General features: G+C 55.7%; 1 protein-coding gene across 2 annotated transcripts; it reads right to left on the minus strand.

Moving 5' to 3' along the window:
* Positions 1-16,200: 16,200 nt before the first annotated feature.
* On the minus strand, positions 16,201-121,681 carry PLXNA1 (plexin A1). 2 transcript variants are annotated; one of them, XM_010571769.1, is made up of 31 exons: positions 120,479-121,681; positions 114,094-114,276; positions 83,927-84,067; positions 81,670-81,770; positions 81,075-81,198; positions 78,798-78,951; positions 78,066-78,165; positions 68,779-68,893; positions 62,659-62,859; positions 53,290-53,386; positions 52,726-52,916; positions 48,985-49,136; positions 48,512-48,632; positions 48,029-48,165; positions 47,313-47,480; positions 46,348-46,441; positions 45,618-45,857; positions 45,295-45,438; positions 44,312-44,546; positions 42,796-42,938; positions 39,338-39,594; positions 34,901-34,967; positions 29,745-29,891; positions 28,786-28,945; positions 28,098-28,201; positions 27,528-27,624; positions 26,643-26,833; positions 25,568-25,737; positions 23,618-23,830; positions 19,811-19,961; positions 16,201-16,296 (listed from the first exon to the last, which is right to left on the minus strand). In XM_010571769.1, exons 1-31 carry the CDS (start codon positions 121,679-121,681, stop codon positions 16,201-16,203), a joined length of 5,697 nt encoding a protein of 1,898 aa, XP_010570071.1. The 2 variants fall into 2 exon arrangements, with proteins under 2 accessions (XP_010570071.1, XP_010570062.1); XM_010571760.1 differs by having other exon boundaries at positions 28,786-28,999; positions 120,479-121,658.
* Between the last annotated feature and the right edge of the window lie 14,090 nt (positions 121,682-135,771).

The following is a 135,771-nucleotide window of genomic DNA, read 5'->3' on the forward strand; positions in this document are numbered from 1 at the left end:
CTCCAAGACTTTGCCCCATCCAGCAACAAGGACATGTTACAAACATATAAGCTGTGGCTAAGAAAGATGCACATCTCTCGCAGGAGGTGCATTTCAGCACTTCTCCATCATTTTCTCTCACTCTGTGCTTCACCCAGTTTGGACTCGCTGCCCCTCAGCCACATTGCTACTAGTCCCTAGGTGGAAATCCAAGAAGAAACCCCAGCCAGGCTGGAGATATGACAGATCTGACAGGGTTAGGAGAATCCACACTCCACCCACTCCCTGCTCACCTCCAAGGGGAGAAGCCACCACCTGCTCTGGAGTTACAGCTCTGCAGGCAGAAAACCCAGCGCAACTGCAGATGGACGCATGCCACCCCAAGACTGCGCAGCTCTGCTGCTGCCCAGCCTGTCCGCTCTGTCCCTGCGGCCACTGAAGTTCAGCCAGCAGCTGGGGTGCGTGGTGACACGATGGTGACATGATGGAGGGCCGGCTGCAGCTTCATGCTGTAGGACAGCCTTGCTGCGACGTCCTGGGGCATCAGCAGCGAGGAGAGTGGCACATCCCTCCAGCTGCCCTGACGGCTGGTCTGGCTGTGCTCTCATTCTTCTGCTCCTTTCTGCCCAGCCCACAACCCCATGACCCAAAAGCCTCCTCTTATTTCTGTCCAGTGACACAGAAAAACAGCCGTCAGGATGGGAGGAAGGGGTCATATGCCAGCGTGGAGAAATCCTCCCAGTCAGACACACAAACAGACCCAAATCACCACTTCTCATGGATGTCACAATAAGTAGCACAAACTGTAGCTGCAGGAAAAAAATCCAATAGACACCAATTAAATGCATGACTTGACTGCCTCTGCCATGGCAGCCAGTGGTGGCTTGCTGGTGGCAGCGAAGTATTACCGGTCATTGCTGACACTGCTGAGCCGCTGCCTCTCCCAGGGGATGCCAAGGACGGTCAGTCTCACCGGTGCGACACATGCCTGCGTATCAGCTAGCTTATCGCCAAGTACACCATAAAAAGTCACTCATGTTCTGCCTTGAAAACAGGGGATCGTCACTTTGCCATGAGCCCAAATCTCCGCGGAGCATTAATAGTGGGTGGACCCAATGGAAAAAATCTCATTTAGGCTGCCGAAAATCTGGGCTAGTACCAGCAGGGGCACGTCTGCTATTGCTAAGCAGGATGCTACACCCAGGGCCAGCCCAGCAAAGGTCCTGCCACATGCCTTGACGTGACAGAGAACAGGATCACCCCATGCCAGAGATATCCAGAGCAGCTGTTGGGTGGCAACGTGGGACAGCCAAGAGAAAACCCACAGTCCATCCCCGTTTTTTCCTTGCCTACCCGCAATGATGCTGCTATCTGCTTTAGACATCCCAAAGAGGCCTTGAAGAGCCGCACTGGTGAGATAGCCACAGCCAGGCAGCCCGGCCACAGCACTGCCAGCAGCAAGCCCTTCCAAAAACTGCCCTCCTGGTTCTAGCAACCAGGCACCGGGTATCGCACCACGGCTCCCCCAGGCATCTGGGTGCTGCTACAGCAGGTCCTCTTCCTGGGGGGGCTCCGGGCCCCGGCACTCCCCATAGCACTGATGTCTGCTCTCCTACAGCCTCCTGGCTTGCCCTCTACACTGCAGCCAGCACCCCTTGACAGGAGCATTTAGCGCATCGCAACCCCATCTGCAAGAAACACGCTTCCCTCCTCTTGTTTAAGCTGCAGCCACTAGAGGGTAATCCAGTCCTCCGAGTTAGAGCAGCTCCTTGCTTTGATACGGTGGGCAGCAGGTAAGTGCCTAAAACCCAGCAACTAATTACCAGGTGCCTTTCAAGAGCCCCTGCCTAAATCAGCATCCATACCCCCCATGGCTAATGAGAGCGCCCTTCTGGCTACCGCTGAGCAGCACAACCTGGAGAAGGCACCCTGATTCACTGCCGCACGCCGGAGTGCAGTTGTGACCCTGTTTCTTCCAGTTGGATGATACCGCTCCTCCAAGCTGATTAAGAACAGTACAAAATAATAGCACTAATAATGAAATAACATTTTTAAAACCCACCATAACCCTGAAATCTTCATTAATTATGAATTTTGCATGGCAACCGTTACTAAGAGAGTCTCCTCTGAAACTGATGTTCAAAGAACTTTACATCAAATCTTCAAACAGCTGAGAAGGTTCAAGCTACAAAGTCGAAACATCTGTTGCTTTCCATGCATTTTTCAATGGGGAGATCAGAGAGGAGAAAAAAGTGTACAAAATAATCCTGGTTCTGCTTTATTATTTAAATACAATGACAGCCTATGATATACACTCTGCACAGAGAGAGAGAAAGCAAAAATGAAGGCAGAGTGTTATACAGTTCTACCTACTGGAGCCAAAAATATAATATGCTTCCATTTGCTTTAAATTTAGCCCTTCTGGGAAATGCTGTATTAACAGCCCTGGGGGATGAAATCTAAAAGAGGAAAAGAAGGGCAACTTCTCCAGCAGAAACAATGAGCTGACAGTCTCATCCTTCCTCCGACTGCCATGCAAAGCCCGGCTATGGTGGGAAAATTAGGAGGCAAGGCTATGGGGTGCACCTCCCAGCTACATCTAATGCCACCTCCCTTCATCGCAGCCAGCAGGGAACAAGCAGAAAGGGTTGTCCTCTGTGCCTGTGGAAAGGACCAAGCAGACAGGGCTGTCTCCTAAAAACTGCCTTCAAAACATGCTTTCTGCACTCAGCTTTTTGCCCTAAGGGCAGGCAGAAATCTGGAGACTGGGTGCCTGTTCACATCCGATCGGTTCCATCTAGTGAGGTCTTTACTCGACCTGGCTGCGACATTTTTCAAACTTTTCATTTGAAAAAACTAGCATCTTTTTACCCAAACCCAAATCTTTCAACCAATAAAACAATAACCAACAGTCCCAACGTTTTCCAAGGCTTTACAAAATATTTGGTGTCACATAGAATCAATATCACCTTCAGTGTAACGTTGACATTTTTTTGTCGAACAGTGAGAGGAAATTTCTAACAATATTTGGTTAAAAGACCTCAATTCAACAAACAGCATAGCAACCTCTAGCCAAGGTAGTCTCAAGGATGTGACCCAGAGGTTTGCAAGGTCCCTGCACTTGTGGCGTTTCAAGTGCTTTCCCTGGAGCCTCAAGCATCTCTTCATCATAACACCAATACCTGATGAGAGGTTTACCAGCAGACAAGCCTTTCTTTAAATGGGAAAACTGACTTCAGCTTTCAAGCCATGCGCTTTCGGGCACTGCTGCCCCTCTGAGAGCTAATGCTGGGTTGGAAAAAAACTGGTGTGCCACAGGTAGGTTCATCTAATGCCAGGAACCAAGACCAATTAGCAAACTTCAGATGAAGAACTGGACATCAAGGATATCTGTAACTTGAGGCTGGGAATGGCTTCGTGGGTCACTGTACCAAGTCACTGCTGTCACAGGCACCGTGATATATTATTCGTTAGTAAACATAAAGCTCAAAGCTTTGATTCAAATCCCCCAAAAGGAGGGTGCAGTAGGTGTGAGAGAGACTGACTGACTCCCAAATACTTGTATACCTGAGATTCATGACTGAGCCCTCCTCCCTGCCTCAGACCCATCCTCAAGCATCGAAACTTTGCTGAAGGCATGGTCTTCTCCTGCTACTCTGGCAAAGGTGAGAGTTCCCCCCATGCATCACCCCTTCCAATAGGAAGGTGTCAAACTCCTTCAAAGATGCTTTTTCTGCCCGGAGAGCCTGCTTTCAGCCCCAGTTCATTTGGAGGCAGCTGAGAAATTCAGCTGTTGCTGGCTCAGCGCAGGCAGGGATGAATTATCAAATGCTGCTCCTGAAGGCATGTAAAACGTCCTAGCTGCGGTCACGCTGAACTCCTGGCCATCCTCTTGCTTTCAGTGTAATTTGTAATTTCAATTTGGGCCCCAACAGTTCAACAGCCCTTGGGCCTTGGTTGGGTCAGAAAGATCAGAACAAGTGGAGGAACAAGGAATTAACAGTTTTCAGAGTGCTCTGTCCCAGCAGCTTTCCCAGCTCCCATCTCACCCAGACCCACCCGGGCCCCCGGCAGCTCCTGCCCTGTAAATCCCATCAGGTTTCACTGACTCCTGCCTGTGCGACCGGCCGGCAGCGGTCAGAAGCGACGGCCGAAGCCGGTGCAGAAATTCCCTCCTCCCCAGGCAGTGCATTTCAATTACCGCAGCGCGGGCTTCAAGTGGATTTATCAAACTGGGCCTATAAAGCAAATTGAATAATCTCATGCTTCAGACCTATAAAATATAAGTATTATACTTGAAAGTACTCTGACAAAGTAATAAAGATGGAGAGTGAGGGAAAGGAGTGAGGAGAGCAACCAGCTCCTTGTTAATGTGTTGTAACTGAACCCAATTGACGGACGCCTGGCTCCAAGGCACCTCTCCATTGTGGGAGCCACTGGGGCGCATCCAGCTGTGAGACCGCACAATCTGGATGGAAAGCTGATAAACTTTAAGATATAAGGCTGTTTGATCACCCATTTTGCCCAAGACCTCACTGCTGAACCTCCAGATCTCTCCAAAAACAAGACCTGGGGCGAGAGTTGGAGATAACTGAGACCTTGGAGGGGACCTGACAGGAGTTAGACACCCTTCCAAAAAGAGCATCTGTGAGCAATCTGGTCTTCATGTCTCTACTGAGCAGGATCAGTAGAAAGGGAATTAACCTGCAACAGCTGCAGACACTCCAAAGCTCCTTTTTTTTAACCTTGACCCTGACTGTAACACTAACCCTCACCTCGGGCAGACTCTTCCCATACATCCTGATATTAAAAATGAACACAGGTTCCTCCCCACAATGGTGTGTTGTCCTTCCCCCACCTCCGTGAGACCCTACATTCAGACGGACGTCCCAAATCCTGGCCACTGTAACACCATAATACTGGGATTAGCTGTGAACATCTGCTCTCTATAGCATAAAAAGACATCCTCACCCTGCCCATACCAGTTTTCATCGTTTAGTATCCAGTGGTAGGACCGGCACTCCAGGTTTTGCTTTCCTGAACCCCAGTTCACCCTCTGCCTTCCGTCAGCCCCTTGCAAACCACACTAGCACTGAAGACAAACTGCCTGTGAAGGAGGTAATGCCAGGAACAACCATCAGCTGTGACAATCCAGGCAGGATCTGTAACCCCAAATGAGCAGCAAACTACAGAAAGGGCTTAATTCCTTGGCTTTGCCTCCATCCTACCTCTGCAATCCTTACATGATCCAGGAGCATTAATCCAAGAAATGGGGCCACGAGTCTCCTCCTCTGCCTCCTCCCAAACACAAACACATGGGAGCCCACACCGCCACATCATGGATTTCGATCTGGCAAGCCTGGAGTAGCGTGCTTGCACGCTCACCCAAACTGACACCGTGTGTTGAGTCATCCCACGGCAGGCACAGCCCTTCAGCTCTAGCAAGCCCCGCTTTGGCCTGAAGCCCCAGCCCTTGGCAGGACACCAGCTGAGGGCCACGTTTCCACCCAGGTGGGACACGTGCCCAACCTTCCACGTCACAGCACCCGGTGTTTCCCCTACTAAATCAGCACGCAGAGCTGCGAGGCGTGATGGAGCAGGGTGGTAAAATCATCCAGCCAGCCCTTCAGAAAATTAAAAATAATTATCCAGCCTATGAATTTACCCCCACGATTTCCCATCAGTGAAACCCCCTCTGGCCATCCGCTCAAGCTCAAGCAGACGTCAGACCCCTCTCCCTTGTTTGTTATTTACTCTCCACTCGCTGCCTTTCTTCTGCCCCAGTGACCCCACTGTTCACACATCCCTGCTCCGCCTTTAACCCTATTTTGGTTTAGGGTCTGATTAACTCTTGATGCTGAAGGTTTTCGCCATCAAAAGGCTTTGTTGCCATGGTAACTCCTGGGGGGGGATTATTCAAACCAACGTGTCCAGCAAGCGCAGGGTCAGCAGGATGGAGGAGCCCCCAGGGATGCTCGAGTCCCACTCCACGGTGGTGCCCGTGCCTCCTCCCCGTCGCCAATTACTGCAGATGAGAGCTGAAATCCCGCTGCCCTCTTTAACTCTCTCTCCGCATTAGCACCAGCTCACGCACTTTTTTTTCCTTTTTTTTTTTTCTTTTGCGCCATGTGTCACTAATTTTACTCATTTTCTGAGTTTGTCTAGAATAGTAAAAGATTTGATTAGAGCGTTCCCGGTTTTAATTGTAATTAGGACAGTCATTGTATGAGCTATAAAAGGAAATTGGGCTACCACTGAGTGGAAGAGCCCCTGAGAGAATAGGAGCTGCGAAGGGAGAATTTCGTTCATAAAAAAGGAAAAAAAAATCAGTTTGGGGAAGAAATAAAACTCCAGCTCAGGATAGTGTGACAGCCAAAGTGGCCCAGGCATCTGGGACCATAACAAAAGCATGTTTCCTAGGGATTTCAGCATGGGTCGTGAGCAGTTTTTTCCCCACTTCAACCTTCTGCATGACCTTGGGTGAAGCAGCTTTGCTCTTGTGCCTCAGTTTCCCCCACTGGGACTGATCTGGGTGGTCTGTGAGCTAATGACTTATTTTACAATGTGCATTGTGATCCCTTGTGGTATGGGAGAGGGGACCGTTGAAATAACCAACCCGGTCCGAATCACTTACCAGGAACCACCTCGCTGGTTGCACCACGGCTGCCGAGGGACACCACCTGCAGCCAGGGAACAACAAGATGCCCCTGGCCGCCATCCAGGTCCCAAGAATGGACATCGGACACTTCTGCTTTTTTCCAGCAGAGGGAGGGGAAGGCCAGTTCAAGCCCGTTGCAACGGTATTAATGCGGGGAACACCTAGAAATAGCTTGTGCAAAGTCAGACCAGTCACCCCCTTAAAAACCCCGGAGAAGTGGGGCTCCCCCAGCCGTAGCATCACTCCAGGGTTTGCCAGCCCGGGGTGACCTTGTTGGCCATCCATGCCAGACACAAGGCATCGGGGACCAGAGGGACGGGCGAGACGCCTACAGTGGTGTTTCTCGACTGACTTCACTGCGTGGAAAAATTGCTCTTGACAGTCATGGCCGAGATTCCTGGTCATGGTCTCCAGCCTGGCCACCGCACCCCACTGCCAGGCCCTCCGAAGGGGGAGCCTCTGACCAGGGGCAGCTGGCAGTGCCCAAAATCATGTCACCTGCCCACCGCCCCACGGCTCTGCGGGAGGGGCTGCTCACGTCTCCAGAGCTGTCAATCCGACGCCATAAAATTCAAGATAAATCAATTTTCCCCCTTCCCCCTGCTCTAATTCCACCAGGGGAGACAGTCGTTTTCCTGAAGCAATAATTTGCCTCAGTTAAAAAAAAAAAAACCACAACGAAGCTCTAACTGCTCATGGCACATTAATGTGTATCAGCCGCCGCCTGCCACCTCCTAATGATCCCACCTCCGATCCAAGCCGAAAACTGTGGGCTTTTTACCACTACATTTAAAGTGAAGAACAAACATAAACCAGTTGCCTCCCAGCGTGGCTGCGATTTTCATTAGTCCAGGCGGGGAGAGGAAGGAGGTGTTTTCTGCTCGGCCCTTACTGCCTTCACAATTTATGGATTTTTTTTTCTTTTTTTTTTTTTCTCTTCCCAGCAGCTCAGAAGAAACTTAATCATCACCTCTGAGTGGGAAGAAACCCCCGTCGTATCCTTCAACCTGCAGGGCCACGTGATGCTGCTCTGGCCTTTTCCATGCAACGTCTGAATCCAGCACATGGCCTGGCACTCGCAGCTCATGTTAATACTCTAGCTGGGTTTTAATTTATATTATATTATATTATATTAGGTTTATATATTATGAATATATTATATAGATTTTATATATTTATGTATTATATATATTTATATATCTCTTAAGCGTGAGAGCCGAAAGCCTCTCTCCTGCGGGAACTGGCTGCCTGAAGACCCCCCATACCCCCCGCAGGTGTGGCAGGTCCCTTTCCCACAGGATTACGGCGCTCGAGGAGCAGCGATGTACCTGGGACAGCCCAATTAGCCCGGCTGCTCTCTTCATTTGCAGGTCCCTAGGACATGGGTTGGCTGCCTGGGGTGATGCTGCAGGAGGGGACGGGAAGGAGCAGGCTGGTGTTCTCTGTGCATAAGCAGACGGATCTGGCTTTTAATGAATTACAGACTTTTCATCAGCTGGAAGAGCAGCCCCGCTCCCAGCCCAGCCGCTCGGTCCCAGTGCAGGAGCTTGGGGCCAGTGAGCGAGGGAGATGTTCCCGCCGACCTTTCGGCTAAGCTCGAAGAAGAGGATGAGTCTAACGGCATCTTTAGCAGCTCAGCCGCCAGCGGCTCAGCCTCTGGGGCTCTGAGCACATCAGTGGTGACAGCAGAGGAAAACACACGCTGGGGAACAGTGGTGGCAGGTAAAAGAGCTGTTAAACCCCCAAGTCAAACCCTCTTGTCTTTCCGGAGCGAAGCTCACCGAAGGCAGGAGGAGCTTTACTGGTGACCGACACTCGCACCATTGGCACCTGGCTGTCCATGACTGTGTGCCTGGGGACGTAAGCGTGACAGGTCCCTGTGCTGCAGACCGTGGGTCCCTGTGTCCTGCACCCACCTTACCCCGAGGCGACACAGGGCACTGGGCACACAGTGCTTTCTGCTGGAGCAGCGCTACCATGTGCATGTCCTGGCCCTCCCTGCGCATGTAAGAGGAGCAACAGAAGGATTCTATAGAGACCCCCAAATGCAGGAGAGCATGTCCACGGGGCTGGAGAGGACAAGGAGGTGCACAGGGGAAAGTGCAAGACCACAGCAACGGTGCAGTGATAGAGGTCTTGTGCAAAAAGCCCCGGACAAGACCTTCAGACCCCACTGGGGTGTCCTAGGATGTGCCACTCACCTGGACCCCGAGTTTGGGTGAGATGATGGCACGGGGGCCTCCAAAACCCCCAGGGTAGCCGCGGGCAGAGGGAGGCGTGCTGTCACGGGGAGCGGGCTGCCTTCGATGCCGAGACCCAGCCAGCTCCGGGCATGCTGCGGCTGCTGCAGATTTGCTGGATTACCACCGTCTCAGGCAGCAATGCTGTATGTTATGGCTGGAAGGTTCACATTTTATCATTTAATCAAATAAAGTGCATTTGTGGATTACACAATCATTTGCAGGCCTTGATAATCTTTTTCTGCTTAGCTCTGCACTAGAGCGGAGGAGGCAAACAAAGACATTTGTAGCTGTCGTTGGAGGCCCTGGCTTCATGCCAGGAGCTGTTACTCCTTGGGAAAACTGGTGCAATTTGTTTTGAAGAACATCCTGGTGATCGTGAAATACTAGATATTTATTTATTTGGCCAACCAGGGGTTTTTAAGCTTTTGTTCCCTGGTAAAACAATAGAACAAATATTAAGCGGCAGGAAAAAAACCATAAAAATCCTGCCTGCAAAGAGCTCAGAGTAAAGCAACAAGGTCCTTCAGGAGAGTTTATACAGACAAAAGCATGACCCAGATGGGTGCCAAGGTCACCCCTTCCCTACTCTGCACCCCGTCGTGGCATGCAGATGTCCTCCAGCAAGAAATAGCAACTCAAAGCAGGAAAGGATCCGTGGCTGTTGTCCTCAGGGAAGGCAGGGAACCCCAACGTCACTGAGCCCCTGAGGACCTGAGTCACTGAGGGGACAAGAGGAGCCGGCTCCGTTTCTCACGCTGGTGGGGGGCAGCTGCAGGCTGGAGCATGGTGTCCCCTCCAACACATCCACTGAGGATATGCCACCATGGAAACCCAACCCGACTCTTTGGGGAAAGACCCTTACCCCTATGCCTTGAAAAGACCCCCAAAACAATGAAAGCCCCACTACATGTTGGACTGAAAACTTTTGGAAAGTGTTACTTAAATAGTTTCTGTACGCACCATGGCGCTCACCTGGCCTGATGCTCAGCTGCCTCCAGCTCCCTTGTGGCCACCACAATGGTGTTTGCAGCCACAAAATTTGGAGAGATGAGGGTCTTTTTCCCATTGCCTTCAGCTAAATCCTTCCAGAAACCCAAACAAAATTCAATTCAAATATGATTTTCTTAAACATTTGAAAGGTTGGTAAAAGAAAAGTTTTTTTTTTAAGATAGTGTGCTGGTTTTGGCTGGGATAGAATTCATTTTCTTCATAGTAGCTTGTATGGGGCTATGTTTTGGATCTGCGCTGAGAACAGTGTTGATAATTCAGGGATGTTTTCATTATTGCTGAGCAGTGCTTACCTAGAGTCAAGGCCTTTTCTGCTTCTCCCCCCACCACAAGCAGCGAGGAGGCTGGGGGGGGCACAAGGAGTTGAGAGGGGACGCAGCCGGGACACCCGACCCCAACTGACCCAAGGGATATTCCAGACCACATGGGGTCATGCTCAGCATGTAAAGCTGGGGGGAGAAGAAGGAAGGGGGGGACACTGGGAGCAACGGTGTTTGTCTTCCCAAGTAACTGTTACGCCTGATGGAGCCCTGCTTTCCTGGAGATGGCTGAACACCTGCCTGCCCGTGGGAAGTGCTGAATGGATTCCTTGTTTTGCTTTGCTTGCGTGTGCAGCTTTTGCTTTACCTATTAAACTGTCTCTATCTCAGCCCATGAGTTTTCTCACTTTTACTCTTCTGATTCTCTCCCCCATCCCACCGGGGGGGGGGAGGGAGCAAGCGGCTGCGTGGTGCTTAGTTGCCAGCTGGGGTTAAACCACGACAGAAAAATAAGATTACATCAATCTTTGTTTTAATGACACTACAGCTAAAAGAGTGGATGTTTAATACTTGCTGCTGCTGCTGTTCTCACTGGAGAGTAGGAAAACTGCAGGAGAAAACAGAAAAGACATCCAGTTTATACATATACTAAATGCAGAGAAAAAATGCATTTAGGATCCACAGTACACAACCAGCCCTGCCAGCCTAAACCCTCAGGAGATTGGCCCCAGGAAGGGAAGACGCTAAGGAAAGAAGGGAAAAAAAAAAAAAATCAGCTTAATTTGTGTGATTTTTGTCTGTGTGTGGGGCAGAGCCCCAGGCCCCACTCCACAGCCTGGGGATGCACCCCCCCCAAAGTCACCTCCTTCTGCCTGGGAATGTCCCCCCACGCCTGCTGTGGCCACCCAGCATCGCTGGGGAAGGTCACCACCGCGAGGAGGGTCCCATGGTGGCTGGCTGCTGGCATGGCCTTCCTCTCCCAGTGCTTTGCTTTAGGATCCTGCACAGGTACCCAGAGTTATGGGGTGACACAGCGGCTTTGCAAAGCTTAAAGACAAGTACCAGGAGCTAGAAAAGAGGATGACCTACAGCCTGCAGCGCCTGCAGAGACACGACTGCAGCGTCGCCCCACCACTGCGTACCTCTTTCCCCCATCCCCAAGCACTTGTGCTGTCACCCCGTTACGTCCCCATGAGAGGAAGGACCAGGATGGCCGGGAGGCAGAAGTGAAGCTGTCCCAGCCCCACCGAGCTCATTTTGACCCCGGCGAGTGGCAGTGCAGCCAGGCAGGTGTTTACCTCTTCTTGCTTGCAGCGTAATGGATTCGGCTCTTCTGCATCTGATCAGCAGCTCTGAGTGCTTCGAAAGGTGACGAGTGAAATCGAACAGTTTAAAACAATTTAACGTAAGCCACCTGGGAAGTGGCTGATGGAGAAGCCCCCTCCCACACCACATATATCGACCGCTCAAATCTCCCAGTGAGCACCTGGAGCAGCCCCCAGGGCTCCTTTGGGGATGTAAACAGCCACAACTCGGCATCCCCATACCCACACATGCACCCAGCAGCCCCGGTGAAACTGGCCCATCCCAATGCCATTTTGCATCGTGCCACCCTGGCACAGCCGCCGATTCAGCAGCTGCTCCTGGGAACAGCTCTTCCCCAAAACCACCCGCTCCTCCCGCCCGCATCACCCCCAAAAACACAGGTGAGACACCGACTTTAGCAAAAATGTTTAATCTCTCCTTGATGCGTGTGTTTATTTACAAGTACTAAATCTGAAGAACATTAAAATAGGAAATAGCAGGATATTTACACGATCAAAGGGCGTTCGACCAGCCACGCTGGCCTGTTGCTTCAAGTCTGAAACAATCACAGAAAGGTAATCAGGACTCCGGATTATTATATTTTTTTTCCCCATTTAATTTTTTAAAAGTATTAAAATTCTCTGCCTTTCGCCGGGTCCGCATTAGGATCCCCCCCCCCGCCTTCTTAAAGGACAGCTCTTTGTGCGCTTTGGTGGGAGCGGGTGAGCCCGGGGTGGGTCCCGCCACCCGTCCCCCTGCTCCCTGTCCCCAGGCTGGGGCCAGCCCCCGGAGTGGCACAGGGGACACCGGGGCCAGGCACGGGGGACGCTTCCAGGCTGGACTGCACTTTTTTTTAAACGCCAAACTGAAGAGAAAAAGCAATGGGAGCAGAGGGGGACAGGGAGGGACCCGCTTGGTGCCGTGGTCGGGGATCAGCCCACGCGGTCCAGCTGCCTCCGATGGCGGGGGGCAGAGCGGATGGTCCCCGAAACACAGGCTCAGGGCGGGGGATGCTTCTCCGTCTCACCCTATTTTGGGGCACTGGCGATACCACCGGTAAGAGGAGTCCTGCGAATGCTTCCCAGCTTCTCCCCGCTTCTCCCCGTTCCTAGGCAGGGTTAGACGAGGACGGCCAGCCCGGCTCTGCCCCCCACCAGGCTGGGGCGAGGGAGGAAGGACGGGCTGCCTGGCACGATTAAGGACACTGGGCATCGCATGAAAGGCAAAGGTAGCACCAAGAAGCACCGGAGGCTGCAGGCAGCATTGCAATGCCCACCTTGCTGACCACCACCCTCCCTGTTAGAGGCAGCAGGGGGACCCTGGAGGGGTGGAGAGGTGCTGGGGGGAACCTTTGGTGGAACAAACCGCAGACACCCCAAAGCTCCCCAGGAAGAAACCAATGGGAACCTATCCGCGGGACCACGCTACGGGCTCTCAGCATCGCCATGGGGCAGGAGGACCCAGGCCACAGCGCAAGGGGAGCCGGGAGCACAGCCACACCATGGCACTGCCAGCCTGCCCGGCAGGACCCCCTCGGGAACCTCTCTGCTGCCCAAATCCAACCCAGGCCCACCGCGGCCAAGAAACCCGCCTGTCCCTCCAGCTGGCCGAGGAAGCACCCACAGCATTGCTGCTGGGAAAGCAACAGGCTAATAAACCCTCTGCTCTTACCAGTGCTTCCAGCCCTCGTTCATCAACAAGGAAATTTTCAGGAAGATGCTCTTAGAAACACACCTCCACCCCTGCCAACCAGCAATGGCGAGGGTCCCACCGTCCCCTCTCAGTCGTCACAAAAACTACACGCTCGGCTCCCTCAATGGCAACCGAAGCTCCCCAAGATACTCTTACCACTGCAACAGGTAGGACCCACGCCACTTTCAGATAGAGACTTCAAAGCCACCGCTCCCCTTCCACCAGATCGCAATGACCACCAAGGCACGGCCGCCGTCCTCCGGGCGATTTCCAGGACCTCTGCCAACACCACCCACCGGGCAGCGGCACGAGGAAGAAGCTTTGGGCCAACCTTGCACCAAAGGGAGCCGCAGGCACCTCTCCGCCCCATCGCAGCGGCAGCGAGTTCTGCAAAGGACCCCCCGGGAGGATTTGGTCCCCCCCAGAGAGCCCAGGGAGATGCCGGCAGCCAGCGGTGGCCCCAGCACAGGGCAGGTGGGCACACAGCTGTCCTTTAAGGCTCTCCGAGTACCACATTTGAGATGTGAACCTCTGAAGTCTTTCTTTTTGCTTTTTGTTGTTTGTTTTGTTTTTTTTTCTTTTGGACAAGAAAGTGACAAATTAATTTCAAATAAAAAAAAAATAGATAACAGGTCTAAACAAACCTCTAATATTCAACACTTGCAGTTTTTTTGTTTTATGATTTTTTTTTCTTCTGTTTCTTAAAAAGATCAACTCAGACTAAAATCTAGCACAGTCATGCAACAGCCCACAGCTCTCAGAAATCCAGCGACAGCTCGGGGTTCATAGGTTTGGGAAACAATTATTACTTCTTTTTCAAACATAGTTTTGCTGTTGTGGTTGGGTTTTTTGTTGTTGTTTTTTTTTAATCATCATCTTCTCCTTTCCCTCCTTATTAAAACAAAACAAAACCAAACAAAACTACAACATAATGAGAGATGTGCAGGCTTCAAACAATGTTCTGCATGGTGAGAAAGGCTTGGAAATTTCTTCCAGACAATTTGGTATCCTTTTTTTTTTTGTATTGTTGTTTGTTTTGTTTTATCTGGCTGTGTAAATTCATTTCATATTTATATTGGTTCAATTCTCCTTCAGTTAACTATACAGCACCCCACTGGGGCACGAGAATTAGATTGTAACCACATATATATATATACACACTTTTATTATTTTTTTTTTAATTAAAAACTTCATTATTTCTCCCTCTCCCCCCCTTAACTTGTGATTTAAGGGAACGGACAGAAATCAGCTGGGCTTCCTTCCACTTGGATTTCGACAGCCACCCGCTCCTGGCAGAGTTTGGCCCCATCTGCTGTGGCCTGGGCAGTGGCGAGAGCTCTCGGTACAGAAAAGGAAAGGGTTTTCCTCATTTTTTTGGAAGTTTTTGGTCACCTGCTGCCATTCAGGGCAGCATTCGGCACCTTTTCATCTCTGGAAAGCACAAGCCCGCGAGGATCTGATGTTTCGAAGCGGGCAGCCAAGGGAGAGACCTCGGGTTTCCAGCGAACCCCCCGGCAGGGCGGAGGCGGCGGAGGCAAGACGGGGTGACAGCAAGGAGAGAAAGGGGGAGAAAGAAGCAAAAGACAGAGAAAGAAAGGTCAATCTGGGGCGGGAAGTCCTGCACACGTTTGGGCTTCCCAGGCGGAGGAGCGGGTGACAGCCCCGTGGTGGCCGAGCATGCCGGTCCCTCCGTGGGCTGGTCACCCAGCGGAGTTTTCCAGGGGGGATCCTGGTCCGGAGATGCGGAGGAGCTGCCTCCCCTTTCCCCGGGGATCTGGTCCCTTTCCCTGCATCAGCACAAAAAGATGATGGGGTGGTGGTGGGGAAAATAAAGAGGCTTCGTTAAGGCTGCTCCAGCACCAGGGGATCTGCCAAAAAAACCCAGGCTGGCTCTCCACGAACCCTCCCAACAGCCCCCAAGCCGTCCTCCACTCCACATCGTCCCGGGACAGGCAGGGGTGGGCAGTGCTGCCCAGACCTCCCCGTGGCCACCCGACAGGGAAAACGAGGACAAGCTCAACATAACAGCAACCAACCCTCAGTGATCCCCCAGGAAAAGAAAAACCAACCTTGGAATCTCCCTTCCTCTCTGATTGTGACCTCCAGAACCACTCCAGCAGCATTTAAATAAGAGCATCTATTCAGCTAACAAAACTCCCACCTTTTTTTTTTCGATTTTTTTTTTTCTGCACTAAACAACATTCAAATAAAACATGGCACAGGACGTATTTTAGAAATATCAAAGCTCCAGGATTTCTCCCTTTCCTGCCCACCCCTACTGCCCCCACCCCCAAATCTCCCCAGCATCAGTCCTTTAGCTTATTTCTTAAAACCGTTTTTGTTAGTTTGTTGCAAAAATTTAGAATCTTTTTTTTTCCCCTCCCATTTTTTGTTATAATTTTTTTTCTTTAAATTAAAAATCTTGTTTGTCTCGTGTAAATTGTGCAAATATAGCAGTTAACACTAGTGGCAGAAGGCCAGACAGAGAGAGAAGGGGGAAGAGACAGAAAAAGAGAGAGGAGGAGGAGGAGAGGGAGCGGCCAGCTGGGGAGAAGGAGGGGAGAGCAAGTCAAGTACAGTAAAAATAGGAGCCCACCCACCCTCCCTCCACCAAAGTAACAACAACATCCAAACGCCGTCCTAGAAAGCCCCGCGGTCCCGACCCTCCTTCCTTGCGGGCTCAGGGGCTCTGCCCGGGCAAAGGATGCCCAGCGGGTCCGTGGGGCAGGCGACCCCCTTCTCCTCCGCCCGGCATCGCCTCTCTGCAAGGTCCCTGCTGTACCCCGGTTGGATTGGGGGGGTTTTGCGTGTGTGTCAGGGGGTTTTATCGATGTTGCTGCCGTCATCGGGATTTGTTTGTTGTGTTGTTTTTTTTTTTTCCGCTGAAGCGTGAGGTTTCCTTGTTCGTTCGTGGGAAGCGCGCGGAGGCACAGCAGCTCCCGCGGGTCCGGCCGGCCCCAGCCCCAAAGTCTTCTTCTGCCCGCGGCTGCCGCTGGCTGGCCCTCCCTCCCGCCGCCTCCGCTGCCCGGGATGCTGGCACCGCGCCGCTGCCTTCTCAGCTGCTTAAGGCCATTGTGTCGATCGCCTGCTCCAGCTTACTCCTCAGCCGCTGCCTCCGGGCCTGCTCGTCCTTCTCCAACGCAGCTAAAATCTGGGGGAGAGAGGGGAGAAGAGAGGGTGAGGAGATGCCCTCCTACCCAAAGCGGCTCCTCCTTGCCTGTGGCCGCGCCGGCTCATCGACGGCATCGCGCCATGGGGATGCGGCCCCACGGGAAGCGGTGCGCATTTGTTCCCGTGCCTAACGGGGCCAGGAAAGGGCCAAAGGAGGTGCGAGGTGGAGGACACCGCTCTGAGTGCTGCCAACCCCCAGACAGAGCCTCCCGGGACCCCCAAGGGGCTGCAGTAACACCAGGGACCTGCTTGACACTAACGAGAAGCCAACTTGCAGGTGGGGAAACGAAGAAAACAAACATCCATCGTCAAACGGAGGGTGAACACCAAAACCAAGACAACGACACCTTCCCACCATGTCCACGACCTCCAGCAAACCTCTAACGTCCTGGGGAGGCAAGGGGCTGCATTTCAGAGACCACGACCAAGCCACAAACTGGTTCCACGAGCACAAAAAGACCAAATCCACGAGGCTTCAGCTGCCGCCAGTGGTAAAACCCTGCTCCTCTCTCCCCAGGGTGGACGACTGGGGAGCACTGAGGTGATGGAGGGGGGGCAAAGCCTGCCTCGCGGCGAGCCCTCAGTCCTGTGCAAGGGGGGCACCCACAGACATCCAAGAATGACTTTCCTCCTTTGAAATCCCCTTTCTCTAAACAAGCTCGTGGCCAGGGTGACAGATCACAGGGTGGAGGGATGGTCCCCTGCCCTGGGCTGGATGCGGCCATGCCTCCAGGGCCAGCGGAGGACTGGCAGCAGTGGGAGGGTAGAGGACGAGGCTCAGAGTGGGGAGAAGGCAGTAATGAAGCGTAAAACAAAGGGGCAGTTGCCCTCCCAGCAGCCAGGAGCCTCGTCTCACTAACATCATGCCAGTAGAGCAGAAAAGCTGATTTAAAAAAACAAACCTGACAGAAATCTCATCTCCTCGGGTGAGCTAGTTGAGAGAACAAATTTTTTGCAATTAAATATCAAGGCATCCGTCAAAGGGGACTTGATTAACCATTTCATTGGCCACATAATTGGAAACAAACTGTTGTATAATTAATAGACTTACTAGGAGGCAGGCAAAGTCCATCAGGAGCCCTACAGGTAACTTCTTAATGGGGAATCAGCTCCCTTTGATTAAGAGCTGCAGCAGCGCCGGTGGGTCGCGGAGCGGCATGCAGGGCGTGCTGTGCAGCATCCACCATGCTGCCATGCAGCAGCCTCCAGCCACCGGCAGGCTCTGGCTCTCCACCAGGCTTTTTGGGACAGGACCAGGCTGGTCCCTGTCTGGCGGGCCAGTAAGAGATGCCCGATGGAGAATCTCTTCCCAAAGGGAAGGGGAAAGCTGCATCTCGACACCGGCGTCACCTCCCGAGGAGGGGACAATTCACCAGTGAGTCGGGCACATCTGATTTACTTCCCCTGGCAGCTACGACCCTGGGCTGCAGCTGGACTCGCGAGAGCTCATAGATTCTGCCACAAACCTGCTACCGGGGACACTCCCCCGCCATCCATCTCTGCAGCCGCTGTTGGCCATCACGCTACACACAGAATAAAATAACTGTAATAACACTCATGCAGAAATCAAAACCCCACGTGCCTGAAAGGTGGCTGAGCTGGAACCAAATGAGATTGGTCTGAGAAGTAGAAAAGGAGTCTATTCCCCCCGCCTGCCTCCTCTGCCTCTCCCGGTAAGACAGCTGTGTATCCTGGGATACTGAGGTGTGGAAAGATTCACAACCTGCCCCTGCATTTATTTGCTCCTCTTTTATCTCAGCCTTACGGAAACAATGCAGTCAAAGGAAACCTGTGCTGAGCATAGAGACAGACCCAGGTTTGTCACCTGCTGTAAGGAGCCAGGACCACTGATTACCAAGATGCAAGTACCCAAATGAAAATTAATTATGATTTTCATTCACAGCCAATGACAGCATATTATTGCACTGAACAACAGGAAAAATTATACTCTCCCATTTTGCATCAAAGAGGGTGCAATCGGGCTGCATATAATTGTGCTTAATGAATGAAAACAAACAAAGGGAACAGCTGTGATTTATTAATCCCATTACAAATAATAAAAGAAGTTCCTGAGAGCTGTGAACACACTTGTGATGCTCAGAGAGCGAGCGACTGCAAGACACTCAACAGATGTCAGGCTGCCATTAGTGGGCAAGAAGAGGACCTGTGCCCCTAAAGAGCATTTCATTAATGCCACATGGTCCCCTCCCTGCTCTCACCCAGGGCTTGGAGAATTTATTTAAGGCTTGGGAGACTTTTAGCCTGGAGGAAGTGACACTTGATGATGGCTGAGGGCTGACGGCTGCCCCACAGCCAATCTAGATCCTCCACACTGCTCCTCTTCCACTCTTATGGTAGCCACAGAGCTGTTGTACAAACTGTAAAACCCCAAAAACCCTTCACTGCCAACTCATCACATAGTGCCATAGGGGCCTACTTGATGTGCTATCCCAAGTTGTTTGGGGAGTGGCACAGAGGTCCCACTAGCACGGTCATCAGTACATGGCCACCAGCTGCACGGTGACCACCACGTGCCACCTTCCCAAGCACCAGGGTCTCCTGCCATCTCTGTAGGCAAGCCAGGCCCTCCTCCTCCTCACTCCTGCAGAGTACCTAGCTCCACAAGGATTTTGGCCACCACGGTCCCAGCAGTGACCTTAGACACAGGGGCCAGGTCTGCTACAACCTTTCCGTGGACTCCCTAAATTCACACCTCAAAGAGGCGCTGGGAGATGCCTCTCAGGATTGCAGGGTACGATGGGGACCCCGTTTCCTCTTCCTGCAGGGTGAGACGCCGGCTTTCCCGGCTCTCTCCGAGCGAGGAGATGTTCTGGCACTCTGTCACCTAAATAAGCCACCATTCAAACACAGTCATCAATCCCCTTTATTGGGACAATAAAACCTATACTATCATGTTATATGTATAGATCCATATTTTACTGTAGTTACATATTTTATTGCTTTAATAAAAAGATGCAGGGTGTGGATTTCAGTGGTGCTTTACAAAGTTAATTTGTATGAATTACAACAGAGGGGTTTTTAACTATTCTTACTGATGTTCACAAAGCAAGCACTGAAGAGGCCACCACATCCTCTAGCATCCCCAGGGAGCAGAGCCAGATGCCGCCTGTATAATCACACGATGTTGGTACCACCGTGGCACCGGGTCAGTGGCAGCGGATAGAGGAGGCACACTGAGGTAACGCCGCGAATTCTGCAGCCCCATGGGGCTCGTGCCAAATGTGTAGAAAAATAGGTGTTCCCCACGTTACTCCCTGCAGAAAATATGGGGAATGAAGCACTGCCTACACCAGCGCCTGGCTCCACGCCTCCCAAACCTTTCCTTCCCCACCAGCCCAAGCACACACATGGACTAGTTTGCTCTCTTGCATTTCATGGGGTGTTTTTCTGTAGGAAAAGTGTGGGACTGCAGAAACATGGGCAAAGGGACACAGTTCATAGCCCAGGCTTGAATCCCCATCACCATGTCTTACCTCATCCTTGTACTTGGTGATGTAGGAGTAGATCTCGTGTAGCGCACTCATACTGTTGAACTGGCTGAGGTGTAACCGCGACTGCTCTGCCAGGTATGCACTCATGTCCTGGTCACTGATCGCTGGCATTTTAGCTATATCTGCATAATATCTGCAAGGGCGAAACAGAAGAGTGGGTCAGAAATAGGGACAGATAGAAGGGGATGGGTCCCCACCATGACGCTCACTGAGAACAGCCACTGGAAAGGCAAGGTGAAGACCATCTTGCCTACGAGCAGTGACATACCACAATCACCCATTATAACACTGCTGCTCATCAAGAACTCTCTGAGCTCTCCACGGAGCGCTCAGCATCATTAGGAACACGTTCCAGATGGAGCAGCGCCAGGCGCAGCCCAGCCCAGCTCAGCCCACCATGCTGGGAAGCCAGGAGCCACTGCTCTGAGGGTTTTCCTACCCTCTCCTAAACCACACATTTTTCCTCCTTCCCATCCCATTGGCATGTTTTACCACCAAACTGCATCTACCAGAATCCTCCATGCTTGCAGCAACACATAAGGCTTTGCTACCATTCTAAGGTCGCCGTGTCGCTGAAACCAACGATGCCCCTTTGCATTCAATTAAATACTTGGTGCGTGAACACAAGACAAGTTCACATCCAGCCCTCGCAGTGATACCTGTCCGCGTTGGTTATGTCTTCCTCAGCAAGAGGCATTCAACGCAGCCTACAACTGCCACTGGTCATGCTCAGGAGTTCCCAAGCACCTAAAAGCTACAAAGAGCTTTCATTTTCACTGAAAACCAAGGTTCTGCAGACACGTCTGTGAGCTCAGAGGATCCTGGGCAGTAGAGGAGATAACTGATGTCTTAGGGCATGCCTGGGTCAAATGACTTGGTGCTTTCCTGCCTTCCTTGTGCTTCTCTGATGGTTGCTACCAGCAGCATACTACCTCACATTTCCTAGGACACCTTAAGATTTGCAGACCTATCCCACAGCTGCCTCACTGATATGCTCAGCAAATACAGGGAAACCCAGACACAGCTTGTATGGTCCAGAATTGTAGTGGAAACACAGAACATCCAACAGGATATTCATCAAAACCCAGGGAGATCAAAGCCGCAGCATCCCATTGCAGCAGGAGGGTTACACTAAGCAGACACACCAGTGGACCAGCCACTGAGGTCCTTCTGGAAACCAGGGTTATGTCCACAGGCCTCTATTAAAAAAAGAAACCCTACCCACAGCAAACGAGCCCTGGCCACCCCCACCACCTGGAAAAAGAGAGTGCCAGTCTCTCCCAGGTTTGCTTTACTTCTCATGACTCCTCACTCAGTGAAGTTTCTGGTACAGTGATTAGCATCATTAGCATCAGCAGCCAAACGCTGAGATGGAACGTGGCTGAAGCACTTGGATAGGAGCAGATGGCAGCCAGACCACTTGAGGAGATGAATACAAGGATCTACTCCATCCCACGGCGCTGAACTCAGCTAGTGATAAAATACTTGGGCACTTTTTACAAGGAGGCTCATTCACACTCAGAAAGTGATGCGAGAGATTTGCTGGATGCTGCCAAGAGAGCAGTGGTCTGGGGTGAGGACCTCTGACTAAACCAGGCATCAAGAGATCTGCTATGCTGCTAGAGAGATCACCCCCAGAGTGACGTCTCCTAAAGCTGACATTACTTCTACCTGTGCTGAGGAATATTAGGGACAATATGCCCAACCTTCTCAGGTCCAGCCAGCTTTGATTAGCAAAGAAAACCCACAGAGATCCTCCTGGCCTCCATTTAACCCAGGTGAAGGCCCTTGTGGAGAGGGACTCATAGGAGATCAACATACAAGGGAGACCTGATGAAGAAGAAAGCTTTTGTGGCTGCCACAAGTCATCCAGGTAACAAGCAGCAGTTTTACATTCCAGGTTTTATCATGACACAAAGGATGGCAGGAGACCATCATGTTTCAATGCAAGTGTGCATGGTTCGTGTGGACTGAGATCCCAGTCACACTTCCCATTTCCAGAGGACAGCTACCACAGCCATGACCCCAGCAACACTCCCCTTGGGTTTCCCCAGGCTTTCCACCTCCAGAGCCATTTACTTTGCTATTCCTGCCTCAGACTGGCAGGATGCCCTTTTTTCAGCTGGTGCCTGAACCACGGTGGCAGACGGACCTGCTGTTGGGACTAGCAGTCCCACTCAGCCACCCTCGCATCGCTCCCATCCTGCCTCTGCAAAACTTTGCGACGATAACTGTGCCAAAAGCCAGAAATGCTGATTACGCCATAAATCCCCACAGCAGAGGAGCAGTAGAAGACCCAGCCATACCCTGCCCCCTGCTCGGCTGCCTCTGGGACTGTACTGGTGGTAAGCGATGGCAGGAACAGCTGTCACCGGTGAGATCTCCCACCTCCTCCCCAGGGACACAGCATGTCTAGACCAATGCTTAACTCTGGAATGGTTTTATACCTTTTTTTCTCTGGGCACACGCAGAGCTGAATATTTTTGTCATAGAGATGGCAAGGTCAGAGAAATTCACCTTATGAAGTTTATAATGTTCCTATGGGACCCCACTCCAAAGCCCACTCCAGCCCCCTGCAAAGAACCTTCTCCTATTACAATGCAGCTCATCTCTCATCTCAGCCATCATATTTCAGGGGCACCTTTTCTTCTGATCCAAGTCCTATCTTCCTCGAGGGAAGAAGCTTGTCTTTGTACCTGCCTGCAAAGCACCAGGCATGCCAATGGTGCTGCAAAAATAACTGTGTACAAGCGAGTATCCAAAGGATGATTTAGGCTACAAAGTCTCATGCTTGCAAACTAGAGAATATGATGCTTATTGTTGCCTGGACATCTTTCATTTGGTTCATTCTGTATCCAGTCTACATGCTTCCAGAAAAGGGGAAAGGTCCTCAGTTTAAAAAAAAAAAAAAAAGCAAAAAAAAAGCGCATCATCTATAGCACAGCATATCAGTACAAGAGGAAAGTTGCATCAGCAACCTGAAATCTGCCATTTTTTAAGCTTGATGAAGTCCCACTTCACAAGACAGCAACATTTTAACAGTAGCTCTATTTGGAGGGCTTTGCAGAACATCTCCTAGTTTTGTCTCCCAAAAGGATAAAGCTAAACACAGCATTATGCCTGAGTGCATCAATTTTCAATCAGTAGCATTCAAACCCTGAACTTTTAACACTGCATTAATGCAGCGGGACAGAAGGGTGTCTCTCATCAGCTAACAGCGCAGGTGGAGGGTATCGGAAGGAGTCAGGGGACCTGCTCCTCTCCCTGCTCCTTGGCACAGCGACAGCAGCCCAAGCGCTGCCTCAGAGCATGTGCTCTCATCAGGATCCCAGGTGAGATGTACTGACGGATGAGAGATGGGAAATGGTAATTTTCAACCATTTCAGCAAAACCTGCGTGTATTGTCATGGTACAAAAAAGGCACTTCTCTAGTCCAAGGCTGACTTCTCACTGCTCTTCGAAACCAATCAAGGAAGGTGTTAGCAATTCCCTAGCACAGACCAAGATTTACAACAGAAAACATCAGGCAACCTAAAAGTGGAGGTTGCTTTTAGCACCCCTTACGCAAGTCATAAACGGCTCTGTCAAACAGTCATTGCAAACTCATTCCAGGAGACAATCACGAGAAAGCATCATCTCTCAAATGAGAGGATCACCTTCCACAAGTGTTAGTACGCTCTTCAGACAGCTGCCAAGAGGAGTCCTCCCAATGACCCAAGTCCCCACACGCACATACATCCACCATAAGTCCTCCAGGTGAAGCAAGGAGATATTACCAAGTCTACTCACCTTTCTACCCAGCTCTTGTAGTTGGGGATGTCCTTGGCATACAGTAGTTTGTTGGAGGGAGAGTCTTTTCCTAGCTTGTGCTCAGAAGTTGAGCAGGAGTCCATGAATGTCTGAGCCACCACGGATAGGCAGGCATCAGTAATACTGTTCTTGTGAATGTCGAACACAAACTGGGGGTTCTTAATCACATTCACCCAAAAACGTAGAGGTAGACTGAGGGACGAAGGAAACAGGAGTCAGCACCTGAACCAAGCCCTAGAGGGCAGCTGGCACACACATGCACCTCCAGTTGTGGAGAAGGAGCTCCCCATGACCCAGAATTGGGCAGGCTGCTTTTCCCAGCACCCCAGGGATGCAAACGTCCTGGGGTAAATGGCCACTCCCCCCTGCCCACCCCCACATGGCCACAGCTCTCCGCGGAGAAATTCCTCAGCACTGCCAACATCTCCAAAGGCAAACCGAGGCAGCACAGATCCGCACTTTCTCCAAGGATCCACCCATACTGAAGAGCCCTTGCTGAGCGCATGGGTCAAACCAGGCATGGTCCCTTCTCTCACATCAGTAATCCCTTCAAAGGTGCCGTGTGGCATTTCACAGATCTCCCGTGTTGGAGAAGGGAGTTAACTGGACTCCTCAAGGGACTCATTAGCACATTTAACACCAGAGGAGAATTTAGGCAGCCTCGGATGCTGGAAATAAAGCTCTCGGCTGTAGAGCCAGCAGGTCTCCTGGCCAGGCACCGACTGGATGTTTGCTGCATACTGACACATGTGCCACCCTCCACGGCTCCATTTCCCAATCCTGCTGCCCCTCTCCTCTCCCAGGAGCATCTCAGGGCCTCCCCCCTTCAGAAAGCCTCTCCGCCCTGTCATCCCTCAGCACCAACACCCAGCGAATGCTTTTATCTTAGACAAAACACACTTCGTTCCCCAGGACTTTCCTAATGAGGGTACCGGGTGCATGTACATATTTCATTTGTGAAGGGAATGGCCTCTAGAAATTAGCTCCACACATCGAATTAGCGCCCAGAGATAAGCACAGGCATTAGTATGCAGGAGCCTGCGTGCCCAGCCCCTGCGGAGCGGGCTTTTTTTTCCCTCCCTTGCCTTTCGCTCCTTCTTTTAATATAGAAAACCGAGTTATAAATCAGTTCCAAGCGCTTCCGCGCTCTCACATCTCCATTTAAAAATGTTTCTTTTCCTGCCCTGCTAATTGCCAACAGTTACTGAACTACACAAAAGCAATTTGGCTGCCATTTAACAAATGCCAGACACGGGAATGTACGTACCCGTCTCCAGTAACGGCAAGATCAGAGAGATGAAATCAGTGAGGCAGCAGAAAAGAAAAATGCCAAGGGGGGGCTGCAGAGCAGCAGCCAACGTCTGCTTGAGCCCTGGCCCCAGCACGGCACTTACGGAGGTCTCATCAGCCACTCCGCCCCGCTTTTCAGAGAGCAATTAGCAGAGCCGATGGGCTGGCTCTGCGGGCCAGGTTAGGGAGGATGCATACATGGCTTTACGCTGACTTTGTTGGGGCACGTTTGGCTGAGGGACAGGAGGGAGCGTGGAAACACCTTTAGGACAGTCGAGATGAGAATTGGGGCTTGCACCTCTGGAGGAGCCGGGAGGATGGAGAAGACCAAGCGGCATTTGCCCAAGGTGCGATGGGAACAGAGCCGCTGTGGTCCTCGGCCGACTCCAGCCGTCAGGGGGAGCGTGGTGCCTGGGATTTGGGGACGGACGGACGGGCTGAGGGAGCATTGCATTCCTGGGATTTTTTCTGCTGCGGGAAGGCATGCAAGGGATTTACCCACACCCGAAATACAGAGATATGGGCCTCTCTTGTCCTGGATCGTTTCCAGGGACATACTTCTGCTCCCTGGGGGAGGGGTTGGAAATATCATTAGCTGTGATATCCTTAGCCCCCCAGCCCATTGTCCCTCTCCATTACCAGTTACTCTTCCAGGTGTGCCTGACATCATAGTCATTGATCTGATGCTTATCGGCTTGTTCGTCCAGGAAATCAAACATGTATTTGATGGCGAGGGGCAGCGCACTCCCACGATGTGCTGTACTGAAGATGGTCTCAAACAGGTCATCCACGAATTTCTGCAGGGTGCCCTGAAGAGGAGAAAGAGAGAGGGGTGGCTCAGCAACATCCAGCGCCAGCAGAAAGATGAGCCTTTAACTAAAGGTCGGCCTTTAAACCAATTCCACTTCTATTCCTACCACCTGGAAGAGAAGCACAGTACAGCCTGTGTAACTCGACTGGTTCTCGGTGGTTTATACTGGGAAACAGACACTGCAGTGATATCTCCTTCACTGCATGATCTGGCCCACTAAATGCCTACAAACAAAAACACCATATAGAGCAAAACCCAAATGAACGTATGTCATATCATGGTCTTTTTAGGGTCCCATTAAGGTGCCCAAGACCAGATGACAGACATTGCTGAACAAGCCCTCGTCCCACGAGACAGGGAGCCAAGTCACAGGGGAGATGGCTGAGCCCAGTCTCTGCAATCCTGAGCCAGTATCTTCAGCAAAGCCCTCCACTCCTCTCTAGGGACATTTCAGACACACAGCGCCCACTTGGCACTACAGAAGGTTTTGTATGTGCTGAGGGAAGGGGAACCTGCTGTGATGCCAAATGCCCTGGGTAATTAACCTTCCCACATCACTGATTTTGCTGCTTTATCCCAAACACCAAAAGGGATGAGGCATCTGCCCCAGGGCATCTCTGCTTTGCAGTCCAGCAGCTGCTCAAGGATACAGGGAACAGTAAAAATGCTAAAGGGTGCAAAAAGCAAAGAGGAAAATCCACTCAAGGGATATTCACTGAGGGTTTTGACACACGAAAACATCACTTCCAGCTCAGGAAAGAGACCAAGAGAGTAGCTCCTTCTGTGCTGAAGCAGAAGGCTAATAAAAAAAGCAGTGCTTGCCACTTTCGGACAACCTAAAATCACTGCCCTTCCCCACTCATTTAAAAACCCAAGTGGCAGCTCTGCATCTCTGGGCCATACCTTGGTGGCTAATAAGCGGGTCAGGTAGATTTCGGAGACCATCTTGCTGCCTCTGTCGCCCTCCCGCTGGTCCATGTGGTCGTGGTTTTTCACCAGGTGCCAGAGTTTGGTGCCGCTCTCCAGGTCGGGGGTGATCATGGGGGTCCGTGAGCGCAGGCTGTCGGGGCTGCTGGCTGTCCGCAGCATGCTCTCTGCAAGCACCGAGCAGAGAGGGATGCTCGTATCTTGCCCATCTCCACCTTGCCACCAGCCCCTCTGCTCCCCTTCCCTCCACTGTGGCTTCAGGGCACATCACGGCCATGAAATGGGAGCTTTGGGATCCAGCCTCTGCAGTCACCATGGATTGGGAGCTCTGCTGGGACCGTCCTCGCAGCCTGCCGGGCTTTGTTCAAGCCTGGCTGATGTACAGGAGCCAGAACCATCATGGAAGGGTTTCTGCAGAGGCCTGTCCTGCTCCCAGCACTGCAGGTGCCCGGATCACAGATGCCTCCTGTGCCAGTCTGAGCTGACCGCACTATTCCCTTCCAAACCAAGGCTGATGTACGCTTGCCAGCACATTCGCTGGAGTCCTCAACTCTGCTTATTTAAGTGCAAAGTGCCTCTGTGCTAATTAGATTTCAGGGGAATAAAAGGGAGGGGATCCCTTAGCAGCAGCCATCTGACACGTCTTTCTCCCCCGAGTCTGACACATTGCAGAGAGATGGCTCTGAGGGCATCTGCTCCCTCTCCAACACCAGAATAAATATCATGGTGCAGGAGAGCTAGGGATCTGGACAACCTTGTTCATGTGAGACACAATTACACGTGCCCTGTGCCTTGGTCTGCAAGCCCAGCCCAGTGCTCCCTCCCCTGCCTGCACAGCGGGGGATGCCCCTGCACGCTCACCGTATCTGCTGAGGGACTTGGTGAAGGTGGAGGAGTTGGAGATGTTGTATGCCGAGTTCTGCTTGGGTACCAGGGCTACCGAGGAGCCATCCGTCACCTGGGGGCAGAGATGGTGTGAGCAGGCTGCAACATGGGAGAGGCACAGGAGGAATAGCCCCGCAGCAGGGAGAAACCAGCCCAGGAGGGATGAAGCTACACTGCACCCCACCCCAGGGACATCCACCTCCAGCAAAGGAGACCTACATATCTGCCTCTGTGACAGCTCGGGGGAAGGGGTCAGAACAGGAACACACCAGGAACTTGGCATGAAAATGGCAAAGTAAGGTCAGAGCAGGGAACAGCCTCTATGACTCCTGGAGATGCCCCATTTAGTGCTTCTTTGAATGGAGGGACCATAAACATGGGGCCCAGGCAGGAAAGTGACTGCAGACCTCCTGGCCATACCCCTGCATGAGCAGCACAGTCTGGAGAGCTGAGCCCAGGCCCTAACCAAGCTGAAGAGGGAGAAGAGATGCTCAAGCTCAAAGCAGCTGGTGACTGCTCAGGGCTCTCCACCACGGACAGCCTTACCTGGTAGTGGGCCAGGGTGTTTAGCCTCTTCCAGTCATTGTCAATCTTTGTGGTCACATCTTCGTCCTGCAGTATGATCCGGGCCATCCTGCCCTGCCGCCACTCTGTCCCCATGAGGGAGAAGGGCTCGTGGTTAGGAAGCGATAGGAGCACAAAGCCGAGGGAAGGGTAGGAGCACGGTCTGGGCACCAACAAAAGAGCCCTCCCAGCACCTTCAAACCCCATGACTGATGACTATCAATATGCTGTGGGGCAAAACCTGTTTCTAAGTACTCAGGGAAAGACAGCATCGATTTGACCCTGGTGACCGTTTCCTTTGCTCCTCTCCTCTTCATTCTCCTGCCCCACCTTTAAGAACAGGACTATTAACACTGTTCTCAACTATTGCTGGCCTCCTTGGACCTCAGCCACCTCAAGCCTGCAATCCAGACCACAGCCAGAGCTGAGGAAGCTCCTCTCCCCACCCTCTCTACTGGCAGGACCCACACTCTCATGCCTGGGGTGCCCACACACAGTCAGTGCCACCAGCACAGCAAAAGTGGACTGGACAAGCACAAATGCTCTGGTCCTGCCAGGTTCCCTCTCCTGTAAGAGATGCAGATTTTCTTGCCTTGAACAGTTTTTTTGGCACTTCTGCTCTTAGTCACATCCCTGCTCCCCGCAGGGAAGTGCTTGGCCTCTCTCTTACCCAGGTCCATGTCTCCGGCTTTGGGTCGCTGGGAATAGGGCACCCCCTTGTAGACAGCGTCCAGCAGCTTCTCTTTCACCTGCGTGATGGTGTCGCAGTTCAGCACCTTGACAGGGATCTCCGGGGCATTCTCGTTCTCGGGATTCACGCAGTTGAGGGTCTGCACAGCACAGGAGGGGCAAAAAGACTCGAGTGAGAGGTTGTGACATGCTGGCTGCAAGGTCCAAGGACAGGGGGCTACAGCTGTCTACAGACCATGTCTTCTCACCTCCCAGGCCACGGCGGAGTTGCAGCCACATGACATATTCCTGATCCCCCTTTCCCCCCACCTCTCCCCACCACCCTCAGTGAAGGAATCCTGGGCCAGCAAACCATGCGCAACTCACCAAAACCTGTCTAGCCTGAGGGATGCCTGGGCACGCTCCACTCCCCTCCCAACCCTACCCTGGTGGAGATCGAGGTGGTGAAGAACCAGCTGCAGGCTCAGCCAGGGGAAGGGCCTGGCTTATCATTCAGCTGGACAGAGGAGATGGCTCATATGGAGGAAGAAATGTATCTCTCCATCTCCTGCAGTAATCTCAAGGCTCTAACTTTGATCCCCACCAAACACAAGCCGCTGGCTGCTCCAGGTAGCATGCGCTCAACAGCGTCTCTGGCCCCATACCTGTCAGGGCCATGGAGTTTGCTGGGAGAGGCATGGAGGGGGATTCAGTTCCCGTTTGGCTTTCTCAGCTCCGTGGCAAGAGCAAACCTTGCCATGCAAAGGCCCCGTTTCTGACCTTAACTGGGATAGGCACCACACAGGCAGGGCAAGAGGCACCCCAGGGATGCCGGAGAGAAGAACAAGAGATATACCACTCTCTGCAAAGTACTTTGGGTGCCTCCAAGATCTTGTTAAATAGCTGGACCTAGCAGTCCTGGCAAGCACTGGTACCAGTGAGGTTTCCGCTTGCACTAACCAGCATTTTGTAGTCAATCTGCTGCCGGATAAGCTTGTCTTCACTGAGGGAGTAGCGAGCCTCTCCTGTGATGGCATCAATGGGTCCCTTCTCCATCTGCTGCTTGATGGCGCAGTAGAGCATGAAGAGCGGTTCCCCAGCACACTCCTGTGTGACAGGGGATGGAGGAGAGGGAGAGAGAGGGGTGAGAAGGTGCCAGGCACCAGCTCTGCCTTTCAAGAACCACCACTGTGGCCCTGCAGCACCAAGCCCCATATGCAGCTTTATAAAGAGTTTCCAGCCCTTGCTCAAGACTGCAAGGGGGTACATGGTAAAATTCATCCCGTGGAGGAACTCATTCTCTCCTTCTAAGCCCGCTGGAGGTTGCTCCCTTGTCTATCAACCCCTAGGGTCAGCTTCCCAGAGTTTCCAGACACTCCCTGGTGAATTCTGCTCATTCTACAGGCCAAAAACAAACTAAAAAGGTTAAATTCAGGGCTAGTGAGGAGCAAGTTGGGTCTGGGGACTTTGTGTATGGGATATAGCCTATCTTTTGAGCTGGCCCAGCCTAGAGATGCACGTGAGGACTGGACAGGACACGCTGCAGTGGGACAGCCTGGGGGCTCTTGCCCAGGTATCACAATGCGGTTCTGGCATCTGCCAGGAGCCCAGTCGCACATGACAGAAGGTCAAAGGAGTTCCTCCATGTGACAGCTGGGCACAGCTAGACAGATCCGCCGGGAAGGAAAAGCAAGAGAGCAACTCACTGACAACCCTACCCGGAGTCTCCAGCTGATGGGGGGGGGGACCAGGCGATGAGGTTTCCTGCAGTTAAACCATTTGCCACCTATATGTTCCCAGTGCCAAACCCTATAGTCAAAGGCAGCTTTAGCCACCAGCCAGAGCCACATCAGCATCCATCTCATAGGTGGGAAGAAGGGAGAGGGAAACTGAACCAGACACTTCCCCCAGAGATGCTGGATGCTGGAACTGCAGTGACCCAGGAACAGTAAAAGATCTGGAGGCACCAACCAGCCTAGAGCCATGAGTTGGTGTAGGGGGGCTGGAAGTGGACACCCCTTTATCACCCAGGGCCCAAACCTCTCCCCTGAGCTGCATCCCAAGGAGCCCTTCCAGATACAGGCATTAGCCCTAAGGGAGAAAAAAGGGTAAAATGGGAGCAGAGGACAAGGAGAAGTCCCAGCAGATTTTACCCCACTAGCCCTCGCCCCTCCCTCCCAGCCGCCTCACAAATAAATTGTACTTTGGTGCAAAGTGCGACTGCTCTCCCTGTCACCATATGCTGTTAGCATCTCGTTAGCATCTGTGGTAATTAAAGAGACAGCTGCTAACGAGTAGGAACAGGCATACATCATCCCCAGACCTTCCGACAACACGCCTGTCTTTGAAATTATGTTTCATTTGCAAACTCGGCTTCATTAAGTCAGCTTGGAAAAGTGAGAGACCCAAGGTGGGTGCTACACTGTGCATTACCGGCTGCCCGGCAAGGCAAGAGTGCCAGGCTGTCTGCAAGGTGGTGAGACCCCGGTGGCTTCTATGGCACCCTGAGCCCACCCCTCCAGCCACGGTGGAAATACTCGAGTTGTTTCTTTTGGTTGCTTGTAAAAACTCCTCATAGAACTTCCAAGTCTGCAGAAGTGGTGTGGATGGAGGATAGCTTGGAGTGGGGCTCCTGCTCACATCTGGCACAGCTGCTTCCACCCCAGCCCACAGATTTCACCTTTCCCGCGAGGCATGGTTGCTGCCCCCCCCCCCCATCTGCAGTTCTGTGCCCACCTCTGGGGATCCCCCACTGAGAGAGGTGGCTTCAGCCCTTCCCACACTGGTGGCCTGGTTGCACTCCAGGCATCACAGCATCACCTCCGCTCCTTGGACACCGGCTGGGCTGATGGGGAATAAATCTCTTTTTGGATTCATGGTTTAGAGCTGGCCCTAAGGCCTCCCCGGGGGGATGGAGGCATCAGTGGTCGTGGTGACGGATACATCACTCCTCCAGCACCATGCAGGCTTTTGGGGGCTCCTGCATGCCCCAGGATCCTGGTGTCCTTCTGACCTGTCGGGCACACTAATGTCAACCAAAACAGCCCCTCTGCCCTGTCGCCCTGACTCTGTGCATCCTCCACCTTGCAGCCTGGCTTCCCCACCTGTTCCAAATGTGGGTCCTACCCTTAAAATCCAAAACCTCACTCCCAACCTCACTGTCCCCACTGGCTCTTGAGGACCGGGGCCGAGATGCTGATGTGCGTCACAGCTCACTGAGCCACAACAGATGAGGACAGTTTAGGGCTCATCCCTGACAGAGACCACCAAAATGAACAGGGACTGCAGAAACCGGTGCCGGGCAGTTGCCCCGAGATGAGCTCCATTGAGTGAGAAACACGAGGGGACTGCTGAGATGGGGCCGGTTGGCTCCGCGAGTTGATGGAGGGCAGCCTGCCTCCCAAATGCGGCCATGCCTACGCTGCCAGCCCCGATGCAGTTTGCTCACTGCTGGGAGCCTGAGCGAGGGGGGCTCTGGGGGGGCTCTCCATGCGAGGCGAGCTGGAGGAGGGTGGCTGCAAACACCCCCGTGCATGCACGCATCGGTACATTGGGAGCAGGCTGAGGCGAGCCAGCTAACACTCAAACTGTCTTATTGACTAGATCTAGCTCATCAGGCACCTAATATCGTGCATTTTTCAGCACTTGTCTCGATTTATCCCTCTCCCTTTCCCTGGGGTGTCTCATTAAGAGTCTGATAAATGCTACTACAGGGTCCCTGTGAAAGCGCCAGTCCTGGCTGGCTCCCCACGCTGCTGGCCCTGGGCAGGGGGGGCTGTCCTGTCCCTGTCTCTGTCCCTCGCCCCAGCATATCACGGCCACGCGATATGGCCCTGCTCGGGGCAGGTTTGCTGAGACCCGATCTGGCAGCTGGGCACAGGTCCGCCTGCCTCATTTACATGCACGATTACCGCGGTTTGGTGCAGTTTCCCTGCTGGCTGTCTACTGTGATACCTCTCCACCTACTCCACAGGTTTCTCCTGCCGGGAGACAGGCAGAAACAGCCCCGTGGCTCTCCTCTGGTGGGACCAACCCAGGAGGGGCCATGAGTGCATCCTCAAGTCTCTTCCAGTCTAACTCAAGTGACCCAAGCGATGGAGTTTCAACCACTTCCCCGGGGAGATGATCCCCAGCATAACAAATCTCACAGCCAGCGGATTTATCCAGGCACTCCACATTTGTTCCTCCTGTAATGGTGCATCTAGATCAGACTTTTCTCTCCTGCTGCTACCACCCAGAGACAGGAGGTGTTTGCCCCCACCAAAGCCATGGCGTAGCCAAGGACTTTATAAAAAGGCATTGCCCTGGTCCCATCCCCACATCTCTCTCTTCTGCTACTCCTTATTCTCAGACCTGCCCCGCACTGGTGATGCACCCACAAGCCTCTCCAAAGGGGGATGGGGCTGTACAAGGACAGATGCAGGACAGTGGTGGCACATGAGCAGATCCAAAGCAGCTTCTGAACAAGGTGAACATGCCCCTGAACAAGGTGTCACCTGCCCACATGGCCCAGCCCAGCCGGGGACAGGCCAAGGGCGTTAAGTCACACACATGAACGCAACGTCCCCAAACGCTGCTGTGGGCATTCAAAGGCTGTGCACTGTGCTTTGCTTGGCCAAAGCACAATCCCATCCACTTCAGGGAGCCCTGAAGGAGTCTATCCACAGCAAGAGCTACTCCTGCCTGTCCCATTGACCCCGCAGAGCCCAAAGAGCCATCTGCCAGTGTCCTACCTGATCCCACCAGGCACATCCTACCTGATCCCACTGGGCACTGCCAGTGCCGGGGTGGAGGGTGACCCCACTGAGCAAAGACCCGGCACAAAGAAGCGGCAGGAGGTTTGACATCTCCCCACAATCGGCACAACTCTTCTCCCCTCCCACCCCTGGAAAGCAATCTCCACCACACACTACAGCTAGATTTTTATAGATACAGGCTATCCCTCAACAGAGGCAAAAAGCCAAGTGCATGTAAGTGATATTATAAATCACCTCTCGTTGACGATCACTTGAGTTCTGCACAGACTCCTGCTCGCTCTCATCTCTCGGTTGGAAATGGTTCAAACCCTCTTTATCTTAATGAGGGATGAAATCCCACAAAAACGGCTGTGTGCCACCCAGCCTCCTGCACTGACACCAGGCAGGATCCCAAGAAACAGCTCTGTTGACTGACAAACCCACAGTGGGACCAGAGACACCATTCACCCGACCAGTGTCACGCCAAAGCAGCAGCAGGACCAACCCGGGGCTCCATGGGCTGGAGCTGCAGCTGTGTAACCTGTACAGCCGCTGGTGCAGCTCTAGCAGCTGGAAGCACCAGTGCTGACGGAATAAATGTTCTCTATATGGGTTGGATGAACCAGCAGTAAAAAGAGCCCTTACGCTTTGGCATCCTCTTCTGCTGCCCCGATGAAATTGGGAAAAAGGCAAATTCAAGTTAACGGGCTCTGCACCCTCGTGCACACGTGGTGGAGAGAGCTGTGTTCCCAGCTGCCAACAGGCCCCATGGGGCATCCATCCCCACCAGGACACTTTTTGGAGGGGAAGCAGCAGCAGAAGTGGAGATGCCTGGGGAAACAATTCCACTACCGTGGAGCCTCAGTGTCAAAGAGATGAAGGAAAAGCAGCGGCATTAAATGAAGAGTGCAGCACATCAAAATACAGCTCAAACAGGCAGAAATATGTCTACAGACAGTCATGTCTACAGAAGGACCAGCTCCTGGGGCTTCTTCCTCCCAAGTTACACAAGCAGAGGCAAGAAGGGAGGAATGTGGACCACTCCATAGGGATTCAAGACTCAGCTGAGTTGCTTCAGATTTATCCTTTCTCCAGGTACCGTTTTTAGGAAGTTCTCAAACCCACTACACATTAAGCAATCCTGGTCTGGATTTCATTTCTCAACCTCAGCTACTTCCCCAAAAGGAGACTCAGAATCACTAATCACATCTCAGAAACCCAGGATGGGAACAGAGGCCTGGGAAGCAATCTCTGCTCCGGAAGGGAGCGGGAGCGCTCAGGAGCACATCAGCCCAGGCTTTGGGTAAAACACTGCCCGTCCCAGCAAGGTGGGAACCACCTCCCTGACCACGCAGGGTTGCCATCCCTTCTCAAACTCACCTTCAGAAACTTGTACAGCAGAAACGTGAACCAATTCGTCAGCATCTTCTCTGCCACTGACTCCGTTCTGTAGGGAAGGCAGATAGCAAAGCCGTCAGCAGAGGATATTAAAGGTCTCTGATCTCGCTCATTGCCACCTCAGCCTTGGACTGTGGTTAAATTATTTTTGGCTTTAAAAGGTCACATGTGGAAAGGCAGGAGCCTCGAAGCAAAGGGGCACAAGCAGACAGCAAAAGCTCTAGTGGAAAGCCTGCCCATCCGCAAGGCTGAGCCACAGCAGCCCCCCAGGAGGGAGAAGCAAATTGGTCTCCAGCATATTTAGAGAACTGGAGAGAGCTGAGCACGACCTTGTCCCATGGGGAGTCTCACCCAGGGGACGACCAGCTTTCTGCTTCTCCCTGGTACCTTCTACTTCATTGAAGTTTGCTTCTTCCATCATGTCCCACTGGAACCGGGCAGCTCCCTCCACAGAAGGATTGTATGAGATACCTAAGTCAGGTAAAAATGTCACCAAACTTACCTCAAGCTCCCCAGTTAAAGCACAACCTGAAGGGAAAAGCTGAAGTTGCCAGGCAAAGTCAGATCCTGGCCCAAATTCCCACAACAGGAGCACCTCCTCTCACATCACCGTGTGCCTGATGTAGCTGGAAGCCCCTCTCCCCACCTGGGAGCTGCTGCTGACTTCTGCTCCTGCAATGCACTCAATACCGCTATTGCCCTGACCCAGGCCCACCACTACTGGGTGACATGGGACTTCTCTGCAACTCCCAAAGTAGCCCTTGATCTCTACAGCCTCAAAGCCCACAGTAAAGCAAGACAATCACCACTAATACTGGAGGGATAAAGAGTTTTCCCCAGCAGCCTGTGCAAGGTCTGCTCAGAAGAACTGCTGGAGGAGAGGACGCCTGGTTCTTGGCACTCAGCAGTGGTGACGGTGAAGACTCAGGAGGCCACACTCTGCACCCTCGCTTCTCTCTGTGCCCCTGCCCTTGGGCCTGGATCCGGGTGGCTCTCGGGCAGGGATGCAGAGCCCCGCAATGCAGAGAGGGCACCGGTCCACTGGCACGTGGCCTTGGTTAAAGCCACTGTTGGATTTAGGACTGGAGACTTTGATCCCAATATGGTTTTGGTCAAACTTATCCCCAGTACTAATTCAGCCAAAAACAAGGGGATTAAAGGAGAAAGGAGTAAGAGCAGTGGATGGAAGGTTGAGCTGTTTTCCAGGTACCTTCGGAGCACAGTGCAAAGACACTGTGCCAGGCTTGGGATTTAACCCTTCCCTGCCTGCATGGTGGAAATCCTGGGTCTCTGTGTGTCTCCCCGGAGTGGGGTGGTGATGTAGGAGTTTGCAATGAACAGTGCTGCAACCACCTGCTCCAAAAGGAGTTTACAAATGGAGCCGTGCCTCTCAGCTTTTAGAGATGCAGTTGAAGGAAGCAGCCAAAACTGCCTTGAGAAAACCTATATACTGCCCCTAGTTCCCTAAAGCCAAATCCAGAGGCCACCATGCTCCAAAGCAGCATGGCAGGGAAGGTCCAGGGGAGTTGCCTGTGTCTGTCTGGGACCATCACCGCACAGCATGTGCGCAAGAGGGAGAGTAGGATCCCACAGGATGGGTGTGAGACATGGTGGGTCCGAATAGGATGTGGGGACCTCAGGGTGGTGGTTCTGCAGCCAGGACATGCTGCACCAGCAGAGGAGAGGGATAGCCTGGCATGGAGGGAGCCGAGGGTAACACAGGACCCAGGTGAACCATGCAGCCCTACAAGGGCAGCTTAACGTGCCTGTCTCTGCACCACAGCCTGGTCTCACTGCCACAAGATTAAAATTCCCCTTAACACATCCACTTATTTTAAAGTGGCTTTCGCTTCCTTTAAAGTAAAAATGCCATCCAGCCCCTCGACCCTCTCTGGTTAGGCTTCTTCAGCTTATCCACCCATTAATCATCAGATCAGCCACTTGCAAACGCAGATGCTCCTGAAAGCACAAGCAATACTAATAACCTCAGGGACATGGCTGCATTCATGTTGCACCACAGGAACGGATACAAATGGGTTGACTCAAGAAACAAAACCCAGAAGGAACCTGAACCTCAGAGCCACCAGAAGGAGTTCCACTGCCCGACGGCAATGCAATGCCCAGCAGATGGGCCAGGAGCAGTTCCTGATGGCCAGATGGCTGGGGTAGGAAATTCACTCTCCCAGAGTTTATTCAAGCTGACTCAGGGTCGTATAGTCCCTTCCAAGGCTTGCTCTCATGCTAATGGGGCTTAGCCCTTTTTACCCTCCCTAGAATAGCACAGCCCTCCTTAAACCATTAGGGATGGTAATACCTGAGCCTGCAGGGGAGGGAAGCCTTCCTGCGCCTGCTGGGTTAAGATTAATGCATCAAGAGAAAAAAAAGGGAGAAGGAAAGGGACATGGGGAAGAAGCCAAGGGAGGGGTGGACTGAAGCTATTCAGCAGACATCCTCCCCGGCCCCAGACCAGGTCCTTTGCTGACAACCCTGTAACACTCGTCTGAAGTGCCACTACCCGAGCTCCTGTGGATGTTTGTCTTTATCCGAAATAGAGCCAGATGCCACAGCAATGGGGGGATTATCCAGTAACAAAATAATAAATAACAGCTCTCCCCAGTTAGATTACTGTTAATCCAGTTGCCCTGGGTGGTAAGCACACTCTCACGCCCAACAGCAGGGCTAATCAAAAGGATAGAGAAGCACAGCCCTCAGCACCACTCGGTCCACACCGTGGCTGCGGGAAGAACAAAGTCTCTTCATTGAATATCACTCAGGGAAGCACAAGCAAGGTACTGGCCAGGGGACTTCATCCCTGTCCTAAGCCTCCTGCAGCTCCACCTGCGATGGGCCCTCAAGCTCCGTGGCTCGGCACCGACAGTCCTCGGGCTGCCGGCTCTTGCCGCACTGGCGCAGGCTGGGTTCTGCCCCTGTGTCACTCCCACAGCTCAGCCATTGCAGCTGCTGGCCTCCCCGCACTGCCTTTTATTTATATTTTATTGATTTACTTCATTCCGGAGTTTTGCTCCAATGGCAGCGGCTTTATGATGCTCTGAGAGACCCAGGAGCTAGAAGTGCAGTTTAAATATTTCAGTGAAGCCTGGTGTTGTGGAGGGACAGCAAGAAGGGAAGAGCCTAAGGATGCACTCGGGGAACAGAGATGGGGTACAGGGGTCAGCACCTCCAAGACCCAGGTACCCCTCTCCCGGCCAGCCACAGGTCTGCACTGCACCCCCTCTCTGGCACATTGCTAATGAGGTGCTTTGAGAAATTAAGGGCACCCTTGAAATGTGATGAATGAAGCAGAGAAAGTAAGAAAGCAATGTGCCTAAAGAGACCGGCCGAGGGAAGGTAGCAGGGATGTAACTGGGACAAGCTCGCATCTGTGCCTTCTCCAGGCGTCTCCCCAGGGCCAGGCACACAAAACCCAACAGGGTTTGCCTGGTCTGGCCATGCCACAAACATTGGTTGATGTTTGAAAGATGCTCTGGTTTTCTTGAGCCTTTCTGCTGACTTGCAAGCCCCGTGGCTCTCAGCCGTCCCTGCATATCCACTGGAAGCTGGTGGCACGGGGCTGATGGAGACGGACATGGGGAGGCACGGTATGGCGTGCGAAGGGAGAAGATGGCTCAGAGGGCCTCAAGCTGGGCTGGTAGAGCTTATTAATTGTTTTTGTTCAGCACTTGGTGTATCTTTCAATATTCATCAGCCCGTGATGAAGGAGAGCTCAGAGCTATCGTTAAATATTGATGGGCCAGGCAGACTCACGGCAGGGCTTGGCAGGCTGCCTCCTGCTCACGCTCCCCCCCCAGCCCCGGCGAGACTCCCAGCTTGCGAAGATCCGCTTGGCTTTCCCAGGAAAACCCCCACGTGCCTGGAAAGGTGGGCAAGCCCCGAGGAAGCAGCAAGGAAGGGAGGAATCCTGCCTGCTGCCAGCCCATGGAGGCACCCATGCAGCAAGGCAGCCTCCAGGCAAGGCAAGAGCTGCCCCACGTGCTGAGAGGTGTGGGGGACCGCCTGGTCACCTGGAAAAGGGAAGGCGGGTGGAAGCATCGCTGCAGAGATACACAACAGCGCCTGACACCAGCATGCATCCTCCCTGCACCAGCCTACGCAGCCGGCAGCTGCCAAGCATCTTGCTCCCTCCTTCCCAGACAACATGAACCTGCATGGGCCAAACCAGAGCAAGAACATCCCATGGGCGACTCCTGAGTTGGCTGGGTCCAGGCGGTCCCACATCCCTCTCATACTTACACGCAGACAGGCAAGAAAACGCTTGACCACAGACCCAGTGCCGACACTGCCACAGCCAACACCAAAGCCATCACTGATGGCATCCCTAAAGGACACCAGCTTGTGTCCACATGCTCAGAAGAGACTGGGCACTGTCCCACAGCTCTGACCTCTTGGATGGACACTCACCTCCGCAAAAGCAGCTTGGGGTGGTTCTTACTCTCCAGGTTCTTCTCAATGAGGTCGGAGAGGAGCTGCTTCAGCACCCCCGTGGCGTACTCCATCTCGCCCTGCAGCGCTGTCATGATGAGGGAGGCCACGTTGCCACGGTCCCGCATGGAGAAGCTCCGCTGAGCCTCCAGAGTGCGGATGAAGGTCAGCAAGAAATGCTTCTTGTTCAGGAGCTGCCCAAAGAGGGTCAAGGACTTCTCCACATTTGCCTGGACCTGCAAGGATAGAGCAAAGCTGGGAGATGGGCTCGAGCGGGAGGGCAATGAGAAGGTGGTTGGGCTGCACAAGATCCTGAATTCACCCTCATCCCCCAAGAGGAAAGGATGAAAAAGGGTCAAAAAGCAGCTGGATTTGCTCTCTCCTTACTACCAAACTTCCTCTTTGGTGATCAGCCTGAGTTCCCTCCAGAAATATTATCTGGTTTGCAATATCTCAGCATAGGGTTAACACAGTCTCGGGTCATCAATGTATATATATACACACGCTTCCATACAGACTCTCTCACGCATGTGCAGGCACATACACGCACTTCCCTCTCAAAACCAAACTCTTTTTCTCTCCCAAACACACACACAAATTACCATTTTCAATTTCAGCTAACAAGCAGCTCAATTCCCACCCAAGACACCGCAACACACGCTTTGGGTATCGCACAGAAAGCAAATAAAGCCATAACCCTGAGCTCCGCTGGCAGCAAACCTGCCTGGTTTTGGGGGGCTGCATTTCAGACAGGGAAGCAAACAGCAGAAACTTGGGTATGCCCCGCTCCTGACCACAGCCTGAAATATTGCCTTTCCTCTTGAGACATTTGAAGGTGTATTTCTGGCCACACCTAGCTGTGTAGGACTCAGCAGGGACTAGGCTGAGATGCTTTCATTCCTGCGCTGCCGTCGTCAGCCCAGCTCTGGTCAGCCCTGACCACATTTCTTATCAGAAATGAACATTTCTACAACACAAACGTTTTCCCATTAGAAAAGATGGTTTCCTCTGAATAAAAGCCTTGCTGTGGTAAAACGTCAATTTTAATGATTTTTTTTCCCCCCCTTGTCTTCCTGATTGGGAGAATAAGTGAAAAATTTCATTTCATGTTGATATTTGGAGACAAAACAACACTTTTCATTTCAAAACACCAACTCAAAATGAAGAACAGGGTTTTGACACATCAAATCATTTCACTTCAATCAAAACTTTGGATCTGTGCTCTTCAGTTCAGCAAAACTCCTTGTGGCTGTAACTTCCTCCCCCCAAACGCTCTTTGCCACTGGACAAAAACCCCGTTTCCCACCCAGTCCTTGTCAGTTCTGCGATACAAGCCCCCAGGTGCCACTGTCACCCTCATCACCCAGGCGAGCGGGGACATCTGCCCCAGAGCATCCCAGAAGGGCGATGGGGGAGTGGCAAACCCTCTCTGCCCCTGTCTTCGGGGTACCTCTTGCAGGCACCACGCAAGCAAGCACGTGGCTCAATTTCCCTTAATGCAGGTCAGAGGATAACATCCTGCTAGGAATAGAAATGCTTTAAATTATGTTTTCCTGGAGTCCCTCCCTCCAGCCTACGTGGGGACCTTGATGCAATGATGCTGGTAACTCAGGCAGATGCCTGAGGTTCAGCAGCATCAGCTGCTCCCTATGGGGACACAAGATGCCAGTTGATTCCTCAGCATGCGAAGACCCGAGAGCCAGCTGGAGCACAGCAGCTGCGCTGGAGACCTACCAGACCCACCAGTAAAACTGGGGCAGAGGGAGACGTGCTGCATCCCCACTCCTGTGTGCTGCTGGTGCTTTTGCAGCCAGGCAAAGGAGACCATGGGACGAGAGACTTTCTCCCTTCAGTGGAGAAGGAGGATCTCTAATAAGATGAGAAATGGGTCCTGCCCAACAGTGACCATCCCACTGGAGCCTTGGCAGGGAGCACGGGAGGACATGAAACTCCCATCACAAGCAGCGTGGCAATGCCTGAGCCCCCCCATGCCTGTCGCCTCCCTGGGCCCCCATGTTTAACTTGCTGATCATTAGCAGAAATAAATGAACAATACTGAATTAAATATTTAATCAGACTTAAATTCGCACAAAGCAAAAAACCTCCCCCCCCAAAACCTAAAGAGAAAGGGAGCTGGTACCGACTGCCTGATGCTCACTGCGGATTAGCGTGTGCGTGAGCAAGTGCCGTTTCCTCCCGTCACTTGCAATAGCTAATGTTACACTCTGAGTAAAAAGACAAATAAAAGCAAACCTGATTAAATTATATGACGCTTACACAACTGTAGTTGCTTTATTTAATCTCTTTGGGGGATTTTTTTTTTTTTTTTTTTTTGCTCCTTTGCAACTTTAACCCCTTATTTCCCAGGCCAGGCTGAGCTGGCGTGCTCTCTGCAGTGGGATGTTTTGAATTAGGAGCTGGAAGCAGATGAACTCCCACCCAGCCTGCCATGGCCAAAGCAAAATTCCTCCTCCGATACCCTTTTTGATACCCTTTCCACCCCACTCTCTTCAGGGAAAATCCTTAAGAGCGAGAGCAGAGGTGAGAGGAGAGCCAGGCGTTTGCACAGACAGGAAGGGCTGTGCCCCAGGGAGGGCTACGTTCATGCCTGCTGCGGCTCTGAGCATCCGGAAACCCGAGCTGCAAGGGGAAATCCATGGAAACGGGGTCCCCGCCGCCCTCCAGAGCTGGGATTAGGGACCAGGGAAAGAGAGCAGGCAGAGGGCCAGGGCCCCGTGCTGTAGCCATGCTGGCGTACAACACCAGCACGTGCACTTGCAGTTGGTAAGAGCTTGTTGTGTTGTAATTAGTGACCGTGCATCTTGCACCAGGGCCAATTACTTCGCCTAAATACATTGTGAAGCCCACGTCGACATTAATTACCGTGCCGGGTCAGCAGCGAGGGGAAGCTAAGGTCAGCTCCCCTCCTTTCTCTAATCAAGAGTGGCCTCGGCAGCCCAGCAAACGAGAAGCCAATTGCTGTGCGATTGCACGCACTAAATTAAACAGACTTGGGGAGGCCGGGAGAGCAGAGGGAGTTGGTTTGGGGAGCAGGGAAAGGATGCCAAGGATGGGTTCTGCATGGGGAAACGGAGCCAAGCAAGCAGGCGATGTTGGACAAGCCTGCTAGAAACGAGCGGCCGGTCAGGCATCAAACAAACCCAATTGAATAAAGCAAGTGCTGTAGAAAATGACAGCAGCAATGATATTAATATAAATATTGATATTAATGTCAGAGAGCACAGTAACCATTCGGCAGCCATTCCACATTTGCGTCGGCTGCCACGCAGCGAGATGCTCTTTGCCGCACCGGGCCGGGCCAGCCTCTGACCAAGACACCTCTCCAGCCCTACGCTTGGGGCACGGGGACTCACGCAGGGGATTATGCAGAGGCACATCCCCATCGTGAAACACTACAGAGACAGACAGAACCACACCTCCATCTCCTTCAGCACTGGGTGGTCTTCTATCCCTGGGAAGAGAACCCGCATGGCGTAGGTACGGTAATCCAGAAAGGGGATGCCAGCCCCGTCCAGGTCGTTGGTCAGCTCGTTAATGTCAGTCTGCAGCTCAGCGAAGGCTGGGGTGGGAAAAGCAGAATTAAGCAACACGTTCCAGAGTCCCAGCATGCAGCATCAGCACCCAGCCTCCACCACACCCCCCAGCACCCCATGGGTGGGACCCCCAGGCGTAAATCCGCTCTGCATCCCTCCCCGTAGCAGGCTGTGATCGCTGTCCCCATCTCACAGATGGAGAAACTGAGCTGCGGAGGGTGGGGAAGACTTCCCCAGAATAATTCAAGTGGCAGATTTGGGAACAGGACAGCTGGGTACAGGGGGGCTCAAATCCCCCCTGCTTAGCACTCGCAGCCTCCCAGGGATGCTGCAGGCAGCAGGGAACAGCAAGGCTTGAACAAAGCCAGAGCTTCTGGGGGAAAACGTTAGCCTAAACCACAAGAATGTCCTCATTTCTTTTTGACCTAAATACTACTCGAAAGAAGAGCTTGAACACACCCACCCCAGCACCTCCCAATCCGAGCAGAGGCAGCGTCGACTCCCAGGGGAATGTGATGCTGGGGAGGGAGGGGGGGGGGGTCCTGAACCTTTAATTGCACCTACAGGGAAAAGCTGACGGGAGAGGAGTCCTGGAGATGCACCAGGGAAAGGGGTTGCGGGGGGGAGAAAACCCTCAGAAAAATCAAATTAACGGCACTTTAAAGGGAGCTGAAAGCCAGGCAGAGGACTGCAGGCTCGTCAGCCTGATGAGAAAAAAACAAACCGTCAGCTTGAAAGGCGTGCTATCTTATCTGTAACTAGTGGGACTAGAAAAGAGAAAAGGCAAGGAAGAGATTGTGCCTTTTAATTAAAAGCAGATCCTTTTATCTGCCAGCTGTGGAAGACAAGACACCATCCCCTCCACCAGCTCCCTCCCCTCTCCCTGTCACCAGTGCCATCCACAGGCATGTGTAGCGATGGGGATTTGGGGGAGCAAAGGGTTTTTCTTTCTTTCCCCTTTTTATTATCTTGTTTTCGGTGCCTACTCCATCTGCAGCACCCAGACTGGTTGTGGCTGTGGCTGGCAGGGTTGGGGCCTCGGGAGCCAGCTCAGGGGGATAATGGGCAATTAGGTTTTATCAGCAGGATCATACAAGGAATTCTGTCCAATTTCACAGCATCCGTCCGTCACATAATGAGAGACCGACTGTGTGCTCACAGGCAGCCCTCGCTACCCTCCTTGCTCTCTTTTCTCCTGTTTGGAGAAACGGAGGGGTATTTCTTAACTGGAAAAATCCCCAAATCCCACCCAAAATGAGTTTGCTTTCTCTGACAAAGCAGCTTTGCCCACTCCAATTCCCTCTCTGGAAGGCAGCAGGGAAAGGGTGGGAGCATGCTAAGCCTCGGGATGGTACAAGACCCTCCAAGACCCCCACGTTCACAGCACAGGGTCCCTCACCCTCTTTGCATTCCAGGGCCACCCTGGACTCCAGGTTGTCCATTTGCAGCTGGAGGCGTTTCAGGGTCCGGTCAGCATCCCGGGACTTGCGCTTGTAGGCGATGAGGACAATGATGATGATGAGGAGGAGCAGACCACCCCCACCGCCAATCCCGATGATGGCAGGCAGGGTGAGCAGGCTGTCCGAGTAGATCTGCAGCGTCCCTGGGGAGAACTCAAACCCTCCAGCCTTGATCTGCACCACGGTGGGAGAAAAAATGGACCTGGTGTCAGGGAGCATGTACCCAGGGCAGCCCTCCCCATCATGCCCACCGTGCTGGGAACTGGGGGATGACTCCCAGCCCGGGAGAGGAAGGATACAGAAAAACACAGGGATGGCAGGAGCTGGTCCGGAGCAGTACGGTGCGCTTTAATGGGATGCAGGACACACGCTGCCAACACGCGCGCAGAGCAGGCAGAGTTTGATGTCTCATTCAGACAACATTACAGTAACAGATGGGATGTGAAGCAAGTTCCCCCACGGGTGGGGAGCCTGGGGGGGCCGTGCTGGGTCCCTTTCAACCTGGCGGGGTCCTGAAGCACGAGCACCGCTCCGCTACAACCCCACAAACAAAGGAGCCTTCCTTACGGCGTGAGCCAGCACCGGAGGGAAGGGGTGGGAACTGCCCCCCGCCTTGGCACTGGCTGTGCCTTGGCACCCAGCAGGGGAGGGAGGTTGCTGGCAGGGCCAGCCGGGGCCACCCAGGGCACAGGAACGCCTGGCTGAGCGTGCCAGGGAGGGGACAAAGTATTTGGTCCTAGCAAATTAGGGAGAGCAATGCCCAGGGAACAGGAAGATAGCTCCTGGGGATGCTCCTGCACGTGCACTGGCTATCCGGTCCTCAGCTGAGGATGAGCACACAGCAGGGCCAGTGCCAGGATAAAGAATGAACCCCTGTGACACATGGGACATGAGAAGCAAAGGTACCGGTGTCAGCATTTACCGTGACTTTGTGCTGGCCGGTGAGGTTGGGGGACTCGCAGAGGAGCTGGGTCTCCGAGACGGTCAGGGTGCAGGGAGTGTCTCCGATCAGCACCGTGTAGTTCAGGCGGGAGTTACCAGCAGCTGGCGGGAGCAGGTTCCTGCCCTTTGAGGGAACAAGGAATGAGATTGTCAGTTCTCGTGCAATGGGGAATGCTTTAAAAAAAACAACATAAAGCAAGTTGTGCTCTCGCAGTGTAGGACTTAGCCCCAGGAGAGACAAAAAGCCACCTCCACAGAGGGACATGTCCCTATCCCTCTGCCCCCAGGGGCACACTGCCTTACCTTGAGGATGAGGGGAGAGCTGGGCTTCAGCTCCAGCATCCCCGTGGGGCTAAGCGGCTCGAAGACAGGGTCCGGATAGTAGACGAAGTTGGTGGTGTTGATGATTAACAGGGCCTGGACGTTATCCATGATGAAGCCGATCTCATCTGGGCGGTCACCGACCTCCGGAGGGCTCTGCACAGGGTTGTCGATGGAGGGCGCGTAGCAGACCATGGTGGTGTCATTGTAGACAGTGCAGTTCTGCAGGAGGCACGGACCGAGGTCAGACCCAGCTCCCGACAGGGAGGTCACTATCAGACCCCATAAGAATCTCCTGCAAGCAGTGGCTCTGGACAGGAGGTTTAGGCTTGGGATGTCCTGTCCTGTGCTGTTACATCAACAGGTGCCACATCCCGCCCTGGGGCAGAGAGACTCCTGTCTTCAATGGATGTGCGAGGGGTGGCAGGTGGGAGCTCGCTGGGGATGGGCTCTTCCTGTCACTATCCTGCAGACATCCCACAAACCTCCCACCAGTTTTGCACACACTCAGATCTCAGTCCTCTCCTGGCAGCATCTGGCCAGAGGCTTTGTAGGGAGATCAGTGCCTCTGTTTGGGTGGCAGCCCCTGGACCTCAGTCCTCCCATGTCATCACACCTGATGAGCAAGGGATGCGCTTTCTGCCCTGCGTTGCAGAGGGATGGCATCCCTCCTCCTTGTGCTCTGCCCCCAGCCCCAACCAGCACCACTTACGTTCTCTCTTTCAGAGCTGCAGTACTTGGCCCGGATCCTGGGCTCTTTGATGGTGGCCAGGTTGGTGCCGGTCACGGTCAGCAGCGTCCCACCGCTATGGAGACAATGGGTTAAGAAAGGCAGCTTGGCACAGGGTCCCCACTTCTGGGAGGGCAGCACCCATCCTCACCAGCCAGATGCCCATCTGCCCCAGCCTGGGTGAGCCACAATGCCCCCAGGACCTCGTATCCCATCCAAATGTCACCATGGCTGGCAGGATCCAGCATGTACCACTGCCAAATCATCTCAGCTGACCCAGGGGCCAACTAGAGATATAAAACCTGATAATTAACACTAACATCCCACCCTGTGTCTGGGTTTGGGGTCTGAAGGCAGCTCCCAAGCGAAAGGAGACCAGGTATCCGCAATGGAAAAGCATCCCAAGGAGGAGGTCCTTTCTGCTACCCCCTTCTCCACCACGCAGGCAGCGGGTCCAGGGCAGGCTGAGCCCTGCTGGGTTTTCTCCACGGCTTGGTGTTAAAAACCCTGCAGTCCTGGAAAGCTCGGCCATACCCCTGGGGAGCTCGCTCCTCATCAACACCCTGGGGAAGGTTTCCCTTGGCACTAGCTCTTAATGGATTCCTTCGCCTCCTCTCCAGCCAATTCAAACCTTTTAGAAAAATATGTAAACATTTCAAAAAATCCCCCGATGGGAAATATTTTAATTTTATTTGCCGCCGCCAAATGTCAAGCTGAAATTACGCAGATCCAAAGCACTCTTTGCTCTTGCCCCCTGCCAGGCTAAGCACTGCAGGCCAGGAGTTAGCAGGGCCTCGGTGCCAAGCCATTGCTCACACTCCTCTCACCACATCTCTGGAGCACGGCCCGGCGGCTATCACAGCAGTACTGAGACGTACCCATCAGGGAGCAGGGGGACCCATGCGGAAAACAGTCCCCCACACGTCCCAGAAGCTCCAACAATTCACCTGTTGATGCTCCACTCGGGATCGATCTTCTGGATGGTGGGGTCCTCCGTGTAGTTGTACTTCACCTCCGGGTTGCTCAGCTCTGCCCGGTTGATGTTGATGAGGATGGGAGAGCCGCCGGGGGTGTGACCAGGGGGGGTCCTGCACCGGATCTCGCGGGCGCTTCTCCTGGGGCAGAAACGCGCAACCCGTCAGTGCCCGGGCAGCGGGGAGGCGAGGGCGGCCGGAGGCGGCCGATGCTGCCCATGAGGCCCCTGCCTTTCTCCCCTTCTGAAACTGCCGGGGCGGGGGTGAAGAGAAAAAGGAGGAAAAAAAAGAAAATAAAACCAAGAACTGAAACAAAAGGCAGCCGGGAAAGGCTGAGCAGCTCCTGAGCGTTCCCATCGCGCGGCTGCTGCAAACAGCAGCGATTAGGGCTGATAACCAGTAATTACCGCAGGAAAATATTTAAAGAGCCGCTCCATTATCATCCCTAATCTAAAAATTATCCACTTCATGCCTCAGGGCTTTGTGCTTTTAGAGAAAAATCTGCTCTTCCTGCAGCCTCTGACACACAGAGGTTTTGGGGGGAGACGCCTCCGGCCGCCCATGGGGTTTGGCTCCCGGGATCCCTCCTGGCTCCCCAGCAGGGGCTCCTGGCTGCTGCTCTACCAGGGGGTCCCGCTGCCTCCGGAGGTGCCCGGTGCCCATCCTCCACCACCCTCTGTGCCCCTCACCACGAAAAAGCACAAGGCCGTCCTCCAATGGTCACAGAGACGTTGCTGCCGGCATTGAGGTGGCTGCCTTCGATGGCGATCCAGGTGCCGCCAGAGAGAGGACCCCGGGCTGGGACCACGCGGGAGAAAGTGGGAGTCTGCCAAAGGAAAAGAGTATCCCTGGTGTCAGACAGGCTGGGGACCGAAACCCGTGTCCCCAGGCAGCCCCGAGCAGGTGACAGGGCCACAGAGGAGAGGGACATGTGGGACAGTGGCAGGGCATGGTGCTAAGGGCTGGCAGTGCCAGCAGGACCGCGGGGAGGCAGAGCAGTGGCCGTCTTGGAGAAATTCAACCAGCGTGACCCAATGCCTGCCCAGAGCATCCCCACCTGCCCCCCGGGGAAATGACAGCCGATTTTCCGACTCGCCTGGAAAACCACCCAAAACTGCCCGGCATCACCTCCCTCCCATGGTGCCAGACTTGTCCCCGAGAACGGGACTTACCACGAAGGTGAAGCTCTTGGGGGACGTGGCCCTGTAGCTGGGTGAGCAGTCACGGATGCACACTTCTACCCGCGCCTCATGGACCTTGCTCGGGCTGGCATCTCCGATTTCACACACGATCCTAAGGGATGCGGGGAAGAAGCTCTCAGTGTCCCAGCACCGAGACGCTCCCTGTGCCTTGGTGGGAACCAGCTTCAGGAATGGACAGATCTGATACCAAGTAAAGGTCTCAGGTGCCAGCAGGTTCATGAGAAACCAAGGTGGTGGCTGTTGGCACTGCCAGCCCTGGGGGAGCTCCCCCAAAGCCTTTGGGCTCCTCCCAGAGCAACCACAACCATCAGGTACTTCTCTCCCAGTTCAGCCCAGTCACCTCCCTCTCTTCCGCAGCCATGGGCAGCATTTGAACACCAGCACCCCCGTCCCCAACCTAGCAAGGTGATCTGGAGCACGCCTACCCCTCACCAGGCACTTACTGCTCAGCGCTGATGTACTCGCTCTCGATGGGGATGCACATCACTTTGCCGACTCGAACGCCCCAGCGAACATCTTCAAACTTCAGGCCCAGGTTCTCACCGGTGATGGTCAGACGGGTCCCCCCTTGCCTGGGGCCGGTCTCAGGGGACAGCTAGGAGAGAGCACGGCCCGTCAGCCAAGGGAGAAGAGCCGCAGGGACACCTCGCTCAGGCAGGCTGCAGCCCGGGCAGCCGCAGGGTGTGTGTTACTCCCCTAAGAGCAGCGAGGAGCAGATGGGTGATGATAAATGCCAGCGCATCTGTAAGGAGCCCACAGAGTGGGAAAGACCTCCCGAATGACAGCCGCAGCCACAAATCCCCCCAGGAACAAGCCAGGAGATGCCAGATGTGTCCAAGCAGAGGGTTGGGATTTGGACACCCTGCTACAGACAGAGCTACCTCGCAGGTGACAAGGACATGGATGGGGAGGAGACAGGGCAGCGTCAGCCACAGCTCCAGCTGAGCCGATGAGGAAGCATGTGGATCTGCCTGGCTTTTGGCCAGGTCCCACATACCGAGGGATGAGGTGCCCATGTCCAAGATCTCCTCAAAGGACAAAGCATCTCTAACAGGTCCCTGCACGACAGGCGTGGGGGAAAAGTATTTCTCTCTGCTGGCAAACCCTGTGCTGAGGCCGGCTAGGAAGGGAGGGGACCTCACCCCGGTGCTGTGCCTCATTTACCAGGATGATGCCCAATAAAGTGAGCAGGTGTGGCCTGACAGACGGCGGTGGGATGAGGGATGAACGGAGGCGCGGGCCCACCGCTGCCTCCAACCAGGCAATTACAGGCAGTTTTACATCAGCGCCCGCCAGCCCCAGGGCCCAGCACCCACCTGCAGCACTAACTGGGATGAATGGCAGGGCTGTGCGCCCTGGCTGGGACCGGGTTGGGTCCCCGGTGATACTGAGACAGAGCAGGGGAAAAGGCAGCTGCAGGCAGCCCGTGAGGGAGAGAGTAATGTAGGCTGGGTCAGTCCAGGAGGATGGTGCATCCTGACCCAGGAAAAGGGACCATTTTGTTGCAGGTGCTTCCCTCCTCTGCTCACACTCCTGCGGCACTGGCAGAGATCCCCCTCTAGCACCGGGAGGCATCTCTGCCAACACTAAGCCCAGCGCCTGGACAGGCTCAAGCTACAGCCATGCTCACGCTGCGACCAAGCACGTGCGAGCTCTTTGCATTCCTGGCAAATCTCGGCGGCTCCAACCCTGGGGCCTGAGCCAGCTGGAGTCTCCTCCTCCTCCTCCTTTTCCTCCTCCTGGTGCAGGGCTCGCTCCTGCACATCACCCGCGCAGTGAGGAAAGGCGGGCGAGTGGAGGGTGGGAAACGTGCAGCAGCGGACATTGGCCATATCCCCAGCCCCTATGGACCACACGGAGCCAGGGGCTGTTTCTGCACAGCCCTGCCGCAGCCATCGCCTCTGGGGTTAACGGCCGTTCTCTGGATTCACACGGGGCTGATCACCTTCAGCACACACGAATGGGGGCAGTCGGTCCACCCTGCACACAGGCAGCCTGCGGGACTTGTCCCAGGACAGCGTCAGAGCTGGGACCAGTGCCTGGGACCCCAACTCCCGCCGAGGCAGCCACGACTCACAATTTACACGGCAACAAAACCCTCCAGGGCTGTGGGGAACTGCTGTTTGCCTAAACCCAGCTCAACCCCTGCCCAAGTCTGGGATCGGAGCTTGTTATGGCAGCTGCAGCCAGCATCACGTTCGGTCTTCCCCCTAAATCGAGTTCCGCTGGGGCAGCTGGCAAGAAGCAGCTGTTTGTTTGGTGTTTCTGAATGAGTGTTAAAAGCTGCTCCAGCATGTTCGATTCCTCCTCCTCTGCAGCAAAGCTGACAAGGGCCACACGTTCGGGGAGAAATGAGTCCGGGAATGAAATGACATTGTTGGCCACCCAGTGCAGGGAGGTCATGGCTAAACAAGGTGTGCGGGAGGAGGGAGCTGACGAGAAGAGCAGGGGCTGCTCGAGCCTCCCCTTTCCCCCCTCCACCTCCAAACCCCTGGCCCTGACAAACACAGCCACTTTTCTGCTAATTTGTTACACAGGGTCCTTTTACATCAACAAGCAAAGGGCTCTGGTGGGCACAAGCACTGGGCTCACGGTTCCCCATTCCCAGGGGAAGGGATATCGCTCTGAGGGTCACAGCCAGCACTGGGCAGGACCCCACAGAGGTTTGGAGGGGCCTCGTCCCCAACACCGAGCAACAGGTAAGTGATTCTTTGCTCCAAGGGTGAAGAATCATGGTCACCTCCCAGCCCAGTCCCACCACCCATGAAGACACCTGCACCCCAGTAGGCTGGGCAGGAAGGAGGCTCCAGGTTCTCCTGAAATCACTGTAGGAGACTCTTTTCCCGCACCACCCCATGCTGCCCTCTCTGCACCTGGCTGCTCTCTGGACCATTTCCAAGCCTGCCCACAGCCCGGGGTGTGGGACAGGGGTTGTGGGAAGCAGCAGGCAGGCTGCCGGAGGAGCACCACACCGATAGCTACACACATCCACACCGACCACCAGCTCCCAGAGCGCTAACACAGAGCAGCGCCAAGGTCAAGCCCACCTGCTAACAGATCTGTTTCTGCTGCACCTGCAATTACTGCAAAATTTCATCGTGATTCAGGGCAGAAGAGCTGCTACCAAGGCTGGAGACCACCAGGTGCTGGGAAGCTGCTGTGAGCAGTGTGTGCGCGGATGCCTGCAGCCCTAGCCATGCAAGCACAAGAGGACAGGGCACAGCCTACAGCAAGGCCACCCCAGGCACGACCCAACCACTTCAGTCTCCAGTCCCACCATCCCCAGCGGTCCAGCTTTGGAAGTTCAGCCTGAGCACGGTGGGAAGCCATCAGGGATGGGGAGCCCTGCAGCCCCCCACACAACAGCCGACCTCCTTGTGGGGATACAGGCTCTGGCGCTCGACCCCACTCCCCCAGGAATGGATCCCTTCTCCTGCCAGCACTCTGCCAGCCCCAGGCAACTCTTTCCACGCAGTACTTCTCACAGGCAGGGCTCTTTGCAGGCAGGGACATGCCCAGTGAGGGGGCAGCCCCTCTCCCCGCATGGCTGCCGCCCAGCACACTGCAGTAGTGGTACCCTGCAAGAGGCACGGGGAAAAGGCATGACTCTCATTTCCAGCTTCCATCAGATAAGACACTGAAACCCAAACAGATCAGATCCTGTGCTAAGACTCCAGTAATTAACACTGGCAAGGCCCGGCCAGCTGCAGCTAAACAGAAGGTATCCAGCAGAAATATCCACCAGTCCCAACTCGTGCACTTGGAGCCCAGCCTGACAGGCACGTGAACATCAATATACACAATCTTATTAAGCAAAGGTCATAAAAGCTGTCAGGGAAGGGGGATGATGATGAACTACTGGCCCCGGCGAGCATGGCAATACGAGGAGGAGCAACCTAGAGCCACAGCTTTCCCAGGATCCTCCAGTCACGTGCAGGAGTGGTAGGAATCTTGGAGACGGGCCAGAAAGCCCAGTGCACAGGGGTGGTGGACAGAGGATTTCAGCCTTGGAAATGAAAGTGGCGACAAGAGATGCTCAGTCCTAAACACGGAGTAGATCCAGCTGCTGTGAAGTGCCACCAGAGAGCCCCATCCCCACCCCCATCTCCGACCCCATCCCCATCTTCTATCTCCCATCCCAGTCCCCTGGCATCGGACATCACCGCCCATCCGTCCCCGTGTACCTTGGTGATCTTGGGGTCGGTGCAGCGGCTGTTGCCGCTGCTGGCATGCATCCAGCTGCTCTCGTAGGCCAGGCAGTGCTGCCGCAGTGAGCAGCGCCTTTCCGACACGCACCAGCCGCACTCGAAGCGTGGGTCGGCTTTGAGGCACAGACCGCAGCTCTCCCGCAGGGCTGAGCACTTGTACAGGTGGGCTGCAACGGCAGGAGGAGCGCAGGGGTCAGCACGGCTCCCCCAGCCCATGGGCACAGGGTTTTGGGGAGAAGGGCACCTGCTCTCGCCCCCTCCCACTGCGTGCATGCCAGCAGCTCCCGGGGGGACAAACCCCCATGGACAAGAGGCACCAGCACCCTGGACTCAACAGCAAGGCAGAGCTTTGGGCTTTCTCCCAAAGCTTCCTGGAGAAAAGCCTCTTGTTTAGACACCCGTCTGATTGATGCAGCCGGAGCATCGCTCCCTCCCCCAAGGCACTGGTGCAAACCACGGTCAGGGACGGGGAGAGGGGTGGGCTGGAGGCTGTGGGGGGCACCGGGCTACTTTCCCACCCCCATCCCATCCCTCACTCACCCTGGATGTTCTGGGGGTTGTCGATGACGAAGTTCCCATTCCAGACCACAGACAAGTTGACTGGCAGGTCACTGATGTCATTCCCTTCATAGAAATACTGCAGGAGAGGACAGAAGGAGGCAGAGCCCATTAATCGGTGATGCGAAATGTCCCGGTGAGGGGCACGGAGAGGCGTATGACCCAGTTACGTGGATGTCTCCCATCAACCCAGAAGAGAGGGATAGGAGCCTGGTTCAGACTCGCTGGCTAGGAACAGACAGGTCTAACAGCCACTGGTCAAAGCACAGGCAAACCAGTAGGCTAGACTGGCAAAAAAAGATAAATTAGCAAAACAGAGTTTTTCTAAATAGACCCAAAACCCATTAACCCAAAGGTCTGAAGCTGCTGCTGCTGGGAGAGGAGGAAACAGATGGTGTCTCTGTGGCTCACACATACTTCTCCCCGCCAGGCACCCGAGCCCACCCCCATGTCCTCCCCACTCCAGGGACGCTCAGTTGGATGTTTGGGATCACACTCATCATTAGTGAAGCTCGGGGAGGACAGGCTGGGCACATGGCAGAAGCAGATTTGGTAGAGGCGGCCCCAACACCTGGTGGGAGGATGTCCCCCGCGGTCCCCTCCAGCCCCATCACCCATAACACAATGACATAAAGCTGCAGCCACACGGCCATGGGTGGGACAGAGCCAGGCACCAGCCTGCTGCCACGCCAGCCCTTGGAAAGATCTCAGGAGAGCAACCCTCCCTTCCGCACACCACCTCCGTCCCGCACCCCCAGCGGCCCCACTCCCAGCCCCACACCGTGCTCAGCCGTCGGCTGTACCCCACTCCAGGACTGGCACCACCACCCTGCTCCCCCGAGCTCCCACGTAGGGACGTGACACTGGGGGATCCTGCCCCCCAGCTCTCGGGGGCCCCAAACTCAGGCCCCAGCACCCGCGGCTGTCCGGACATACTCACCTCCATTGCTCCTTCCAGCCTGGCCAGTGCCTCCTCCCCATCCAAACCCCTCTCCCCTGCCTCGACACCCGAGCCCCAGTCCCAGCAGCCCCATCAATATTCCCTGCACAGCCCCTGCATGCAGGCAGAGAGGTTTAATCGATACGGAGGCAGGAAGGCAGTCGGAACCGTCCCTGACAGCTAATGACCTCCTTCGGCAAGAGATTCCCCGCTCCTCGCCCGAGAAAATGACAGGCGTGTCAGGAGAGATTAAATGAATGATTCATGGGTTGCTGGAGTTTGTTAGGGAGCGGCGGATGCGCCGGCAGCGGCTCACCCGGCCATGGCCCTGCCACCACCTCCAGCCAGCCCAAGCGTCACCTTTCACAGCCCCGGTGCCGCACCTGGAGGAGGTGGCCTCAGCACCTCCGCCAGCACTGCCCCAGCTGCTGCCCCACGGAGCACACTTGTCCCCTGCCGGCACCAGGGACAACTCCGGTGGGTCTGCTCTGCTCAACGCCCTCCACAGGAGGCAGGGACACAGCCCACGAAGGAAGCCAGTGCGCGCAGGTGGCTGTGGGAAGCAAGAGATGCTTGGGTCCTTCTCACCTCGCCATCAAAGCTGGTCCCTTCCATGCTGAGTCTCTCCCAACCAGACAGCATCACCAGCCACAGTCCAGCATCAGACATGGCACCAAAACACCCGATGTGAGACATGGCTATAGCAACGCACCCCTCCCTCAACCCTACGAGGTGCAAACGAGAGGCCAAGCCTGGCTCTCGGTTACACCTCCACAGCTTTTGGCTAGTGGTCCTATGTCCAGCAGCTACCCCACCCAAACTGCAAACTCAACCCTTTCTTGAGCACCCAACAGCTCCACCGCCATCTCCCCTCTACAGGAGGAGCCCCATCTCCCCCCACCACGCAGACTCTCAGACATGGCACCTCTCTCGATGTTTGCTCAGAGGACCTTCAGCCACATCTCCACCACGCACCATCTACAACCAGAGCCTCTCGGCAACATTCCCGTCATCAGGCCTGGGAAGATGGAGCCAGAACCAGGCTGGGAGTCCAGATTTGTTCACCTTCCCCTATCCTACAGCCACTCAGGGAAATCCCCAACAGGACCATGATGAGGAGCCGTCCAGACCCACAGCAGCAAGCAGAGACCATCCCCTGGCAGCAGGAGGGAGCACGTGCTGGGGAGGGCGGTGGCGGCGCCGGAGCAGAATTTAGCTGTGACGAGCCACGTGGCAGCGTAAGTGAAATTGGCATTTTCAATTTGTACTCTGACATGTCTCATTTGGGGCTCTGGCATCTTGGGAAGGCATCCAGCCTGCAGCTGTCCAAAACACTTATTTGCATCTCTCTGCCCCGGCTGCTTTTGAAAATTAGTTCTTCTGGGAGGTGGGTTGGAGGAAGAAGAATAGGGGGGAGAGGGAGGGAGAGCATTAACTCTTCATGCACCAGCCCCAAGACAGCAACAGGGCAACTGCACAAGAGACTGTGTCCCTCTGGGAAAGGACACCGTGCTGAGGATGCTGAATTTGCTGCGGCACGGAGCTGGAGCGGACAGTGGGGAGCAGCCAGGAGCACAGGACTGCGCGGAGGGAAGCGGCAGGCAGGAGCAGGAGTCATCGCCCCAGCTGGCGTTCGCGGCGTGGGATCACCAAGGGAACACAGATGTCAATGAAAAACGTGTCCTCGGCGTCTGCGTGTCTGACAGCAGCCTCTCACCTGCCCTACAGAGACGGGCAGCGGGTCCGCAGCTTGGATGCCATTACTGGTCCCTGTAGGACGCCGGAGCTAAGTCATGGCTTGGCTGCGTGCGGGCAGGAGCTGCGGCTGCAGGGGCTCAGGGCTCAGCCTCCTGGGATGGCCGAGATCCATCAGATCCCTCCCTAGTTTCCAAAGCACCCCTTATTTTGAAGGACATTTTCAAAAGGCCTCCTCGCAGCTGCTCTTGCCATAGAGTGCACAGGAAGGTGCCCTCTCCATCCATGGGCACAGCCACAGCCAGGGAGGTGGCAGGATCCAGGCCACAGCAGCCGAGCAAAGCAGCAGCCACTTTCCAGCCCTGAATCCCCCACAACCAGTAGGAATCAAGCAGGGGGTTGCTTACCAATCTGTCCATCCCATGGAATCCAGACAAGAGCCCATGGACAGCCAGCAGGTCCCATCACGCTGGCTTCTCCCTGTTTCTAGCTAACACGGTGCTAAACATCCATTAAACACTTAACTGTTATTAACTTCCCGGTTAATCAATCACTGTGGCTGGCAGCGATCTGGGATGAGACACGGGAGGGGAGGCCAGGGCGGGTGTGAGCGGGGGGATGCACCTCCCCAGGCAGTCCTGCGATCAGACCACCTTTCACTCTACAAAGGTGCCCGGGACTCCCCGGCTGTGCCGAAGGATGATGTGGCACGGCAGCTGCCACGAGGCCGAGTTATGGGAAAGGGACATTTGCTCTGGGAGCAAAAAACGACAGGCGCAAGCTCCGAGAGCAAACCAGCAGCACCCAAAAGAGTGAGCGTTCTCACATGGCACAGTCCGCAGAAGGGGATGGGAGAAAAGATGTCATCGAGTGAGTCAGCAACAGAAATGTGAGCTGCTTGGCTCCTTAACTAACCGGGCCAGCCTTTCCATCCCTCTCTGGAAGAGCCTACAAGGCAAGCATGGAAGGGCTGACAGATGAAACGCCAGTCCCACCAACCTGCATACAGCTATTCTCAGCAAAGTCTTCTTCTGCAGGGATGTGGTTCAAGCAAGAGGACTCCTCACTAAGCCTTTCTCGAGGCTCTTCACCCAAAACTTATCTCAGGCATCTTCCCAAGTAACAGCCAACAACCTCATGTGCTTCTCATGTCTCCGATTCTCACGCTCACCCCATCCCCATGCGGGGGGATGCCCACCAGCCCAGCACACTGTGAGGGCTGTGGGTGCCACCTCCCCTGAAGGTCTCACATTTGGTCCTAGCAAGCCCACTGCTCACCCACCAGCTAGCAGCGACGGGCACCGAGAGCTGCGCAGCTCCCCTTGGGGTGAGGGATTCAGCGCTCCAAGAAGGTGCCTCCAGGGAGCCGCACTCCCACGGGACAGAGCCACAGCCAGCGAGGGGGTAGCCCAAATGTGGGGGCAGACTGCACTGAGATGCACTTCAGGATGCTCCTGCAAGCGCCGTGCCAACTAGTCAAGGCACTAGCCCTTCCCAGCCCAGATGAGGCAGGGCAGCCCCTTGCCACGGGGCATCCTTCCCACGCCAGCCGCAACCTGCACAACCCAGCCTCGAGGAAGGCAGCCGAGGGGCTGCTCCTCTGCGAGCAAACCCACCCATCCAAATTTCCCTTGCAAGCCCCTTCCCTCCCACATGCACCACCCCCCTGGGCTACATTTCTGGAGGAGCACTTGGGCTGCAGCTGTGTCCTATTTTTCTGTAGTTGATGACCTCAACTTCTTCCCTGCACTACGGGGACGGCAGTAATGTACATCGTGTCTCGCCAGGGCTCAACTGCAATTCATCATTATTTTATCTGCTGGAATTTAATTGGATCCTATCAAACTCTCCTGATACTCCCTTTTCACTTTAAACACTGCTGCAGGAAAGATAAATGTAGGCACCACTAGGACGGAGAGCACGGCTTTGTTGGCGAACGGTGCTGGGGTTGTGGGCTCCGATCCTGTTTCCCTCTCCATGGCTGGTTAATTAGAGATACGTATACCGGAGGTGTGTGGTGCTCAGAACAGGGCATGTGTGTATGATTTATGTTCCTCTATAAATATACTCTAGGCCTAGTAAAATACCATCAGCCACACAACAGCACAACTTGACGGTAACGCTTGGCCTCTGATTCTGGATCTCCTTTTGCTCTTTTCACATAAATCTCCTCCTTTCCTCCCCATCACATACAACTTCCTTCACCTGGATTCCTCCTGCCCAAAATTCGGCAGGGTGTAAGTGAGAACCCGAGACCCTGGGAATATGTCAGAGCAACACCCAGGCTCCAACGCAATAAAATAATACCCGGAAAATGTAAATCTACCAGGTCCTGTCTGCCTTCCCAGCACCCACGCCTGGCGCTGGGCGCCTCAGCATCCATGCTGGGTACCACTCGCGTGCCCACCCTGCCAGCCCGGCTTGCTCTGCACCCACATCACTTTGTCACGGGAATAAGCCGCTCCTGGGTGAACATCCCGACCCGAGCCTGGCCGGAGGGGAGAGACCTCCGGAGCTGCAGCCAAATGGGTGGGCAGGGTGGGCTGCCCATGCCAGGGGGACAAGTGAGGAGGGAGCCAAAAGGGAGCCAGGGAGGTGACACAGCTGCTCCTCACCACATGGGACCCTGGTTAAAAGGAAAGGGAAATAATTGAGGCGTGAGGCTTAATTTAAAGTGCTGAGACGACAAACTCAAATGCTTGTGGAAAGGAGATCAGAGGTTCTTCCTATTTTTACATTTAAAGGGAAAGGGCAGCTCTGGGGCTATTTCAGCCTTAAGAGGAACATTCTGGAGAGAAAAAGCCAAATCCTTGGCAGCGAGGAACACCTGTAGCCATTTTGCCAAGGCCAGGACTAAATCAGATGAAGTCCAATGTTACAAGCAGTAGGGCAGATTCGGGACTGTGGTACTTTCCAACAGCAAAATTGTTTATTTTTTGCAGCAATCAGAAGAATGAGCCCTGTTAACAGATGGCAGATGGGAAAGAACAGGCAAAGGCAGGGATGTTTGGAAAATGAAACTCAGTGGCATTACCTGCACACATTAAGACAGATGACCATTTCTCCATCCTCCACCGCAAGACACAAGCCTGGAAATGTCTGCCTCCAGAAGAGTAAAAGTCACCAATTAACAAAAAAGTAGTTTACTGGCAAATAATTTAATTTTCTTAGTTAGGCTTGTCTTTCCTTTTTGTTTCTTTACAAACCATATGGAAAACCTTTAGGGCTGCTTTCCTTTTGAAGAGCAGAAAGAGACCAAAGTGAGGAGGCAGAAAAGGGTTTTTCCTGCTTGGTTTTTGCCCTGGGATGCATGGGGAACACCAGGCCTGGTCTTCTTTGAGTTTGCTGAAGATCTATTGGGTGTCTCAGATGATGTTTATAGTCGACACTCAAACCTTAATGAATGGACTGCTGAATATTTAACCAAGATGTCCTTTCTTCAAAGTGCTAACAAGTCATTGGAGTTTGACAAGCACTAAAACTAAACAAAAGACAAAGAGTTTTAAACGGGCTTAACTTATTATCCCTTCCATTCACTCGTGATTCAGGAAAGCATCCCTAATTCCACAGAGTAATTAACCTCTTGTTTAGATTCCATTGAACTCCTGGAAACAAAGTGTGCTTAAATGCCTTCCCAAGGAGAGGACATCCATTCCTCACTTGCTGGCTGGGAGGATGTCATCCTTTCCCTACTTCTTCACTCCCCAGTGTCCTCCACACCAGGCAAAACCCAAAATCCTAATCCAAAGGATGAATCACAATGGAAGAACCCAGTGGGTCATGGGTGGGTGACTGTGCAGGAGCCTGAAGTGCTATCAACCAGCCAGACGGACTGCAAAAAAAGATGAGGAGGAGACAAGCATCATGGAAGTGTGAATCTGAATTCTCCACACCATAAAGCAGCCTGGCTAAATGCCCTCAAGCGTTAAAGCAGGCAAGCAGACCCTGAAAGCAAGACAGCTTCTTTGAAGCCAAAACTCTCTTCTTCCATCTGTGAAGTAACCCTGCGCCTGAAAGCCACGTCTCCTGCCTGAGACCACGGCCCCACGGAGCTGCTGCCGTCCGCTTTCACACCCACACAGACTGCAATGCCTCCCCACGTGCTCTCTGGCCAATTTGCTTTGTTTTCAGGGCATCCCTGGCAATTTTCAAGTCAAACATCCACCACTGCCAGCCCAGGAGAAGGTGTCGGTCACCACCTCAGCTCTGCATGGGGACCATAGGGTGGGCAGGCACACCTCAAGCTGTCCTATCCCTCTGGAGAAGAGCTGCAGAGGCCGTGCAGCTCATGACACCAGTGCTGGCAGCCACAGCACCCCTTGGGAAACGCAGGCAGTGGTTTTTACTTCTGCCTCTCCCTCCTGCTTTCCAAATTGAAACATACTGGGGAGAAATGAGTCCAAATGATTCAGACCCCCTCTCCAAGCTCCACCTCCGTTAGGTAAAGGCTCTGCTCTGGCGCAGACACCTCTCCCCTGACACCCCACAGGAGCCATCAGCCTGCTGCTGCCAGCACCATGCAGCCTCGGCACTTCTCTATAGGGAGCATCCTGCAGCACACACTGTCCCAAACTGCTTTTGAATGAGCTAAGCCAAACCACACGCTAAAGAATTGGGCAAGAGGGAGCTGCCGGCTCTGCCAGCTGCAGGCAGAGGAGATCTGGCAGGAGGCTGGGCTGGCCGAGGGGCTCTGGCCAGGCCGGGGCTCACAAGATGTCCCTGCAAAGCTCGGGACCAGCAAATCACCGCAAGGGATGAAGGTCTGCGAGCCAACATCCGCTTCCTCCATGGACTTCCCGTGCCCCAGGCAGACACGGTTTCGGCTCCCGGGTGCTGATGCAGTTCTGCACCCGGCTGGGATCCTTGCAGGCTGGGCTCTCTGTTTGGGACAAAGAGGCCACATTTCTCCCACACTCTGCAACAGGGCAATGGTTCCTCCAGCCCGTTTCCAGCCACAGGTGCTCCGGCAGTGGGGCCAGCATGGACGCATTGCAGAACAGCCCTCAGATGACCAAGCAGGTACCTGACATAATCGGCCTTCTGCCAGGACAAGAGTGGCTTGGCTGACCCCCGAGAAACCTCCCATGTGGCTGCGATGGAGACAGAGCAGCCAAGCTCAGCTATCAGCAGCAATGAGACCCCAGAGAAGGGACCCCCACTACCGTGATGTCTTCATGCACACATCCATCATGTTCCCCTTGAAGCACTAACACCAAGTCATGCAGGCGACAGGCAAGACCGAGTGCAGGGGCAGATCTGCGTGACGAAGCGCTGGTGAAGGTCATGATCAACACCAGGGATGAGCAGCCAAGCCAGCTCCACTGGGCAGTGCTCCACCTGGCTTCTTTTTTTCCCCGAACACAGCAGCAAGACAACAAACCTTTGCTTAAGCTGCCTCGCTAATGGCTTCTTGCAGCAGAGCCCTGCAGACACCGCTCTGGTCCTGCTGCTCCCTGGAGCTTGCACTTGTGCCGCTGCTTGCATTCGCCTCCAGGGCAAGCACAGACCCAACAACAACATTTCCAGCCGGCAGCTCAGGACAGGGAGCATTTCTGCTCCTCGTAAACCACGTGTCGCTGAGAAAGAGCCCCGGCAGCACGGCATCCCCCCGGCACTGCTGCCCAGGGCAGGAGACGGCAACTCGGGATGCTCCTCCTGCCCAAAGGCTCCGCAGCCCCGGGAGCACAGGAGGAGGGAGGGAGCCAGGGCTCATCTTCAATGGCCTCTAAATGTCACTCATGCCACCAAAGGACAAGGGAGCAGGGATCAGTGCTGGTGTTAGGCTGCAAATGAGCTTTCACAGTGTGAGTGATGGAAAACAAATTTTAAAAGGATTAAACGGGAGGGAGAAGGGAGGGGCCGGCTCCTTGCGGATGAGGGCAGGTCAGCGCAGAGCCCAGCGGGGCAGCCGAGGAGCTGAGCAACACCAGCTCCCGGGGGGGCTATTAACACCCTGCGTGGGTTTGCTCGTGGGCTTGGTGCTCCCTGCACAGGATCGCTGCGCAGCGAGGGACACACACAGCTCACCGAGGGGCCGCAAAACACCCTCTCGCTCGGGGATAAGGCAACCGGAGAGGACAGAGCAGGCAGAGCTGCCTGCCGGAGAGAGCTTAAGTGACAAGAGCTGCAGGGAGCAAGGACGGGGAGGCAGGGAGCGACGCACCAGCAGGGCCGGGATGGAGGACGGGCAGGGGGCCGGGGGATGAGGTAGCTGCCGGTCGGAGCCAGGGAGGAGGGGAAGCACTGGTGGGGCTGGCGGGCACAGCTGCACGCGGGGGAGCGTGTGCGCAGCGGGACACGGAGAAGGTGTTAGCTCGATCCTGCCTGTAAAGTGGGATGGCTTGGTGTCGGGGGAAGCAAGAGCAGGCAGAGAGAAGGGGGAAGCAAGGATCCGGCACGTTCGGGCCAGCTGGCTCCGGCCCAGGCAACTTTCTTCAGCTTTCCAAAGCCAATTTCCTTGGAAGTGCTCCTAAAGCCTGGCGGCTCCCCCGGGGAGGCTCTGGCGTTGATCCTATCCAGAAGGACCCCGAGCAGCAGCCTCCCCGTGCACCTGGGGGAAGCGGGGGGAGCCCACCTCGCACCCCACAAGCACCAGAAACCCCCGTTACCTGCCCGCAGGAGAGCAAACCCGGCCGTGCAACGATCCGGGAAGGTCCCGGGGCAGGGCAGGAACGAGCAGCAAATGAAGCCCGTGCCGAGGCGAGCCGTGCACTCACCGAGGTGTTCTGGCACTGGATGCTGGTGCTGTTGAAGCGTAGGGCGGTGACACGGGTGGTGCTGCCGGGGATGTGGAAGATGCACTCGTAGTTGCGCTGGCCGGACTGCGGCTGGGGCAGGTTCTTGGCCGTCAGGGTGATGGGTTTCACCACGCCCACGGGGATGTAGATCTGGGTGGAGGGCAGGATCTGGGGACAGTCCTGCAAGGGGAACATGGGGCAGCCGATGAGAGGGGAATACCACGCAGCCTCCCCCAGAACCCCTGTGACGCCCCCCTTGGCTGGCAGGCTGGGCAACACATGGCAAAAATACCACCCTGAGCACACACTTGAGTAAATCCCTATGTGCAGCCAACCCCAAACCAGCATCTCATAGCTGCTTTGACCAAAGCCCTAAAGACAGAAAAGGAGAGCACAGAGGAATCTGGTGGCAGGGCAGTGGGATGTTTTCCACAGCTCGGATTGATCCAGCCAGGAGGTGGGTAGAGGATTCAGCTATGAGACCTGCGACCTGGCACTGCAACAGCAGCACACGTTGAAATGACTGGTAACAAGATGGGCTTTAATGCCATCAATGCAGTCAGTAGGTTTCAGAGTTAACACCCACTGGGCGGTGCGTTGTCAGGCTACCCTCTCAGCCCTTCTGTTTCCCTTACAGACTCCATCCCCCTTCCTTCCCAAGTGGACAGAAAAGCCTTTCTCCCTTCTGACGTTGCAACATCCTTCTGCAGTTTTGCAGAGAACCTGCTCTGCAGCAAATCCTGCTGCTGCTGCTGCTTCTATCCGCAGCCAGCTTGAAGCAATGTCACCCCAAACAGCCTGGTTGCAGGCTGCCCAGAAGACGGTGCCTCCGGCCAGGGGATGCTGGTGAGTCCAAGCCAGGAATGTAAGGGCAAGGGGCTTGCCACCACCCTGCCAGCCCCCTGCACTCCACGGGGAAGGAGCCGTCGGGAGGGTAAAGCACTCGACTTTTAATAGCCACAGGCTCCCAGCCACTCCAGGGGAGCCGGAGAGCCTTGTGCGCAAAGCACAGGGGAGCAGGAGGGAGCAAAAATAAATGAGCTCAGGCAGCAAAACAGCTCCGCAGCACTGACGGGTGCCACTTCGGCAACAACAGCCTGATGCAATCCCACGCCGGCTTTGCTGAGCCAGGCGGAGGTCTCGCACCTACGGCAGCGACTACGGAATAACGTGTGCTGAAACGAGCTGCTCCGAAAACAGAAACAGCAACAGCAGCGCCGGGGGTGGACACAGCTGCCCCACTGCTCTCGCCAGGCTGCCGACAGCCACGCGTGGCCAATGCTGCCCAGCTGCCTCCTGCCGCCCTGCAGCGAGCCGGGCCGGACCCTGCACAGCACAGGGCTTTATCTCAGCAGTAGGATTAATCTAACTTTCAAACAATGCAGAGAAATGAAAAAATGGTTTCATTTAGCAAATATTGACAGAAAACTTTAAGTTTCCTGTTCTTCGCAGGCCTGCATTCCCCAAAAGCACAATTTTTAAGGGAAGAAATTATTTATCCCCAAAACATACTAAACAAAATGAAAGCAGAGAGGAACAGCGGTGCCAGCCCCAACCCAGAGATGGTGATGGGGCTGGGACAGTCTGGGGACCCTCAGCACTGCTCTGCCACCTCCTTGCTCTGTATCATGGCTGCCCCTCTGCAAAGGGGGGCTTCAGTTCCCCTGCTTTCAGAATCAGCTCAAGGCTCACAGCCGGGAGACCCCGCGCGTCTGCTGCCATTTATAATGAGTGGCCCCCGCCGCTGCAAGACGGTTGCTCGCCACCGGCTCCCAGCTCAGAATTGCTGACGGAGGGAGAAGTCCCTGCCTGCTTGATCCCCCTCCACATTGCAGGGGGACCCCACAGGTGGCACACGGCTTCCCTGCGGGGCGAGGATTAGCTCCCGGCTTGCTTTCCAAACACCTCCACCTCCTCATTCTTCGGGGCGGTGGGTAAGTCCATGCCACGCCAGCGAGGCTCACCACGGATGCGGAGCACGGCGGGCACGTGCGTCCCTCTCCCCACGCAGGCAGGCAGGCTAATTTTGCTGACTCGAGGTTTTGAGCCCCCCCAAACCCGCCCCGCGACGTCACATGCTCCGCATCTGCCGGCAGAAGTGTCTCATCCAGCAAAAATGTCAGCCTGCGCCCAACAGGAAGCACCTGGTGCTGGTGGGCGCCCAGGGTGCCCGGAGGGGTGGGGGCACTGGGACAACTCATTTCCCCTCCGAGCAATTCCAACCGCTGACAAAACTCAGCCCAGCATTGCCTGGCACTTACATCCCTTGGGAATTCTCTCCACAGCCCGTGGAGCTCCCTGTCCTGCCAAAAACAGCCCCCCCCGCCTCCCGCCCCGGCTTCCAGGAGCAGCGAGCTAGGAACGGATGGGACGAGCAGAAAAGCAAGACCCAGACACACACGCATTCCCAAACATTGCACAACTTGGATTTTCTCCATTAAAACCGTTTTTCTAGCTGGATGAGAACATGACAAGGGTGGCCAGGTTTGCTTGGAGAGGTAAGAGCTTTTGTCGCGCAGCAAATGCTGCGGTTTGGATTTCTCTGGCAGCTGGCAGCTCCAGCTGCAAGGCTGTGCCGTCAGCAGAGATGGGGATGAAGGCAGTCTGAGACTGGGCTTGACCCGGGCTTTGAGGTTCCCTCACAAAGCCCTTGGCCATTCCTACTGGTGGGAGAATGAAGAAAAAACACAAGCTGAACCTGCTTAGGCTGAACAAACACACTTGGTCAGGAGCCTTTCACCCTCCACAGCAGCTCTGCATCAGCAGGCAGCAGAGACTGTCACAGAAGAGCAGCTTTTTAGGATGGGGGACTCCAGCATCCATCGCTGATCACCCCACGGCCACCGCTGGGCACCATAAGTAGGGAAAAGCAAACAGCAGCCTGTCCTGCTTCATCACCACTTCCCTAGCCCTGCACCCCAGAGCAAGCCACAGAGGAGGGCAATCTCCAGAGCCCAGGCTTCAAAGCCACCGCAGCCAGCAGGCAGGGACATCCTTCCTGCTGCCACCGTTCCCAGGCACGTTTACATGAGTGGTGGCCCCTACCCACACCCCGTTCCTGCCCTGAAATCCAGGCGAACATCCCTTGCATGCCCAGGACAGAGTGCCACGGGTCACTCTTTGCGTTTTTCTACAAAACAGCCACTTTCCCACCCAGGAAACTGTGGTGAACCGCCCGTGGGAACCAGCAGAGACAGAGTAAAGCGCTGCTGTTAACCCCTGTCCCTGCCTCTCCTGACCAGTGCCCACCACACTCCAGCCAACACAGACAGACCAAATCCTGCTTAAAATAACCCTCCCAGTTAGACATCCTCCCACAGAGAGGATGGGGATGGACATCTACCATTAACTTGCCCAGTGGTGCCACGGGCTGGCACCGAGTCCCCCCACCCACCACACCACCCTGCTGGCGACCGGGATGGTGATGAGATGTCTCATCCCAGCCCGGACACGCAGCCCACAGTAGCGGCCGGTCTGAGGGTGTCTCACCATTCCTGCCAGGAACTGCTGAGGCCACACCGATGTGCAAACAGGCTGAGCCAGGCGCTCCAAACCTCAAGCCAGGCACCGGTCCAGGTCCCAGTGTGGCCAAAAGGTCTGCCGGGGGACAGCCTGCCCGTGCTCAGGAGTGACACAAGTTCCCAAGCAGTTGGTCCGTGGGAGAGCTGCACGCGTCCCAAAGACAACAGCCCTGGGGGGCACAGCCAGATGCTTTTGGGTTCGTCTGGCAGGGAAGGGGGAAAAGCCCAGCAGCCTCCCCATGCCCTCAGCGAGGGGAATGGGCAGACGAGCGCTGCCAGGCTCCAGCGGTTTGGACACCACGTGTCGCGTTTGCAGAAGCAACGCCAGGGCCGGCTGGAAGCGCAACCTCAAGAGCAGGCTTCTGGGATGCCTGGGACAGGCCAGTCCCTCGCCGGATTTCTTCATGGCACAAGCTAGGAGAAAACAGCTTTTTCTGATCTTCTCACATTACCGAATCCCCGCCTTGTGTGAAGCCACCAGGCTGGGTTCGTTCTGGCTCGTGCCAGACAAGCTTGAGCACCCATGAGCACTGTGCAACCCCCTTGCACTTGGATGATACCTCCAGGGAGGGAGGGACGGTGAGGGACAGTGCCAACACCGGGAGTTTGGCCGTTTGGTGGAAGGTGTGGTGCACAGCCACCGCTGTGCCATCCCAGAGGATGGCAGAGGGGCTGCGGCACAGCCCAGGCTCACCAGCGGCGCGGGGGCAGGAAGGGCTCTTTGACAAGCGGAGTCTCGTTCCCAGCGCTCGCCTGCTGCTGTGCAGAAATGGCAAGCACCAACCCTGCCTGCCCACACACGGGAGTGAGGGTTGGGCTTTCCCAGCTCTCCCGATGCACTTGGCTGAGAAGCAGCTTCACTCAGCTCCGTGCTTGGAGTAAGGATCACGACGAGAGCCCAGCGTGGCCCCATGCAGGGACACCGCCATCTTCTGCAAGTCCATCCACTCCTGAAGTCCTTGGAGGCTCCAAACTGTGGAGGACCCAAGTATGAAACCCAAGCAGCTGTCTTTGCAGGTTGCAAAGCCCAAACGTTCCTCCATAGGCACAGCAGTTCCCCTGGGAGAGGCAGCAGGACCAGGTGCTCCGGCTTTCCACAGGGATGTGGTGGGTCAACCTTGGCTGGATGTCAGGTGCACCCAAAGGGAGCAGGGAAGTCATACAGGGCTCAGCCCCAATGCATGGGAAGATGCTCCTCCATCCACCCCATCCCTGGCACAAAAGCGATGGTGCTGGTGGCTGGGCAATGGTTGAGTAACGGGCCAGCTCTCCCGTTCTCTCTTGTGAGAGAGCTCTTTGAGTGAAGAGAGAGGCAGTGGGGGAGGAAGGGGAAAAAATTAATTGGGGTGCTTCAGCTGCAGAGCGATTTGTCTGACTCCACACGTGCTCTCAGCTCAGCACGGAAGCAGGGGGACGCAGGGAGGACAACAGCCTTGATCCAGAAGGACACCCACCAGCCAATAGGTCCTCACCGAGGATGAGGGCAGACCTCAGCAGACACAAATTACAGGGGATGGAGATTCACTCAGAGACACTGCCCCTCCCGAGTGGGGAGATGCAGAGGCAGGCTTCCTCTCTGTGCCAGTCAGGATGACAAAGACCTTGGGGGACATCTCGGTTGCTTGCCTTCAAACAAGGTCTGTGAAGCGGAGACGAGCCTTTCTTATTTGCCTCTGCTCCTGGGGACCGGTTCTGGCCTGGGAGGCTGCTGGGACATGAGCTCTGCTGGAGCTCAGAGACCGCACTTTATCTGAGGTGATCTGGGCAAACGCTTTCTCCAGGACAACATCCATTTGAGCTGTTCCCATGAGGACAGCATACGGCTTTGCTCTCAGCAACAACCATCAGGCAGCAGGACCCTTCCAGCTGGGCCCCTGCACAGGCAACTGGAAACCCAGGTAATTTCAACCAGAGCCCCCTTCCAGGACAGAGACAGAGGAGAAACTCTCCTTCCCAAAACTCTCCCTTCAGGACCCGAATCAGCATTTACTGTAGAGCCAGCTGTTGCTTGTCAGACCTCCAGACCCAACCTGAGCAGCCAGCGATGCCACCACAGGCTGGGGATGCCAGGACCTCCTGCAAGCACCCTGCCAAAGACAGGTTTCCCCGGTGGGTGGCACAAATGCTGCGCAGGATGAACCCCCGCAAAAGAATATGTTTCTTAGCAAAGCATTTGAGACTAAGAAGGCGTGAGGTGTAGCAAAACAGTTTGTTTTACGGATTTCAACCTTCCCCTCTCTGAAAACAAGTTGTTCTGCAATGACAGTTCAAGCTTGCTCCCTTCAAAAACATCAAAAGAAAATGCTTTAGCATCTCTGCCTTTGTTTTTCCCTTCATTCAGCCTAAAGTGCACTTGGCTGCGCCCGGCTTCCTAAGCAGCCTTTCCTCAGCAACACAGCCTCTCCCCACCGGCACTTCCCACTCTTCCCTCACTGCTTCCCAGGCAGCCCCAGCACCCCAGGCAAGGCGGTGGGAAAGGTTTCCAAAGCGGTTTGCCCTCTTCTAAACCCTTCCCCGTAGGGCAGGGGGTCGTGACAGGACTGGGACGGGAGAGGGGAGCTGGCTCACATCACCTTACCTCGGAGAGCTTGACGCGTCCCTCCAGGAAGGAGCAGTCGGCGGCATTGTGGGTGCAGATGTGGCGGTACTTGCACCAGTGGCAGGGGAAGGAGCCGTTCACGCAGGACAGGCAGCTGCGGAGAGAGAAGCGGGCAGCGTTAGGGCAACGGCAAGACAGGGTTCCCTGGGGCGCTCCTCGGGATGCTTCAGCAGGACAGCATCCATCGGTGATCCCGCATCTCCGGGTGGGAAGGAGCCCCCGTGCATGGGGCGAGGGCTGCGCGCCGGCAGGCTGGGAGGGGAGACGCCTGCACACCCCGGACCCCCGGGCTTTGCCCATGGCAGGGCGAGGGGAAGCGGCCTTTCCCGCACCGCAGGGTTTGTGCCCCAGCCGGAGCGGCCACGCTCCCTCCTCCGTTTGGCAAGCTGACCCTGCCCACCCCGCTCCTGGGCGGGGGCCGAGCTCCAGACTTTGGGAGCTTTATTTGGGTTCACTGAAAGGCGATTTTAGTAAGAAGCGGCAGAACAAGGGCTCTGCACGGCAGGGGAACAGGGGAGAAAGCACCAGATTAATGCACGCTCGTTGAAAGGAAAATTATAACTGGCGAAAGGTTGGGTCAGATTAACATTTCGGGACTGTAGCGCTTTTCAGCCACTCACAATAGGTTGTGTGTGACCCCCTCCCTTGGCCCCCCTCATCCTCAGCCCTCCGCAGCCGCGCGTGCGTGTGTGCGCTTCCACCCCCTCCCTCCAGCCTGAGACGTTTCCGTCTCTCTCCCCGGCCTCTTTGTGTGGTGGGATTGCTTGTACCCCCCTCTCGTCGCCTCTCCTGCAGGATGCGCTCAGGGACCCGGGGATGCTGGGAGCCCCGTGCTCTGCTCTGCACCCCTCTGACCAAAGAAACCAGCCCCAGGGACCTGATGCCTTTCCCCCATGCAGGAGGGGGCACAGAGAGTCCCCTCCTTGTGCAACCATTCATATGAGCGGCACCCCATCAGCCCGTCCCCTTGCTAACCCCCCCCAAAAGCACGCCCTCCCAGCACCATGAGGCATCCCTGTTTGCAAGCACAGGGGATCCCTTTTGACGCCCTCATGACAGCGTGGATGGTGGAAGGGGCTGAGCCCTCCCCATCACACTGTCCCGGGGCAGCAGCGAGGTCCCACACTAATGCGGCGAGCCTTCACAGGGCAGGTCTGCACCAGGCATGTCCTGTGCAGCCCAGGCTGCCCTCCCAAGGAGGAGGTGGGAGAGCTGCTGAGGCATAAGGTTGAAGGCAAGAAAAATAATCAACCTGGCTTTAAAAAAAAAAAAAAAGCAGCAGCACCGTTTTTCTCTGTGAAGGCTCATACCTGCTCTCACCGATCCGAGAATGAACAGGATCAGGCCCAAAGCAATTATATTTAAACAAAAGCAAGATCTTCCCCTGAACACAGCTCTGGCAGGAGGCAGGCAGCACTGCCCAGCCTGATCCCGCTCCTAAATCACAGCTACCTCTCTGCCTCTATCCCCCGGGAAACGACAGGGAAAACACAGCATCACCATGCAAGGTGGCAGAAAGAAAACCTTCCTGGAGAGGGAGATCCTCAGGTGGCACGGCCTGACATGCCAATTCCCTCGCCCTCCAGCAGACTTGTCACTTTGGAGGTGTGGGGACAGCGCACGAGGGAGCTGCAGCAGCAGGCAGCTCAGGGTGCAAATGCACACCTAGGGCTTTGCAAGGCCACCGCTCCCTGCCCGCCCTGGGGTTTCACACACCATTACATATACAGCAAGAGCTTCCCAAATCCATACGCACACACTAAGGAAATATTTAATTAAGCTGCTTGCAAAGGGGGCTGGAAGTCATTTCCATGTTTCGCTCACATTTTCACTTCCAAATGAACAGCCCTTTTAGCTTTACCCACAAATATGCTAATTGGATGCTCCTTATGCAAATATATGCAATTTTATTTCAGCTGCAGAAATTCAACTTAAAAGCAGAGCCGTAGCCTCCTATCTCTAGTTGCTTTGATGGAGGGAGGTGCAGAGGGTAGGGGGAGCGGGGGACACAAACAAAGCAAAAGGACGGCTCCTGCCCTCCCAATAAGGGCTCGAGCAGTGACCAGTGGGCAGGCAAATCCATGATGTGGCGGCAGCGGGGCAGGGAAAGCACGGGTTAATCCTTATGGAAGTAGAGCAACCACAGAGAGATCATGTCAGAGAGGAGCGTGGTCCAAGCAATTGCAAGCCACATGCCGGGGCATAACCACCAACCCTCCTGTGAAATCGGCCCTCCACAAAGGAGAGATTTTCCAGCTACCAGGTCTGCAAAAAGACTCCTCCGTCCCCTCTCAAGGCACCTCAAAGCAGTCAGGTGAAGCACCCGGCGCAGCCCTGCCCCAGGCACCCCCACCCCAGAGCTGCAGCTCTGCTCTGCAGTTCTTCAGGGCCAAAGCCAAATCTTGACTATTTCAGGACCCTCCTCACCTGAGGGTCTCCTTTGCCATTTAACTACTGCAGGTCCCAGCTGGTCTCCACTTGCCAAAGGACCTAAAGCATCTCAGGTTATCCTCCACATACACCCTGAGGTGCATGGTTCCCCCCTCCTGCTTCAGCCTTCCCGGCTGCTTCTAACTTAACCAAGCTGTTTCTAAAGCCCCATCCTCGGAGATGGTTTTCACACTCTCCCTTCTGCCGAGGTTCTCCATCTGCCATAAGGACATCAAACGCTGCCCTAAGAGCACTCACTGCCACACGTCTCGCTCCACAGCATCTCTGCTGCATTTACAGCCTGTCCGGGTCAGCACCCTGCAGCTGGCCAAAGACTCTGTCAAGTGGCAAGCAAGTCAGCGCCTGGGTGCCAGTAACACAGTGAAACCCCATTTCCAGCCTGCCTCAGTCCTGCCGGCCTCGGCACATCCATTTGACGGCCCCAGCTCCCTGCAAGGCTGCCCAAAACCCAGGTCAGGAGCCGAGGCAGGGCTCCCTGGCTGCGGGTCAGGCTGGGCAGCGTGGCCGGGGCCGTATCCGCAGCGTGTCCGTGTGTCGCTGCTGTCTGTTCCCGGCGCAGGAGCAGGTTGCTCGGCAGCATGATGCCATCTGTGCCGTCTCTCTCCTTCCCACGGTCAGGCACTCTTCCCTCATCACTTCTTGCCTAAGAGGCTTTCATCACTCCTGATAATTAGAGGGAGGCTCTCCTTCACGTGTTGAAGTCCCCCCCCTTCCCCGAAGCGTGCCGGGAGTGCAAGAAGCCCAGCCAGGCAGAAAACCGATGCTGGGGGTGCAGCGCAGACACGGACCCGCAGCTTGCTCCCCATCTGCCTCCTCCCCAGCCCTGCCCGCGGCCAGGTGGAGACGAAGCCCAGGCTGGGCAGGGGGAAGGGGGTCAGACCCACCGGCGGTGCCCCCCTTGCCTCCTTATGTCCTCGTGCAAGAGGAGCGGCACCAGCCTCAGAGCCGCATTTCCGTGCAAAGCGCCCCATCCCAAAACAAGTCCAGGCTTGCTGCCAGCCTGCAAGCTCCCTGAGAAAGAGCAGGCAGCCCTGCAGGCAGCAGGGCAGCTCTGTCCACCTCCGAGTGACCCAGGGACAAAGCCGGAGCCTCCCCACAGCCTCCACCTCACTACACAGCTGGGTCAAGAACTCCTGACGTTGCTCCCCTCCACTTTCATAACCGATCCCAAACTGGCTAAGGCCGTGCTAGGGAAACGCCTGACGTGGCTGCAGAAAAGCAGCAGTGCGGAGAGGGCGGCAGGACAGCGAAGGAGCATCCCAGAGCTGGGTGCATCTCCAGGGTGGGTGCAGGGCCACAAGCATCGCTGCAGGACGGCGCGGGTGGCTTCGGGGACCGGCTCCTCGCTGAGCGTGCGGGCAACTCTGCAGAAGGCATCTCCAGCCACCACGGCGAGGTCGCAGCTGTCTCCATGTCCAATCCGAAGTGATGCTGCAGCTGATGGGAAGCACGGGAAGCCAGCGGCGCCGGATCCAAGCTCCTTGCTCACTCTTCTTCCCACACTCTCTCCTTCCCGCGCTCCCAGCCCCAGGCGTGCCATGTGCCCAAAGGAGCCCTGTGCTCTTCAGTGCACTGAGCGGGGAAGGCAGAAAACAAAACCGGCGTCCGCAGGGGTGAGTTAGGGCTGAGCAGCAAACACGAGAGGGATGGGGGGTGTGAGCATTGCACACACACGCGTGCGCGCACAGACACTGAGGCTATTCCCACGGAGCAGCGCGTTCCTGGAGGAAGGACACAGAGCGAAGCGCAGGGAGGAGGGACGGGGGCAAGCGGAACGGCACCAAGAGCAGAGCAGGGCAGATCCATTGAAAAGGGAAATTATCAACACGGTGCTGATGTAAACAGCATCTGTGTGCGTACAGCACAGCCCGCCTGCGAGCCCCCCGACTGCTCCTCAGACCTCCTCTTGGCAGGAGGATGCATCCTTAGCGAATATTCAGCTCCGGCATAGCCTGCATCTGGAGCAGCAGCTGTCAGGGGTGAGGGGCTGAACTGCAGCGCTTTGGGCTTTATAGCCATCTCTCTGCCCCAGGGAGAGGGGGAAATCCTGAAAAGCAGCGGGAACAGACGGTCAATGCCCCCCAGGCCCCTACATGGACCTACAGGCAGCCCTGCCCGTCCCGACGGGTGCCCAGACCCAAAGCCGGCAAAGGCGTGGGGTGGGAGATCAGCTCTCGCCTCCCTCCATCCATGCCCATCTCAGTCTGTTTCTGCCATTTCTTTCACGCCAGCCCAATGCTTTTCTATCCCTGCTGGGTTTTGCCAAGGGCCTTATTCACAGGGTAGGGGTTGGGCACACAGACCCGATGCAGGGTGGTCTAGGGCATCCACCATCACACTGGCTGGAGGATGCAGAACCAGGCTCTGGTTTTTAAGGTAATTCACCTGAAACACACTCAGCTGCCTCCCCTCACTGAAACACAACACCAGGCTGTACCAACCCTCCTCATTCACAACAAACGTGACATAAACCAGGTTATCCCAAGCAGTCTCTGGGGCCATCCTACAGGATTTTGCACCTGCCCTAGCTCAGGAATACACTGGGATCTGTTACCGCCTCGCAGCTCAGCCGTGCTAACTCAGATACACTCACTCAACTGCTTGCAGCCATCTGTCCATGCCTTTGAAAAGAAAGCATCTGTAAGCATCTGGAAACGAGCAGCACTGGGCCAGCGGAGAAGCAGCCCCGGCGTGTGCAGGCAGCTCGGCAGCGCGGGCAGCCTGGAGGTGCAGGCAGCTGGAAAGGCTGCAGCGAGGAGCCCAGCGGCACGAGGGCTGGCATCATCCCACGGGCACCACCGAGTGCCTCGGCCACCAGAGCAGCCCAGCCCTGCCCTCCCAACACAGCCCCGCTCCTCCCAGCCCCTGGGACATGCACTAAAATCCTGTTTACTTAATGGAGGCTTATAGGGAAAGCCTGACCTGTGGGACAGGGCCACAGCAGAGTCACATCTCTCTGGCCAGGAGGAGTTAGAGCCGCTTGGCACATCTGCCACTTGTTCCAGCCTTGGAGAAATTCAGCACCCTGCAGCTGATGGGACCTGGGTGTCACAACTGTCACTGCAGCAAGACACAACCATGAGGCTGGTAGAATCATGACCACCTCCCAGATAGGAGACACAGCACAGGCGTGCACCAGCACAGGTTTCCAGGCTGCTTGGATCCCCTCTTGGCATCAGACCCGCTGCCATGTGATTTTCCCCCTTCCCCTGTGCAACCACCTGGATTTTTGCTTCCACATTAAAATGGCTGGTCATCCTGGTGGGGAGACTGGTGATGCACTGGGCATGCCAGCACTTGAGAAACCAGCAGCGCTGCAAAACCTACCCATAGCATCGAAGGAAGCACTGAAGGCTCTCATCTTCTTCCCTGTCCCCCTCCACTTGCCAGCCCCCCTCCTGCAGTCATGCTCTCCAAAAAGCCAAACCGCAACAACATTTACAGAGCAGTTTCCCAAGGAGAAACCCAGAGAGCAAACATGGAAATAGCGGGAAGAAATACATCTTGGTATTTCCTGGAATTGCTCGCTGGCTTTCCAGGAGGATTCCCCACTCGCCCATCTCACCAGCAAGTGCGGACTCTGCCAGAGGCAGGCAGGGAGCCTGGTGTTACGTCTTTATCTTGAAAGGGGACTCATTTTCCCACCAATGCTTTGAAGAGGGAGTTTAACGCTGACAAAGACGACCTCAACATCTGCCTGCACACGTGCTGGACACGGGCTGATTCATTAGACGATCAAAGGCGGCGAGCGGTCTTTAAATGTCTGCGCTTGATCAGTGCCCCACAGGAAACCCCCAAGGGAACCCACCCCAGCCCCTGCCAGAGGGTTTTCCATCCTGTCCTCCACGCCAGGAACCAGAGCTTGTCCCCAGGAGCTGCAGGCGAGCCTGCATGGGCAGCCCTGCTCCCCGTCATGGGCTGGCAGCGACCCTCAGCCACCCAGATCCCCCTTTGCAAGGGACCCATTTTTCTGTATCAACCTCCAGGTTTCCACTCCCCCGTTCAACGCATCTCTCGCAGCTCAGCCAGAAACATCCCCTGCCTGATGAACGAGCCTTCAAGACCAAGATGCCCAAAAGATGCCACTGCCTGGAAAGGTCTGCCTGAGCCCCATGGGAGCTCTGAGGCTGACGGGGTGTGGTACACTGAGCTGGGACCCCCAAAAGCTTACCAGGTGACCCTGCTGGAGCAAGGAATGGAGCCCCAGAGAGGGTGCGAGTCCCAGACCACGGGTCCCAGGGACCCTGCATGGAGAACTACCCTGGGAGTCAGTGATGCTGGTCTGCGATGGGGACAGTGCCCTCACACCGGGTGACACTATAAAGCCCTGCAATAACAGATGAGATAGCAATGGGGCTCTACCTGGAAGGCACCCCCCCCAGCCTGGACCATCACAAGCCAAACATACAGGCAGCACAACCTCCCCTGTGCCCCTCCTTCCCTGTAGGAGAAGGGATTAGACGTATCTTCCCTTCTGCAACCCCTCCCTGGACCAAGCTGGTTCCAGCAGTCTTTGAAAATGCATAGGAGGAAGAGTTCTGCAGGGTGGTGAGAAACAAGAGAGCCAGGATGCTCGCACAGCAGTAGGACCAGCCCCACAGCCTGCAAAAGGGCTCTAGCAGTGCATTTTGCTGATGCCTTTCCAGATGTCTACTGAAAATAAGAAGGGTCAGACTTTCCCCGGCGTACATGGTGGAGCTGCATTGGCCTTCCTGGAGCTACCCCAGCTGACACCAGTAAAGAGGTGCCTTATAATCCTCCCATCTCTCCACAACCATCTGAAAAATCTCGCCTAAATGTTTCGTCCTCAGCTGAGAAATGATTCGACACACAGGCCTCTGGCTTCCAACCTAAGCAAAGCTGCCCAAATATAAAAAGAAAACATAATGCACAGTGATCAGAGATCTCCACAGGAAAAACATTAGCCTCGTGGAAAAGCATATTGTTCCTAATACAGAATTTATCAGGCTGACGTATAGATTTTCCTCCACAAAATATGAAACCTGGATCTGAAAGGCTATTAACTCCGAAGAGATCCATTAAAGACGCCTGTCTGCAAATGGTATTTAAAAGTATTGCATCATCCTAGGTATTGTCATGCTCTTTGGCTATGACTCAACTGCAGGTCACATAGTTAAAACTGCCTCCAAACCCTAAAATTCTTGACGTAAAGAAAATAATAATAATAATGTTCACCAGCCTAGAACATGGACTTTTCTATCAGCTCCAACTGAAGCCCATAAATATTAATGCATCCATAATTAGCCTTTTTAAATAATGCATCCAAAATTAAACATCAACGCAGTAATAAATCAGTCAGGGCTCTTTGTTGTAGGTTTGTTTGGGGGAGAAGGAGGGGATGGTGGGTTTTTTTCCCCTCCTGTGTCAGGCACATAAAATAAAATGCCAATTCCCTCACCACCTCTTCCCGCTGGACCAAAATGCTGGAGCCCCGATTGGACCGAATCTGATGCCATTTGTACTTAAAACTCTTCTTTCTTTCATTTAGAAAAATAAAAGTCACATCTGCTTTTTGATTTGCAAAATAATGACATGCAGCCAGCCCGAGCCAAAGCTGAGCTAACGTTATTGAAACCACACGACGTGAAGGGAGACAAAGCTCATCTCAGAGTCAAGGTGAGGGAGAAAGTCAAGTTTGCAAACTTTCTCCTCCCTCGCTGGCACAGCACTCCCAGGAGCTGAGAACTGCTCCCTGTGCAGAGTGGGCAGGGCAGAAATCCCTGTGATGCACAAGGTTTGCAGGGGCTCTCCTCTGATGCATCCCCCTCGGAGCTCACTGCAGGTACCCAGCCAGGGCACCCGCATTTCACCTGCTTTTTCCTGATCAGCGTGGAAAACCCGAACAGGCTTTGGAGGAGCAACCTGCAGCAGAGCCTCCCAAGCCAGGCTAGACACTTTGCAAAAAGCCATCCAAAAGAGATCACTCTGCATTTGCTTATCTATAATTACTGATCAGCCGGAGGCCACCATCCATGGGAGGTTTCTGGCAGCGTAATGAAATCGCTTGCATTCTTGAGCTCCAAATTCTTTGCCCAAACACACCCCAGCATCTCCTCCGAGACGTTCCCACAGCAGAGCCATCTCCCTGCCACTCAAGCACACGGTCCGCAGCTCCTCATCAGGAGCTCGCTGTTAGGGGCTTTAGGCACCCTGCTTAGACAGCACATCAATAATCCACACCTCCTCTATTTTATCACATGCATATATCAAACTGCCTAAAAACCCGTATGTGGAGTAGATTTCACGGCAGCCTGACAAGAAAGCAAATTCACAATTACTTCCAGTTAGGAAATTCTTGGGTAAACGCCCCAGGACATGCAGCATGTTCCATCTCATGTTGCTGTAACTTTCCAGCTCACTCTCCAGCAAGCCTGGGAAGCAGGTACAGTCGCAGGAAAACACAGGCTTCTCCTTTTGCATCGCCAAGTCACTCCTATTAACTGTTTCCAGGAATAACAAGATGCTTGGCATTTTCGGTCACATGGATTGCTACAGTCTGCAATGCAGTAAACTCGCTTTTTCTTCCAAAGCTTTGCCAAACCTAAAGCCCTGTTTTTAAGTGAGGTTCTGCCCTGATGCTACACATTCCCACATGCCCAAACCAACTGCGGGTACTCTGGTCACTGTCCCAGTTTACAAGGGCAAAAGGAGGTTTTTCACTGCAAACACCACTGTACTCGACTGCCCTTTCCTCTTGCAAGATCAGCACCCACAAAGCTGAGATCTCTCTCCCAGTCTCACATTATCCCACCAATCTGTTCCCAGAGCGCTCTTGCAAAGCGCAGGCCACTTACGACTGATGGACGCTGCAGTTGTAGAAAACAAAATCCACAGAGGCAAACTTCTTCCCCGTCTCCTTCGATTTCAGGTAGAGCTTCACCACTCGCTTGTCCCCTGGGAGAGACCCAGGCAGAAAAAGGCATCAGAAAGGACATGGTGCACAGCCCAGCATTCAGCCCAAGGCTTGTGATGGGCTGGAGGGAGCTTGGCACGACCACTCAGCCCAGTTAACTAACAAAATCCCCCAAATTTGGCAATAAAAAGAGTGTTCACCCACCCCCACTCAGCCACCAAACAGGCCAGCAGAGCCCAAGTACAGCTCTGAGCCCCTTCAGTTAACTGAAACTTGCTGGCATGGAGGCAGGTGCCTTCAGTTGTACTGGTGGTACTGAAGGGGAGCTTAACAGTTCTGGGGTCAGCAGAATGTCCTAGAGCCCACGGCCACCTACAGGATATCTGCCCAGGAATGGTCCATAGGCAGGAACGAGGGCAGGGTGCCCAGGACTGGTGCACAGACAACTACAGTGTCAGCAAGTAGCTGTGCTCATGGCTTGGAGGAGACCAAGGACCAGTCGCCCGTGAGCAGCAATGTCCTTCTCCTACACCCCGAGAACCCAACTCGGGTCCTGCTCAGGGGCCAGTGAGTGTTGTCACAGGAGGACTCTCCTCCTCTGGATCTGCCTGTAGGGCAACAAGTGGGACAAGGTTTGTCTCGGGGTTTCTTCCCGCCCCGGGCACAAGCTCACCTCGGCCCCTGGTGATGGGGATGACGTCCTTGGCAGAGGGAGAGCTGCAGTAAATCTTCCCATCTTCAATGCGGCTCTCGGACTCGGTGAAGTCTTCAAAGGAACAGTTGACTCCTGCTGAGAGGTCTGGGACGTTCCAGGCCTGCAGGACCAGCTGGGGAAGAGAGGCAAGAGCATCAACACAGAAAACTAGCGAAAAAGACTCCTCTGTGTCAGCTATGTGTAAGTCCAGCCAGCAGAAAAGACCAGGGGTGCAATCCCTCCTCTGCCACCCACACGTGGTGAGGAGACCTGCTCCAGGCTTTTGTAAGTGAGCTCCATCCATGGACCTCCCTGCTCAAGCAAGGAGCGCAGATTTAAACGGGTTAAAAGACAGAATGACTCACAGCCTCCCATCCTCTGCCCTCACCACACCATAAGCCGTTACACCTCATCTCTCTACAGAGGCAAAGCACAGCGCTGGGGCTAGAGTGTTTCGTGGAAAGGCATCCGCTCCGGCAGAGCTGAGGAGGGGAGGAATCCACCTATTCCTTCGCAAAGTCATTCCCAGGGTCAGCACTTCTCACTTTACAAAACGCTTGCCTTATTTCTAATTTGAATTTTTCACAGCTTCCAGCCATTAGTTCTTGTTATGCCTTTCCTTGATAGATTAAAAAGCCCTTTAGTCCCTGATATTTGCTCCTTGTAAAGGCACTTATACTCTGTAATCAAGTCACCTCTTAATCTTCTTTTTGATAAGCTAAGCAGATTGAGCTCTGGAAGTCTCTCACTGCAAGGCATTTTCTGCAGCCTTCAACTCATTTACATGATGTTTATGGGAGGTTTTCGGCCTCTCCCTTTAAAAGCTGGACTCCAGCCCGAGCGCAGCATCCCCATGTCAACGACACCAGATCTCTGCACAGCATCCTACCATCGGTCAGGGAGATAACCACCTGAGAGGTCAAAACACCGCCCAGCTCCTGGCTTCACCCAAGGAGCATCAAGAGCCCCACAGCGAGGGCTCAGCCCCAGCACCACTTTCGAGGACGCTGGGCAAATGCCCGTCTTCTCCCTCCATGTCTAACTTTAGACTTGGCAATATCAAACTCCAATTTCCCTGCTAGACCAGCACCACTCAAACCCAAGGAAATCTCTGCTCTGAAGGAAATCTCACCCCGTGCCACCCCCTCAGTCCCAGCGGGTCCCATCCGCAGCCATCTCGCATTTATCTCCACGTTACCAATGAACGTTAGCCCCTGCAGAAGCACTTTCCAAACTGTTTCCATCCGGTGACAATTCCTGTCTGACAAGGACTTTTTGAGATCTGTCACAGAGCCAGTTCTTAATCCACTTAACATGTGCTTTATCAATATTGTATAATGCTAATTTTTCATCAGAACGTTGTGTTGTACCAAGTCAAATGCCTTGTAGAAGCCTAAAGACATCACATCCCCGCAGTCCCTCTTCTAATTCAAGTCATAATTGCATCAAAAAACAAAATGTGGTTTGTTTGACATAAAACCATGTTGACTGGCATTAATTATATTCCTATCCTTAAATCTTTATCAGTTGAATCCTGCACCAGTTTTTTTCCTTCAGTTTTTCTAAACCTGACATCAAACTAAGAAGCCTCTGACCATTTGGTCCTTTCTGCATCTGGGCAAAAAAACAAGCACCTTTCCTGTTTCCGGGGCTTTTCTCAACATTCATTTATTTATCACAAAGTCATATCATTACAAATATCCGCAGGCCACGGAACTCCTTGGCCAATTCTTTTAGGACTCCTGAGTGCCAGATATCCAGACGTGGCAGTTTTCAAAACTTTATTGCTAGTATATGCTGGTTTGTATTTTCTTCACAGTGCTAATGGCCTGGAAAATACTTCGGGGAAGTCCATCATCCTTTCTGTCTGCACAGAGAGAGCAGCAAGTTGTGCATTGAAGTCTCATCCCAAAATATCTACTGCAGGCCAGGGTCAGAGACAGGCTATTGAGCTAGATAGATCGCTGGCCTATGAATTGCATCTCTGATGTTGGTGTTTGTATTATGGAGAAGTATTTATTGCTCGGTTATGTCTGTTCTGAATAATCATCAACTGGTTTGTTATCTCCATCAATAGGCCAGCCCTCGTCAATGCCCTGCACTTTGCTGTGTTTTATTTGTCTCGGATCTCTCTTCCCCTTTCTCCCTCTTTGTCATATACTCATTACTTATTTTTAATTGCCACATTTGCAGCCGTTGCCTCCAGAGGGTCAGGAGGTGGCTGCCAGGGGTCTGCGGGCAGCAGAGGTGCCTTACCGGGACCTCCGACATGGTGACCGAGATGTTCTTTGGCTGGACGGTGAGCTGGACGCACTGCCGCAGGTCGGAGGCGAAGCGCTGGGGCTCGTCGGCCCGCTCACACCGGTCCTTGCGCGAGCATCTGGAGGGGGATGAAACCACCACGGTGAGGAGGAGAATCCCCCAGGGTCCTGCGTGGCTCTGGGCTGACACCATGGCAAACAGACCCTTTGGTATGGAGGTGATGCCCAGCTAGGGACCTCGGATGCCTGAGGCCCATATGGGAGCTCTGCTTTCCCCTGGTGCCAGCACTGGGGACTTCTGGGGTCTTTTACGTTCAGCTTTTCTTATTGGCACAAGGATGACGAACCCGGGAGCCCGTGGGCAGGATTAAAGGGGCCCTGCTGGTGGCTGCACTGCACATGGGTGCTCGTGAGCACTGCCCGGGTACCGTGGGAAGGGATGACAGACCCTTTGCACCACTCCATCCCCTCCACGGTTCAGAACTGAAGTCCAGGAGATCTATCCCTAAGGAGACCAGCGGTGGGGACGGACACGGTTTGCAAACCATGGTTTGCTGGCGCGGCTCTGGGGCCGAGCCTGCAGAACTTACATGTTGTGGAGGACACACCAGCCGCAGTGGGGGTCCCGGGAGCCCAGGCACAGCTCACAGCTCTCGTACTGCTCGCAGCTCTCCACCGGCACCCGAGTCACCTGTGGGGAACAGGCAGGGAGTGAAGGGGGACGGGCCGTGTGTTTCTCCGCTGTGTCCATGCCTAGACCCCACCAGAGATGGGACTCACCCTGGCCCACAGCTCCCGCCCATTAGAGAGGAGGCAGCGGCGGGGAGCAGGCTGAGCCCCCACCATCACCCACTCCTCTCCCGGGAATCACATTTGCAGGCAACATTTCCACCCCAGGGAGGCTTTTACCCCAATCAAGCTCCTTCCACCATTACATCTTTGCGGGGTTGTGGGAGCAGGCTGTGCCGGCTCAGCCCCGCACCAGCCAGGCACCCCACAGCTGCTGCAGCCCTGCTCTGGAAGGGTTACCAGTCCTTTATTAATTGCTCCTCCAGATTTGATTAAAATCCCCTCATTCTCCTAGCCCTCCGAGCTCTGTTACAACTGTTCATTTAATTACTTTCCACCAGCACTCTGATAACACCAAGCTGTAGTAGGGAAGAGAGTGGGTTTTATTAAGGAGAGGGGAGGAGAAGAGGGGGGACGGGGAGGGGGTGCAGGGAGCTGCCTGCTCGCCTGCTGCGAGGAGCTGGCAGCACCGAGCAGCTGCCCGCACCTGCCGCGCTCGTGCCTCAGTTTCCCCACTGCTCCCATAGGGCAGGACTCGCTCGTTAATTAAAATTTGCAAACTTCTCTATCGAAGGCTAAACCTGGGGTGCTCTCCCTCCTCCCAGCCCAGCAGGGCATGGGCTCAGCATGATGCCTACAGGGCTGGGATAAGGCTGGCCAAACAGTGCCCTTCGGTTTGCATACCGATGAGGATACCTGTAGCATTCCATTTGTTTGTCCCTGACATTGCTTCAGGCAGGCTGTGGTGAGGGGGTCGGCAGCAGGTCCCCCCCAGGCAGAGCCCACACAGGCATGTGCCAGCTCCCAGCAACCGTGGTGGTCCCTGGGGGAGATCCCCAGTCCAGGTCAGCATAACCACCCCCCCCCCGGCATCCATATCTCCAACATCTCCCCCACAGAGCAGAGGCTTAGCTGAGCCAGGGCTGGGACAGAAACACAGCCCAGGACAGCTGCACGGACAAGCCCAAACGCAGTTTCTGCCTCGCCTGGAAAGCTGCAGATTTCCTGCAGGGGAGCAGAAACCAGAGACAGGCACTGGGAGGAGGAGGGAAAGGGCTCTGCTGTCCCCACGGGGCTGTCTAGACAAACGCACGGCCCTACTCCAGCATCCTTCCCTCTCCCAAGCCCCCGGGCTGGCAGCCAGGAGACCTGTTATGCTCCGAGCTCCGGTGCGGTCCCGCTCACAGATACCTCCGCTGGGCAGAGGAGCGGAGATGCTGCAGGACACATCCAACACCACGTCCCAGCACGGCCACCCCGTGTCACCCCACTGGGCATGGCTTGCATCCCCGCTGACAGGGATCCAAAAAAGTGCCACCACCATGGCGTGAACCTGCTTCACCTGCTGCAGTGAAGGCCGTGGATGGATGAACTTGCACCAACAAGCTCACGCACAGGTCGGGGATCACGCAGACACTCACAAAGCCAACAAAAACTTCCTACCATGAGTCCCGATCGCACTGCCAGGACAGCAGCGCTGGATGCGGATCAGGTCTGTGCCTCCGGTTGGCTCAGCGTGAGCAGAGGCAGGGACCAAGAGGTGCATGCCAGGGTCTGGGGACACACCAGCGCCATGTCCCCTCCGCCCCGAGATGCAAAAGCAGCCACCCCAGAGGAGAAAAACCCATTTGGAGCAAGGACCTTCTGCTAACCTGCAAAAACCCTGCTCAGGAGGAGATGGCCAGAACAGGGAGGAGGTTTATGGCCAGCCCCTGGCAGCAAGGAAGGGTCAGGAAGTCCTTGGTCCCCAGGGACCATGGGGATTTCAAGCAGCTGCTGCTAACAGTTAATGCCCGGGGCACGGCCCCAGCGAGGAGAGGAGCAGCAGGGCCACAGAGTCAGTGCCTCGGGGCAGTGTTTTTGCAGAGAGGAGAAGGGAGGAGCTGCCTCCCTGCCCTGGGACAGGAGTCCCCAGGCAGCCCTGACCCCAGGAAGCAAAGGCCAGACCCCACCGGGGAGACACCCGAAAGGTTTCCCAGCACATGGGACCGCAGGCTGGGGCAGCAATGTGAGCTGCCGAGTCAGGAGAGCAGAGGGGCTGCTGTCCCCTCCCCTTACCTGTTTCTCGGTCATGGCGTAGATGTGCTGGCGGTCAGGACTCAGCACCAGGTCTCGCAGGATGGAGCTGCCCTCATGGGCCACGACGTTCTCGTACTGCAGCACTTGGTGCTTCCTCTCGGCCGGCAAGTCCACCAGGATCTGCAGGGAGAGCAAGGAGGGGTGAGGAAGGTCCCACGTGCACCTCAGCCCCCACCCACGGAGTGGGATGGGGAACGTGCCGCGTTAGGGATGCCGCCCCTCCGTCCCATACCGGCGTGGCCACACCACAGCCACTGCAGCACATCAAAGTAGCAGCCGCTCTGCAAACATCCCGACCCTTTCCAGAAGGCCAAACTGCAACGTTTTCTTCCCTTTTTTTGCATTTGTCTGGTGCATTCGCACCATGTTAATGCTGATGGTGTTCACCTCTCTCCAGGGAGGGAAGCCACATCCGTGGTTCTCACGCTGCACCCCTCTACGTGCTGCCCTGCTTCCCCCACTGCTACTCAGCCCCAAAGCCCCTCCAACTTGCAGCACGGCACAGACGAGCCCCCAGCTTGCAGCAAAGCATCAAACCCCATCTTGCCGCAGCGGTACTGAAAGCGGCTTCCACGCCGCACAGCACCAAGCCCCAGCCGGGCGGGATGCTGCAGCTCATGCAGGCAGGGCTCGCATCCCCCCATCCATCAGAGGAAATGCTTGGGCTCGTGACCAGGGAAGTCAAGAGGGTCTCAAGGAAGCTGGGGGTCAACAGAGGTTCAGAAAGCGCCTTTGTTCCCTGAGCAGGAACGTGGCAAAGGCTTTAATCCCCTTACAGCTCACTATTACGTTAAAGCTCTTCCTAAGTACACTGGTTTCTGGCTGTACCAGCAATAACCACATCAGGAGGCACCACGGGGCTGGAGGCACCCACCAAGCAGGGGCTAAACTCAGCTGTGCTACTTGCCATAACCTGATTGCCACCTCCATGAGCAAGAGATGCTTCCTGCTAATGCTATCACTTGTGATACCCCCAGACTCGGGCAGTCCCCCAGCACAGGGCAGCCTCAAGGGAGGGTGCTGGAGAAATGGCTCAGTGGGTCTGGTCTGCTCCCATGGGATGGGATGGGATGGGATGGGATGGGGGTCACGCCAGCAACACATTCTGCAAAAAACCCAGCGGCAGGTGGAGAAGCAGCGTGCCCAGCGAGACGGAGCAAACGGTGCCCAGGATCGGCTCCACACTGCTGCCAGCACATGCAGGGAGCCAGTCCAGCACCCCCAGCCACAGCACTCAGGATCCCCCCCGCTGCACGGGGCCAAATCCACTGCCTTGAAGCACCCCCCAAAATGCATCCCACAGCCCTGCCCTGATCATCACACCCACTCCTACGGCCCAGCACAGCCATGCCCGAGCCCTTGTGCCCCCCCACAGCAGCTGCCCCAGCATCCCAGCCACCTCGTCACCCTCCTGCAATAAATCGCCACTGGCATTTGCATAGTTCCCAATCAGGAAGATACGGACCGGGAAAGCAGGATCCCGGTGTGCAGCTGATTAGCATGGAAATGTATGCGGCTCACAAACAAACTGGGGCCCGTTTAATTAGAGCAGCGCCTTTGATTCACCGCCAGCCTCCTGCATGCACCAGCCCCGGATTATTTTTAGGCAGTTTTACAAAACAAATGTATTTAATTAAGAAAGAGACCCCTGAGCAACCAGAGAGCGTGAGTCCTGCACAGCAGTGAGCAAAGGGGCCGCCCTCTCCCCAGAGGTACATGGCAACTGGGCATGCAGGGCCAGGCTAACTCTTGGGTGCCCACGACACAGCCAAACCCCCCCCATACATCTTGCCACAGGACTGAAGAGCCTTTGCCATAACCCAAACTGGTCCTGGTACTTACCTGCCTTCTCAGCATCCTCTGCCAGACCCCTACACAGGCTGTGCTCCCCACCACCCCCACCCTGGGTACCACTGTGTGCTGGGGAACCCAGAGATGCTGAAAGCTCGTCCTAAAGCCTCTGCCTGCCCTTTTCGGGGGGGCTTTCTGCCCAGGTCCAGGACCACATTTGCTCCTACTCCAAACATCAGAGGAGGTCAAGCCCCAGACACCTGTGGTACAGGGCCACATGGCAGCCCCTGCCCTGCGGTACCCCTTGCCCAGTGGTACCCAGCATCACCCCCAGAGCCCCACCCTGCCTCCCCACATCCCCTTGCAGGTCGCCCTCCCCCAGCTCTCAGCTTCTCCCCTACAAAGTCCTGTCCAAGCCAGCTCTCCAGAGGAGGGTAGAGGGGAGCATCGCCCCTCCCCAGCAAGGCACCGTCTTCCCCCTCACTACGGCAATGTGACAAACGCACCTTTCCAACCCTTTTATGGGCCGCAGTTGCGGCACAGAAGAATCAATATAGTTTTACCCTGGTTCTAAAATAGATCTATGGCTGGATGTCGCGCTGGCAGTAATTTTTAACTAGCGGGGTAATTTCCCCATTACATTATTGCACTGCACAGTGCTGGGAAAGAGAAAGAGATGTATTAAAAAAAACAACAGACGTGAAGCACTTCCAGTTAATTTGAGGCTCCAGGAAGAACCTAAAAATATTCTCAGTAGTCAAACGTGGCTGGAGCCCAGCCTGCCACGTGTCAGGGTGCTCTGGTGGGGGGGCACGGGGCCACCCCAGGCATGCACATGTGGGAACCCTTCCCTCTGGCACCTCTCCTCCCGCTAAGGATGCTCTATAAGCGGGTCTGGGATCCAGGAAAATGAAACTTGGAAGACCTGCCAATCGAGTTGTTTTCTGGTTGGCCAAAAGGCAGGGCACTGAGGGGTTTCTGAGTTAGCTCGTAGTAGGTGAACCCATCCTGCCGCTCCTCCCCACCACAAGGAGATCACCAGCAGGTAGACCCCAACGTCATCCCATCCCATGCCAGGAGGACCCGACTGCTCACAGCACCCGCTGCCATAGGGGCAGAGGTGGGAACCCGGCATCAGGGCCCTTCTAGCTGGATTAGCCCAATGGGAACCTACCCATCCTGGCTGGCGGGAAGGGGACAGGCTCTTTGGACCACAACACGGCGGAGAAGCACATGGGATGTGCAAGGTGCTTCCCATCTCTTAGAGACGCTAAGAGGGACCACTTCCCCCCCTCTCCCCACACCCGCAGGGTAGCTGGGAGCAGGGGAAGGAGGAAAGGATGCTGTTTAATCAGAGCAGCCCCCTCGGAAACACGCTCCTTCCTGCCTACCCTGCCTGCCTTCCCACCCGGGGGAAAAGACATTTACCAAAAATAAATAAATAAACAAACCTATTAACCTTTCTCCTCATCCTGACGCTGATATAATTACCCAATACTAATAATTACTCACACTAATTTCTCACTCAGGATTCCTGCCCTCACTCTTGCCTGCCTCGGGCTGGCTGCAGGCAGCGGCTCGGCAGCGCTGCCTCCTGCCAGGGGCTGGCAGGAGCCCCGGGGGGTGGCCGGACCCTGGGACCGTGCCGAGGCGGAGAAGCAGGAGCGAGGGGCGGCTTGTTGGGCTGCTGCCTCTTTAAGCAAACGGAGGAGACCAGAGGCAAGAAATTACAAGCTCCCTGCTGGGGTGAATCATCTCAAAGCAAGCCCAGAGGCTGCTGTGTCAGAAACCCATGCACATGCCCCCCCCACCCAAGCGAGGAGCCCACCCCATGGGGCGAGCACCCGGCACGGCTTCACTCTGAAGAGGGGAGGGTTTAAGACCCGGTCCCCCAGAAGCCGAGCGGGCTAGTGGAGGCAGCAGAAGGCCAGGAGATGCAAAGGCATCTCACCTCACCAAGAGGTCCCTCACCTCCTAGGCCAGCCATGGAGAACCCCGGCAAAGGAACGATGAGGGAAAGGACGGCAGGCAACGCTTCAACCCCCGGACAGCTGGGTGGAACGAGCAATGGTGCACAGCACGCCCCGGCTGGGCAGAGGCAAAATCCTCCCCCAGGAGGCCCAGAGGGGGTTCCTCGGGGGTGGTCTTGTCTTGGCTGGAGAAGGGAGTTGCCATCCCATACAGGTTTTGGAGGAGGAGAGCACATCGCCTGGCTAAGAAGCGTGCAGTGGTGCGGGGTCACAGCCAGACAACAGCACCAGCCGGTCCTGCTGCTGCCTCGAGCCCGATGCTCCCTCACAAACCTCGGCTCTCCTTCACAAACCATGATGCTGAAGCATCCAGAAGCTTCTGCCGGGCCTGGGCCCCACCACAGCCAGTGCTAGTGAAAAGCCACTGCCCTGAGGAGCTCTACAAGACACGGCTGGGACCTAAAACCCATATGAAAGGCAAGGGGAAGCGAAAGCACCAGGAGGGCAGAGACAACACATCAGAGGAGACGGCTCCTTCCATTGCAGCACGCTTGCTCCCCTTGGCAAGACACCCTCCAGGCTTGTCCAGGTGAGGAGGCACCTCCCCGCTGCCATAACCGCTGCCCGACTCTCGCTCGCCAAAACGCCAAGGGGAAAAACCTCGCAACGTCCTTACAGCCACCAGCAATGGGCACGAGGCAGAGAGGAGCATCTCCCCAGGGCTGCCTTTTGGAAAGACGGGCAATGACAGGAACGAAGGGCAGCAGCCGTGACCTGGCAGCCACCCAGCGCTGGCAGCGGGTCCGGAGGAGGACGGCGGTGGAGGACGCGGCTTTACAGCTCAGCCTGGGCCAGGGACGCCAGGCGGAGAGGGAGGAAGCACAGCCGGAGAGGGAAGGCAGCTGCAGACATGCCAAGGCTGCTTTTGGATTTAACACACGCCGGCAGGAGCCTGGCTGGGGTCCGAGGGGTGCTGAGGTGTGCCACCGCCTCCCCACGGGACCAAAACCGTGTGCTTGGGGGCACACGTGGAGGGTCCCCAAGGAACCCAGTCTCACCGCAGGGGACACCCCCCAAGCCCACCACCAGGAAGAAAGGACTCTTCACCACCCCACAGCTAGTCCCTCTCCCTCCCCAGCCCTCCACCTCACCCCCTCCAGGCTCTCAAGCCCCCATCCTGGGTCCCAAGCGGTCCCCCGCAGACCCCTCCTCCGGGCAGGAGAAGTGCTCAGCCAGGCTTTGTACTCTTATCTGTACAGGGCTGTGATTAATTCACAGTGGCTGGCAGCAGCTACAAGAGGAGGGTGCTTTTGCCCGCCTGCCACACTTCAAAGGCAGGGACTTATCTGCCTGAAACACACTCCGCAGCCTTTTCACGGGGACCCTTTCCAGTTCCACGGGGCTCGCGCAGCACTGACGGGCAACACGAAAGAAAGGCTTATTTACAGGAGTGCATTTCAAAGCCTCCCCGCTTCCCTCTCAACACTCGCTGGGGGAAGCGGAGAGTCCCCCAGCCCCAGCAATGTCCCCTGGGGAAAGAGACTGAGGAGGGGGGGACAAGATGGGGCTGTGAGGAGAGGATGCTGGATCGACGTCCCTGTCCCACCTTTGCCTGTGTCCTGGTCCCCTCCTGCCCCATACTCTTGCTGGTGATCAGCTCTGCAGCACATCACCAAGCTGAGAGGAGGAAGAAGCTTTGACACGTGCAGAGGGCAGAACCTAGCCCTGGGACGAAAACCTTCCCCTCCCCATGCCACTGGTGCCCACATCTCAGGCACCACCGAAGCCCCGGGCTCCTGTACCCAAACCAGTGGGTCCGCGGGAGCAGGGCCATGCTAACACCCCCAGCATTCTGCTTTGATTTTGGCACTGTCCACCCAAAGGGCACAGGACAGAGCAAATAAAACCAGGAGAGGAGCAGGTCTTGGCAGAGCTGACCCCCCCCAAACCATGATGCCACCTCCTGGAGGCAATAGAGGACCCGTGCAGCCCGGCCACCCCAGGGTGGAGGTGGCAGCTGCCTGGAGGTGTCACACAACACTGCGCAGACAAGCCTACAGCCAGAAAGGGAGTACCCTGTGTCCAGCCAGGGGGGCTGGCTGGGGACAGCGACCTCCCTGGGGTGCCAGCCTGCATGGCCCCTCCTGGCACGTAGCCTGGGCTCACCCCAAGGCAGCAGGCGGCGTGGGGACAGGGACATTGGCTGCCCCTCCACATGCCTCCCCCAGCCAGCCATCCCCTGGGGACCAGCAGCGCCAGCAGCTGCTGCCCGCATGCCCCTCTCCGGTTTCCAAAGGAGGGTAAGGGGTTTAAAATGAGGTTCCCGGATCAGCTGCTCCAGGGGGACACGCATTCCTCTTCCCTCCCCCCCCCCACCCAGGAAGGTGCAGGGGCTGACCAGAGAAATGCGGGGCCTGTAGCAGCTGCAGGGCCACGGCACCGTCTGTCCTGGGGGGCACAGCCGGTGGGGACAGGGGGCTGGGTACTGCGGGAGAGGGGGGCACCGGCATGCCAGGGGACAAGAGCGGGGAGGCGGCCAGGAGAAGGCGGCGGCTCCTGCTCCCTCCCACTGTATGGCAGGTTACCAAACGTTGGCATCCCGCGTGATGAGGATTCACCTTCGGTTTTGCTCAGGCATCAGGAAAATTGCCACCAGGAGACCCCGAGCCATGCTTTCCCAGGGCTCACCGTACAGCTGCTCTGTGCCGCCGGCCAGGAGCCGCGCACCCAGCCGGAAGGGTACGGGCAGCTGGGGCACAGGCAGAGCTTTGGGGAGGCATCTCCCAAGGGCTCGCACCCGGGACCGGGGACAGGATGGCCCTGCAGAAACACCCCAGCTATGTGTGCCGGGCTGGCTGCCAGCACCCGGGCTACCTCCGCTCCCCTGGCCGGCCACCCTCCCTGCCGGCCCCGCCAGCTGCCCGTGCAGGAATGCACCAGCCGGCAGCGGATCAGACACATGCCTCCTCCCAGACGGGCAGGCAGCTGCCTGCTGCCGGCTGCTCGAACCCAGCACGCCAGGGCCCTGCAGAGGTGTCTGCTGTCCTCCCGGCCTCCTCCGTGGGGAGGAGGTTTCGCCAGCCCCTCACACAGGGCTGGGATGCTGCTGCCTCATCACTAATCCACCAAGGGAAAGGGGTGAGCTGGGCTGCCTACTTCCACTCAGTGAAACCTATGCGCTTGATAAAGATGAATACAAGCAAGACTTTTGTCCTGGGCCTGACATCACCCCGAGCTGGAGAATATTGGGACTTCAATTATATCAGTATAATAAAGCAAAAAACAAGGAGATACTTAATCTAAATCAATGCTCATAACAGCAACAAAAGCCAGTGACTCGCCGACACTGACAGATATGACACCGGTTCATATAACTGGTTTCAAAGTGCACATTATTGCAGGTGTGACATCCCCAGGCGGCATCCTGAGCTTGGCCATGTGGTCTGAGGACAGACACGCTCGCCGCATCTCTCCAGGGAGGTGGGGTGGGAACTGCGTGAAGGCACTGGGGTTTGGCATAGGAGATCAGGGAGAGGGGGAGGCAGGGGGGTGACCCTGCCCAGCAGGACGCCAAAACACGGCACCACCTTCCCCAAAACTCCTCAACCGCCTCCTTCTTTCACTCAAACTCATTTCCTTCTTTTCCTCTTGTTCAGCCACCCACACGAGCAGCATTCCCCCACACCAAGCAGGCTCAGCAGAGCTGGCCAGACCAGCACCAGCCCACGTGGCACAGCACAGCACAGCACAGCACAGCACGGCACGGCATGGCAGGGCACAGCACTGACTGGCCCCACATCCACCATCTGCAAACCTTCCCAAAACCTCCCCTGACCAGGTCTGCCCACATTGTTCCATGAACAGGACAGGGAAGTACAGCCCAACACACCATTCCAGCAATTTTGACAGAACTAAAACACTGTCAGAAAAATCTCCACAATCTTTCTGCACCAAAACCTGACTGCTGGAAAGAGGAACCGAGTGCCAGAGCACCGCACAGGAGCAGCACCTTCATCAAAGTCAAACCCGGGTGCGGGAGGGACTGACAGAGACAATGAATAAGGGAAGGGAATTACAAGCACCACCCCAGTTGGGAGCCACACGGCATGGGACAGGTAAAGGCACTTCCCCTGCTCCCCTCCCCAGCAAAGCCCCAGGTCCCGTCCCCCCCCAAGCTGCTCCAGCAGTCTTGAGCCATTGATTTAGCAGCTTTGCCCTTCAAAACTCTCCTGGCTCAGCGCCCGGTTCGTATCGTCTAGTCACTCAGAAGCAAAATATCTCTATTATTATTGCAATTATTTCCCAATCAGCATCGCTCAGGGCTGAGGCGGTCACGGGGGGGGCCCCCGACAAGCGAATCGATGGGCAGCCTCTGCCCTGGGGGCTGCCGGGGACCGGGTGGGAGGCACTGGCAGCTGCGGAGCAGCATGGGGAAGGGCGGGCAGAGGATGGGGGACCCCAGGGACCCCTCCATGTAATGCTGTGGACCAGCAGGATGGCAGTCCTTGGTCTTTGCTGACCCTCAGCCAAGCAACTGTGAGGCAAAATAACCTGTGCACGGAGCGTGCGTGCAGCCACTGACCCCACACGCTCTGGATGCAATGCAAGGGCTTTACCTCGAAGACGCTTCACGGCTGAAGAGAACCAACTGGAGCTCCAGGGCACCCCCGGGGGCAGCACAGCAGCCACTGGAGCATCATTCCCCAGGGAGGGAGCGATAGAGCATCCCAAAACTACCCCTCCAGCGGCATGGTGCCTGCACCCAGCTGTGCCCTCTCCAGCGTAAATGCACAGCGAAACCCCAGCACTGCACCTCACCGCAGACACGTCTCTCTCAAGGGAGAGGAACACAGACAGGTAAGCGGGTCCTGCTGTTTCTCAAGCGACAAGAAGAGAAGAGGGAGCTGCACAGGTAGGAGAGCCCAATAATGGATGGCGAAGGAATTTTAGCCCTGCAAAAGGGAAGGTAAGGGCAGAAAAAGCACACAGAAAAACAGGATGGGGAGCTTCTCACTGTGTCCCACTTTTCCCTTCTGTGTAGAAAAAGCCCTGGGTAACAGGAGTGAAGGGCAGAGCATGTCACAGAAATACAGGAATTTTTTTTTCCCCCCACTTAATAATTACCGTAGGCATCCCAAGCATCCCAGCAGGCCCCAGGCGTACTGAAGCCATGGCAATGTGTCACCCCCCCAGCTCCCACGGGACTCGGACTGCATGTGACCAGCCTGGGGCAAGCTAATACCTAAATGTCCCAGAGAAGCCCCTGGGAAGAAAGCTCTCGCCTGAGGGACTTAATACTCAGCTTTCCAAACAAAAGCCATCCCTTCACTGCCAAGGCACCAGCTCCTCCAAGGAGACCGCATCCTTCTGTTCCATGGGGACCAGCCCGGACCCTTGGCTACCAGTCTCCTGCGATGCACAGCCCATCGCCCTGGCTGGCAAGCAGAACAGACCCAGAGCAGCCATCCTCAGCCTCTCCACAGCTTAGAAGTTGCTATTTCTCCTGCAAATCCAAAGCACCACTTATTTTCCTCCTAACAATGCTCAGCTCAACAGGGCAGCACAACCCCCCTTCCCAAGCCTTGCCGCGCTTCTGACCACGTAACCAGACCAAGATAATCCCAGCATGAATATTGAGGGCTTGTCCCACCACCCTCACCCTTCTGGCAGCTTGGGACATGCCTACAGCCAGGGGCTCATGCCCCCGCTGCCTGCCAGCAGTGATGGGGATGCTCCCCTTTCCAGGTCTCTGTCAGGGGATCCCAGAAGGCAGGTAGGAGGCAGCGAGGCTTTGCCAGGGATGCGGTGGGGAGGAAGGACAGGCTCCCACGGCTGCAACACAGCTGGAGATCAGCTGGATCCTTCCTCCCCCCTCAGCTCCAGGAAAATAGCTGTTTCCTTCCTGGTCCCTAGAACAACGCAGCCGCAAGAGGAGAGCTGCCTGAGGACAAGGCAGGGGCCATCGGTCTTGCAAGCAGAGGAACCAGCAGCAGGAGAAGCCCATGCAGGGGAGGCTGCAGAGGGACAGACTCCAAAGGGGGATCTGCTTCGGGGTACTCCCCGCGGTCAGGTCCCCTCCCACTCCAGCAGCCTCACAGGCAGACTCAGCACCAGCCGAGCCCCCATTTCGGTGGGGCTGTCTGTGCAGGGCACCATGGCTTGCATCTGGATTTATCCATCCATCAGAATTTAAAGCCTTCTGCAACCCCATCTCAGCAGCTCCCCATTCATTCAGCTCCAGTCACATAAATGTACCAGCCGTTATTTCCACGGTGTGCAAGCCGAAAGCCATTTGCTGCAACAATACACTGCAGCAAGGGGGATATTATAGGAACTAAATCCGCTGCCTGTTCACCTCCACCCAGGGAGAAGGACAACACTGACTGCACGGGGGGATTCAGCTTCACCCCTTTAACACCGGCTTTGATCCCTTCCTACCGATCAGGCCTCTTGTTACTGCAGCTCTGGGCTGTCCTGGTGTTTTATCTCCATGGACAAATCACACCAGACTGCCCAGGAGAAGCTGATAAGCAATAAATGATCACGGTCTAAATATCGCAGGGCACAGCAACAACATTAAATATTAACACCCAGCACAGGCAGCAGGACTGGACATGCAGAATCTCTTACAAATTCAATGACAAAATCATGCATCACATGATGTACTTCATGGGAACGTAACCCATGGCATCAGGAGGAGGCAGAAAGTTAGAGCCAAGCTTTTTTTTTTTTTTCTTTTTAGATCAACATCTCTGCTATTGACACACCACGATCAAAACTCCAGGCTCTGCCTTTCCTCCCGAAACAGTCCCTGCTCCACACATAAGCACCTCCAAGATTAGAGACAAAATCTTCCGCTGTTCCATGCCTGGTGTTCCCAGTGATAACAGCCAGCTAAGCCTGGCTTCGGGCTGAGTGTACCAGAGAGTGCCTGCAAATATTTTGCTTCAAATACACTCAGACCCTCTTGCTCACTCCACCTTGAGCTCTTGACTTGTTTGCTAAATTCCCTGCTCTCACCTTTGTTTGCATTTTAAGGCTTCATTCCCACACCCTAAACCTCTGGCGCTCCTACAGCATCTCCAACCCCAAGAGCCACATCCTTGGCTACACTACACCCTTCTCCGCGGCTCCGTAAGGCCAAGGGAAAGCTATGGGGCCATGGCTCCCCACCATGCAGAACTTGGAGCAATGAAAACCACTTCTTTGCAGTGGGCTCTCTGTTCAAAAACAGGATGAAAATTAGGCTCTTCAGTCTGCAGATAGGAGCAATTTCGAAGGAGAGACTGAGAAGATTTCAATATAGAGATTGCTTTCCCTAAGGATGCTGCTCGAGATATTTAAGAGCTCAGGTTTTACACGGTATGGATTTCCTCTGGCACCGATGCACAACTCCCTGCCCTGCTTCTCCAGGCAGCAATCCCTTCTTCAGGCTGTCAGGGAACGGCAGGTCCTGTTGGCTAATGCAGAGCCCATCGGTGACCACAGGGCTCACCCAGGAGGTAAACCAGGGTGCGGGGGGGCTGGAGCCCACCCTGAGCTTTCCAGGTGTGACAGCACTCAGCCACAAATTGTTATAACCTCAGCTAACTTCTAACCAGCTAACTTAATAAAATACTCCTGGGGATGTGGTGCTGCTCTCTGAAAGCGCGGCTCTTGCTAAGACCAGACCAGAGCACACGCCGCATTCAAAACCAAGTTCTCAGAAGATCTTTGAGGAACACCTACCACCCTCCCCACCATTCCCACCACTGCCAGGGGACCTCAAGCGGAGCTGCCCCCTGCCACGACTTGCCAGCACCGTGGCCGAGGAGCTGCTCCCAGCTGGGGATGCAGGTTGGCACCCAGCAAGAGACAGGCAAGCACCAAGCACGGATGGACCTTGCTGGGCTGATGCTGGAGAGAGCGGAGATGGGGACAGGCAGACAGCCCCTGGATAAACAGCTTTATCCCAAGATGCAACCCTGTCAGGCACCCATTGCGTGCCTGAATATCTGTAGAGGGAGGCCAAGGGGTGGGAAATGATGTTAATTAAAGTTTTAATTACTGTAACCAAACGAGTAGTATAATTACTTTATTCTCACAGAGACTTCAAACTGATTAAGGACCACGTGCGCAATCTTCGGGTTGATGTGGTTTTTAATTAAACGTGCCATCAAAGACGGTGAGAGGGGCCGGCAGGACGATGGCTCAGCCCTGCCTGCTCCTGCCTGGACCCTTGGGAGACCTCACGCAAGGAAGGAGCCCAGGCTGGCAGAGACACGAAGGTCAAGAGCAGCAACTAGTGCAAAAGGCCAAAGAGAGCTGCTTTGGGAAGACCAAAGCCAGCAGGATACACACAGGTGTCTCGAAGGAGAAGCTCTTCTCCTATACGTCGGCCCTCAGCTTCACATACCCCCAAACCAGCTACCTTTACAAACATCTCCAAAACAACCCCGCACGGGCCCCGAAAATATTAATGAACTGGTGCTGCCAACTGGAGGGAATGATTAAAAAACAATTTTGCAAAGGTATCCTTTTCAAATAATAATAACACTAAAAGACAAAGCAGTAGAAATTAAATTCCCAGTCCCCTACCTCAAATAAATAGTATCAGAATTTGAAATGAGACATAATTACCCCAGCAAGGTTAAAGCCGCTAATGCACACGGAATACAGAATCACCATCCATCATAATCATATCTCATATCGCAGCCATTATTTATAATTAGGAGTCACGGTTTAAAAAACACATAAAGACGCCCATGCAATGCAGTAATTCTTCTGTTATTGTTCCTGGAGGGCCAATCCTGCTCCGATTTGTGGAGCCCAGGATCAAGCAGAAGTAATTCCCCAAAACCCCTGAAAAGTCATCCCCAGAAAGCATCTCACCTTCCTAAGCATTGGGCTGGTGTCAGTAGGACACAGCTGGGCTGCACTGGATCCCTCCCAGCCATTTCAAACCCAAACAGGCTCACAAGGCATCCAGATAGTCCTTCTCCCTTAACTAAACTGAATTTATATTTTTTTCCCCCAAATGCCAAAGCAGGAAGAGCAGAGCTGAGCAGACACCAGAGCCGCAAGCTGGCTCAGCAAGGCAGTGGCATGCAGGCGATGGCAGGCCTAGTGGGCTTTGCCCAGGCTTTCTCACCTGCCGGGTGTTTTTTTTACCTATTTTTAAAACCACAGAACGAGTTATAGCAAAAGCTGGGGAAACCAAAAGCTAAACCCAAAGCTGCTGAAAGCTGCCCTCCTTTGAAGCATGCACTTTGCAGGCTGCCCCAGTGAAATATTAACAAGCTCCCAGCAAAGCAGAAGAAAATTACCCTAAATATATTCTGGGAAGTCCACGGATGGTGGTGCCTGGCTCTCAAGGTACCTACCTCCAAACCTTTTCTCCTCCCAGCAATAGGAGCAGCAAGTCTGCAGCCCCATGGGGACATACAGTAGCTCTATCACATGCAACCACTGAAGCCAGAGCAAAGCCCTTGCACAGAAAAGCACAAACACTGGGACGTGGTGGGGCACACAGCTGGTTCAGAGCCCCAGAAGTCTGGGAGAGGCGGTTTTGCACCCTTCGGTGGCAAATTCGAAAGCAACAGCGGTTGAAGAGGGTGTCCTGGGGACACAGAGCTGTGATGGCAGAGGCTACAGCAAAAGCCCTGGGATGAAACCACAGAAAGGACAGACACACACATGCACATGCGTGTGTAAATCTAAGCTATGGTGTTTTCGGAGATGGAAAAGCAAGCTGGGATAAGGACAAGGGAGAGCTGAGGCACAGCCAGAGATGCACAGGTCCCCAGCAGAAGCAGCCCCGAGAAGGATCTAAGCCCCACCACTGGCTGCAAGCAGCCCAAGGGAAACAGCCGAAGCCGGCTTGCCCCACCAGTCTCATGATTCTTACTCACAAGCAGAGCTGCACTTTCTCAGAAGTTTCATTAAGCTGTAAAACAAGAAAAAAATAACAAGGAAAAAAAAAAATAAAACCAAGAAAACCCAGCTCGCAGATGCACGTACAAACACACGCTCTCCAGAACCCTGGAAACACATTTCTAATGAAGGTTGCTGCAAACACAGCGAAACACCAGCCGGAGTTTCCAGCCAGGGTCCCCTTACCAGAGGTGCCACGCTCCTGCAGCACGAGAGGGGAACGGGGAGTAGCTGGCAGCGGGGCACATCCAGAGAGAGGGGCTCTGTGCAGAGCAGCACCATGCCGCTGCCACCACAGAAGGCGGGGGGGGTGAGCCTTTTTGGGGTTCAGGCACCATGCACACATGGCCATCAGCTCTCTGGGGCAGGTTGTTTTCTCACATGGTAGGTACCAGCCTATATGCCCCATCATGAATGATCGCTCTGACATCTGGGGCTGCACACACGGCACGTGGGGCATCTCTTGGGCTTGCCCTGAGCATTTTCCAGCTCCTCCTCTATTTCAGACAGCCAGCGTGCTGCCCAACATGCCAAGGATCAGGCCACTCTTGCAGGATCGGGTAAGTTTGGGGAAGACCACCTCGGGATGCCGGAGAGGGGATGCTCCCCACGGGACTATGGAGGTGGAGTAGTGCAAAGCCAAAGGGGACTGGGTCATCCCCCCACAGCCAGTGCCTCCCCAGGCCCTAAAATGGCCATCAGCACCTCGCTGGGCTCTGGCTGCCATCCTTCAGCCATCTCAGCCCCAATGGCACACACCAGAAGGACTTCTAACATCAATGGCAGCAAGCTTACTGCAACCAAGAGCAGCAGAGAGAGGAGGAGGTGCTTTGCAGGATCGGGCAGAGGATCACTATATGCCCTTCCAAGTGCTGAAAACTAATCCCCCCTTCCCCCTTTTTATCCCATTGAAAACTTGACAGAACCTCCTAGCGCTTTGCAGTTGAAATTGGCAGGTCTTAAATTAATTGACTGCAATTTTACACAACAACATGTTTAGCTGCGAGCTGGCCCGCGGCCCGTTTGGCTCGCCACCGCTCCCCAGACACTTTTCAAGCAACCTCCAAAACTTCATAACACATCTAAGGCGAGGCGAGCAGGCTGCCAACGTGACCTGCTCCCTGCCAAAAACCAGCCCTGCCTCCCTGCACCCCCGCCCCGACCCTGCTCCAGCTCCTCCGGTGTTTTCCCCCACTCTCGTTAATGGCTTGTTAAATTATTCTCATCATCTCCGAGGATTTTTGCTCCTCCAAACGGTGAGGAGCACGGGGCAGGCTGGGTTACGGGCCCGCTGCTTTGCCATGGAAACGGCAGCAATGGGACCGATGAGCACAACAGGGGTGAAAAAAGTCAGGGTTTTTTTTTTTTTATTTTGATCCATCCTGACACATTCCTGCTCTCCTTCCGCTTAATACCCCGAAGGACGAAGCCCAAAGCAAAAGACGACGACGCAGCGGCAGGTCTGCAACGTCCCCATCCGGGGCTGGCTGCCTGGGGTAACGCAAAAACACACAACCCCAGCACCCAGGAATGAGACGGCGCCTGCAACCCACCTCCGACCCACCCAAGAACCAACCACCCTCTTCTTAGGAGAGGGTCTGAGCCGGCTTCGCCGCTCGCACGGAGCCTGCCTGCAACCCAGCCCCCAAAACGTGGGGCTGGTCCCGGCTCAAGGTCTCCCAGCCTCGCCGCCAGCTCCCGCGAGATGCTGCCGCCACCTCGGCCAAGCGCGAGCCCCAGCGATGAGTCAGCCCCGGCTCCCAGCCCTAATCTAATCCCGTCCCCAGTGCCGGGCGGCTTTCCAGGGCATGTCCGCAGCATGAAAGGCGCGCTTTCGCCGCTCTGCCGGGTCGAGAGCCGGAGGAGGAGAGGGGAGGATTGCTCCGGCTCTGCCTAGGACTTGGGTCGAGCAGCTGATGCTCTGCGAAAGCCAAACTGGGGGTGGGTTGTTTGTGTGATTTCATTGCTTGAACAAACAGAAACATCCTGTATGTGATTAAGAGCCTTTATGAAAAACACACCAGCGCTCAGCCCCGCAGCTGGGGCCAAAGGTACGGTTGCGGCTGGAAGGCAGCGCGCAGCAGGGCTCGGCCGCGCTGGGGTGAGCGCAGCTCCCAGCAGATTCACGCAGCCGCAGCATCCCAGGGACGTTTCAGACCACGCACGGAGACAGACACCCCCCCTAGGAAATCACTTCCCACGTAAAATGTCTTTTTTTTCATGCCAACCTCCCCAAGCCCTCATTGCTCTAGGGAGCAAGAGGGACAGCAGGGTTACCAACAGCCCACGAGCTGCAGACGATGGCTGCACAGGGAGTGGCAGCCAAGGCACTAACATGACTCTGAAGCATTAATTTTTTCCTTTATCACCTTCTGCCCCGGGATATCAAAGTACTCCGCGCATGCCTATAGCTTGCTCCTCCTTTTGGCTGTGGGCATCGCCATCCGCGGATGGCAGAGAGGAGCAACAGGCGGTGCAGGCAGGAGAAGTGAACTGACCACAGTCCACCCCCATCCACCCTCCCCCCCGAAAAAGGGAGGACTCCAGCTCCTGCCAAAAACCAGGACTTGCCTGGACTTGTGCGGCCGTCACCTCCGCAGCCCCTGCCCTCCACTCCGGCAGAGCTGCCTCTGGGGAGCCACGCCAGGAAAACACATGCTTTTGTTTAAGGAGCACAGGCTGAGGGGGACAAAAAAAGCACTTAAACGTTACACACACACCCCCCAAAAAAAAGAAAATTGAAGTTTTGAAGTTGTTTCTCTTTGGCAAGGTTCAAAATAGGGCAAGGTTTTTGTTTTTACTGGGAGGCTTTAAAAAAAAAAAATGTATTCCATCCAAACCATCCTTGAAACATTCTTGACATTTATTACCATAAACTTTTCCTCCAATTAATTGCTTCTATACGACCATCATTTTCCTGACAAAAAACATCACCAGAAACTTGCAAGCCATTAAAAACCGCTCACTCACTCTTTCTGTTTCTCTCTGCTCATGAGCATAAACAGAATTAGGGAGGTTAGGAGGGTTGGAAACACAGTTTTGACTCAACAGCCTTGGCTGGCTAGAGCTGCCACCCGCAGCAGGGACACCAAGGGCAAGACTCGGTGCTCACTAGATGCTTGCAAAAATACCCTGGATCCGCAGGTATGGGGTACCACCTCCAGCACTGACTCAGAAATGCACGGTGGGCCAAGTCCCAGCTGAAAAATCATGTTCTCGGGGATTTGGGCTGGGTTTATAGCCAAGGCTTGCAGCAGGATGTGGAGGGGGGGAAACAAAGCCAAGCAGAGGTGTGCGGAGACGCTTCCATCCCAGGAGGGAGGCACCGACAGCCACCTGGGTGGATATGGTGTCAGGGAGGACCAGAGCTGTTTGCATGCTCTTTAATTGCTTCCCTTTCCAAAATGAAGCCCAGGTCTTGTTTCAGCAGCCCGGGTGAGCAGGCATCGGGTGGAAAGACATCCCCGACTGCGGTCTGAAAGGATGAGGCTGCAGAGGGGAAGGCGAGCCGTGATGCTGGACTCCGTGAAGGGGCACAGAGCAAGCCCCTCCACCTCCCATTAAGCCAGTGGGACACAGTTGCTCTCCACCTCTGTGATCAGTGGCTAAAGAGGGGACAAGGTGCAGGGGGACACTCTCAAGGCACCCCAAGCAGCACACCCCACGGGGACCACAGGCGGTAGATGCCACCTCAAGCTGTGCCAGCCCACACACAGCCTCTGGCCAGAAACGCTGACGCTGCCGTACATCCAAGTTACCGCAACTTAACGAGCCCTCCTGCAGATGAGCGGCGTTACCGCATCATCACAGGGCATGCCCTTAGTCGCCGAGGTGAACCACACTTTGAAGCTCCCCCCGCCGCCCCATTCCCTGCTCCTCCAAGCCCATGCCAAAGGTAGCAATTTTTGCCCTCTTTTAAAACAAGAAGGCACTGGAGGAAGAAGCCAAAGCTCACACATCCCGCATCAAAGCCGACTCGTTGCCCTGGGAGGAGAGCCCAGGCATCTCATTCCCAGGTTATTTGCTCCAGCTGCGGGCTCACACTTTCCCACCGGCAGATGCAGGGGGGGAAGGAGAGGCAGGAAGGAAACCCCCAGCTGAGACCGGGGGTGTTTATCTCACCTGCTAGAAGAGAAACACATCTTTAATTTTAAACATTGAGCATAAAACCAGATCCCTCGAGGCTCATAAACATACCAGAAAGAGAGGGAGAGTAACACGGAGAAACTCTGGGGAAATAAATGGAGAATTCAATTTGGGAAGTTCCCATCCCTTGCTCAGAGTGGGAATCAGCTGGCACGGCCCACACAGGCAAGGTGCAGTTTTTGTGGGTTTGGGTCTTTTCAAAGTACTTTGCTCATTTCTTACAAAAACCATCACATGCATCACGCCCCCATGAAACAAAGCGTGGTGGCGGTGAGCCCAACCCCATCCAGCATCTCCATCCAGGGGGGTAGAGGCTGCTCCCCTCTCTCTGCCAGAGAGCTGCCAGCACAGAGCACACCACGGGAGCCCACTGCCTGCATCCCTCAGCCCTCCAGCCGTGCCCACCACCCCTGAGGTCCCGCATCCTAACCTCCTCACCAGGGATGCTGAGCCTTTCTGCGTGGTTGTGTATGTACCAGCCTCGCTAAGACACCTGCTTTCCATAGCTAATTACAGACGCAGTCACCCTAGCCAAGACACAGGCCTATTTTTGGAAGCTTTAAAAAAAAAAATAATTACATATATATATACACACACACACATCAAAACTGCATCATGTTTTTCCTCTGTGAATTTTTTCAGTTGCATTTTGCTCAACAGCTACTGGTTAACTTTTGACCGCCATCAACAGAAAGCAAAAAGCCAGGGGAACCAGGGAACAGCTGGGGGCTGACCCAGCCTCTGAGACCAGCAGACCTGCTGCCTTCACAGCTTCCAGGACTGCAAACTGCTCTACAGACCTCAAGCTTTCCCAGGAGCACCCCTGCTAAGCCCAAAATCCACCCTCGGAAGGATTTTGATGCATCTTCCAGTGAAAACTTAGCTTTAAGTCCTGGTTGGGAAGAGCATCACCAGTGACACGAGTTTGGTGGAGCTCAGGTTTTGGTAGGGGTTGCTGCTGGGAGGATTGGCAGGATGCGAGAGGGCTGAGGAGGACTTCTACAGGTGAGAAAAGCCCTGCTGGAGACACATGGATGCCATCTCTTTTGGGGTGGGAAATGGGACCCCAGTCCCACCCCGAAGGAGACAGCATCCATGTGTCTCCAGATCCCTTCTCCCCGAGCTTCACCAGAGAACAGCCAGAGCAAAATCATCCACACGTATATTTAACATCATCCCTTCACCCGCCACTGCCCCAGCTCCCACCCGTGCAGTTCCAGAGGCCTGTCGCATGTGGCAAGGACAACGAGTTGTCCCCAAAAAGGCAGGGAAGCCCCTTACCTCAGCAGCTACCCAGCCCAGCAAGCAGCATTGCCAGCATTAAGCCTGCAGCTATGGCAGCACCAGGTTTGTTCTGCGGATGCCAGCACATAATTAAGATCTACGGGGCTCTGTCAATCACTGAGGGGAAAGAAACGGCAGGGGAACCCTCTCCCGGGACACAGCAGAAGCCTACGCATTACTGATGTCACGGTGCCCGAGGGATGCTGGTGGGGTGGCACAAATCCAATCCACCTCCAAAGCAAGCAGCCAGGCTCCTCGCCCTCCAAACTGCTGCTTCTCACCTGCTGCGCAAACCGTTACTCCCCCAAAGACAAGCCTGTGTTCTCCCAGTGCAGCATCACTCCTACCTCTTGCTACAAAGGGAACAGCCTCAGTTTACAGTCCCGTGGATACTGCAACCCAGGGTGGCCCTGGAGGCAATCGCTGTTGGGAAGAGCCAGTGCTGCATGCATGGGAGATGGGGTGCGACAGCACCTCAGGTTTAGGATCTGCACCCCAAAGCAAGGGTTGGAGGAAGAGAGCATGTTTGCACGGCCCTCCTCGCTCCCAAGGAGAAGCCCTCCAGGACACAGATCCAGCACAAGGACAAGGCTCCTCTCCCCTCTCAGCACTCTGCCTGCCCTCGCCAAGCAGCATCCCCAGGACCAGCAGGGACAAGAGGTCTCCAGGAGCAGTAGGAGATCAGCAGCAGGATGGCCAGAAGCCCTTTGCCTGGAGCCATCTATTGTCAAACCCTCCTCTGGTGCCCAGCCCTGGATGGCAATTCCCTGGCCCTGCCCCACCAGGGACACTGACCGACAGACGGATGGACGGACACACAGACACACACACACAAGGGCTGTGAGGGTAAAGGGACCTTCCCAGGGCTCCAGGCAAAGAGAGAAAAGGACCAGGGAAGGCAGATCCTGTAGAGAGCAAGCCCCCTCCTGCCCCAAAACACTCTCATTAACCCCTCCCCTCCCAGCCAAACCACAGAGCTTGGACCCACTGGCTCTCAGCCTGCACTGCAGCAGCATCGGGGAGCAGGATGGGAAAGCTGCACCCCAAGAGCACACACAGCCTGGGGAGCAGCAGGACACACACCCCTTTCCCCCAGAGCATCGTTTCCCCCATTTGTTCCCAAGGAGGGACTGCCCGGCAGGATGGAGCAGCATCCCCGCTACCCCAGAGCCACGCACAGCCATGCTAGCGCACAAATTGCTTCATTAAATGTCATCGCATTAAGCCAGTTTCATGAATTTAACATTGTCCCTGGACTATTGTTTGCCTGAAAATTAAATTATGGCAACATTTGTTGTTTCAACGAGTCTGTCAGTTAGGGACGGGGCCAGAGGAGGGGATGCAGGCGCAGGCGGGTGATGCCATTTCAGCAGCAGGACTCCACTGGGTGGGCAGCTCTGGTGAAAGTGGGAAACGCAGCCGCGGCTTCTTTCACGGGGGAGGGAGAAGGGAAGAATTAAGCTAACGTGCTGTTTCAACCCAAGCCACCCGTGCCAGATATGAAGAGGCAAGTGAGGCTGCCCAGGAAGGGAAAGCTTTTTGGAGTGGATAAAGGCTCCAACCGGTCCCGGCAGCCACCAGCCAGCATGGCAGAGCATCATCCCGTACCCCTCCAGGCAGCACGGACCCTGGTTACATCCGCACGAGGAGCTCGGCACGGCAGTCTGGGGCTTTTTGATCTTTCCAGATTACAAAGCTTTGCCGCATACAGGAACACTCTGAAAAATTTCTCATTTATTCTTCCTTTTCCCTTGAGCAGCTCCTCTCTGTAGTATCAGAAACAAAGGTGACAACCTTTCACTTTGTAAAGAAAACCGTCAAGAGAAACAGACTATAAATAGCACCCAAAACTGACCCGCATCCCCAGCCGAGAGGAATGAAATGAAGACGAGTGAACGAACAGCTTCAAGGTCAGAGAGACCTTTTTTTTTCCCTTTGTTCAAGGTCTGGTAATTTTTATCCATGCAGGAGAGCAATCCAAAATACATCATTAGGGTTGTAGCTAATAAAAACCACGCGGGCTTTTCTCAGCCTGGTGTTGTTTCCTTTGCCCATATAGGGATTATGGCAGGAGGGAGATGCTTCCCCCAGTACTGGCTCTACCGGCACGACCCCTCCTTGCATCCCCGCACCGAATGCCCTGGCCATGCCAGATCTGTCCCAGCACAGAGCGACCGACCAATGCTGCCCTCAAGAGCACAAAGCATGGCAAAATTAAAGTGCTATCACATTATCCTGCCTTTCTTTGCCAGACCACAGGGATGCTCCCCACCACCTCAGCCCATCATCGGTCTGCAGAGAGGCAGCTTGTCACACGGCGCTGGCTCTCTTCCTTCTCTCCAGCTGCTAAATGGCATTAAAAGAACTAAGCATCCATTAAATAAAACTTTCCCACTATTGCTTCCCATGTAGACAATTGCTCTCACTGCCATGGGGAGGTTTCGTGCCGGCGGCTGGCCCGTGGGCGCACAAAGAGTGGGGAAGTGCCAGGATCAACTCTGGTACAGCATGGGCCACCCAGGGAAAGCACCCGGGGGCCCCAAAATCCAGTGCCAAACCCCAAACAATGGCACTCCCCCTGCCCGTCGTGTCCCCTGCTGCACCTCGCTGCAGCCCTGCTCACCCCCTCCAGTCTCGACCCAGTTGCAATGGCTAAGGAAAGGGAGAGAGGGGGTTATGGGGAAACTTCCCAGCTTGGAAGCAGCTGGGGAGGGTTCAGGAAGGTTTATTCAGTGCAAAGCCCTTTAACACCACTCCTCCAATCAGCCAAAAGTGAGATACAGGAACCTCAAGGACCCCCCCAAAGGGCAGAAGAGAAAGAATGTGGGGCTGGTGTGCAGCACCCGGAGCTATTTTGAGCACTGGTGGTGGTAGGAGAGACAAGAGAGAAAGGCAAAATGGAGGAAAAAAGTAAGAATGGGAAATGTTTCCATTCTGGGTAGAAAGGGAACAGAAAGTGGACGCAGTACCTGCGGTCCATCCCATGGACTCGGGGCTCTGATCTTCCTCTTGCCCTTCCTGAGATGCTCTGTCCCACTAAACCGCCCCAGCTCTGCCCAGCAGCCTCCTCCAATTCACCCTCAGCCATACAACTGCGCCCAATTGAGGGATTAAAGCGAGAACCCATCAAACTCATTTCATCATGAAGCACCATCATGTAAAACACTAAGCATTATCCTTATTGTGGTGGCCTAAGCCAGGATTAGCACGCACGGCCCCAAGGCTGGGAGACGCCTTTCCTCAGCTGGGCGGCATATCTAAAACCCAGTGCCACAGCTCCGTCACTCTGATGAGCAGCGCTCCCAGGTATGTGCTCATCCACGAGGCACGGCAGGATTACCGGCACAGCCCTGATCCCCAGGTTTGTTTGCCCTGTATCACGCAGGCTAAGTATGACCCAGGCAAGATGCAGGCTGAGCACTCCGGTCCCACCCCAGGTGGTTCTTGGGTACTTGACGGGACAGGGTTTAACTCCTGTCCCACACCCCACCACCCAACAAAGTCAGCCCCCAGGACAAACAGGGGCGCAGTCCCAGGGGTCTGCACTCTTACCACCACCCAGCGCCTGCCCCAGCTCCTCCACCTCCGTGTTTCACCCCACAATGCCAATCCCATGGGGCACCTTCCTGCTGCCTTCCCTGTTAGTACCAGCCTGCCATTAGTATCCATTCTCCTGCTCCATTTCAGAAAAGCCCATAACTAACAACGGCAGAAGATAACGGAGGCCAAACAGCAGCTCTTCCAGGCTGAGCACCATCCCCGGCTGGACCTGCAGTGGAGATGAATGACCCCCACATGTACCAAAGCCTCAGAGATGGGTGATGGGCTCCAGCAGCCACCAAGGGGCAGCTGGAGTCCACATCCTACATCCCCAAGTGCCGCACCACACTTCCACCTCGCTCTTGATTTATGATGGATTTTCCTCCCAGTCCAGAGGGGAGGTCAGCCCACGGGGACCTTCTCCGCAGTCACGTCTCTACCTGAGGCAGTGCTGGGACACACGGGGACCCCAGACAACATCGAAACCAGCTTGGCCCCTGCTGAGCACGCATCTTCCTTCCTCCAGCGGGCCAAGGGCTCAGGGCAAATTCCTCAGGCACCATTAAATCTGGGTTAATGGGGCTGCATAAAGGCGAGGCAGGACACCAGCACTGCCCCTTCCCACCCAGGCATACTCGCAGCCTAAGCCACTGCCTTCCTGATGAGCTGCGGGGCTCCCAGCATCCTCCTCCTCAGCTGCCTTTGGTGGGAGGCCGAGGCTATTCTCCCACCTGAAAAGCCAAAATTAGTCAGTGTTTGTGCCAGTGAATAGGCACAATGGCTCCAACAGGAGGGACCCAACAGAGCTGGGGCCTCCCAGCTCATTACCATCTCAATGGGGTGGCTTTTCACCCTGCCCTGTCTCCGCGGGGCCACCGCAGAGGTCCCCAGCAAGAGGCGAGGTCCAAAGCAAGAGTCGTGCTCCCGCTCTTCCCAGCAGAATAGGGGTCACAGCCCCACACTTGGCAGCAGACAGATGCAGAAGAAAATGCTCAGCAGCTTCATGCTTCACCAACCAAACCAACCCTGCCAGCCAGGAGGGAAAGCCCAGGGCTCGCTGCCCGCGCTGCACAGCCCCAGCGATGGGCAAGTCCACGCACCCCTTTTCCTAACACAGGCCCCTAGCGACTCTCACCCAGAGGTTTATGGGGGCTCAGCATCCCCACCAACGACCCCAAAGCATCGCTCTTCCTCCTGGCTCTCCCAGCACTCCCAGAGCCACGGCCACCACTGCGTTACACGGCTCTGCAACAATGGGCAGGATGAGCGACGGCAGGCAGGCACAAACCCGCAGGCTCTTGCTTTTTCCTTTCCCAGCCCTATTTCCACCCTATTTCCAGGGTGGCAGCCCCTGCCAGGGCATGGCATGGTCTGCAGGGACCGGCTGCGAAGGCGATGCTGCTGCGTTTGGCTGACACAGACCCGCCAGCTCCTGAGCACACCCCGCGGAGCAGCACCGAGCCGGCTCAGGGGGCTGCCGAGAGGCGTTTTGCCCTCAAACCCCTTTTTCAAGGTGATTACAGAAGCCAGGTTCGCGTCCAGCAGCCCTTTTGAAGACACGGGGTCTTGGGGATCCACCTCCATCCCTGAGCCTCCTCCAGCTTCTGCAACACGCCGCTCCCCAACAGTCACCTTACCCCGACACCGGCAAAGCCCGACAGCAACGCTGCCTTACCCGTCAGCGGCTCGGCGGCTGCCAGAACGGGCTGATGGATGGGTGTTAGGCAGCGTGCTGCCTGCGGGCGCCCGGTGCCGGAGCCAGGGAGAGGCGAGACGTGCACCGTCAGCACTTTTGGCGGGGAAGGTTGGAGCAGGGCTGGCTGCTGCTGCCTCCCCGGCTGGCCGGGCGCCAGGCTCCCAGGCCTCGCTCACCTGCCGGCTTTGTGCAGAGAGCAGAGAAGATGCGGGGGGGGGGGGGGGAAAAAAAAAAAAAAAGAGGGTTATGGCTCGTGAGTCAAAAAGCCTAGGGCCATAGGGGGTGGAAGGAGTGGGGTTTGGGGGGAGGGAGTCTCCTTCCCCAAGGCGGCGTGAGCACGCTGGAGCATCCCTCGGAGAGCCAGGAGCGTGGAAACGTGCATCCCCATCCATCCCGCACGAGGCGGGAGCACAAACCCCGGCAGCATCCCCCTCCAGGAGTCACGCGAGGACGGAGCTGGCAGCTGCCTGCAGCCCCGGCCCCACCGCCCTGGCCAGTCCCCGAGGCCAACGGTTCACGATGAATTTCTAATTGTTTCCTCCAACAATGAGACATCCTGTTCGGAGCCGGGCGGCTCAACAAAGCCTGACGCCGGCGAGCGGGGCCCCTTCCTGCCGAGCAGGAACGGGGCGATGCCGAGCGCTCCCCGCCACGAACGGGGGGACGGGGAAGGCTCCGCCGCCCCCTCCCCACCACTCCATCCACTTAACACACCAGCTCTCCAGCCTCCACCTTGATTAAAACAGCTTAACGACTCCAGCGAGAGCTCTCGAGGGGGCAGGGAGCCGCCGAGAGGTATTTGATGGATTCACTTTGGCAACCGTCAGCTACCTTGTCATGCCAATAAAATTATTGCCATTGATTGGGGAGAGGCGCAGACGCATGCTCCAAGGAGCAGATCTCCCTCCCGGGGCTGGGCGCAGGCGCCCGCGGGGGCTGTGTGCGTGTGGGGAGGGGGCGAGGGGTCCCCAGGGGATGGGATGGGATGGGGACGGAGCGGGAGAGGGCACAGAGAAGAGGCAGGAGGAACAAAAGGCCCTTGTGCCGGGCGGCCAGCTGGAGAAAGGCAACCACATGGGCAGGAGAGGATTTCCAGGGGCTGCGCCGGGGTTGATGCTCGGGGAGTCCTCAAGGGTCACTGGCTGACACCGCCAGGGCAGGCTTCATGCCCCAAATCTACCCCCTCCCCAAAAAAGCCCACCGAGACGCAGGCAGTAAGTAGGGAAGCCGGCAGCAGGGTCACGAGGGAGGGCCGAGCCCTCCCGCGCACTCCAGGAGCCGGATTTCACGCGCCGAGACACAAAGGGCCCCTTTTTAGCCGGAGCCGCTTACCCTGAGCACTAAGCAGAGGGACCCACGGGGATGGGGACCGGCAGAGTGGGCAGGGAGCCTGACGGCTTCTCCTTCCAGCTCACGTGGACCACGATCAGGTCATGCATCATACCCAAGAGGCCAACACATGGGGGCTCTCATGATGGGAACAGAGGCAGCAGGCAACAGGGAAATTCCTGAAAAGCTCCCAGTCAGCAGCTCCCCCTCCCCACAGCACCTATTTTTGGGTCATACTGCCCAGACACACCAAGGGTTGTGAACGCACTGAAGCATCCTTCTCCAAAGCTTTAAGAGAACCCTACTCAAAGGAGGTGCCTCCATGGGCTGCCAAATCCGGTTCCCCGAAGCACCCCCATCTCCCTGCTCTCAGCAGGACAGGGGGCTGCAGGGGACCCCCTCAACCCTCCCCAGGATAGGAGAGGAGCAGCACGTCCCATTGTGTAGGGATGGGGATGACCCACTTAGCATGAAGAGTTTATTTATTATTATTATTAAAGTGGAGAAGCCAAAGAAGCCAGATGCGGGGCCAGTTCAGCTTTCCACGGGAGAGAATAAACAAGCTGCAGCAAGCGCGAGCCCCGGGGGGGAGCAGATTCCCGACGGAAACATGTCCTGATGCGTTCACGCCTGAGGCCAGCCGGTTTCAGGATGGGGCAGGGAGCTGCAGGGATTGCGGTGGTGACTGGGCAATCCTCAAAAAAATGAGAGCTCGGCTGGCTGCAAGGGATGTGTAGTCTGATGTTATCCTGGCTGGGATGCACTGGCTGCACGGTCCCACAACCATGCCCACTTTAGGGATCGCCAGCGCCTGGATCCCAGGTAGTGCTGGATATCTCCTGCAGGGCTGTGGCAGCAGGGACAGCTCGCAGCCTCCTTGCTCTGCAGCAGCTGGGGGACAGCAGTGGGCAAGGAGCCATCAGCTGCTTTGAGGCAGGAGCTCAGTTCACCCCCCCCAAAAATAACCAGGCGGCACCCAAAACTGGGTCAGCCCACGAGGGCCACTCCAGAGCTCAGGGGAGCCCTAAGGCGGTGCCTTGTTTGCATAACGAGGAGCAGATGGCAAGCTAAGGAGGGCAGCCTGGTCTCTGCGCTGCACCTCCCAGGATGCCCCACTGCCCTGGCTTCGAGCAGCCAGCCCAGCACAGTGTAGTTACTGGGATGGGGTTGCACCACCAGCAGACCCCCTCCAGCATCGTCCTTCTTCCCTCTACTCCATACGACACACTTCAAGCACAACCAAGATCAAGTCCCTGGCATACGCAGGTTAAGAGGTGACTACGGGTGCAGTGTCACACGTGCCTTTCCAGCATGTGACTGAGCACTCCCATCGCAATTACACACGCAGCTTTCCGTCCACCCAAAAAAAAAAAGACAGACAACCTGGGAAAATGACAACCGCCCAATAAAAAGATTGTCCAGCAAGGGCAGGTGGTTTCCAAGAAAAACCCAAGCATTAGAAAACAAGCCTCCCTTCCTTGTGCAAATATCCCCTGGACCTCCCTCCTCCAGCACGCTCATGGGTCACATCCCCCTGTCACTTCCCCATCCGCAGCACCCTCAGACTGCAGAGTGCGAGGCCGGGTCCCCAGCGCACCGGCTCAGGACCGTGGAGGAAGCGGCTCACCACCAGCCCCGGCAGCATGAGCAGTCATCCCTGCATTGCTCACCCGGGGAAGCGGCAGGAATTCCCCAAGCTCCCCAATCCCATGACTGCTGGCATGGAGGTCAGCGAGCACGCGGGGCCGAGGGCTTTCCAAGCCTGGCCTCTCCACGTAATTCAGGGCCAGCCAAAGATAACCGCCTGCCTGCTAACCCTGCAGGAGCAAGCTGAGAGGGGGCTGCCATGGGCTTCGCTGCTGTGACCCGCTCAGCATCCCAGGGGTCTTGTATCTCCATCGCCTCCAGTGCCTCCCCATCCCAGCCTGCAGCCGGTTTTGCAAATCTGACATTGCTTGCAATATCCTTCCACCACCACCCCCCCCCCCGAAATTAGGGTCTCCCTGCAGCTGTGGCGGCAGCAGGTGCTGCCCAGCACCCCGGCCTCGCGGCAGCAACTGTTGGCAGCAGGGCTGGGGAGAGGCTGCAGGGCAGCCAGAGGCTCGCGTGGCTTTTTTGGGGGGGACAAAGGAAGGCTCTGTCTGCACGCAACAGCCTGGACAAATGCTGGGCACGGGAGCTGCCATCCAAGGAAAATCCAGACGCAGCAGTCACTCTGCCCTGACCTTACCCTGGCCCAGATGGTGAGATTGGTGCTCCTTCAGCAGAGCAGCATCCATTACAGGGCTCCTGGGGATGAGGAGGGGAGCACCCAGCTGTGGGTGCAGCCCTCTCTCCCCAAAGGAGATGCCAGGGGGTGCTGGCAAGGGCAGGGGGGACCGGCAGGAGGGCAGAGAAGCCACCAGGCTGTGCCAAGCCTAACACAGGTGCTTGCCAAGGGGATGGTGAGAAACGCCGGCGCCTTAAAAGCAAATGGATCGCAACCGCTGCCGAGGGATGCACCTCTCCTACACCCTCTGCCTGGGGGAGCCACCTTGGGCCACGCTTGGCCATACCCCTGCCAGGCGTCCCATCCCCTGGCTGGGGACATGTCAGCACCGCTCAGGGACACGTCAGCAGCCCCCCTCTCGCACTCCCCAGGCAGGGGGGAGCTCTCCCCTCCCTCCAGCCCTGCCGGCAGCCAGGCAGCAGGATCAGGTAGCTGCTGAGGCAGCGTTTTGCCAGGCTGGCCGGGCAGGGGCTGCGGCAGAAAGGCTGGGCTGCCCACCCCAAGGTCACAGCAGGGGATGAGCAGGGGGGACCTGGCAGCACAGGGCTCGGAGCCTGCAAAGTGCTCCCGCACTGCCATCGGGGAGCTCTGTGACCCCACGGGTTTTGGGGGCTTCAAGCAGGACGAGCCTACAAAAGCTGCCCGGCATCCCAGTGCTGGGACAGGACTGAGACCCACCTCTTCGTTCCCCATGGAGCTCCTGCTCCATGTCCTTGTGCCCTACAGGGCCAGAGAGCCAGACCAGCTCTTTGGGGCACCGAGTTTAGAAACCAGCAAAAAAAGAGATGGGGAAAGCCCTGCAGGAGAGGAGGATGCTCAATCCACACCTGGGCTCCAAGTCCTGGCCCCAGCCATGACTTTGTAGGATGCAGCCTGCACCCCAGCCAGGCACCCACCCTAGGTCACCACTTGCAAGTGGCTCTGAAGGTGCAAAGACCAGAGAAAAACTGAAAAAAGCAGAGAGAAGAAAAAACTAATCTGCTGTGTAAAAAGCAACTGTCAGCCTCTCTCGATAAATAAGGAACTAGAGGTGTAACACTGTCCCTGTGGCTTTGTGAACCCTCCTCCCACACGTTCCTTCCTTCCCATACCCATTTAAAAACTCCCATCTGGAGCCCAGCAGCAGGAGGAGCCGCCAGCAACGCGACACCAGTCCCTCCGGATCCCTCATCGATCCGGAAGGGAGGACGAGCTGCCTCCGTCAGCTCCCCGCAGCCCTGCTCAGCCCTGGCGCCGCCATGCCCCCACCGAGGACCGCAGAAAGCCAGGCAGAGGATGTGGGGCTGGAGAGGACCACCGGCATCCTGCCCCCCACCCCAACACATGCTGCCCACGTCCCCCCTGCCCCTAAACATGCTGCTAATAGGCAGGGCCACAGGCAGGTCAGGGGTCCAGGGGGAACATGGGCAGGGCGAGCAGGACATATGGGGACTGTTGCCTGCAATGGCATTCTGCTCCTGCCTCCTCCAGGGCACCCTGACCAGCACAGATCAGAAGCAGCGACAAAAACGCAGGGTGCTGGAGCACCTCGCAAGCCACAGAGCAACGGGCCGGACCCCCCAGCCAAGCCCTGGCCCTCCTGCCCCTGGCAGGGCCCATACCAAGACCTTCGCACTGCCTTTCCCTGGCTGAGGATGCAGTTAATGCAAGCTGTGTTTATACAGGGCATGTAGAGCTGTAATTATAGGCACGATGTTATGATAACAGGAAATCCGTGCCCTGTGGAGATGCAGGCAGAGAAAGGCACACACGGAGCTATTTGCAAACTGCCACCAACAAGCAGCCTTTTGTGCCGTGGCGGGGTATGGGGAGAAAAGTCTCCCCGGCGCCGGGCTGGAGCCATCAGCACCCACCTCCGCCCACTCTGCCCAGGTCAATGGCAAAGCCATACAGACCCGGACAGACAGAGCCTGCCCTGTGGCAGCTACAGGGCAAACCCAACCGCCCTGAGACACAACGAGATGGGGTCTCATCCACCAGCAGCCAGGACTCAACTTCCCTAGGTTATAACCCTTCCAAAAGACAGAGGTTTTCTAAATTTTGTGGGCAGAGAGGAGCAAGGGGAAATTGCCCCTCACTGGCCCTTTGCATGTTACCCCCAATATATCAAGTCATGCTACAGTGGAGGCAGAGCCCTACCTGCACCCCCAAAGGGCCAGTGAGGTGAGCGGCCATCCCTCCCCATCAGCATCAGTGAGGGCTTTCCTACCTTTTTGATCTTCCCGCTCCGCGTGCCCGCAAAGACGACGGTTTGTCCTCTGTAGTCGTAGGCAGCCACCGAGGTCATCCCATCCTCCTTATCCACAAAGAGCGGGGTCCCCTCAATGGTGACGGTCCCACCCAGCGGCTGGTTAAAATCCTGACCACAGAAATTGTCGTCGATCTGCAGTGGCTGTCAGAAGAAAAAAGAGGAGAGATGAGCTTTTTGTCAATGCCTTGACATGCCGGACCTCCCAGATGGCCATCAGCCATCTCCCACCTCCACCCCATCAGCTATAGCACCTTTGGCAGCCCCCTCCCTTGCCCCTCCTGTCCCAGTCATTCCACCTCACCAGCCAAGGGAAAGGATGAGCCAACACTTCCCTAAAATTCCCTACGCGCTGATGTAAGGCACTTGGGACACATCCAAGGCATGCAGCCCCTCTCTGCATCTGAACAAGCTTTGCAGACCAAAACCAAGGCTCTCAGTCCTCTGTATCTTACAGAGCAGCACTTAGAAACCCAGCAGGAGCCAGCGCAGCATCCCTGCTCCCTCCATCCCTGCTGCTACCATCGCAGACATGTGGGATGCTGGCACGAGCTCCCCAGCACACACACACCCCTCTCCTCCTCACCCCGGCACTAGCTTCAAAAAGAAAACGGCTTGGCAGGAAGGCAGGAGGGGCTGAATCCTGCACCCCAGTCTTCCCCCAGAGACAAAACATTTCCCAGCCAAGGCCGTGCCAAGACAAACGGGTCAGGGCTCCTGACAGAGCCTCATTTCACATAGCAGAGCCTCCAGCAAACACGCTACCCACCTGCCAGCCCTGTTCCTCCTCCCGCAGGAACGTCTTCGGGAAATCCCCGCATTTTTTTCATGCTGCCTTGCCCCAGACGAGGCGCCTGGCTCAGCCAGCTGCCTCCTCTGTTCAGCGCTCGCCCACGGGTCTGGGAGAAGCTTTTGCAAGCTCTGCCTGGGCAGAGGCAGAGGCAGGGCTGCACCGGCCTCAGGGCTGCGACGGCAGGGACCTGCGGCGAGGACAAGGCAAAGCCAGAGGGATGCCGCCTCTGAAAGCTGGGATGCAGGCGGGGGAGCGGGACCACGACCAGCCCCACAGCGCTCGCCCCCTCCATCGAGCATCCTTGCCACGTCACCCTGACCTGCTGCTGAGCAGAACAGACCCTGGCCACGGGTATCCATCTGGCCTGGGGGGCACATGGGTCTCCCGGAGGTCCCATGCTAGGCAATGGCCTCACGTGGTAGCACAGCACCAGCAAAATCCATCCCCAGCAGCCCCCGGCCTGTCCCAGGCAGCGAGGGGCTCTGGCCAAATCCCCAAGGGTGGCAGCGAGCCTGGGTGCAGGAGGTTAGGGCGGCAAGGTAGGCATGGCCAACGGGGAGACAGCCTGCTCCAGCCACGGGATTTTTCTGCTTCACAAGGTTCCTTATGTAACTTTGAATTTAAAGGGGAGAGAGGTTTTTTTGGCAAGCAGCAGCCTCCAAATGCATGCCAGTCCCCAAGGGGTTTTAAATCCATACAGCATGTGCACAGAGCATATGGGAAAACGCCGAGCTCCCGAGCTCCACGTACACAAGGGCAGTATATAGCTCCGTGATTCCCACTCGCCACTGCCTAGGAAGCAAGGGTCAGCCCAGACCAGCTCCTACCAGCAACCCGCAGTCACCCACGGGGAGGAGGGAAAACACGGCACTCTTCCATGCCCCCGTGCAATGCACTCGCAGCCACAACAGCGTCAGGGTCCTGCAGCCACGGCGAGGCTGCTCGCCCTCCTCGCTGTGCCGCCACGCCAGCCCCGAGGCCAGCGGCCCCACTCCTGCTTGCAGTGGGGACTCGGGGCCGTGCCAGCCTTCCAGTGTGGGAGGACTGGGAATGATGCCAGCCAGTCACGTTTGGCCTCCCCGGGCGATCTGGGGATGCTGGGCTGCTTCCTCAGTTACTTTAACTTCTGTTTTTGCTGGGTGCCTGAGTTAGCATATAGCCAAAGACTGACTCCCTTCCCCGCTTGACCTTTGCACATCCTTCCTTAAACTGGGGGAACTCCTACAGCCAGGCGTGAGAGATGCGGGGATCCCCAAAACAGGAATGGGGGGCACCACACGCCTCTGCAAGCACAGGAAAAGGGGGAAAGGAGAATTAGGACCTCTCCACCCATCCTCTGAATCCCAGCCTTGCAAGTGCCCTCTCCTATCCATCAGCCACCACACGCACTAAGCATCCTCCTCTGCATCACCAGGCTAGACATTTTAAAACAGCAGATTTGAGAAAATTATTTTCCCAACCATGGAGCGAGACGAGAGTGATGCTCCAGTCGATACCCAGCTCACATCTGGATAGCTGGGATCCTTCAGGCGCTTTGCGTAGAAAAAAACGCTCTCTGGCCCCAACAGCCCTTCTGCCCCAGTAAAGCACCCCAGCACCTTCCACTCAGCTGCCAGCAGTAGCACAGGAGTTAAGGGCAACGCCATGAAGGTATTTAAGCCCCGGCAGCCCCTGGGTGCAGTTTGTGCTCTCTCCACACTCAGTCTGCAGCTTCTCCAACCCCTCGGCTGCTGAATATGCAAGAGGAGAGATGTTTACGGTGTTTACTCCTCTCTGCTTTGTCTCAACAAACTCTCTGGGAAACGACAAATACAGCTGCGCTCTGGGACCGCGAGGAGCGCCCGCTGCCGCCGCCACGATGCCGACACCACCTCGATAAATAATTACGCCGACAATTAGCTCATTAACAGCAAACTGCCTCGTTTAGGGAAGCGCAGGCAGGCAGCACGGCGAGGTTGGGCCAAGGGCGGCAGTACGGGGCTTACGGCACCAACTGACATCCCTGGCGGATGCAGGCTGCGGGGATAGGCGAGACGGAGGGATGAAGGGACGGAAGGACAGAAGGACAGAAGGACAGCTGTCCCCTGGCTGGTGCCGGCAGGGACCGACACGCACCACAGCATGCGAGGGCTGGTGACCTTGCAGCGTTTCAGCTTGCGGATGCTGGGATCTGCAGGAGGCATCAAGCTCTGCCCGCTCTCCCATTTGCACGGGTGTTTGCAGGGACCGTGGCCTCAGCCCATTGCAGGGGGAGGGCTGTTTCGTTGGGGGGGGGAGGTTTTGTGGGTTTTTTAAAATTTTTTTTCTTTTGTTTTTATTTCGGTGCTTTCCTTTGGCACCCTCTTGGTTGCCCCTGGCCCTCAGACACCCCAGGCCCCCACCTCCTCAGTGTGGCAGCCTTCTCCTCTCTCCTGGCACTAACCCGCCTCCCCAAAATAGGGTCAGGAAACTCGGATTTCCCAGGAGAAGCAGCCTGCAGGAGGGGGAAAAGTGGGCCCGCAGCACTGACCAAGCAGGAGCTGGCATCTCCTTGACATGCCTTGTCTCATTGCCTCCCTTCAAGCCCACTTACCAAAGCAATGAGGGAGCAGACAGCAGAGGTGAGGCTCGCACCACTCAGCATTATTAATTAGCCAGTAATTCACCAGTTAACATCGTTACAGGCTCACCCCATCCCCCTGCGCCCGACCAAAGGCTTCGATAGTGGATGAGGGGGGACACGAAGAGCCAGGGAGGAGGTTGCAGGAGGCAGGTACCAAGTGCCAGGCTGGGATGACATGCTTTTTGCACGTTAACCACTGCCCAAGAATAATCCCGGTGTGGTACAGTTCGTTAACACCTGCATTTCTCTGGCTACCCCCGGGAAGGATTTGGCTTATCCTAGCCCACTTTGGTTCACTTGCTGCCCTTTTCCAGCCCTGCCACATCAGACCCTCGTCTGCCCGTTTTGGGGACGGGCATGTCTGGCCATGGGCATGCAGACCTCCAGTCCCTGCACCGGACAGGGGCAACAGCCGGGCTACACAACACTGAACCCCTCTTCAGTGAAACACCACAAGCAGCAAAAACTCTGGATGGGCTCAGGAGCGATTTAGGCAGGGGGGCTGGAGCAGGGGAATGGACCGGACGGTCCTGCAGGGTGCCTTTGCTGTGTCCATGCTCAGGTCTGAATGCCCCAGCAGGAGGGGTCTCGCTTCCGAGCCAGCTCCATTCCTCCTCCCACTGCTGGATCACTGGATCCCAGAAGGGGAGAGAGAGATACAGGAGACAGGAATTCACTCCACTCGCCAGCGCCGGGGAGGAACCACTAACATCTCCTGAGCTGGCTGCCGAGCCTGGTGGCCTCTTCTCCTGGTTCCAGCACCTGCTCAAGAGAATTGGAGCTACCCTGCAGCACTGGGGGATGAGCATCCCTTATCCCCACATGGCTCAGGGTCTGGGACTGGGGTGCCAGCAAAGCCTTCTCCAGCATGGACCAGCCTCAGCCCCTTGCCATCACAAAGGAGCAGAGCAAGAGAGCTCCTGGGACATTTTCCATACAGATGGGGTGTAAATCCCAAGCAACTACTGACTTGAGCAATTACATTCTGCCTCCTTAAAAATAAACCCAACATACCCTTTATTTTCTGGCCAGCCCTCACCACTGAGAGATCCATCACTGCCACAACCTACCCCAGAGGTGGCTGCATTTTATTAGGGGCACAGAAATTCCTGCCAGAAAGATGTTACGTGCTCCACAGGGGCTGGTTTGGCTTGCACTCAGCACAGCAAGGGGCTGAGGGCTTGACTCATGATCCAGTCGTGCCTTTCCCAGCTCTGCTTGGCAGCTGGAGCAGGACAGGGACAGAAAACACCACCTGGCCCCCCTGGGGGTGGGCAGCAGCCCCCAACCCATTCGAAAGCAGGAGCCACCCCATCGTGGCACACGTCCTTCCACCGTGCAAGAGTCACGTCTGCAGGACTCAGAGTACCTTGAGATCCACCTACTCGCACAGGCTGGCCACCAGGCAGCAATCCCAGGACCCTCCTACCAGGAAACCACCCCCAAAGTGCAGGGGGGGCAGAGCCCCCTCCCCAAACCCAGGGGGCACGGCACTCCATGGGGTACCGGGAGAGGCAAGCCGGGAGTGTGGGAGGAAGCGGCGAGCATCTCCTTCGCCGGAGTCAGCAGCTGCGCGACCCAACAGGCAGCAGTGTAACGATTTCATCATTTTCCAGCAAAATTGAATTAGTTCAAAGCCAAAATCCGATTTGCGAGCCCAGCGCTCTTGACAGCAAACCCTTTACTTTGTCAGGCAGCTGTTAGCTGTCTCCTCCAGAGCTGCAGGGAGCAGGGCGGGAGGGAAGGCAGGGCTGCTCCGCAGGGACACCCCTACCCACCTGCCTGCATCACTGGGCACCCAAAACCCTGCTCAGGCAGGGCTGGAGGCTTGGTGATGGGTGCTGAGCACCAGCAAGTGGGGCTGGGAGTAGGTGGGCGACAGCAGGGGTGTCGGGACCTCCACCAGACCCTCCCAAACACACACACCAGCACTCCAAAACCCCTGTCTGCCAAATATCTGACCCTGCCTGGGGACTACCCAGCCTAGCTTGGTGATGTCCAGCGTAAGACATCCCCACCACCCAGAGCCGTAGCCTCCCTGTGACCGCTCGTGGTTTATAATGTTGCCTGGAAAAAAAATCCAGCAATAGTAATAGTTCAGCTGGAAAACAAACCCAGAAGGCCAAGTGGGAAGGTCCCCTGCTCCTCACTGCTCATAGGCCCCACACAGAGCAGCTGAGCCACAAGCAGGGGCCAGACGGACCCAGGCAAGCACCAGGCAGGAGTACACATCTCTGGGGACAGAGGGGAGCGCTCCCTTGGTTGGGAATCCCTGCTCTGGGATGCCAGCACCCGCCTCCTGCACCTCTGGACAACAGTTTGCGCTGGCCACGCTCAAAATCCACCTCGCTGACGATGCCTTGTGCCCTCTGTCCTCTTCTCCAGCACCCCACGGAGAGGACATGGTCCCTTCACACTGAGCATCTGACCAACTTCTACCAGGACCGCCAACCCCCCTGCCTCCCTCCGTTAGGTCTGCGCTCCCCGTCCCCCACATCCTACTGCCCCCAACTCCTTCTGCTCGGCCACCACCAAGCCCCAGGTGACACAATGCTCAAAAATTCACACGTGCCATCTGCAAGGGATTTCCCAGCAGAGCGGCAGTGGATGCCCTGAGTACTGAGCATCCTGCCCTCCCAGCCCAACTCACCGACACTCCCCAAATCCACAGGGCAGGGGCACCAGAAGCAGGCACCTGCATCAGCATGGGGCCCCTCGCTTGGGGCTCTCTGCGGGCACCAATGCAACCCAAACCCAGATGGCTGCCCCACAATGAAGCCATGATCTCTGCAAGGAATGCTCCTGAGCAAGCCAAGCACCCGGCCCTAACAGGGCCAGTCCTCCCACTGGGAAAAGATGGCTCAGGTCAAGTCACTTGGAAGGGTCTGGCCAGAGAGCACCGCCAGGAGCCAGAAACAACCTGGCTTGGGTAGAGACAAGCGGGAACTTACCGAGTTGATGCAGCCCAGCTCCTTATTCAAGAGCCAGGGCAGCGAGAGTTTCCCTTCCCCTCTGTAGCACGACTGGATACGTTCCTTGATCTTATCCTTGATCTTCTTCAACGTGAAGAGGCAGAGCACAGACTCCTTGGGAGGTTTAACCCTGTTTTTCTGGCCCTGGGAGAAGATGGTGAAGAGGATATCCTCCCGCTCCGAGATGCCCAGGTACTTGGCCAAAGCCTTGCCAGGCTTGGTCAGGTAGGCGTCCTGGATCAGGCGGTACTCGATGCCGTCCTGCACGCAGCCGATGGGGAACTCCACGTAGGAGTAGAACTTGGGGTCGTCCACACAGAGGCGGACGATCTTGGAGGTGAAAAACTGCTCCCCGGTGGAGTCAGGCGAGGTGAGCTGGGTGTCCAGCTGCAGGGTCAGGTAGTAAACAAACTGCTCGCTGCTGAAGCTGTAGATGTAGTAGATGTCAAAGGTGGGGAACTTGGACAGCGTATCCGAGGGTATCTTGAGCTGGGAGGAGACAAACTCGTCCTGGTAGACAAAGCCAAACATCTCCGCGTTCTCCTCGTTGGCCATCAGCTTGCGGCTGGAGAGGGTGGGGAAGTACTCTGACTTCCCGTCAATGGGCGTCCCAATGAAGAGCTTGTTCTGCCCATTCAGCACCTCGATGATGACCCCAGACATGGTGCCCGACTCGTTGACGCTGGAGAGGTAGTGCTCCTTGCGGTGGTGGGGCTCACCCAACTTGAAGAGGTCATCCAGCCGCAGGAACTGGCAAATACCCTGGGAGGCACTGCCACAGGCAATCAGCCGGTTCCCCGAGTAGTCCACCAGCAGCAGTTTGTTCACGTTGTTGGTGGTGACCAGCCCGTGTGGGCAGGACTGAACGCTGGGCGGAGGGTAACACTTCTCATTGTCCTCCACGGGCCCCGTCACGTGGGTCCGCAGGAGCGTGAGGTTATTGGAGAGCTTGTAGATCCGATTGACAGCCCCCACGTAGACCTCCCCGGTTTTGTTGTGGACCACCAAGTGCGTCAAGCTCCAGTCTGTAACCGGGAAAGTCCTAAAGGGAGACTTGGGGCTGCCTTCCGCCAGCGGTAGCCAGGTGCTCCCCAAGAGCAGCAAGGTCCAAACGTTGATGGACAAGTGGTGCTTGAGCCAAAGGAGCCACATTGCAGCAGCCTCACATCCAGCCAAGGCCATGCCCAAACCCAGCCACAAAATAAATAGAAACAAACCCAAACTAAAGGGATGAGGGAGAGAGGAGGAGCTAACGGGACACAGTCTCCTCTGCTTCCAGTGCGCTTGGCATTCAGGGCATCATGGGCACAGCCAGTCTGGTCAGCCCTAGAGGGAGAAAGACAAGAACAGCAGGGTTAGGAGGCTTTCCTGCACAGTATCAAGCCTGTTCCACCCCACCCAGCAGAGACTCTGCTGCTTCACACTTTTCTAGCGGGCAGCCTAACAAAACATCCCCCACCACCTCCCGCCCGGATGGAGACACGTCCCCGGTGCACGGACCAAGGGATCCTACAGGATGCTAAGGATAACCCCGCCTGGTCGCACACCGCTGCGCACAGCATGTCCCGACCAAGGAGCTGCCATGCACTTTGTCTCACCATCCCAGCCTCAGCCGCCAGCCCCACCGGCCAGCAGCCCTCTCCGAGGGGCATCACCCTGCCCTTGCCCCCACCCAAGCCCCCCCAGAAAGAGCAGCAGCCACCTGAGCGCGCCTGCAGCCGCTGGCTGGACCAGACTGGCACATCCCCACAGGCAGCAGCCTGGCGATGAGCTCCAGCACACCTACCACATACAAACGCCTCGGTGGGGCGTAGCTGACCCCGACCTGCTTTTAAGACCACCAGCAGCACCAAAGCATTAGCCTGGGATGGCTGCTAACAAACCTCAAGAGGAGGCACCTGGCCTGCTGCTCCCGCCCCACTCCACCACGGCACTGGGAGCGGATGCAAAAACCCAGTTTGCAGCAAGCACAGCCCAAGCCCCTACACAGAGGAGGATCTCAAAAGCACCTTTTAAAGGCGCTGAGAGAGCCGAGCCCTGGCATGCTACCTGCCATCCCTGCCACCTGCCTGCCTGACAAACCCCAGGAGAGCCACGGGCAGGAGGAGTTGCGGGGAGCAAGCGGGCACAGCAAGGAGAGGCACGTCCTTCTGGCATTTATCTGCGTTAATAAACGCAGGGGCAGCCATCACACGGTCAGTTTGAGAGGCTCCGGAGGGACGAGGGGGCACAGGCAGGGAGGATGGAGAGCTCTGCACACGGCCGTGCCATGGATGGGAGCAGCAAAGCAGCAGGGAGCCAGCCAAAAACCCCACACCAGTGTGACCTTTGCATCCCCGGCAGTGGGGAGGAGATGGCTGCAGGTAGCTGACAGAGACAGCTCTGCCCTCTGTGTCTGCTCAGCAGCCCCTCAGTTACACCCCCTCCCTGTCTTCTCCACCCCCCCCCCAGGCACAAGCACCCCTGGGGTAACGTGGGGTTGTGCAAACCCCTGCCAGCACACAGCCCGTCCCACTGACACCATCGCAATCCAACCACCCAGGGTGGGACCATTGCTCCCAAGGTCCGGGACCGGGACAGGAGCTCAGCCCTCAGTTCCCCACTCCAGCAGCTGCAGATGAGCCTCTCCCAAAGCCAGTGGAAGAGGAGAGCCTCCCTCTCCTTATCGCCCATCTCTGACTCAGCCCAGGATAACCTGCCGGAGGAGGATCCCCGCCAGGGAGTGGCAAAGGTAGGAAATATGGCCAGAGGTGACTGCGCGGCACTGCTGGCATCCCACACCGGGCAGGGTGTCATCAGAGAACAGCCGGCTGCGCACGCCATAACGGCAGGGCTGCGTGGGGCCGAATGGCTACCCCAGAGCTCGGCAGCCTGCTCTTAGCAGGGCTGTGGGACCCACCAGCCAAGCCCCATGCAAACCTTAGGGGGGCTGCGTTGTCAGTGGGCCAGCGGCTGGGCCATATGGGTACCCCAACATCCCACGGAGCATCCTTCAATTCTGCTGCCCCCTTCCCAAGCCACAGAGGCAGCCAAGGAGAGGTCTGAGGGAAGGGAGAGACTTTTTCCCCCTCTTGTCCCACTCCCAACAAACAAAAAACCCCTCTCTCCCTTCCCAGGGCAAGCCCAGCCCTGGCCATCCCTGCAGCCCTGCCAGCTCTGCTGGGCCCCCAGCACTTTGGGCAAAGCTTCCGCACCACTTCCAAACCCTCTCTGCAGATCCGCCATCTCCACCAGCTCTCCTCTGCCCACGTGCTCACCACCCTGCTCCCTTCTGCCCCCCAACACATCCACCTCCAAGCCAACAACCTCAAGGGAGATTTGGGCAACAGCGTACTAGCAATACTGAGACCAAAGCCAGGTGCCAGAAAGCTCCAGGAGTGTGGACACAACCAAACCATGAAGCCATCAGCCCTGGAAATCATCCCCACGGTCCTAATCCTCCATTCCTACCACCTTTTCCAACAGCCACGCTGCCCAGCATCTTCATTTTTACAAGTTTGTCAGCAAGACCATAACCACGAGCACCCCAGATCAGAGCTTATTAGCCCCAAACCACACCGATGCATGGGACCAAGCCGCGCTGTCAGCACAACAACCCCCCCGGTTAGCTCAGAATGCCACCAGCCCGGCAGTGGCAGGCAGTGCGGTTTCCTGGTGGGTTGCTGGAGGGAGGTTTCCCACCCCAAGAAACAGGCACGGCTCTCACCAAACTGCCGCAAACCACAGGGCTGACACCCTCCAGGAACAGTACGGCCAGCACCCTTGCAAGATCACCATTGACACGAAACTCACGTGCCAGCGACACGCCGCAGAGAGAAGGAGGAGCGGGGAAGGCAGAGGAGGTGAAAGCAGGAGCGTGGTGCAGCGTGGGGATGCCAGCCAGAGCATCGTCCTGCTGGGATGGGCGAGTGGGACAGGGAAGTCACTGTCTTGGTGCGTTTCTATGATTCATCGTTTCTATTTCGGGAAGCGGGCGGGAGAGCTGGAGGTCGGGCTGCTGCCACAAAGCAGGGCTAGAAGCCCCAACAGGAGATTCCCAAATGAACGTAGGGAACTGCTACTCAGGAGTTGGAGAAAAGCAAAGTGAGGCAGAGCTGGGGCGAGCAGAGATGACACTCTGCAGAGCTCCGCTGAGATTTCTGCTCCTAAATATACATTAGCAGCAACACCTCATCCTAGTGCCCTGACACCAGCGGGGGTTTTGTCCAGTCCTGCTTAAAACCATTAGCAGCAACTACTAAAAAAAAACAGCAGGAATGGTTAGTTTGCTTTCTTCGGGATTAAATGATCTGGGCGCCCGAGACTTGGACTGAATTAAAGTGGGGTCCAACACCACAGCGGTGGGGGCAGCAGGCAGTCCTGCACTGGAGCACAGGCGCTGCTCCGTGGGAGCAGCCAGGAAGGAACAGCGCGGGGCCAAAGGGCATTTCCCTCCCGTCACACTGCCTCCAACCCCCGCGGAGAGGTCATGGTTCGGCTAACGGCAGGGCAGCTCCTCCGCCAGCACCCGCTTTGAACCATGCAGCACCCAAACCCCTCAGGGCTGCACTCAAGCAGCCAGCCCAGGACCAACACACCAGTGCTGCCAGGAAGCGAGACCTGCACTGCGCGCACCGCCACCGCGGTCCAAAAGCATGGAAAACCAACCCTGAGCAGATACCCTGGAGCCGAGCCCAGCCCTGAAACAGGCTAAAATAAAATAATACACCCCAGCCTGGATGCGTGCGTGCCAAGTGGCAGAGCAGGACCAAAAATACACCCCGTTACGCTGCCTGGGCAGCAAGCGATGCAGCGCAGAGCATCCTGCAGCACAGAGCATCCCCACGCAGGGCTGGCTCACCCCACAGTGGGGCCATGCCACCAGCAAGACAGTACCGCAGGCTTGTGTTTTGTTTTCCACGCGCACACACATATATATACACACACACACACATACATAGCAGGAAACCTGCCATCAGAAACAAAGCTGGTGAAGCAATCGTGCAAGCACCAAACCCGCCCCAGTCCCTTTCATCCCACGCCAGAGAGGACATTTGCTCACTGGTTTCACCTCAAAAGTGGCCACGCCGAGATGGTCGCAACTGCTGCATGAGCTGGATGGGGATGCGCTCACGCACCCTGGCTTCAAAAGAGCCTTTTATCAAAAAGCCATTGACATGACCCACAAATGCCTGAGTCCCACTTGCTTGCTGTTAAAGAGGTGGCAAGGGGCCGCAGCATTCATCCCCCCGAGGCTGCAAGCTTGCTGGTCCCGCAGTGTGGACAGAAACCTGGGTTTGGAATGCGAGATCATGTTTTGGGAAAATAATCATCGCTTTTGATAGCAGAAAGCAGGAGTAGTGGGATGGAGAAACTAACCTTAAAAGGCAAAGACTGGACAGAGCATTAAGGACCAGCTCTCCACTCGTCCGGGCAGCAAGTCCAGAGCACTGACAGATGCCGAGTCAGCACCGGCAGCCAGGCTACAAAGCAGCAGCTCTCACGAAAACAGCCGAAGCCAGGGTTTAAAACATGCCAACAAGCACAGAGGTGCGCATCTGGCACCCCCAGATCCACTTGCCGTCCCCACTCCTGCATCACCAAGACCCCGGCGGGCTCACATCGCCGCTGGTGCTGTCTGCCACCATGCAACACCCAGGCATGACCCCCGCATGGTTACTGGGGTCCTAGGCAGGTCTGCACCCCCAGGGTTAGGGAAAGCACTGTTTGTCTTAGAGAAAAGCTGCTCTCAAGCAGTGGGATGAGGCTGCAAACTGCCCCAAGAGCTTTACAGCCTTGCACTTTGCAAGGGAGGCTATAAGAGTGAAGCAACGGGATTGAAAACCCCCATAAAACCAACCCCCAAAAGGGGAAATGGCATCTAATGGGTCTTTACCTGCAATCTCTCCAAGTCACTCGCTGCTCTCAGCAATAGGAAACTGTCCGAGAAGGGACTGGCTCCATTTTCAAACACACGAGCTGCTGAGCTGCCAGTAATTAGCAAAGGGGAGAGAGGGGAGATTATCCGGGGGAGAGAAAAGCCCGCAGGAGAGCCAGCCTTACCATACAGCTGGTGTATTTTTAGGTTCCTCTGCCTGGGAAAAGCCTTGCAACAATGAGGAAAGGCTGGTGGTGGTACCGAGTTAGAGCTGCAGTATGTATGCAATCCTCTGCAACAGGGCTAAACTTTAACTCCTTCCTTCACCGCACACAGTCATTAAAAACTACTTGGCTAGGGTGTCTCCCTAGCAAGCGGGTTAAATCATTGCAAATCTTATCCCTGGCTCAAACCACACCCTGATGAAATCAATAGCAAGTTCTAAAGCTGCCCTGCCCAATCTCCATTACTGTCACCTGCATCAGGAATATCTTTAGCATCTTCAGCTTCCTCCCAGGCTCCTGCCATCCCCCCAGGCAGGGGCTGAGGACCCCATCCTGCCCTGCCACTGCAGCGCACATGGGCACAGCAGCTTCCACTCCTGCTCTGCAAGGATCTTCGGGACAAGAAATTCAACCTCTTCTGTCCTGAAAAACGTGACAAGGAGAAGTGGCCATCAAGGGCTTCAGGAAGAAGCGTGACCCTCAGCAAAAAGGGCCATAAAAGAACAAGTAGCAAGGAAACTAAATAGTGTTTCTCAAGTGCACAGTTCCCCTTCTCCAGTCCTCCACAAGAAGTCATGTCAGACCAAGGAGAACCGCTCTGGAGTCACCACATGCTCTCGCCATCAAGGGACTGCATGCTGCCCTGCAGAGAGCTGTTCCCAAATGGGCTCACGAGTATTTCCAAGATGGAAATGCAGGCTTTCCCCCAACCACAATGTCCCAAGGCAGAGAGGCACACAAAGACAGTCTCTGCAGGTCCTGCCAGGACTGCTTGTCCCTGCCATGGAAACCGAGCATGGACTGACACCTTACACATATTCCCCAACTCCGTTCAGCTATGCTAAAAGTGAAAGCTGATGGCTGTCTTCTCCTTTATTCTCACAACTCATCCGGGTATCAAAGTCCCTATAGGGACCCTACAAGGGCTGCCGAGGGGCTTTCTATACGCAGTCCACATGCTGGATGTGTACTTCCCAAGAGGAGAGTGCACCCCATCCTTCCCTCGAGCTCCTACAGCCAAGGGAGCAATATAAAGGTCTAGATCAACCGATGCCTGGGATGGAGACCAACGCACAGCCCACAGCTGACCATCCACACAGGACACAGCCTGCTGCCTCCCCATCCTGCTTCAGGAAGGTTGTCCATCAGCATACATGGAGCACAACACCCCACCCTAAACCCTCTGTGCCTCTTGACATGCTGCAGACCCTGACCCAAGGCACCATGACCCCAGCTACAGGACTGCAGCTTCCTACTATGAACACCCAGGCCAGCTCAAGGCTTCAGACCCCAGACTGATGTGAATTTTGCCACCTCAGCCAGGACCAATTATCAACATTTTGTCCCCAGATTCAGAGCAAAGTCCAGATCAAGTCCCCTGAAGGCCACCTTCCACCTTGGCTTTCGCCCATGCGCTCCAGACCCTGGTTCTCACATCCCATCAGTCCACTGCCCCACGTAAATGTCCTGAAAACCAGCCCTGCTGGCAGAGGTCACCTTGGTCCAGCTGGACCTGCAGGGACCCAGAAGGTCACCCACCAGCCAGGTCTCCCACCAGTCAGTAGAGAAGTCCAACAACTGGTTCTCTGGCCACCAGCATCCTTCCCTTGTCTGATCTCACTCCATGTGTCATAACACATTGCTCCTCGCTCCCAAACCCGCTGTTCCATGTCCTTCACTGGGCCAGGGCAGCCACGAACACAAGCCTGGCCCTCCCCAGATCAATGCACCTCTTCCAGCCCAGCTCTCCAGGCTGGGCTCTCCCCTCTCCAACACACGCACACACATCCACACCTCCTAACCACCTCTGCAAGGCCAGCGGGAGAGCTGCGCTTCCCCCAAATCTCAGAGGGAACCCAGTGAGCTCCTGCTTTGCAATGAAGCACTGCCACAGGAGGATTCCTGGTTGCTGGACCCCCTCTGCTCCCAGCAAAGGGAGGTCGCTCTGAGGCTGGTTTAATCCCAGCTGAGCTGAAATTCCCATGCTTCCGCCCGGCCCCGTGCTGACACCAGCACTCATGCCATCACGTGGCGAGCTGAGCACGACTGCTGCCAGAGTTAGGGCCAATTAAAACAGACCACAAAACTCCAAACGAGGTTTCCCCAGCTAAACCCCAAGCCGTGCGTGCCTTTCCTTCCCCCAAACATCCCATCCTTCCCTCTCTGCCGTCTCAGTCGTGCTGCCCCGAGCACTGCAGCTGGAATCGGCTCAGGTCCCGGCTCCTCTTGCCCTGTGGAGGTCCCACCTCAGCATAGCCCTGCATTCTCTTTGCCCAAGCTGGACCTGACCCAGGAGCAGCGAGACAGCCGGAGAGCTAGCAGAGACTTGCTCAGCAGCAGGACGGACAACGAGGGGAAGGGGGAGAGCCCAAAAGCCTCCCCACAGCAACACCACCACAGGGGAAACCGCTCTGAGAGACTAACAGGGGCTCCACTCACAGCACAACGAGCGCAGGGCATCCGATAAAAACCGGGAGGCACCGCGCACACCGTGGCAGGGGCTGCGCCTGCACTCTGCTCTCCTGCTGGCCCCCCACTCCAGCACACCTCCACCCCAGCCACCTGCAGCAAGGGGGTCTTACCCAACTGACCTGGGGGTCTTACCCATCCAACCCCAGCAGAGCAAACGTCGAAGCGTGGGTACAGCGCTGCCCAAGAGGTGCTGGCTGGGAGAGAGAGCAGAGCAAGGCTGCTTCTGTTCCTGCAGATCCTGGTTGCAACCTCAACCCACGCTGGACACAGGCATGCCGCTACAGCCCGACTCGGTGCACGAGGGGCTGAGACCCCGACAGGCATCAGTGCAACAGACCTGCTCGTCTACCGCAAAACCGAGGGGAGGGGGGGGGAAAGATTTAAAAAATAAAAATCTCCGCCAAAAATCCACTTTCTGCTAATGAAGGTGGCTGGATGGTGGCTCCAGCAAGCACTGCCACCCCACAAAGGACCAGGGCGAGACTAAAGGCGTCCTGCTAGGAGTCCCGGTGCAAGCCGACGCGCGCCCCTGGCACGGGCGCATCCCTCCCTCCCGCCTCCCACCCACGCAGGCACGAGGCCGTGCAGAGCAGGACCTCTCCCACGTGTGCCGGCAGGCCTGCGGGCACCACTACCATGCCGATAATAAGGAATAATAGCGGGTGTCAGTGGAAGCCGAGGCCGCTGGCGGCCTCACGGGCTCGATGGCAGCTCTCCTTCGGAAGCGGCGCTGCCTTCCTCCTCCCCCATTTCTTCCCGATGACATCAGCCTGAAAAACAGGTTCTTGACTTCAGAAGGGCTCATCGGGCTGATTCCGGTCCTGCCAGAGAGGGGAGAGCCCCCCGTGACTCTGGAAAGGATGCAGCCATCCAGGAGCCGGACCCCGAGATAAGCAGCAGTGGGCAGGCAGGGACCCTGCTGGCATACCAGCACTCCTAGGAATAAAAACCACCGAGGAGGAAATGGGGGTGGAGGGAGTGCGACACTGAGGAACGGATTTTAAGTGTTTTACAGAGGCCTCGGCAGCTGTAAGCTCGAGCTTGGGCTCACACCCTGGCTTTGCCACTGCTCGGGTACCGGGGCAGCCCGACCCAGCCGGCACAAAAGCCAAAGCCCAGGGATGGCTCCTGGCCCCCTCCAGCTCCGAGGCCAGCAGCAAGTCCTCAGGCTGGCCAAAATGACAAGACAGCACTTAACACCGCCCAGCAAAGCCTTCCAAGGGCCACAGGGCTGGACTTGGACCAGCAGGGAACATGATTCTGTGAAACATCCTGCCCACCGGCCAAGCTCGAAGATTATTTTTAAACTCCTCCTAAAATATTTTTGGGTTTTCCTCTTCCCCTGTTGAAACTAACAGTCTGGACAGGAAGAGCGAAGCAGCCGCCTGTACACAGAGCACGGCTGCACGCACAAAGCAAACAACTTATTGCCATTATAATTACCTGTGATGCTATCGGCAGCTCTGACGGGGTCAGCATTCGCAGAAGGAAATGTGGTTTTCACATTGTGTCATTTGAAACGTTAGACCATCCTTTCTCCCACCCTGCCCAAGGGGTGAGCCACTAGCAGTAACCACTCGCGCCAACATGACATTAATGGGGGGGAACAGCCCCTGGACGTGGGGCTACATTACGCAGGAAATTTCTTCCCCCAGCACAAGCGCCGATGGGAATCCGCCTTTCCTCTCGCCAGGGGTTTACTTCTGCAAGAGCCTGAATATTTTGACACACAAGCAGTTGCTTAACTAAGCACGTAAAGCAAAGGCATTTGCAGGGTTTCTACAACGATGCCAATATTTGCCTGGATGGGGGGAATGCCGGTTGTGTCCGGGGCCCGATCCTCTGCGGTAGCCGGATTGGGGCCCCGACACAACCGGCACTACCCCAGAGGGGCTTGGAGCATCCCGGGAGGGCAAGCATCCCAGCTGGCTTCCCAGTAATGGTGGGAAACCAGCCCTGCTCCTAACCCCTCATGTGCTGGACTGCAGCTCTGCTCCACCAAACTCCCAAGAAAATGCGAATCACTCAACATTTATCAGTTCAAAACACCCATGCAATTAGCAAGATATTTTTTTGTCTCCCTCCAGTATAATTATATACATTTTAATGCAATTACCACCCCTGTATTTTGTACATTAAACAGTAGGCAACCGAAGGAAGAGAGGCGCTTTATTTTTCTTGGCTTTGCCTTACTGAAAATAATAGTATGTTTCAAAACAGCTCCGGCAGAAGGGCTTATCTTCACCCAAGAAAGACGGGGAGCAGATGGAAAATGGGAGGGGGGAAGGAGGGATCTCTCGAAGGAGAAACGGGGATTGCAGTGCCCCTCCGCGCTGCCCTTGCCCTCCAGTCCCCACACGTACCTACACCTGGAAACCGTCCCCGATACGAGGGGCAGGACTCGGAAACAGCCACAGCCTCTGTCCTCCACTGCCGACAGAAAGGAAAACCAAATCAAGTAAATGGTCGTCGGTTACTCAATCCCTGAAGCCGCGGTCATTAGCCGGATTAAAGCTCCCAAGCTCCGGCCAGCAGCACGGATAGCAAAGTGCAGCTAAACTGCCCAAATTGGATTACTACTGCTCCTGGGTCTCCCTGCCAAGTTGGCCAGCAGATTGCGGGATGCTCCAGACAGGAGAGGCAGGTGCCGAGCCCTGGGGCTGATCCACAGGCTGCGGAGGGGGAGGAGGAGGAAAGATGGGGAGGAGACGGTCCCCGCACAGCGGGTCCCCCAGAGCCACGCAGCCTGTACCCGGCACCCCTGCCATGCTCTCACCCCAGGCACTTTCTCCAGCGAAATCCCTCACAAGCTCAGCTCAAGGAGCAAAGAGGATATCGCGCCCTGGCTCGCACCAGGCCCCGGATCAACCCTGGCGATAACAAATCTCCTCTGCAGTTCAGGCGGCTCGCAAGGGTCTTGGCCTCTGGGCACAGACCAGCACACAGCAGCCCACGGGGCAGGGGTGGACTTGGCCCCCATGACATTAAGGCACCCCACACCTTAGGGATGGAGTAGTCACCCAAAATAGTCCATCTTACACCACACAAGGAGACTTCAGAGAAGAAAGGAGCAGAAGTGTTTATGGAGGGTGAGCCCGACGGTCTGCATGTGGAGTTTTTCTCCAGACTCAAACGTCTCGGCACACCGGCAACAAGGAGGAGGTTTGCCAAGCCTTGGCTAAAGGGAAAATAAACTTCTAAATGTTTTTAATTCAGGGTTTTAAGTGGCGGCTTCCACCTGGAACAAGGGCTGGAGGCAGCCACAGACGCAGGATGCTCAGGGAAGCAAGGCAAACAAGGACACCGCCCTGCGCCCAGCCACACTCTGATGAGCCGGTGGGAAGACGGGTGTTTTGGCTACACAACATGCCAAGTGCAAGGGAGACAAGCTGTGTATGCCCGTGCCCGGCATAGAAACCATCAAGATTTATTTATTAGCTGGAGCTCATGATGCACCTCCATGATGCACAAGATATTTGCTCAAACTTGGCTTCCAAGCGTAGCTGGAGGACCACGTTGGGGTATCTACATGGCTTCTGTGCCGCATCCCAGCCAGGACTAAGAGGGGCATCGCTGAGGTTGGGGGTCAGAGATGATGTCAGAGCAAACGTGTTCTCACTACACACCACTTATCTGTAGTGGGATGTGACCCACAGCACTGCCCGGAACATGTCATGGGCTACAGACAGAGAAGCAGCTGGCTCCAGCTTGAAGCCAAACCAGCAACCCCAGCACTGGACAGTGGCAAACGCTGGTTCCTCCCCATTTCGCATGGAGCCACAGCACTCAGCACCCTGCTGGGAAAAGGGGCCCCAGCCCACACCCCAGAGAGATAAGGGATCATGGGCCATGCTGAACCAAGCTCCCCATCACTTGTGATTCCCAGCCCTTGGGCCTTCCTCCACACAGATGGCACAACACCGAGCCGTTCACCGGTCAAACACTGGCCAGGAGCACTCTGCCCACTGGTGTCTTCCAAATAGCACACAAGTATCTAATGACACAATTTGGAGGAGACATCAATGGATCGCAGAGAGCAGCAACCCAACGCCTCCACGTATGTATCCCACCAGCCCAGGTCAATGCAAAAATCTGAACTTGCAGGCAGTGAGGATGGCATATGGGCATCGGGATGGCAGCACCTCCGCTGCCCTGCCTCTTCCAAGGTCCACCTTCCTTCTGTTGTGCCGGGAGTGCCGAAAAACACGACTGACCCCTCACTGTGGACACAAATGACCACAGCACCAAAACACCCTATACAGAGAGGTGGTCAACAACAAAGCCCAGCAGGACTCAGCAGAAGCCCGATGCTGCAGGAAAGGCTCCCCCCGGTTCGCAGGGAGCCAGCGGCGTCAGCACCAGGCACTCCCGCTCAAAAATTCCCAGCTCAGGGCCGAGTCCGGCTCTCGCCGGTGGTTAGTGCTACAGCCAGGAGCAAGGCAGGCAGCAACAAAGGCCCTGACCCACACTCAGCCTAGAGAATAAACACGTACAAGTTTCCTTCATTAAGTCCGATCCCAGGGCCGGATCCTTCCCTTTGTTCAACGGATAGCAAACGCAGCGAACCCACCGAAATAAATTGCCTGGCATGACATTTACACCCAGGGAGCAGGGCAGGGGCCGGCCCCGGCTGCTGCCGTGATGGAGGAGGGGAGGCAGCCCTGCCAGCACGCAGCAGCGCCGCTTTTATTACCCTCTTCCATTTCGGCTGCGCAAAGCTCCGGCGAAACAGCACTCGCCCGGAGCTGCCGGCGTGGCCCTCGGCCCCGTCTCCGCCGGAGTTCAGAGGAGTTTGTTTATCTCTCGCAAGGCACTCTTGCCTCGCATGGGAAAAGGGCTTTGTGTTACCGAGAGGCACAAGGGCTCTTCTCCACGGCTCCGTGCACGGCCCGAGTGTGCACGAAGGCAGATGCCTCCGCTCTGCTCCAAATCCAATGCATCTATTAAAAAAAAAATAATCCAAGAAGGGAAAACTCTTGCCGGCGCCACTATCGTCATGCTAACAAAAACAATGCCACCAAAACTTTAATCTTCAGGGTACCAGCTGCAGAAAGCCCAGCCACCCAAAGGAGCAGGAGCCAGCCAGCCCCCAGCGCTGCCACCCCGCAGCCCCCCGCGAAGCAGCGCATCCAGGCTCACCGCTCTCGGAGGAGCGGTACCGGCAGCCAAAGCCGCAGGCGGATGGGGAGCACCGGATCACACACACCATCGGGTATTTTGAATCCAAACTTCCTTACCAGCCTTCCTTACAGCCCCGTGCCGCCACGCCGCTGCCAGCGCCGGCATCCACCGGCACCAGCAGACCGCGCTGCGGGGAGCAGGCAGAAGCAAAAACCTTCCCCCCTCGCAGCCGCTTAAGAAATTATCCATGCATCCTCTCAGAGGCTTCTGCCCTGCTGCTTTTCCTTGGCTTCTCCACCTTTCCACCCCATTCGGTCACCAGTGTCTTGAGAGAGAGACATCGAGTCACTCATTTTACCCACTGAGTATATACAAAAGACCCTGGGATTGTTCAGGAAGCAATTAGCCGCTGTTCAGAGGAAAATGGTGTTTTCAAATGGATAACCTTTGATGTAGTCAATAGCCTCAGCTCCTCTTTTTTTTTTTTCTTTTTTTTTTCCTCGAAGCCACACACAAAAGAAATAAAAAAATTTAAAAAAAAAAAAAATCCAGCAGAAGGCTGGTAATTCCCCCCGACACAGCCCTCGCTCAGCAGAAAGGGATTTTCTCGCAAGCCGGAGGAAAAGCAGCTTCGGAAAGGCAGCTCATCTGCCCAACTTTTCTCCCCTCCGTGTCCCAGAGCAGAGGAGAAGGATCATGAATATTCATCCCCCCCGTTAGCAGGTTCTGCTTTTGTTTTGTCCTCCCCAAAGCAGGAGGAAGGAGGGAGCTAACAAGTGAGGTTAATGCCTGTCTTTTCTCTCCCATCCATCTCCTCTTTAACCAGTGACCTTCATGTTAAGCCCTGTTTACACACCAGCCCTCCTCCCCTAGCTCCCCCCACCCCGGCACTCGGCCAGGGGCAGAAGGAAGAATTTCCCCGCAAGGAGAACAAGAGAGAAGAAGGGATTTCGGGATTTATTTCAGCATGCCACAAAGATTTTGCAAATCTCTCCCCGCTCGCACGCCGGAGCCGCCGTGTGCGTTTGCAGGGGCAGAAACGGGAAAGGGAAAGGGCTTAAGGGACAGCGAAGGCGCAGCCAGCTTTATCCGCCACCTTCCACGTTAATACCGGAGGCGGCCGGCGCGCACCGGCACGCAGCCCCGCACACAGGTATCGCAGCCTCCCACGCCTCGGTCGGAGAGGTGCCCGGGCGCTGCGCTGCGAAACTACGACGCGATCACAATAGTAACGATTATAACGAGGGCGACGGCGGCCATCCCGATCCCGCAAGGGCCCCCTTGCCTCGCTGAGCAAACCCCACGGCCGGTCTGCCGGTATCCCGGGGCACCCCCCGTCCCCCTCCGCCGGCTGCCGGGGACGGGGGGAACGGCGGCTCTGCGGGTTTCGGGGCGAGCCCAGCCCGGATGCCGCGCCCCGCGCCCCGGTGGGATGCGGGGACGCGAAGCAGCCGGGAGGCGAAGGATGGCAGCGGGGAGGCGAGGGCGGATGCGGGGCGGCGAGGCGCGGGGCGGCGAGCGCGGATGGATGAAGCGGGGAGCCGAGGCGGCGAGCCCGGGAAAAGGCTGCGCCCCGCTCACGCCTCCCGGCCGCGCCG

This window comes from Haliaeetus leucocephalus, unplaced genomic scaffold (genome assembly GCF_000737465.1).
Source record: "Haliaeetus leucocephalus isolate CR32 unplaced genomic scaffold, Haliaeetus_leucocephalus-4.0 Scaffold2, whole genome shotgun sequence".
NCBI classification, from domain to species: domain Eukaryota; kingdom Metazoa; phylum Chordata; class Aves; order Accipitriformes; family Accipitridae; genus Haliaeetus; species Haliaeetus leucocephalus.

What these genes read in the sequence shown, in the direction of transcription:
- PLXNA1 (XM_010571760.1), bottom strand. Translation starts at nt 121,651, where the DNA reads ATGTGGCTCCTTTGGCTCAAGCACCACTTGTCCATCAACGTTTGGACC. An exon ending in GGAGCGGGAAGATCAAAAAG is followed by an intron (nt 84,068 to 114,093) that starts GTAGGAAAGCCC and finishes CTCTCCCTGCAG; the next exon opens with ATCCTGGTGGACTTGCCGGC. An exon ending in GCAGCTCTGAAAGAGAGAAC is followed by an intron (nt 45,858 to 46,347) that starts GTAAGTGGTGCT and finishes TGCCTCCTGCAG; the next exon opens with AACTGCACTGTCTACAATGA.